The 142,810-nt window shown below is 51.0% G+C and overlaps 1 long non-coding RNA gene across 1 annotated transcript; it reads left to right on the top strand.

Moving 5' to 3' along the window:
• Positions 1 to 63,145: 63,145 nt before the first annotated feature.
• LOC112444769 (uncharacterized) lies at positions 63,146 to 129,581 on the top strand. Its single transcript, XR_009493265.1, has 2 exons — positions 63,146 to 64,566; positions 126,850 to 129,581. It is a non-coding gene; the product is annotated as an uncharacterized lncRNA (long non-coding RNA).
• The last annotated feature ends 13,229 nt before the right edge of the window (positions 129,582 to 142,810 follow it).

Raw genomic sequence — 142,810 nt, 5'->3', positions numbered from 1 at the left:
GCCTTGACTATGATCAATGCAAAGAAATAGAGGAAAACAACAGAATGGGAAAGACTAGAGATCTCTTCAAGAAAATTAGAGATACCAAGGGAACATTTCATGCAAAGATGGGCTCAATAAAGGACAGAAATTGTATGGACCTAACAGAAGCAGAAGATATTAAGAAGAGGTGGCAAGAATACACAGAAGAACTGTACAAAAAAGATCTTCATGACCCAGATAATCATGATGGTGTGATCACTCACCTAGAGCCAGACATCCTGGAATGTGAAGTCAAGTGGGCCTGAGAAAGCATCACTACGAACAAAGCTAGTGGAGGTGATGGAATTCCAGTTGAGCTATTTCAAATCCTGAGAGATGATGCTGTGAAAGTGCTGCACTCAATATGCCAGCAAATTTGGAAAACTCAGCAGTGGCCACAGGACTGGAAAAGGTCAAAGGATATAGGTCCAGGGAATTGGAAGCCCTTTCTGTGGGCCAACACTGGGCAGCCACGTTCTGTATGTTTAATTTGCCTTTACAACAGCCTTACATGTCCAACATAGAGTGGACTTCATGGACCACTTACTGTCCATCCATTGTCCGAGGGGGTACTGTGCAGGAGGATTTTTGCAGATATTTTCTAGGATGATGGCCAGGCCTTTGCATCCTTTTACCTGGGGGTTTGGGGGCTAAAGCAGAAACTGCTCCAGGACCAGAGCTCTCTCTCATCATTTCCGACAAGATGCTGTAAGATGACCTGGAAGGTCTTCAAGGGACAAGACACTGAGGAGGGCGGGACAGACTGGGAAGGAAGGTGGGTGAAAGAGACACAGACCTGAGTGTGTGACCGTGCCTCAGTCTGCCTGGGAGGTCAGTCCTGCACCTGGTCCAGCAGAGCAAGACCCCACAGGGCATCAGAGGCACACAGTCTTGGGGCACGAGAGCCTCGTCAGTGTCCAGGACAGAGTGGCCACAGCTCTTCCTACCTCCTGGGCACCATGGAGCCTCCCACTTCCTGAGGCCGAGAGTAAGAGCCTATTGATGATGGAGGTGAGGTTGTCAGAATTTAGTTTCTTGAAAGAAAAATCCAGAATGTGCTATTTCTTGCAGCTGTACATTTGGTACAGCATCGCGTCCTAGTAATAGTCCTATTAGACCCAGTGGAGAGATGAGAAAAGTGAAGCTCAAGAGACTTTATGATTGTTCAAAGACATCTTGCTTGGGGCTGGTGGATCAAATGCCAGCACCTTGGTTTGTTGCTGTGAAAGCCTCTGCAGCTTTTGCCTTCTCTCCCCGTTGACTGGCAAGACCACCCCACAGGGACAGATGGAACAAGGCCAACTCGGGCAAGTGGCACAGCTAGGCAGGGAGTGAGGACGACCCAGTCTGTGCTTGGACCCTAAGCTGCCCGCCTCTGAGTCCAAGCTGCCCATCCTGTATCTCCTCTTCTTCAGCCTAGGGCCACCCACACCAGGGCTCCAGACCCTCTGTCCATCACGGAGAAGTTCTGACCTCCTCACCTGCTTCCATTGCCCTTGCTTGCTGCAGAGTCTGCCCTGGACCCACTGAAGCCATGTCTCAATCCCAGAGGCGGCAGCAGGCACACCTTGGCCCTGCCCAGGCCTGCCATGCGCTCCTCCTCCCCATGGGCGCTGGGCCTGGGAAGTGACATCCACCGGCTCAGCCTGACATTCGGTGGGTGGGGTCACATTTTTTATAAGCAGATCCAAGGTCAATGTTTTTGATTTCTAGCATTTCTTTGTGATTCTGTTTTTAGAATGTCCATTTGCTTGTATTATCCATCTGTTTTTCCATGTGGCCTACTTTTTCATTAGAGGACTTAGCATATTAATCATAGCTATTTTAAATTCCTGGTCTGGTAATTCCAATCTTTCTGCCATATCTGAAGCAGGTTCTAATACTTGCTCTCTCTTCAAAACTATTTTCCCCCTTTTATTACATCTTGTAATTTTCTTTTTTTCACTGAAAGCCTGACTTGATGTACTAGATAAAAGGAATATGGCATGGTTCCCACACAGGTTTCTGCTGCAGTAAGTTGTGATGCTCTATATCTGCCTTATCTGCCTGTTTGTCTCTCCAAGTTTTTGAGGCAGTGGTTTGCCCTTTGACCTCAGTCCTCTGACTGATGTAAGAAGGATTGCTGACTTCCAGTTTGTTTATCCTTTTTCTTGTTTTGCAGATGGGAATCAGGACTTCCAAGTTCATTACATGCCAGGCTGGAAACTGGAACTCATATCTATTTGTCTTAACACATTTTCTTGCAAATAATCTTTGGTCCACTGAGTAACCTTGTCACTTTTGTTAAAAAAAAAAAATCAATTGGTCATGAGTATGTGCGACTATTTTGAGACTTTATTCTGTTCTGTTGATCCACATGTTTTTTCCTACACCAATACCATACTCTATCCATTACTGTAATTGTATAGTAAGTCATAAAATCAGCAGTGTAAGTCCTCCAAATTTGTCCTTCTTTTTCAAATTTGTTTTTTGACTTTATAGGTTCTTTCCATTTTCATATAAGTTTTAGAATCAGCCTGCTAATTCTTATTTATAAGAAAGTCTGCTCTAATTTTTCATTTGTTGGTCTTTTGGTAATACATTTGTCTGCTGTTGGTATCAGGGTAATCCTAACCTTGCAAAGGAGAAGGCAATGGCACCCCTCTCCAGTACTCTTGCCTGGAAAATCCCATGGACGGAGGAGCCTGGTGGGCTGCAGTCCATGGGGTCGCTAAGAGTCGGACACGACTGAGCAACTTCACTTCCACTTTTCACTTTCACACATTGGAGAAGGAAATGGCAACCCACCCCAGTGTTCTTGCCTGGAGAATCCCAGGGATGGGGGAGCCTGGTGGGCTGCCGTCTATGGGGTCACACAGAGTCGGACATGACTGAAGTGACTTAGCAGCAGCAGCAGCAACCTTACAAAAATGTTGGGAAGGATTCCATCTTCCTCTGTATTTTGAAAGACTTTATGTTTGACTGGTATTATTTCTTACTCAAATGTTTGATAAGATTCTCTGTGAAGCTATATTGGTCTGGAATTTCCTTTGTGGGAAGGTTTTATGAAATAAAATATATCTATCACAGATACGGAGCTATTTATGTTTTCTGTTTCTTCTTGTGTCAATTTTGGTAATTTTGTTTTTCAGGGAATTTTATTATTTGACTTAAGTGGCCAAAGTTATTTTCTTGAAACTGTTTAAAATATTTTTCACTGTCTTTTTAACATCTGTAAGAGCTGTAGTGATAAACTCACTTTGATTACTAATAGTAATAATTTATGCTTTATTTATTTTTTCTTGATCAGTTGAGCAAGAAGTTTATGATTTTTAATTATCTTTTCAAAAGCATATACTATTGGTTCCATTGGGTTTCTTTAATATACGTCTGTTTCCTAGTTCACTGATTTTTTTGCTATATTTCCTTTTTCTACTCACTTTGGTTTTAGTTTAGTCCTCTATTTTCAAACCTCCTCAGGTGAGTCAATGGTGTGTTGGCAGTCCCCAAGACCATCCTCTGGTTCAGTGATTTTCTCGGAGGGCTTACAGGACTCAGCAAATGGTCATAATCACTGCTAAGACTTATTACAACAAATGATACAAAGCAATATTGCAAAGAGAAAAGGCACATGGTGTGAAGTTCAAAGGATACAAGGCACAAACTTCCAAGCATCTGCAGTGGAGCCACACGGGATGCACTTAATTCCCCAGCAATGAGTTGTGATGACACAGGTGAAATGCTGTTTATGAGGAAGCTCGTTGGAGACCCAGTGCCTAGGATTTTTACTGGGGCTCATCATACAGGTGAAACAGGAGATTAAAAAACCTGGCTTAAAACTCAACATTCAAAAAACTAAGATCCTGACATCTGGCTCCATCACTTAATAGCAAATAGGTGGGGAAACAATGGAAACAGTGACAGACTTTATTTTCTTGGACTCCAAAATCATTGCAGACAGTGACTACAGCCATGAAATTAAAAGACACTTGCTCCTTGAAAGAAAAACTATGACAAACCTAGATAGTATATTAAAAAACAGAGACATTATTTTGCAACAAATGTCCTTATAGTCAAAGCTATGGTTTTTCCAGTAGTCATGTATGGATGTGAGAGTTGGACCATGAAGAAGGCTGAGTGCCAAAGAATTGATGTTTTTGAACTGTGGTGTTGGGGAAGACTTTTGAGGGTCCCTTGGACTGCAAGGAAATCAAACCAGTCAATCCTAAAGGAAATCAACCCTGAATATTCATTGGAAGAACTGATGATGAAGCTGAAGCTATAGTACTTTGGCCACCTGATGCGAAGAGCTGACTCATCAGAGTCTGAAAAGACCCTGATGCTGGAAGAATTGAGGGCAAGAGGAGCAGGGGATGACAGGAGCTGGTTGGATGGCATCACTGACTCAATGGATATGAGTTTGCGGAAACTCAGGGAGATAGTGATGGACAGATAAGCCTGGTGTGCTGCAGTTCATTTTATGATTTTCATTCATCTGTTTGCTATTTTCTCTTAAATCCTTAAATATTTTTATAATAATTATTTCAAGTCATCTAATTTCTGGCATATAGATCTGTTTCCACTGAATTCTTCTTCTGGTTGTGGATTGCATTTTTATGCTTTCTTGTGTGTCTATGATTTTTTGTTTGGATGCTGGACATTTTGATATTCTATTGCTGAGTGTTTGAAATTTATTGTCTTCTTTTAAAGAGCATTAAAGATATTGCTTTGGCAGGCAGCTAGTTTGCTTATGGATCAAGTTGCTCCTTCTAAGGCTTATTTTTAAGCTTTATTAAGCTGATCAGTGAAGGCTTTCTGCTCTGCTCTGGCTGGTTGGAACTCAAAGTCTTTCAGCTCTGTGTGAGCTCTGCAAGTTGTTAAATCCATCTGTCCCTGGAAGTAATATTTCTCTGATAGTTGGTCCTTGCCTGGCCTCATCACATCTCACCCCAAACACACACAGTTTATAATTAATTCTAAGGCTCAGGAGGACTTGTCTGCAGATTTCTGGAATTTTCTCTTCCTATCTGCCTTCTCTCTGGTACTCTGCTCATGATTTCCTACAGCCTCAGCCTCCCTGTTCTCCAACCTTTGTCTCATCAGCTCAGTGAGACTGCTGTGCTTTACTTGGTTTCTCTCTCTGTGTTCAGTGGCCTGGAATGTGTGTCCAATTTGAGAGAATCATAGAGCTTACCTCATCTGTTACCCTTCTCTTGGGAATCGCTGACCTGAGCCTCTATGTGAAAATAGAGGTTTCTGTGTTTCTTTAGTTTTCTTTTAAGTTTCTTTCTCATGTTGCTGGTGCTAGTCTGATTATCAGTTACTCTGTCGTGGTTAGGAGTGGAGAACATTGACTCCCATCCAATGTTCATGGTGAATAGAAACTCAGCAGGAAGAGAGTGGAGGGGCATTCTAGGAGAAGTGGCTGCATGGGGGAAAGTTGTGAGTGTGGGGCATGTTCAGGGATGGTATTTGTGGTATGTTTGTGGGGAGGGTTATTGGTGAGCAGAGGGATAGGCAGGAATGCGTTTGTAAAGGACCTGGAATGACATCTAGGAGTTTGCACATTATCCTGAGGAAGTCTTCAGGAGGCTACAGCAAGTAATAATTATAAACTTAACAAACAATAACATGTAACTGATTTATCTTCGTGTGCCAGCCAGGCACTGCTGTAAGCTTTTTCCATGGATCATTTCATTTACCCCTTTGCCAGCTCATGAAAGACTACAATGGGACTTGGAACTGCCCCGTGTTTTTCTAAGCACTTTACACAGTCACCTCATTTAGTCCTCAGAATAACACTATGTGGTAGGGGCTATAACTGTGCCTATTTTACAGATCAGGAAACCAAAGCATGGAAGGGAGAAATGACTGATGGCCACAAAGAGAATAAGTAGCGATTAGAGATGCTTTTCTTTTCTGCCAAGATACTCTCTTAACATTATTATAATATTCTTTTTAAAATAAATCTATTTTGTTTATTATTATTGGCCACACCTGTGGCTTGTAGGATCTTAGTTCCCCAGTCAGGAATTGAATCCATGCCCTTGGCAGTGAAAGCAAGGAGTCCTAACAACTGGACCACCAGAAGAATTTCCAATAATGTTCTTAAAGCTACCTTTGGGTCATCTAGGTATCTGTGGTACCCCATTCCCTGCAAGGATTGTGACGGTTAGGGTGTGTGGCCACTGTGCCTGGTGGACAAGGCATTGCCATGTGGTCAAGTGTACCTGTGATAACTTCAAATCACGTCTGCACATTCTTCAGCATCTTCCATGGGAAGGTGGACTCTAATTTCCCTCCACTTCCGGCTTAAGTGACTCACTTCTAATGAACAGAATGTGGCTGAAATGATGCCCAGTGACTTCTGAGGTTGGTTATAAAAAGACAACTCTATGTCTTCCTCACTTGTTCTCTATGACACATGACTTGGGAGTCCCAATCTGTTTTCTGTCCCTGAAGTTTTGCCTTTTCTAGAATGTTATATGAATGGAATCATCCAGCATGTCATCTGTTGTCTGGCTTCCTTTAGTTAGTATATTGCTTTTGAGGTGCATCCATGTTGCTGTGTATACTGGTACTTCGGTCCTTTTTATTTTGGTGATGTTTTGTTAATCCACACATCTGATACTCATTTGTCCATCCCAGGGCTGGGTACCCAACGGTTGCCCAATAGATAGATGTTGAGTAGCCAAGGAGGTGAATGGAGGCCAAAGACAAGGACTTTGCAAATCTTTTAAAGCCAGGTTTTGATGGGGATTGGAGGAGGCAGGGTGGTGATGCTTTCCCAAGACTCATTTATCATTCATTAATTCACAGATGCTTATTGAGTATCTACTCTGTGCCAACTGTTGTGCTAGGCTGTAATGAACAGTCCCTGCCTACTCCAGAGCTGACTGTTGAGCTGAGAGGACAAATAACTCACAAAGCAGTTAATACCAAGGGAAATCAGTGCTGGGAGAAAGGAAGACAGAGCATGAGTGGGAGATGAGGGAGCACAGCAAGGGTATTGTGAGGCGGACAGCAGGGCAGGGTGGTTGGGGTGGACAAGGCTTCCTGGGGAAGCCAAGGTCTGAAGGAGGTGGTGCTTTCTGGATTGTGGAGGAGGGAAGGGTGTGCCTGGCAAAAGGACCGAGGCCAGTGTGAATGTGGAGAGTAGTCAGATTTGGGGCTGGAGAGGTGGTCCTAGGGCTCATATGTTGCATCAATGAGTTTGGTTTTTATTCTAAAGACAAAGGGGATCCATTGAAAGACTTTAAGTTGCAAAGTGGTATTAATTAGTCTTTACTTCAGACTGGAGAAAGACTTGGTGCATAAGTGCAGAGAGGAAAACCAGTTGGGGTGTTGTAAGTATTCCACGTAAGTGGTGGTGGTGACCTGCAAGGGTAATGGGAAGCAGAGATATTTAGATCAATTTAGGGGTAGATTTTCCAGAATGTAGCGACTAATTTTATGTGGGGAGGAAGCAGAGTGTATTAAAACTAGATCTGGGGCTTGAGCAACTGGGTCCCTGGAAGGGGAACATGTAAGGAAGGGGCAGGAGGTATAGAGATGATGCATGAATGTGCGCACTGTTGAGGTTAAAGAAGTCCAAGTGAAAAGTCCAGGAGGCAGTGGCCTGGAGAGGGAATTGGCTGGACATGCAGAATTGGAAGGCATTGTCATGGACGAGGGAGCAGATGAGTGTGCCTGTAAGTGCATGAAGAGTGTGGAAGGCCAAGGGCTCAGACAGAGACCTGAGGAATGCCAGGATTTAAAGAGAAGGAAAAGAGGTGTCCACACGAGGCAGAAGGAAATGTGGGAAATAGGAGTGTAGACCAAGAAGGGTTGGAGGAACCGGTGGGTGAGCGTTGAAAGGCAAGTTGGTGCTGCTCAAGGCCATCAGATAAAGGGCAGGACTCAAGCGTGGCCAGCCCCTGGTGACCTAACGGATGACCCACTTAAAGGAGTGGAAGGAGCAAAAGCCGGAGCGCTGGAAGTGGTGAGGAGTGGGTGGCAGGGAAGGAGAGGGAGGCAGCTTGGAGCATGGCCTCTCTGTCTTTGCTTGCAGTTTGGTTGCAAAAGGGTAGGGGCCGGTGAGCCAAGGCTGGAGCTGGTGAGGGACGTGGTATCCAGGGAGAATTTGAGATGAGAGCAGCCTGGATTTGTTTAAGCGCTGATGCAGAGCAGCTAGTATGGGAAGGGTGTTCCAGTTGTCTATTGCTGGGTAACAAACCACCCAAGTCGTAATGCCTTAAAACAACAGCCGTTTATTTTCTCTCACAGTTCTTTGAATGACTTGGCTCTGCTGGCTCACCTGGGGCTGCAGTCACTTGCAGGTTTGACCAGAACATCAAGGTGGCCCATCACATGGCTGGTGGCTGGTGCTGGTCCTTGTTGAGGACTTGGGCTGAGACTGCTGACTGGAACATCATGGTTCTTCTCCATGTGGTCTTTCTGTCTTGGTTGGGCTTCGTACAGCATAACAGCTGCCTTCCAAGAAGAGTATTCCAAGTGCTCCAGTGAAGCTGCAGATATCTTAAGACCCAGTTGTGGAAGTTACCCCATGTCACTTCCTCCACGTTCTATAGGTCTAAGCAAGTCTCAGGCCAGCCTCGATTCAAGAGGGTGGGGGCGGTAGACTCTTCTTGATGGGAGTAACTGTGAAACATTTGGGCAATCTTTAGTGTAACTCAGGAAAGGGGGAAACTTTGAGGGAATAATTGATGGATCCATCAAGAAAATGGCAAAGCTGGAGCCCAGGGCACATGCAGTGGGATTGGCTTTAGAAAGAAGAAGCGTTAGAATGGGATTCCAAGAAGGCAGGGTCATCTTATACTTTGTCAAGGTCTGAGCAGGTCAACCAACCACAAAGTTCTAGATTATATAAACCACTTTGAACAACTTCTTCCTTTGTAGGATAACAGAGAGACTCTTATCTTAGTGTCTCAGCACACATTATTGAGTTCTAATATGTGGCCTTAATCAATTCTCCCAGTGGCCCTGTTTGGTTAAATGAGGACAATATGGTGATGCCCATTTTACAGGTGGAACAACTGAGGCTCAGCAAATCTCTGTCTTTGAGTGTGTGTGAACGTGTTGATTGCACATAAAAAATGTTTTCTCTGTTCTGTCTAACGAGCATGATAACCCCTTAGAGGAGTGACCCCATAATGGATGTGGAGTGAAATTCTCACCCAGAAGAGGGGATCAGGCAGGGGGGGCACCAGCTTAGATCCTGGCAGCCTGGGGGTCTCTTAGGCAGGAATGGAGGCTGGGGCTGTGAGGTCTGAGCCTCTCAGGACTAGAAGTCAGGGGGTAAGGAAGAGAAGGTTGACTGCAGAAACCTGGACTAGTGACCACCATTCCCGCCACCCTAATCATGCACTCGTGATATTAATAAAAATAATTTATGTCATGTGACTGCTTTTTAACTAGCTGCTTTCAAGACTTAAGACCAGGATTATAAAAGGCATGCATTTATAAATTATTAGCCCAGAGCTCATAAGCACATATACTTTGGGGAACACTTTGGTAGCACTTTAAATTAATTTATTGTCATTCATTCCAGCTGTCTGTGATGTAAACCTTCAGCTATAAATTTGTACCATCATCTGACACACCATTAACTAAGGTGCTGCCCGAGCCAGAGCACATAATAAAACATTGGAGTACAATTTCTGTAGGGACATAGAGCTCCCCTTTCCTTCCTTTCCTCTCTTCTTTTTCCCATCCCCTCTCTTCCCCTCTCCTCCCCTGTCCTTTTAATGATAAGCAACATGGAGAGAAGGCAGGTGATTGAGAGTTATGTTGACAAAGAAATCAAGGCAGGTAAGACCCACTCTACCCTGTGGCCAAGCACAGAGCTCATGGGGTTTCACCCTATTGTACAGACAGGACATCAGAGGTTCCGAGAGAGCATGGGTTTGTCTAAGATCACCCAGCCAGCAGAGACCACAGCATTCATCCTACCCTAATTCCTCTCTTGGCAGGAAGGCTGAGTCTCTGCTCCTGAGAATTTTGGCCTGGGCCTGAGTGACCCCCTGAGCTCAGAATAAAGCTAGGAATGGGGAATAAGATTTCTTTGAGAGGAATTTCTGGTGGTGCTGCTGCTGCTGCTAAGTCGCTTTAGTCGTGTCTGTGCGACCCCATAGATGGAAGCCCACTAGGCTCCCCCATCCCTGGGATTCTCCAGGCAAGAACACTGGAGTGGGTTGCCATTTCCTTCTCCGATGCATGAAAGCAAAAAGTGAAAGTGAAGTCGCTCAGTCATGCCTGACTCTTAGCGACCCCATGGACTGCAGCCCACCAGGCTCCTCCATCCATGGGATTTTCCAGGCAAGAGTACTGGAGTGGGGTGCCATTGCCTTCTCCAATTTCTGATGAGGCAATCAGAAAAGCATTCTGGGGATGGTAGGCACAGAGAAGGAACGAATTGGGGAGGGGGGAATTACTCCCACGAATACTACTTTTAAACATTGGAAAGGCTTGTTTTGAGGGGACCCAGAAGGACAGAGTTGGCACAGTGGAAAGCAGTCCTGGGGGACAACTTGGATCCCATGAGGAGGGATTTGGTAATGATGAGAGCTGGCTGAGGCTGGTGGGAGCTCCCTGTCGCTGGAAGGATGCAACTGGAGGGCTTCGGGGGACGTGGACCCATGTATTAGTTTCCTATTGCTGCCGTAACAAATGACCACGGAAGTCGTGGCTTCAAAGGATACACATTTATTATCTTATAGTTCTTTTGAGGTCAGAACTCCAAAATGGAACTCACTGGGCTAAAATCAAGGTATCAGAAGGGCTACATGTCTTCTTGAGACTTCCAGGGGAGACTCTGAGTTTTTGTCTTTTCCAGCTTTTACAGGCTGTCTGCTTCCCTTTGACTCGTGACCCCTTTCTCCATCTTCACACCCAATGACCTTAGGCTGTGTCCCTCTCAAGCTTCCATCTCATCTCCCTGCTTCTCTCATCTGCCTCCCTCTTCCACTCTATGTACCTTTGTGACTACATCGGACCCACCTGGATGGTCCCAGAACATCTCCCCGTCTCAAGGTCAGCTGATCAGCAACCTCAATTCCATCTGCAACCTTATTCCTCTTATCCTGTAACCAACATATTCGTAAGTTATGGGAACTAGGATGTGGACATTTTGTTGGTAAGTTGCCAAGTCGTGTTCGACTTTTTGTGACCACATGGACTGCAGCATGCCAGGCCTCCTTGTCCCTCATCATGGGGGTGTGATTACTCCACCTGTCACAGATGGGGGGTAAGACCTCTGAGATCTCCCTTACCCAGAGAAATTTTCTAATCTGGAGCCAAAGGATATTGTGTTGCTTCTCTTGGGCAAGATAAGGTATGAGGTAGAAGAGAGAGGGAGAGGAAAAGGGAAAAAAAGAAAGAGGAGGCAGGGCTTGGAGGGAGGACAGGAGAGGAAAATGGGGCAGGAGAAGTAGCAGAAGAAAGAGGGAGAGGTTGAAAAATTGACTTTCATCCCACATCACATGGACTCAGTCACTCAATATATGGTCAGGCTGAGCATCAGGGAACTTGAACTCCAATTCTAGTCCTGTGATGTGACCAGAAGCCTGTCTGCTCCCTGCTCTCACTGACTTCAGTTTCTCCCTTGGTCCTGGCCTTTGATGGTTCTCCAAATTACCTGTCTGAAGTGAGCCACATTGAGGAGGTCACAGGAAGGTTATACTGGGGCCAGGCCAGTGGGGACGTCTGGTGGGGACATCCTAGAACGGGCTACCTGGCAGGGCGGAGGCAATATCCACTCCCAGGAGCCAAATGGCCATCACTGCCCCTTAAAGAGAGAGCCACGGCCCCTAATGGTCCATGAACTCCATGTCCTAACTGCAGGGGGCTGTGAGTTTGCTCTCCTTGACCCGTCCAGCCCCCTTGCCTCCCCTGTCCCAACCAGGCCTCCTTGCCTTCATCCCCAGAGCCCTAACCTTTCTGAGGATCAGTCCTGGGAGGCTTCTGGGACAGCTTGCGGGGAGCCTGCTAGAAGTTGGGTGTTCTGGACTGACAATCGTGGCATCATCTCTTTCCGGAGGGCAGGGGCTGGGTCTTTCTAAAACCTCATCTGTCTACCTCCCTCATTTCTCTCAAATACTACTGATAAGGTCCTTAACTTGAGTAATAACAGTACTTATCCCCAGGGCTTTGGACAAGGTGGAGTGACCGTCATTCTATTAATAAATGGCTCGGTGGGACAGGGTCTGGCATGTAACAAGAAGTAAGTGGTGGGTGGTGGCCTTCCCATCGGTGCTGCCCCTGGGCGAGCCATGTCCCTCCATTTCTCCAACATGCCTTCCTGATTGACGTCTCCTGGGGACCCCAGCTCAATAACTGCAGGTCTCAGCTCTGGGGCTTCTCCTGATGTGACCAGGCCTTTGGGGTTGATATTTCTGTCCCCTTCCTGTCTTCCTAGTCTGGGGTGGCCATGTGGACTGTGATGTCCCTGAGGCAGGGCCTGTGTCTCCTCGGCCTCCCTGGCTCTAGGAGCCAGCCCTAGTCAGGCACTTAGTAGGTGCTGGGTCAGGTGTTGGAAGGTATGAGTGGATGCTGAGCTGAGAACTAATTCACTCAGCAGCATTGCTCAGCCTGGCTTGGTGCCAGGCCTGGTGAGGGTGCACCCTGCCCCAGTCCCCACCCTCCAGGCACCCACTGAGCCCCTTTGCCTGTCACATGCTCCTGCCCTGGGTGTGCGGGTCACTGGCCGCAGAGGGAAGAGAGGAAAGGCTCCGATGGATGGAGGCATCTGTGGTCCTTGAACCCTCAGCACCCACTCCGTGCTGGTACTCACGCTCTTATCTCTGGCCAGACCTTGAAGAGCCAAGAACCAGTCCTATTCATCAATTATCTGCTGTCTGTGCCGAGAGTAGAGCTGCCTAACCAGATAAAGACTACAGGAAGGGCAGGGGGCCAGGAAGCAGACAAGGTGCCGGAGTGGAGCCCTCTTCAGCTGGTGGGCACACACCACGGTGGGCGTGCACCCTGACACTCTCACACTCAATGTCTCTGGCACACCTGTCACCCTCTCACACATACACGTAGCCCCACACCATTGAAAGGCCCTCCTGCATACACGTCTAAAGCACACAAACCCACGGCCACGGCTAGATCGCTCCCGCAGCTTGTCCCCTACACACAATGCTTCCGACACCCACAGATGCACATGCCTACATAGACACACCCTCCCCCAACATCTGCCAGTGGAGCCTGGTCCCAGCTGCCCGCCACCTCCTCACACTCGTCCCATGCCTTGACAATCACATGCAACTCCACAAACCTCTGGCACACACATGTGCCCAAGCACAGGTTCTCCATGCACACGGCTTGCCAGCGCCCATGCTGAGGGCTTCCTCCAGTGTTCCCCGAGGGGCAGAGTGGTGCCAGCATGGGCTGGCTTTATGGGGTCTCTGAGGACAGATGGATTGCTGTCTGGAGCTGGTTGCTTTGGTCTGAATTATTGGCCGTGGAATCAGGGGACCTGGATTTGAGTCAGAGTTCAAAACTCACTAACCATGCAGACGCCTGGCAGAGTCCCTTTCTCAGTCCAGACCTCAGTTTCCTCATCTGTGAGATGGCAACAGTCCCAATCCCAGTGGATGTTTCCAGGATCTACTTAAGTGCTGTCATGGAAGTGAGAATGTGAACACAGAGAGGGGCAGGGTGTATTATTATCGCTGTTTGCTGCTCTTGATGGGGGTTAGTCAGGGTCCTTTGGAGGTGCTTGTGACCAGGAAAACACAACTTGATCTTGATAAGGGTTCAACACCCTCCACCCTAAATCACCGGGACCCTGCTTGGGTCCAGCGCCTCCCCCAGGCTGCCCTGCAGCAAGCCTGTCCCCGGCCATGTCCTCAGCCAGGCCCCATAGTGGCACGCCCTCCATGGGCACCCAGGCCCTTGGGGATAGGTATCCACACAAGACTTTCCCCGGCCGAGTCCCAGGGTCACAGCAGATGGACGATAACATAGTCCTTGGGGGCCAGGACGGTCAGAGGAGCCGTGGCTCACGGCGGCTCTGCAGGGTGCCCAGATGACAGCGCGAGCTGGAAGGCACGGTGGGAGAGCACGCAGAGGTGTAGGGCAGGGGACGCGTAGGGCTGCGGGTCTGTGTCGTGGGAGTGTAGCCTGTGGGGCTGTGAGGATGTTGGGTGTGGGCATGGCTGTGTGGTCTGGGGGCGTGGGCGAGTGTGCGTGAGTGTGCTGTGTGTGTACACATCCATTTTGGTGTCTGAGAGGGCAATGCAATGTGTGTGTGTGTGTGTGTGTGCACGTGCGTGTGTGGATGGGTGAGCCTGACCTTGTGGGCAGGTGGTGGTACGCGTGCTAATGCTTCTATAGTGCTGGAAAATGTGAGTGTGGAGATGTGTGAGCGCTATGGAAGCGTGTGTGTGTTGTGGTGTGAGTCTGTCTGTCCGGGTGTGGGTGTGTCTGTCTAGGAGGCTGGCTGCTGTGCGGGTGTGGGTGGGAGTGTATGTGTGTGTTGTGGTGTGGTGTGTGTCTGTCTGTCTGGCTGGCTGTGGGTGTGTCTGTCTGGGAGGGTGGCTGCAGTTCGGGTGTGGGTGGAGTATATGTGAGTGTTGTGTTGTGGTGTGTCTGTCTGTCCAGGAGGGTGGCTGCAGGGCCGGCGGGTGTGGGTTTCTTTGTGCTTGTGTGGTGTGTGGGGTGAATGTGCGGGGCGGTGTGATGGGGAGGTGGCGGGTGGGGGGAGCAGCAGGCAGGCAGGCGGCCAGGGCGCGTCCCCGCTTCCCCGCACAGTGGCTGGGCTGACAGCCGGGCGGAGAAGAAAACTAGACGTCAGGGAAATCAGTCAGAGACAAATCGATTCCCTTTAGAGGTGAGAAAAAGCAGATGCTGCGGCTGCTGGTGGCCTGTTAGGCTCTGAGCCACATCCCTCCCCAGCCCGAGCCCCTCCCCCACAGCTCTTGGCTGCCAACGTCCCCCCACCCCTCCGCCTTTGTTAGGGGCCCTGCTGCGGGCCTGCTGCCTGGGCTGCCTGCATCCCTTCCCCGGCAGGCAGGAACTGGTGCTGGGTATGTGTGTGTGTGTGTGCTTGTGTGAGTGTGCATGAGTGTATGTGTGTGTGAATGTGTGAGTGTGTGTGCCTGTGTGAATGTGTATGTGTGAGTGTGTGTGCGAGAATGTGCGAGTGTGTGTGAGAGAGTGTGAGTGTGTGCGTGGACGTGAGTGGGTATGTGTGTGTGTTTGTGGAGACCTAGTTGTGGGCCTTACCTGATGGCAGAGCCCCCTTAGGGACTTCAGAGACGTTGGGTCAGCAGCTTGGCTAAGGACATCCAGGGAGCTGGAGGTGGCACTGGACCCAAACTCAGGCCTCCTGGGTGCCAACCAACAGGGATTTTGCCTGCCTCCTGCCTGCAAACCCCACCCCAGGGATTCTTTGAAGGAAGCCCCCCTTTATCCGCTCCATCCTGTGTTTGGGGTTAGCACAAGAGTTGCTGTCCCCAGGTAACACCAGTGCCTCGTCCTTATTCCCTGTGTGTCTGTCGGCCCCGGGGGGTCTGGGGCTGTGAGCAGAGCTGCTGCAGAGGGGCCCTGACCCCCTGCCTGGGTCTTGCTGGCACCTGGCTGCTGGGTGGTCGGTCCCCAACTCCAGGACCTCCTCTCTGCCACCCCTTTTTCCACTGGGCCTTAACACCCAGAACAAATCAGGAAACATGGCTGAAGTCTCTTTGAAACAGAACCTCCTGAAGTCAGGGCTTTGTTTTCTTTGCCCCGGGCTCTCATGGTCAGTCTCTGCAGGTGCCCATTCAGCAGACCTGCTGAACTGCTGTTCTGGGCCAGGCCCTGGATCTGGAAATGAGCAAGAGGACCCAGGCCTGTGGTCAGGTAGCCTCATGTTGGACTGGAAGGTCATGTTTTGACTCCAGCTGGGATGAGAAGTATGGGGAGGGGAGAAAGAAGGGAAGGGTCCTAACCACGGGCAGCCACCTCCCTGGCCTAGGCTCCACTCTCCTTTCATGGGGCCTGTCGGCTCCCAGCTTCAGCTCAAGCTGGTTCCTTGGCCACAGTACACCCCTTCCCTGCAACTTGCCCACCTCCTCCCCAGCGAGAGCTCCCCTAGACGCCCTCCTCTCCTTCACACCCGACCCCTGGCTAGGACAGGTGGCTCTGCCAGGCCCGTACTCCATCTTCCCTCCTTCTCAGGACAGTCAGCTGCGTCCAGCACGGATGCTCCGCTAGTTGAGAGTGAAGTCGCTCTGTTGAGCAGAGGGTGCGAGAAGTGGCTGCTCCAGGGGCTTGATTTCTGGGACAGCTGCACCAGCAGACTCAGCTCCCAGACCCTGTCCTCTGCCCATGGAGACCCTGCTCTCTGCGCCCCACTCTCAGGCACGTCCTGACCAGAGTCCATCTGCTCAAGTCCTCCACGGTCATCTCTGGCCACAGTCTGGAACCCAGAACCTATACTGAGAAGCCTGTGTTCTCTGGCTCTCCCAGACCTGGCTGTGTGTCCCAGGCCAGGCACTAACCCTCTCTGGGCCTTGTGTTCTTCCCAGCTAAGGGGATGAGGAATCAGGCCGTTTTTTTGTTTTGTTTTGTTTTGTTTTTACCCGGAGTGTCCCAGACTGGGATCTGCTCAAAGTAACAGCTGTGTTTTTGTTACTGGTGGTCGGGGGGATGGCTTAGGGAACCCTTCCCAAACTCCACCCCTGGCCTAGGTTCCCAGTGGCTGCCGGATGGGAGAGGCCACGAACTGATCTACAAACATTGATAGAACCAATATGGGGCCAAGCCCCATCGTGAGCAGACAGCCCCTGGCCGAGAGCCTGGCCCATGACATGTGTCCAAAAATTAACTGTGGAGAGAAGCAAGGGATAAAGCCATGAGTGTGGCCGTGGCTGGTGTGTCCCTGGCCCCAGGAGCTTTTGGTCTCACTGGGGCACGTTGGGCTTCTGACTCCAGCTCTGCTGCTGACCGCTCCTGGCCTTCCTGTTTGTCCCTCAGTAACATGGGGAGCTCTGTGACCTTGAAGCTCATTTCCTGCTGGGATATTAATACCACCACTAATAATAACAGTAGCCATCGAGGCAGGAGCAAGCATACTAATATTAGCTGCACCTGTTGAGGGCCCAGCACCTGCCAGGCCCCCACATGTGTTCTGACGTCAGTCCTCACGAGCCCTCCCCTGCGCCGTGAGCTGGACTCACCATCACCATGTTGACAACGAGGGGATGGATGCTCTGAACTTGCCCAGAGTTTCATGTCTAGGCTAGAACTCAGGCTATTTTGGTTGGGCTCTGAGGGTGGCAAAGAGCAGAGGTATTCAGCTGACCTCCAGTAAGGGAGGGCTGAATGAAAAGAGGAAACTCGTGGGGACCTGGGGTGAGCCAGTTCTCTGGGCTGCCAGCAGGGCTGGACCATGGTATGGAGCAGCTGGGGCCAGGGGGTGTCGTGCAACAGCGAACCCCTGGGGGCTTTGGCGCTGGCATCACCCCTCTTAGATATTACTGAGGACACTAAAGAAGTCTTGTTTATGGGGTTACATTATTGATATTTACCGTGTTCTAAGTGAAAATTGAGAAATCAAAAATATTATTCTCGAAGAACAATAAGAGTAAATCATAACCTATTAACCATTAGCATATTTTTCAGGACAAATAACTAGTTTTTAAAGTGAAAACACTGGAGAGTGTTGCCACTGCCCTTGTGGGTCTCTTTGACCATTCACTTAGGAGAAGATGGTTGGGTTCTCATGTCATCTGTTGAAGCCACTGGAAAATTCTGCCGTATGCTTGCACAAGGAAGAAAGTAAAAAAGGCAAATAACACCTTCTCACCTTGCAGAGCCTCCGAAAGCATTGGTGTCTTAGGTCGTTCCTGATAGGACCCCTGCATGGACTTCTCAACCTGACATATGCTGCAGGAACTCAGCCATCAGCGGAAGGCTGGACATCAGGTCTGAGAGCTCAGTCACCCTGGGAGCTGGCAGCTGGAGCAGTGGGAACTGGGAGAGTGAATGGGGCCGAGAACAGCTTCCTGGAGCAAACAGAAGGTGAATGGAGCCACGGCAGACGGGCGTCTTTGCAGAGGCAGAGGGGAGAGGAGTTTTCGGGGAGGGGAGTTTTCCGGGCCCTGGGGAATAACTGGGCACATCTTCAAAGTGAGATGGAGGGGCATGGGGCCAAGGCTGGCTGAGACCTCAAGGGCCCCGGGCTCCGGGAAGATGCTTGCTCCCACTCGGTGTAACCCTGGATAAAGTTTACTTTCCACAGTGATGCTAAGCTTCCTTGTATGTTGACATTAAATTAGCCCCTTCCTAGCTTCTGGGTTGCAACCTTGGTTCAGTGCACAGAAGCACAATGTGGCCCAATCTGGGGCGCCCTGTTGGGTCAGTGCTGGCGCTGCGGGCTCGCTCTGCGTTGTGGGTCACGCGGACATGAGTAGATGATGAGCAGGGTGGATGGGCGATGGGGGACTTAGAAGGATCTGCCAGTGCTCCCAGAGCACCCAGAGATCCTGGGCATCTACTGCTGAAGAGGGTCTGAGTGGCCTGACCTGGAATTTGTGGAAGCAGGGCAGAGGTAGGGAGCCCTGGCTCAGCCTGGAATTCCCAAATCTGGAAACAGTCACCATCATAGCTACTGATCTTTCCACTTCCTTGTGAGGCGGTGGACCCTGCCAGGCAGAGGGAAGGGCAGCCTGGAAGGAAAGATTCCCACCCAGAAGAGAGCGGGAGGAAGTGGGGCTTGGTTAGGGCAGAGGTCTTGGGGCCGTGTGATGGTCTGGGGAACTCCAGCTCGGAACCCCAGCTCTGCCACTTCCTCCAGGCCACAGTTTCTTCATCTGTGAAGCAGGGATGAGGTCGTCCAGCTCCCGTGGTTAGGTGGAGGTGACCTGAGAAGGTGAAAGTGAAATAAGATCAATGGGATGAAGCAGCCGGTACAAAGAACTGGGCCAGTTCCATGAGGCGTGAGCTTCCTTTCACTTCTGTTTGTGCTGTAGACCAGATCCTGGTTTATAGGAATTGCTTGGTACATATCTGTTGAATGAAAGAATTTGGTAAACAAACACATCAGTGGCCCAGTTAATGCCAGTTCTTTCCCTAGGTGAGGCTAGCCAGCCACCTCTGGCAGGGAAACTAAGACCCAGAGAGGGGAAGGGACTCGTCTACGGTGGCGCAGCAAGTTAGCGCCTGAGCAGAGTCCTGGATGAAGGCTTTGCTGCCATCAGCCCTGGCCAGGAAGCGTGTCTGGGGGAAGGGGTGGGCCCTTCTCTGTGGCAGATGCTTGTGTGAATGTGTGTGCTTGTGCCTGTGTGTGTCTGGGAAGCCAGGAGACTCAACTCCCTTCTTTGCAGAGTTCTTCCCTCCTGCCGGAAGGCCTGTCAGGGGTGGCTACTCTGTGTGGCCCCTGCACACCTCACCTATTTCGTGGATTTTTGTGCAGCCTGTATTGCCTGCAGGGAGGTATTCTCATTCAGGGCATAAGCCCTGTCTGAAACGAAGCCATCACAGCTCTGAAGAGAGCCCAGGGGGCCGCTCCAAGCATGGGGTGGAGATGGGAGCTGAAGATTTGAAGAGGTGGGAGGTGGGAGTGCTGTCACATTGTCCTTCGCATCCAAGGGCTGAGGGGGGAACCTTCCTCCTCCCTCCTGCATGAGTGCCCCAGGCCAGGGACCCCACCCTGGCCACGGGCTTGTCAGTCAAAGGGTGCTGAAGTCAGTGGCTCTGCTCTGTTACAACGCTTCTCAGAGTGCGGCCTGAGGAGCAGCAGCAAGTGTCAGCTGGGAGCTGGCTAGAAATGCAGACCCCGGACCTCATCCCAGACCTATAGCCTCCAAATCAAATAGAGATGGCACCCAGGAATCTGTGTTTTACAAAACCTCCTCAGATGCTTATGAACGTTTAAAAATGACTGCTTTACACTGTTTCTCAACAAAAATATGACATTTAGCAAGTATAGAGTTAAAAGAGGATGGGTGTTTCTTGGTTAGACTTAGGAACCTATTGAAATTGTCTGGTTGTCTGTCTGTAGGTCCATCCATCCATCTGTCCTTCTTTATTTGGTAGACATTTAATTCAGTTGCACCTAGAAGCTGAAATGGGAAAGTTCATCCCCACCCTGCCCCCTCCAGCTTATGAGGAGCTGAGGAGGTGGGCTTCTACTGTCCTGAGGCTCCAGGTGGTCAAGGGCTGCTGCAGGGCAGTCATTTGTTTGAATCTGAGCCTAACGAAGCCACCCTAAGACAAAGTGTACAGGAGGGAAAGGGGTGGAAATGACTTTTACTTGATATCTATTGTGTGCCGGGCCTTTTCCCCTTCCAATCTCCCTTCCCACTGGGAAGTACTATTCTCATTTTACAGAGAAGGAAACTGAGGCTCAAAGAAGTGGACATGACTAAGGCTGCAGAACCTGAGATGTGATAGAGTCAGAATGTGAACCCAGTTCCTCTTGCCCCCAGAAGCTGTGCCCTTTCTTCTGTTCCACATTGCCAGAATCTTGGGGGACCTGAGGATCAACAGCTAGAAGCTGAAGGGTAGTCTGATTTGAGATGTGCTTCTAACCGTCTGTACTGTCTGGAGGTTAGTAGGCTCTGTGAGGCAGTGAGCTCCCTGTCACTGGAAGTGTGCAAGCAGAGACCAGGAAATCCTGGGGCCATGGGTGTGGTCATATGTGTATGCAGGGCAGGACTGGGAACAGGGATCTTTGAGGCCTTCTGCCCTTCTCGGTGGGCCTGCTCAGGCCTGCTCTGGGGTCAGTGTCCCCGTGGTTGGAGGCTCTGCTGCCAGCTGCTCATTATCTGTGGCTCCTCTAAGAGGATCCTGCCAGCTCCCAAACAGGAAATGTGTCAAGAAAGCTGTAATTAGAGCCGGGAGCCACAGGCCCGAGAGGTGCCTGCTGCAGCTTCAAGTGCAGGCATGCTGTCCTGGTGAAGTCCCTGGGCAGGGACCCAGTGAGTCAGGCCCTCAGATCCTCTCCTTGCATATGGCACCCGTGCCCCACCCCATTCTCCCTGGAAGAAAACCAGCATTCCCTGGGCGCCTACTGGGTGTCTGGGTTTCACATATGTTCTCTCTTCTGTTCCTCCCCAGAAACCTGGAAGAGAGGAAGATTTTATCATAATGCAGTGAGGAGCCCGAGGGCCTGAGAGGTCATATGACTCACTCAAGGTCATCCTGCAAAGGCAGAGATGTGATGAAGCCCTGCCCTTGTGAGAACCTGGTCTAACCTTGTCATCATTCTAAGAGGGGCTTTGAGTCAAAGGTGGGGTGCAAGAGGCCAGCAGCACAGGTAGAGGAGGCCTAGGTGGGCCTGACTGGGTCCTGGCTCTGCCCTGACTGCATGTGACTTTTTTCAGCTTCTGTGAATCTGCCGCAGAGGCATAGATTCCTGCGGTGTTCCCCTATCAGGCTGCTGGGCCACCATAGCCATTGTGGTGGTTTAAAAGCATGACCACAAATTCTTCAGCCCATTTTCTATGGAGAAATAACCTCTAGGGACAAATAACCGTCTGTAGTCTGGGCAGATTTGTGACTGCTCCACCCCACAGAGAGTGGCAGAAGTGATGCTAAGTCATACCGTATGACTTTCCTTTTGCTCACTGGAACACTTTTTCCTGGAGCCCTGAGCCACCACGTAGGAAGTAAGAAGAATCACTAGCCTGAGGCTGCCATCTTGTGAGGAAGCCCAAGCTACATGGATGGTCTGTGTCTGGGCTCCCTGTCCCCGCTAAGCCCAGCCATCCTAGCCTCTCCAGCTGTTTGAGTTTTTCCAGCTGAGGCCTCAGATATCATGGAGCAGAGACAAATCACCCCTGCTATGTGCTGTCTGAACCCCTGGCCCACGGAATCTCAGGATAAATTGTTTTATGCCACTGTTTTTGGCTGATTTGTTATTCAGCCATAGTTAACCGGCACAGCTATGCAGCTGGGTTGTACCATATGGTCATCTCAGAGGTCCCACTCAGACCATCTTTCCCTCACGGCCCCTGGGAAGCTGGCTGGGCTCATGCTCTCCATGCAAAACATTGCTCCAAGGAGAGGGTATGAGACTGGGGTGGCGGGGGGGTGAGGAACTCTGTATCTCCTAGGGGTTACATCTGCTCAGCTTCCTCTGCCCACTTCTTTCTCAGAAATAAGCTCCCAAATCCAGATCTGCCTCAGGCCCTCTCATGTGTGATTAAGAGTCCTGATCCCTGCTTCACTGCTTCTTAGCTCTGAGATCTTGGGCAAGCTACTTAACTCAGTTTCTTTAGTCTTAGATGGGATGATCAGTGTGTACGTCAGAGCAGTGCTGTGCATGTAGCAAGCACTCTGATGGATGCAGCCCCTTAGTATCCACGAAGGTGCCCTCTCCCCGGCCCCTGTGCATCTCCATGTGCACGGAGCTTTACAGTTTACAAGGTGCCTTCCAGTTCCCACGGCAACCCTGTGGGCAGGTCAGTATCATCACCATTGAACAGATGAGGAAATGGTAGTTCTCAGATGTGGCTCATGTTCATGGCCTCAGATACGAGCCATTTCTCCAACTCTGGCTGAGCTTCTTCTGGAATCTTCCTTTGTGTCTGATCTCCTTCTTACTTCCACTCTCTACTGCCTCTGGAATTCCAGAGTCTCAGCCTATGTGACTTTGGATGATTTCAGCTTTCTGGGTCTCAATTTACCCTTCCATGAGATGAGGGAATTGGGCTAGCTGATGTCCAAGGGTGCTTTCAGCTCTAAGACAATCGAGCTGTTTTTCACATCTGGGGGTGGCTTGCTCACAGGCTTCCCTGCTGCTCCTCTGCAAGCTGTGAAGAAATGAAGAGGGCCTCACACCCCGGTTCCTGGGTGGCAGGGCCAAGCTCTGAGAATCAGGGAAGGAGCACCCCCATCCCATCCCAGGAGTCGGAAGGACCAGAGGACACTGAGGCATTTGCTCCCAGCTTGGCCATACTTGCAGTTCTGTCTGAGACTGATCCTGACAGCAGCCAGGTGAGGGACCCAACCCAACCAGGCTTGGCCTTGGGGCCACTCCTAAGGCCATTCCCAGTGGAATCTCTGGGCAGTTATGGGTTCTTCAGCATCCTGACTGCTTGTGGTACAACCGCTGCAACTTCACCTTCCAGGTATTTCCCAAGCCCACCTCAGGCCTCACCTCCTCCAGGCAGTCTTCCCTGATATGAAACGTTAGGTCTTTTCTCTGTCCTCCTGTAGTGACTTGGGCTTCCCATCAAGACCCTTTTTGAACTGTGATCTGTAGCTACCTGTTTACTTACAGATTCTCTTCCAAGACCTTGAGTCACTGGAGGCCAGGGTCCATGTCGGTCCTGCTCTCTTCTTCTTCTCCAATGCCCCACACAAGGCTGGCACTACTTAGGGGCTCAGTAAATATAGCTGGCATGAATGAATTTTAGATAAATGAACAAATAGCAACAATCCTATTAGCAGTAAATAGCAGTAATTTTCTCTGCTTAAACTACCCCAGCCTCATCTGCCTGTGCCTTAAGCCTGGCCAGGAGAGAATGACTTCCATAGAACATTATTTTGGTTCCTGTAGGGTTCCTTCTCTTGAATTGTCTGTCTATATGATGTCACTCCCCAGAAAACATCTCTATGAAGTTTGTTTTGTGTCTATTCTGAGAATTTTATAATGAAGACTGCCAGGAAAAATTCTTGCTTTATACTTAGAGGCAGTTACGATTTTCCTAAATATCAGGCTTTATTTATATACTTATATTTTATTTCATGGGTGCTGTGTAATTGATCAGGTTTCTCCTTTTGCACTTGCTACCAGGAAGCTCAGATCAAAAATCTGGATCCTTTGAAATAATGTTAAGAACTTAATCATCTTCATTTTTGAACTACTCAGATTCATGTCTCATCTAATGTCCTTTCCTCTGTACTTCAGGGACTTTGCCTGTGTACTTTCCTATCAGTTTCTAATTTCTGTCTTATTGTAAGATTTTAGTTATCCTTATAAATTCCATATGGCTTTGTGTATGCTTTTAAATCATTTTTCTTGGGACAAGGCAAGATATACCCAAGTGCATACACATAGTACTTCTGAGCACATTCTTCCCAGGTTGACCCAGGATTTGATTACAGGCTGCAGGATGCTGGCGCTAGGTCTGCTCTTGGCCACACCAGCCTGTTTCCTTCCATGCTCTGGCCTCAGAGGCAGCCTAGCCCATGTTCTGTGGGTGTGGCCTGCCAGGCCTCTTGCTAGGTGATTTTCCCTGGCAAGAACAGGGTTTCTCCCTGAGCTGCTGGCCTTGCTGCCCTGCTGCTGCTTCCTGACCAGCCTCACGTCTGTGGCTCCTCACCCCCTGCTTCATGTCCCTTCTGTGATGATGCTTAAAACTGCTCCCAATAAACTGACTTGGCTGCCTTCTCAGCTAAGACTCGACCTTGTCCCTTGGATGCAGCCTGATTCCAGTTGCCATGGGCAATCACACTCACCATCAGTCAGGCCAGGGCAACTGACCTCCAGGCTGTGAGAACACACCCTGGCCAGCCTGAGTCAGCATCCTGGGAGGGGGAGTAATAGGAAAGCAGGCATAAAGTTAAGGGTTATCATTTTATCTCTGGAGATGGACATTTACCCCCAGAGGTAATGAGGGAAGGTAGTATGAACATGTTTGACAAATGAAGACAACTGTTTGACAACTGTGGTTCCAAAAGACGTGATTGACCCAAGGTCACACAAGACATTAATGGACCAGAGGGCTTTCCCTTCCAGCTAGGGCTGGCTCCTCTTTACTTTCTCCCATTGTTGAAGGCCTGACTCTGCAGTGGAGATTGGCTGAGGGTCTCCAGTCACTCCCTGGCAAGAACGCTCTGAGGCACACAGTCCTCTGAGAACCCCATGCCCAACCAGAGTCATCAGTTGCCAAGAGGGCGTAGGGCCCCCGTTTCCTCTGCAGAGCTACGTGGTTATGGAGGTTCAGCCCATGTGATATGACGATCTGCCTGCTGGACATAGAAAAGAGAAAGAAGGGGAGGTGGGAGGAGGCGTGTGGGGTGCTGAGGCCTCTGTGCTAGAGTTCGGAGCCCGGCCCCTGATCAGGTAAGACCGCTGTGTGTCTTCACTAGAGTCGTGTTCCCTATGCATTTTACGAGGCTGTGGTGTTCAGAGCAGGTCATTTTGGAAGTAGGGGAGTGGAGGAATTGTCAGTCTCCCGTTTGGGCATCAAGAACGGTATGGGCCCTCATTCTCTAAGGGACCACAAACATGTCCCTTGACTCTGGGGGGTCTGAGTGCTGTCGTCTGTTAAGTGGGACCCCGAGCCTTTCCCCACCTCTCTGGCAGGGGTGTTGTGATAACCAGAACCTATTTGTTTTTAGACTGTTTCCCCACCTCACATCTGAGATGCTGTGAGAAACAGTTCCCCAGGGGACTCTGTGTACCTCCTCACCGCCCACTTGCGTTGCTGGAGGAAACAAAACCCCTCCAGAAAACAAAAGACATCAGTGCATCAGAATGCACCAAGCCGATGATGGTGTTTGAATTGGAAATCAGTGAGGTGGTTTGGTTTCTATTCCGTATCAGAGCTTGATTCATGCAACGCGAATTTGTCAAGGTTTTGTTCAGTCTACAAATATTTGTCGAGTGCTTGCTTCATGCTCAGCCTCCCCCTGCTCCGTGGTGGAGCTGCAGAGGTGATAAACCACTCTGGGGTGGGGGATGCAGGCAGAGTGGGACCTGGTTCTGAGTCCTGGCTCTGGTTCCCACCTTCTCGGTGACCTTCGGCAAGTCACGTCTCCTCTCTGGGCTTGTCCCTTAACCACCTTCCTCATAGCATTGTTGCAAGCAAGGATCAAGTGAGGAAATGCAATGCTTTTATTAGCAGTGACTGAAACCCCAAGTGTGGCTATTGCTTTATGCTTTATGAGAAGACATGGGCTCTGCTCCCATAGCAGCATGGTTGGGGAAGCTGTTAGTTATGGTAACGGGAGCTTTGGGCTGAGGGGAGTGGACATACGATGCTACGGATGCACAGGGGAGTCAGGGAGATTTGTGGCCTTCATGATGATTTCCTAGCAAGCAGCTGTGAGCCCTGCCAGGGACTGCGGATGGAAGGCATGCGTGGGATTTAGAACAGAACTTCCTCCATTCCTGGGGAGATGAATCTAGTATATGCCAGCTTTCTTACTCAGATACCACCTTCAGATCTCCTGTGGGCACTTTCAGGAAATTTACAACCATGTACATCTTGGGACAGGGTTCAGGGGAGGGGAAGGGCAGTCGTGGGGGTGGGAGTCTTAGTCGGGCTGGCTGCTGTAACAAAGACCGCAGACTGGTGACCTAAACAACAAACACTTATTTCTCGTGGTTCTGGAGGTTGGAAGGCCAACATCAGGGTGGCGGCTGATTCTGTGTCTTTTGAGAGACCAATGGCCGGTTGGCAGATGGTGCCTTCTTGCTCTGTCCTCATATGGCAGAGAGAAAGATCGTTTATCTACTGCCTCTTCTTATAAGGGCACTAATTCTATCAAGAGGTCTCCATCCTCACGACCTAATGACCTTTCAAAGGCCTTACCTCCAAATGCCATCACTTTGGGGGTTAGGCCTTTAGCATATGAAGTTTTGTGTATCTTCCCGGGTGGCTCAGTAGTAAAGTGTCTGCCTGCCAAGTAGGGGATGGAGGTTTGATCCCTGGGTCAGGAAATCCCCTGGAGGAGAAAATGGCACCCCACTCCAGTATTCTTGCCTGGAGAATCCCATGGACTGAGGAGCCTTTTGGGCTACAGTCCACAGGGGTTCCAAAGAATTGGACACGACTTAGCTACTAAACAAAAATAACAACAACAACATATGAAGTTTGGAGGGACACAGACATGCAGTCCATTCTGGAGGGTTACTTCATTGAAGGCGTTGTGGTACTGGTAGCATTGGTGTGGTAGGGAGAGAGTTCCAGGCGAGGGGAGGGCAAGGGGTGTGTGGGTACCTGGTGTGTGTAGGGCAGAGTGAGGAGGCGGGTCCCTCCAGGCCCTCCTGCCGCCTCCTTGTTTCCCCTGCCAGGCCAGAGCGTGCAGAGCTTCTGCTGGTCAAGAACAGAGTGCCCAGGTAGGAGGGGTGAGCTGGTTCTCTGGTGGTGGGGGAGGGCCAAGTTGGGGTGGGGTAGGGAAGACAGGGGGGAGATGCAAAAGGCTATTTAGGCAGCTGGGGCAGTAGGGCAGGTTAGTGGAACTGACCTTGGATGTAAGAATGAGTTTTCAGATTCTGTCTGGCTGGATCGGTCCTAAAACCCCTGCCCTGCATGTGCCATCCGTGCTTCTGGTTTTTCTCCATTTCCCCTCACATTCTTCTACCCTTCTCCGTCCTATTCTGTGTTCTGGGAGCACGACCCCTACAGACTGAAGGCAGCAATTTACATAACTATCTACCCCAAACATTATGGCCTAAAACACCCACCATTTGATTATGCTTGTTGACTCTATGCTTACCAGGAGGTGCTAGTGGTAAAGAACCCGCCTGCCAGTGCAGGAGACATAAGAGATGGGAGTTCGATCCCTGAGTCAGAAGATGCCCTGGAGGAGGGTATGGCAATGCACTCCAGTATTCTTGTCTGGAGAATCCCGTTGACAGAGGAGCCTGGCGGGCTACAGTCCATAGCTTCATAGAGAGTTGAACATGACGGAAGCGACTTAGCACACACACACGCATGCACGCGCTGATTCTGTGAGTTGGGAATTGGGATAATGTGCAGGAGGGACTGCTTGTCTCTGCTCCCACAGTGCCTGGGACCTCAGGCTGGCAGCCTTGAAGGCTGGGGATGGGATCTTCTGAAATCCAAAGGTTTGCTCACTTACCCGTGTGACGACTGATGCTGACCGTGGCCTGCTACCTCCGTTGAGGTGGTCCACTGGAACCCCCGTACGTGGCCTCTCCACGCGGCTGCTTGGGCTTGCTCAAGGCAGGGTGGCTCACTTCAAGGCGTGAGCATCCCAAAGAGGGACAGGTAGAAGCTTCATCACTTTTTATGACCTAACAGATATCACAGTGTTTCTTCTGCTGTAATCACACCTGTGGCCAGATTCATAGAGTGTTAAGGTCCCACTAAGAAGAGCATGTGGGAGGTGAGATATTGAAGCAGCCATTTGGAAAATGGGATCTGCTGCAGGATAAATCAGCAGGAGATCAGATTCACTCCTTCACTTATTCTCTGGTTCCATCAACAAACATTCCATGGCTTCCTCCCTGATGGACTGTGGGTCAGTACTGACTTTTGTTCCTGTAGCAAATGCCATAGCTCCTGTTGGTCTGACTTCTCCTTCATGGCAGCTCCCACCACCCCCCAGGCAATTCTGGAAGCATTCTAGGGGTGGCAGCAACTCCCACTGGGGTGCTTCACCAGTCTTTTCTGCTTTCCCTTAACCCTGCTCATGCCTATTAAAAAGTTCCTATTATAAAGACCTCCTCAGTCACCCTCTTGAGTGATCATTTCTGTCAGAACTGTCACTGATACACCGAATGTCATGGGAGGAAGCTGAGGCTCAGGGTGCCTCCCATCGTGAATGTCTGGAGCGGGTTGGCTTTGAGCCCTCCAGTCCGGTCTCTGGGTCCTGTGCCCTTTCCCAGGCACCACTTGTGATGTGTAGTTGGGGGAGCTCATCCGGGAAGCAGGGCCAGCCAAGCCCTGAAGTTCTGTCCTCCCAGGTCCTCTAGCACCCTGCCCCTGCCTTCTGGGCTCCACTTGTGGCCCGTGTGGCCGTGTTTGTCACGTCCCCAGGCTGGGGGACTCCCTGCGGCCTGCTGGATCCCTAGCCCTCCCTAGGTTAACTAGCAGCAGAGCGCCCCAAGGGGTGAGAGATGTGCCCTCCCGCCTGCTCACAGGCACTGGGGCATCAGGGCCAGGAAGGATATTGCGTCACAGCCGGACACCTAAGCCAGGGAGGTGAAGGGGCTTGCTGGCCGTCACAGAGCGTGTATTCCCGGCCCAGTGCCAACCCTGCACACCCACCAGGCTAGGTCCCTAGAGTTCTTAAAGAGCTTTCATTTCTCACTAGATGAGTGAGTGATATCCGTGACTTCAATGATGCTGATGACAGTGGTGATGATGATGCTGCTGCTGATAATGTTGATGATGACGATGACGGTGATGGTGGCAATGAGTTTGCCGAGTATTTCCCATGAGCCAGACACTTGGCCTACATCATGTCATCTAAAATTTCCGCTTTGTAAGGGGACATGACATTTTTGGGGCCTTTTTTCTCAGGACCGTGCTGGGTCAGTGGCTCCCTGGGTGATCTCCTGTCTCGTGGCTGTCTCTGCCCCTGCCCACAGTGTCTCTGTGAAGCAGGTCATGTTTCGCAGGATGGCACCACACTGCAGGGTGAAATGACTTGCTCTAGGCTCCACAATTAGTAGGAAGCAGGGCTGGGATCTGAGCCAAGCTATGTCTGACTCCAAGTCCATGTTTTCATGTGTCCTTCTCACCCAGGAACAAACAGACTTGAATGGATCAGGCCACTTGCTTCTGGCCACGGTGGTGTGAGGACAGGGAGGCCCCTTGAGCCCAGGTCTTCTTTCTCAGGGATGCCTCCGTGTGAACAAGTGTCTGAATTTTCTCTTTGCAGCCCTACTGGTGTCACCTCAGGGTGGGGGGCACTCATGGAAAGATGAGGGGCCATTCAAGAAGGTGTCCATTCTTTGAGGACAAGGCTTTTCTGTCTTAATCCACCCCAACTCTCTCGAAGCCTGGGTACAGCCTAGGGCACGGGCCGTGGGGCAGTGTTTGTTGATTGAGTCAGTTAAGAAAGAATGAATGAGTGAATGAGTGGGCTCTGAGGATGAGGAGTGACCCAGTTAAGAGGCCAATGACTAAAGATTCCAGAGGGCAGAGGACTACCTTTCACCTGGATGGCTACATGTTTATTTATTCCAGGGGGGGAAAAATAAGAATATGATTCTGACAATGAAGCAAGGCTGTGTGCTAATTCTATTCCCAGATCAAATCACAGCGCGGGGAATGCATTATCATCAACATGATTACCTTGGGGGAACAGAGACAGGGAGTTTTATTAAATGAGACAATCTCGCTAAAAGGAAGCCTTACATTAGACTTTAGGCCTTAAATAATATTAGTGTCAAGAGCTGACAAACATTCTGCTCTGATTTGGGGGGCAAACTGACTCAGAGTGGGTGACTTAGTGGAGGGTTGCTGGACTGAAGTGACCCGGCAGTGGCAGATGGAGCATCTCCTTGGCCCAAGTAGCCACTAGAAAAAGAGGTTCAGGCCCCACTTTTCTTCAGGCCAGCAGGTGCCTCCCTCCTGGTAACATGGCCATGCCACCCTCCACAGCCCCACAGGGAAAGGGTTGTGCCATTCCTGTGTAGGCACAATGACCCTGAAATTCAACAGACCCCAAGTTCAGGCCAACAACCATTTCTTAGATCAGTTTGCCATTCCCCTCCCTGAAAATGCTGCCCTGGGACATTGCCCCTGTCCCCCTACCCTGTCTCTCCTTCCCTCCGTCTTGCGTGGAGACCCAGAGTCGGCACCACTCTGAAGCTCAGAGCAGGGCCCCATGAAGATCAGGAAGGTCTGTATTCAAATCCTCCTTCACCAACCCTGTGACCTCGGGCACATTATTTCGTTTCTTTGGAAGTCAGTTTTCTTGTCTGTAAAATGTGTTAACCTGTTCTGTCCTCATAGGCTTGTTCTGAGGATTGAATGCATTAGTCTGTGGACAGCTCCTAGGATGGTCCCTGAAATACGGGAAGTGCCCCATTCAGGTTCTCTTTATTCCTGCCCCTGCTTCTCCTAACACATCACCCACATACCCAGTCCCAGAAAAGGACTACAGGCTGCTGGAGAGCAAAAGTCTCCAAATCATGGTGGGAAAAGGGCATCTTGTGGAGCTAGAGATCTTCTTCTGTCCAGATGATAGATCCGTGTGTTTCCAGAGGTCACTTAGTCCAGCTCCTCCTGTTACATAAGGGGAAACGGAGGATGGAGCTGGGAGCCTCAGATGGGCAGCAAGATGGCTGCTGTCCTGGGAGTGACTCGGTCTCTAGAAGACAGTCCTGGGATCTGCCTGGGGCATACAGATTTGCCGACCCCCAGGCCAGTGCACCTGGAGTTCAAGGCCTACCTCTCCTTTCCCCCTCAACTCTGGAATAATTGATAGAGTTAGAGTAACAGTAGCTCCCATTTTCCAGAGACCTAAGTGTGCTGGGCTCCATGGTGAATTTGACATGATGTACTGTGCCGTGTAACCAGGGAGGGCTTAATCCCAATCACAGAGGAATAAACTGAGGTTCATAGTGGCTACTCGACCTGTCCAGACTGTGCAGCTAGTGAGAGATGGAGCCAGTCCTAAAAACCCAGATGGTCTGACTCCTGGTCTGGCTCGGGCACAAGTCGCAGTTCTCATGGCCACAAAGCAGAGCGCTCTCTGTAGGACGCCTGGGGGCACGATGGCTAACTTGGACTCCATTTTTCTCTGCTGACCTTGAAGAAGTCAATTACTCATTCTGAGCCTCAGTTCTATCAGCTAGAAAGTGGAGGTGATAATTCGTAGGGTCATACCTGCAGTGATCATTGTGAAGCCCAGAATCCTGGAATTTCAGACTGGAGGGTACCTTAGGGACAATCCCATCTGGCCCCTTTTTCATGCCCAGAGAAATTCAGCAACTTGCCAGGGTTGTGCAGCTGGAAGGGGCCAGGGCTGGGATCTGAGGCTTGACTGCAGAATGTTGTGGCCGTGTGGTGACACCTGGCTTCCAGTTCTTCCCTGGAGGGCTTATGCCGCCTACCCTAGCGCCGTTCCTGCCCTACTTCTCTGTGCCCCGTCACTCTCTCTGCACCAGGCATTTCCCCTGAGACACTGCACCCTCTTCATGGCCCTTGCCTGCAGCTTGTCCCAGCTCAGAGAGGGAACAGGGCAGAGCAGTAGCATCTGGACTGGCATTTAGGGAGCTGTGGGCTCTGGTCTGTCTCTGATATTGATGTGGTGTCTGGATTCTGCAAATCCCTTCCTCTTCCTGGTTTCCAGAGTCAAAAAGGACCATGGTTTTATCTATTCAAAGCTAGACAAGTTTATCTTTCCCCAGAGTATATTTTGTGCACATGTCCAGTTCTGGTGGATGTTTCTGGGCATTACACAAAACAACAATTCATCATCAAAAAAGTTCGGGAAATGCTGGGTTAAACAGTTTTCTTTTCCTAATGCTACTTTATTTAAATAATTGATTTAATTTCAGGAGAAATGCATACTCACTCTGATCAGTGGAGAGTGTAGAGCGATATAAAGCAGTTGCCAACAGCCACCACCCTCAACTCGCACTTCCTAGGGCATCTGTGTGTGCTAAGTCTCTTCAGTCATGTCCAGCTCTTTGTGACCCCATGGACTGTAGTCTGCCACGCTCCTCTGTCCATTGGATTCTCCAGGCAAGAATACTGGAATGGGCTGCCATGCCCTCCTCCAGGGGATCTTCCCGACGCAGGGATTGAACCCGTGCCTCTTACGTCTCCAGCATTGGCAGGCAGGTTCTTTACCACTAGCGCCACCTGGGAAGCCCCACTTCCCAGGGCAAGCGATGCTAATGACCTGACCTGTGTCTTTACACATGTCTCGGTGTTGGACTTCCCTGGTGGCTCAGACAGTAAAGCGTCTGTCTATCAATGCGGGAGACCTGGGTTCGATCCCTGGGTCGGGAAGATTCCCTAGAGAAGGAAATGGTAACCCACTCCAGTACTCTTGCCTAGAAAATCCCATGGATGGAGGAGCCTGGTGCAGGCTACTGTCCCTGGGGTTGCAAGGAGTCGGACACGACTGAGCGATTTCACTTTGTCTTTGTCTGTGTTCATAAAACACGCTTGCACGCACACTTGCATATATGTAGGGTGTTTAAGAGCCTTGTCTCATTTTCTCCTGAAAGCCTTGTCTGTGCCTTTAACATATGATGGGCTCTTCATCTCCAAGACCAGTGATGCTGCTTTTCTGAGTCCTGGGCCCTTTTCATCCCTGCAGAGCACCTTGGGGCAAGGCTTTGGGCCAGGCTGAACTAGATGACCAGACACTTGGGCCCCAGTGACTCACGGGCCATCAGGGGAGGCTCGGTGAGGTGGGTGGGTGGGTGCTGGCTGCTGCCTGGGATTTGGCTCAGACCACAGGAGCAATGGGCCTGGGTGGGTGAGGGCCAGCCCCAGGGGCCTGGCATTTACAGCCTCCCTGAGAATGCCCTGGGTAGCTGCTGCCTGCTGGGAGCTGCGCAGGCTGGATGAGAAGGGGCAGTTCATGTGTTGGTGCCTGTGTCCAAGGACGAAAGAGAAGCCCACTCGGCCACAGAACCCTCTCCCACCCACATCCCTCTGGCTTTAGCTTGGATGATCGCTTTGGCCTGGCTACCCTCCTCAGGCTTGCCTGTGTACTCCCAGGCTTATACTCTGTTAGTCATCCTCACCTTGAAGTCCAGGGGACCGGGGACAAGCCTGGGATGATATAGAAAGTCGGGGTAGATCCAGTCCACACCCTGGGGCCCAGGATCAAGTCCAGCCTTCTCTAGGTGACTCCAGGTGGGCCACCACACTTTCTGGGAGCCAAGTCCAGGTGCCTGAAAACCTTGGTTTGACTGCTGGTTCTGTCACTCAAAGTGCTGTCAGATGCCAAGGAAGCTGTAACACCTGGCCCAGGTCTCCGTTTCCCAAGTTGCTGTGCACTGGGCCTTGGCCTCGTCTGGGCTACACGTCAATTTGAGGAGTCTGGGCCTATTTCCCAGAGCCGCGTGACAATGTCCATACATGCAGAACATTGTAGGGGGCGAGGGGCGTGTTCTCTTGCAGCTCTAATACTTTGGTGTTACGGCTCATTTTTGAGGACCTATTGTGTGCATGGTCCAGGGCTAGGTATGGGAGAGTGGAGGAGTGGAGGTTGGGTTGGATCTGTACCCTCTGGGAGCATCTGGTCTGTCTGAGTGATCAAAGTGCAGCCACAGGATACACACATCCGGGTGAAGACCAGAGGGTGTGAGAGTCCTGATGGCCTGCGGTGGAGCAGCTCTGTACCAGAGTGGTCAGGGAGGGCTTCCTGGAGATGGCAGAGCCTTGATGGTATTCTTGGTGAGTGGCATGGCACAGATAAAGGCATGGAATAGGAATGGTTAGGTGTTGGGAGCCAGCCCTGGGCAGCTTTGTTGAGAAGATGGCTCAGTGAGCCAACACAGCCCACAGTGAGAGGCTGCACAGGTTGGCCTTTACCTCCACTATTGGCACAGCTCTGATGGCGAGAACCGGGCATCAGCAGCCACCCACCTCCACTCTAGGGAGGGAAGCTGGAGTCTGTCCCCACAGCAGACTCCCACAGGCCAGAGCTAGCTGAGGGATAAACATCGCTAATCGTTAATTACCATGCGCAGTGTGATTTTATGACTTTCCAGATAAATGCTCTCCAAGGGAGTGTCAGCATTACAGACCTCCAGTTCAATGATCTGGGGTGATGGTTTAAGGAGTGGGGTGCCAGGGGGGCTGGAGGAGGGTGGGGCCCCTCAGGAGTCAGGTCTAGGATTTCTGGCCTGGTAGGGGAGGGGGCTTGCCCAAGCCTGAGCAACAGACTGGAGCAGAGCTGCCCGCTCTTCCTGTTACTCTCCTGAACTGTCCACCTGCTGGCTGCCCCCTGTGACCCACAACCCTGGCTGGGCACTGCGGGACTTTTTGCAGTGGGAGGTTCTGATGGTCCTTCCTGTTGTCTGTCTGCTGCCTTGGCCTTGTCTGATAGCCTCTACCCCCAGCTCTCGCTCAAGTCCAGTGGCTCATCAGAATTGCTGCTCTCCCTTCCTAAGACACAACTTCACCACCTCTGCTAAGAAGCCCTGGCACATTGGGGCCCTTGACCCCAGCTTTACCTCTGTCTTCTTTGAACCAGAGACATTTCTTTCTTTCTTTCTTTCTTTTTTTTTTTTGCTATGCTGTACAGCATGCAGGATCTTAGTTTCCTGACCAGGGATGGGACCTGTGCCTCCTGTAGCGGAAGTGCAGACTCTTAACCACTGGCCCACCAGGGAAGTCCCACCAGAGGCATTTCTGAGTCTGTCTAACTCCACACTCAGGCTGGGAGTCCCAGGAGACCTGGAGCTGCTGAGAGCATCTCTGGACTCTTCCAAAGGCTGGCTTGCATTTTGCATGGGGGGAGCCTCCCACAGTGTTCACTGCATTTGGCTTCCTTTTTGGGCTTCCCAGATGGCCTAGTGGTAAAGAACCTGCCTGCCAATGCAGGAGACATGAGACACACGGGTTCGATCCCTGGGTCAGGGAGGATCCCTGGAGGAGGGCATGGCAACCTACTCCAGTACTCCTGTCTAGAGAATCCCTTGGATGGAGAAGCCTGGCAAGCTACAGTCCATAGGGTTGCAAAGAGTCGGAAATGACTGAAGCGACTTCCATGCGTGCTTGTGTGCATGGGAAGGGCTGCCCCAGGGTAGAAAGGCCCCTTCGCTGAGCCTGCCCTGTGCCATGTGCTAGGCACTCGGTAAAAGGCCCTTTCATGCCTTTGCACAGGATCAAGGTAAAGACCCTGGAGCCAGACTGCCTGGGCTCCTCTCCCACCTCTGTCACCCATGAGCCTCTGCTTCTTGGCTTCCTCATCTGTAAACGGAGGTTATACCGGGACCCATTTCGTTTAGGGTTATTGTGAGGATTAAAGGAGTTCATCAGTGGAAAGTTCCTGTCACTGTTTCAGCCCATAAATCTGTGTCGCTAGTTCACTGTTAGTGTATTTCATGACAGGAGGAAGAAAAGGGGAGCGGCCAAGGGTGGCCCATGTTTGAATCCTGGTGTGTAACTCAGAGTGGGACCTGCGAAAAGTCATCTCATCTTATGGGTCTGAGTTTCCTCATCTGTAAAATGCTGATTATAGTAGTAGTAGCTACCTCCTAGGATTACGGCTCTGATTAAATGAGTTCATGCCCATAAGATTGGTAGCAAGGTGCCTGGCACGTGGATGGCTCTCTGTTAGTGGGATTGTCATTTGTGTTTGACGGAAGGCAAGGCAGCCTTGGTAAGCGGAAGGGACTTGCCCAAGAACTTCGTTTAAACTCAGCTTCACCTGAGACGAAAGCCAAGGTGTAGTTTTCTCTAGTTCCATCTTCCTCCCATCCACAAGGGTCAGATTCTGGTCCCTTTAGGTCCCCAAAGCTCTCTCTTCTCTCTTATAGTTGGAAAACCTCCGCCACCCTCCTTCCACCCTAGCACAGCTTATTAGCTAATCGAACCTCAGTGAACTGAATCTCTGAGGGCACGCTTCCTCTAGGAAGCAGGGCCAGACAAGGCCACTCTGCTGACCTCGGTAGGCACAATGGGTCCCAGGACAATCAATCGCTTTTATGACCAAGGCCACCAACTCTCTTCCTCTTGGATCCCTCTGTGGAAGCCCGGTGTGAACACTCAGCGCCTGGTCCACCTACTTCCTTTCCTTCTGGTTCCATTCTGCCCCTGCTAGGCCGTGTAGACAGCTTGTCAAGCACAGGGTCTGTCTCTTGCTGGGCACGTGGGGAGCCTCCCCCCATTCACTGCACTCTGTAGAGTGCTGACCCAGCGAGCAGGAACTGCAGCTGAGCGCTGCAGACAGCACTCTCCCACGATAAGAACCAGCAAGCACCCTTGAACGGGGAGTGTGCCATTCTTCACTGACCCTGGGCAGCCGGGCGGGCAAGGCCGCCTCTCAGACTCAGGTTGGGGGACAGGCCAGCAGACAGCAGGGGCGGCCCACAGCAGGCCTGGAGGAGGCAGATTTGTTTCCCTTGAGGTCTGGGAACAGGGGTGTTGGAATAACAGAGGCTCCTGCTGCTACCCTTGGAGAGAGAGCAGTGTGATTTCAGCCAGATTGCCTGGGTGCCCCATGAGCCAGTGCTTAAGAGCAACGACTTCAGGCTCACCTCCGTGCTTTCCGATGACCTAGAGAGGTGGCATGGGAGGGTGGGGTGGGAGGGAGGGGATGTATGTATCCATGTAGCTGATTGACTTCATTGTACAGCAGAAACTAGCACAACATAAGCAATTATGCTCCAATTAAAAAGTTTTTTAATTAAAGAAAAAAAAGAGCTAAGTACATGTGCCACAGCTACTGAGCTCACACGCCCTACAGCACGTGCTCTACAACCAGAGAAGCACCACAGTGAGAAGCCAACACATTTAGAGGAAGAGAAGCCCCCACTCTCTGCACCTGGAGAAAGTCCAAGTGCGGTAACGAAGACCCAGGACAGCCAAAATAAATAAATAAATGTTTTTAGAAAGAACTTCAAATGAGGCCAGCTTGCACCCTCAGCTAGCTGCCACCGCAGCTATGACTGCGAGATCGAACTCCATCACATATGGATGCCAAAGGCGCGGCTTTAAAATCATGCCCGTTACTTTTTGACTCTCCTTCCCTCACAAGTTGAGTCTCATCCCCCTTCCCTTGAACGTGGGCTGAGCTGCCCCTGCCTTTTCCCCTCACCCAGGCTAGGGAGGGACCCTGAGCACCACAAACATTCTAACAGCAGTCCTTGTTGCAATTCCCAGAGCACCCACTGCAGGCCAGGTGCCAGGCTGAGCAGTTTCCGGGAGCCACGCATTTGATCCTAACACCCAACGGTGGGGTAGCAACCCCACATCCCCCACTCAGGGATGAGGAAACGGAGGCACAGAGAGTTAAGCAAAGCACTCACAGCACGACCCATAAGTCACAAAGCCAGGCGTGAATGTCCTTCTTAGCCACCATGTTACCCACAGGGATGCAGCAGCAAGAAAGCCCGGGAGCAGCTGTCTGGAGACCTTGGGGGTCCCTCTCTGTCCCCACCCCGAGCCGGCCCTCTCCTCTCTGGGTCAGGGAGATGGATGTGGTGTTCCTCGCAGGTGGCTGACCACACAGCTGAGAGGACCCCTGAATGAGAAGATACCTGGTCACCTCGGCAGCTCAGAACCCACAGGGCTCTGGGGAAAGGCAGGAGAAGGGAGGTTGGCCTCCATCCTGAAGGATGAGGGAAGCCGGGACCTAGAGTCAGGTGAAATTGGGGGGCGTCATCAGAGGGACCTGGGGAACAGGGGCTCTGGAAGCCGACTTGGGAATTCCTGGCTCAGCTTTACAGACAGTGGAAATCTTTAACAAAACGCAAGAAAATATTGTTTGAACAGGACGGCCTGATTTCCATGCAGTTTTCGGCACCACCTCAGGGTGTTCTCACCTTGCCCTGGGTGTGCCAGCTTAGTGATGCCCTACTCCCTTCCAAGCCTCCCAGGTAAGATCCTGCGGGGCCAACTCTTCCTGGCACCCAGCTACACTCATCTTGTCAGCCACTGGGGGGTCCTGCCTCCTCCGCCCTTGCTTCTGCTGCTTCCTTCCCATGCCACTGTCCCTTCCCTACTGCCATCTGGCCTGCCGGGCCGCTGCCATCATCTCTGGCTGCGTCTCTCTACCTGGAGACTTCTTCCCTCTGGCTGCTTCTCTACCTTTCAGACTGAGGGGCCTTTCTAAGGCACAACTGAGCTAATCTTCACCCTTTGCTTATAATTCCTCAGTGGCTTCCAAGGCCCTCAAGAGAAGTCCGAATCCCCGAGCTTGTCTAATGGAGCCTTTTGTGCCTGACCACCCTGGACACAAACTCTGAGTCCTGTCATTGAACTAAAAGTCTTCTCTGACTGGGAGGCAAGATAGTAATCAGAGAAGGCTTCCTGGAAGAAGTGAGAGCTAGGCTGGGGACTAAAGGCTGATTGAGAGTTCATGCCATCGACCACACAGGAGGGGTGCTCCAGGACACCAGTGGCCAAAGACTTTTTTGGAGGCACCTCCACCCTCTCAGTGCCCCTGTGCCTTGGGATTTCTGAGAGGAAGCGGAACTGTGGGGTCATGCCACCGGTCATGCTGTGTGGACATTCTGGGAAATACCACTGGCCACTAGGTTGGCGTCCACACAGGAAGGGGGATTCAGGACTGGATTTGCTGAGCCCAGATAAGCATCCTTGGAGTTCCCCAGAGCAGAAGCTCTCATGCAGGGGAACCTTGTGTGTGTGTGTGTGATAGGCGTTTGGAATGGTCAGGTATTGACTGAAACTGTCATACAAAAACAGGAGATAAACCGACTGGTGGAGGGCTGGCCTTGGGGAGCAAGAGAGCATCCTGTATTGGTGAAGGGACCAAGATTCTTTCTGCAGGGTGTCCAGTGAGATCCCTGGCTGGGTTCACAGCTAGACAGGAGGGTCACCATCTCCAGAGCAGGGCTAGACAGGGAAAGCCTGGGCACCTAAGCTTTTCATTTGTCCAGATAATGTAATAACTTGAGATGAATCAATCCCTCTGCAAAACCATTCATGTCAAACCCAGCCCTTGACTCAAGGGGTACCAGGAGCCCCAGGAAAGAACCAGACTTGGCATTGAGGAAGACGTCCCTGTCCCAGCCCTCCAGTTGTCAGCGGCTGCTGACATGTGATACTGGGCAGCTGCTTCCCCTTTTGAGGATTTCTGTCTTCCCTTCTGTGAAATGGGCATCTTAATAATAATTTTTCTTCCCCCAAGACAGTTGGAGAATCACATAGGATAATGGAGATAAGGTTACACAGGCATCTGGTGAGCTATGTACAACCATTGTGGGTGTGGGAGATGAGAGAAAGTCTCGGCTCTACCCTCTCACAGCTCACGATCTGGTAGGCAGGCAGATAAGTAGTCAGATTAGAAAATCTAATGGGGAAGTTACTGGTATAGGGAGGCATTCTGCAGAAGCACCTCAACCAAGGAAGGCTTCCTGGAGGAAGTGACATATGAGCTGAGACCTGAAGGAAGGAAGGAGGAAGAGGCAAGTAGGGAGGAAGAGGCAAGTAGGAAGGAAGGGTGTTCAGGGTGGAGGTCAGGGAGAAGGGGAAGGAAGACATCTAAATGGTTCTTGCTAGTTCAGCGTCTTTCAGGCATTGCTGTTCTAAGTCTGGTAGGAGGTGATGAGAGCGCGTGACAAGCACTGTGTGTCTATTCATGCTGGTGAGGAAAGTGTTCTGGCTTGGAAGGCTTGGCTGTGCCTCAAACCCTTTTTTAATTGAAGTACAGTTAATTTACAGTTTTGTGTCAGTTTCAAGCATATAGTAAAGTGATTCAGGTACACACACACACTGTTGTTGTTTAGCCACTAAGTCTTATTCGACTCTTTGTGACCCAAAGGACTGCAGCATGCCCGTCCTGCCTGTCTCTCACTCTCTCCCAGAGTTTGCCCAAGTTAATTTCTGTTGAGTCGCTGATGCTATCCAACAATTTCATCCCCTTTAATGTGGAAACACACACACACACATACTCATACATACATATTCTTTGTCAGATACTTTTCCATTAGAGGTTATTAGAAGATATTTGGGCTTCCCGCATTGTGTAGTGGTAAAGAATCTTCCTGTCAATGCAGGAGACACGGGAAACGTGTGTTCGACCCCTGGGTCGAGAAGATCCCTGAGAGGAAGAAATGGCAACCCACTGCAGTATTCTTGCCTGGAGAATCCCAAGGACCGAGGAGCCTGGTGGGCAACAGTCCATGGGGTCGCGAAAGAGTTGGACCTAAGCACATGCACACTTGATAAGATACTGAGTATAGTTCCCTGTGCTATACAGCATACAGTGTGTATCTGTTAATCCCAAACCCCGAATTTATCTCCCCACCCCACTGCCCAAACCGCCCTGCTCCCATGATCCCCTTTGGTAACCCTAAGTTTGTTTCCTATGTCTGTGAGTCTATTTCTGTTTTGTAAGTGAGTTCAATTGTATCATTTTTTTTTCAGATTCCACGTATAAGTGACGTCATGTGATGTTCGTCTGTGTCTGGCTCGCTTCACTTAATGTGATCATCTCTATGTCCATCCATGGTGCTGCAAATGGCATTATTTCACTCTTTCTTATGGCTGAGTAATATTCCACTGTATGTGTGTACTCTGTCTTCTTTGTTTGTTTGTCAGTTGATGGACATTTAGGTTGCTTCCGCGTTTTTACTATTGTAAATAGTGCTGCTATGAACACTGGGGTGCGTGTATCTTTTCAAATTAGAGTTTTCTCCATATATATGCCCAGGAATGGATTGCTGGATCATATGGCAGCTCTATTTTTAGTTTTTAAAGGAAACTCCATACTGTTCTCCGTAGTGGTTGCACCAATATACATTCCCACCAACAGTGTAGGAGGGTTCCTTTTTCTCCACACCATCTCTTAGCACTTATTACTTGTAGACATTTTGAGGATCACCATTCTGACTGGTGGGAGGTGATACCTCATTGTAATCTTGATTTGCATTTCTGTAATAGTGATTTTGTTGTTCTTCAGTCGCTCAGTTGTGTCTGACTCTTTGTGCCCCCATGGACTGCAGCATGCCAGGCTTCCCTATCCTTCACCATTTCCCAGAGCTTGCTCAGACTCATGTCCATTGAGTTGATGATGCCATCCAACCATCTCATCCTCTGTCATCTCCTTCTTCTCCTGCCTTCTATTTTTCCCAGCATCAGGGTCTTTTCTGATGAGTCGGCTCCTCACATCTGATGGCCAAAATATCGGAGCTTCAGCTTTATCATCAGTCCTTCCAATGAATATTCAGGGTTGATTTTCTTTAGGATTGACTTGCTTGATCTCCCTGAACTTCAAGGGATTCTCAAGAGTCTTCTCCAACACCACAGTTCAAAAGCATCATTTCTTCGGTGCTCAGCATTCTTTATGATCCAACTCTCACATCCATGTGTGACTACTGGAAAAAGCATAGCTTTGACTACATGGGCTTTTGTCAGCAAAGTAATAGCTCTGCTTTTTAATACACTGTCTAGCTTTGTCATAGCTTTCCTCCCAAGGAGCAAGCATCTTTTAATTTCATGGCTGTAATCACTGTCTGCAGTGATTTTGGAGCCCAAGAAAATAAAGTCTGTCACTGTTTCCATTGTTTGCCCATCGATATGCCATGAAGTGCTGGGACTGGATGTCATGATCTTAGTTTTTTGAATGCTGAGTTTTAAGCCAGCTTTTTCACTCTTCTCTTTCACCGTCATCAAGAGGTTTTTCAGTTACCCTTTGCTTTCTGCCGTAAGGGTGGTGTCATTCTGTATGTCTGAGGTAACTGATATTTCTCCAGGCAATCTTGATTCCAGTTTGTGATTTATCCCGCCTGGCATTTCACATGATGTACTCTGCATATAAGTTAAATAAACAGGGTGACCATATACAACCTTGACATGCTCCTTTTCCAGTTTTGAACCAGTCTCTTGTTCCATGTTTGGTTCTAACTGTTGCTTGTTGACCTGCATACTGGTTTCTCAGGAGGCAGGTAAGTTGTTTGGTATTCCCATATTTTTAAGAATTTTCCAGTTTGTTGTAATCCACACAGTCAGTGATATTGTAGCCCAAATCTTAGATCCAATAACAAATCTTGAGAGAAATAAAGTGAAAATCTCTCAGTCGTGTCCGACTCTGTGATCGCATGGACGATACAGTCCATGGAATTCTCCAGGCCAGAATACTGGAGTGGGTAGCCTTTCCCTTCTCCCAACTGAGCTATCAGGGAAGCCCCTTAAGAGGAATACCAGAAATTAATACCTCCATCAAAGAATGCAACAAAGGAGGCCTCCATCACATCCCCATTCACTTTACCAATCTTATTCATACAAATACCAAATGGAACCAGCATGATGTTGAATTACCACCTCCTCTGAGAAGCCTTCATGTATTTCCCCTGGGCAGAGTGAGTTATGACCTGCTGGGAATACCATGGTACCCAATATGGGCTCCCCTGTGGAGACACTTGTATTTCCTCTGCCAGGTTAGCTCAGGGGCACTTGGGCCCTCCTGCTTGTCCCTCCAGGCCTAGGGCAGAGTCTCTGGTGGTCCTTGGTCACAGCTGTCATCCTGAGCAACCACCTGAAAGTTGTTTGCCTATGGTAGCCTGGTGCCAAGGCCTAGTGCCTTCCAATCTGTTCTGTGTCTGGAGCCTGGAAAGGCAGGCTCCTGCTGCGGGCCTTTCAGAGACAGCAGCCCACTCTGGGAAGATGAGAATTTCCACGTGCAGATATTAGCTAATGGAGACCCTCATTACTTGCCATAGCATTAATTTTAGGAGATAGTCCTGGTGCACATTAGAAGGCTATTTTAGTGCCACACAAATTAGACACCTTTATTAGCCATCGGAGGTCACGGAGGTAATGAAGTACTTGAGCTAGAAGAGAGAAATCACGCTTCACCTTGAGTCTGGCCATTTCCCCTGTGTTTCAACAGCGTCAGCTCATCCATCAGGTGCTGCCCACAGCCTGATGGAGTCTCAAGTGTCCCTGAACAGGAGTGGGCAGGCAGGCGTAGGGTGTGTGAGCGATCTGGGTGCCCACTGGGGCCTGACTGGTGTGCACAGTGTACCGGGGTGTGTTGTTAAAGTGTGTGTGTGTGTGTTAGGGTTTGCATTTAGTCCTAAGATGTTCACCTTCTTTCATATCTGTTTATACTATATTCCTGTTTACTAAGTGGGGAGGGCGCTTCTTTATACAATGCTTCACCTCTAATAAGTCAGTACCTGTTTTGTTTCTGGGATGTTCTTTCTGTGCATTAAAAAAAAAAAAAACTTCAAAGTTAAAAAAAAGCTCACCTGTGAGTGTGTGCCCGTGTGTGTCTGGGAGTAAATGTGTGTGTGTGCTTTGTGGACAGCGAGTGGGTTTCCAGTCATACGTTCGTGTGTAGAGACCCTTCTAACTGAGTTGGAGGAAGGGGGATGGACGGCCTGTGCAGTGGTGAGCACCCCGTCCTGTGAGGTGCTTGTTGAGACCTGGGCAACTGACCTCTCTGGAGGGGCTCTTATCATGGAGAAAGGGCACTGCGGAGCCCCTGGGTGGACTTCCCCTCGGGAATCCCAGGATTCTGGATCTCTCTGGGCCCTGATTCCCACTCTGGGGGTGAGGTTAGCCCAGAGACCTTCACCTGCTTCCCAGGAAACTGGTAGCTTTGTTCAGGCCCTCTCTGTGGGGCTTGTGTGGGGCTAGCAGGCCCTCAGCTAGCTCCGGTTTCTCCCAGGGTGCCCTTTGGTGACATGGAACAAGAGCTCCTTCTAGCCACCCTGGTCTGTGGGCCCCCACAGTCGCCCTGGCTCCTATGGGCACAACACTGTACAGTCTACCAAAGCACTTTTTCCTCCTTGCTCAAGACCTCCATAGTCCCAGCAGCAGCCACTGCCCAGTGGACAGACGAAGAAAGGGCGGTCACCCCCTTAGCGGTACACACGCAGCGAGTGAGGGGCTGAGCTGGATCAGATCTAGAGCCCCCGTGCTTCCCAGGGGAGCCACACCCCGACTCCTCCGTCTCTGCTTCTCCTTCAGCCTCTGGAGACATCCCTGGCCAGAGGGGGAAGGGTCTGTGAGCAGAGCAGGCAGTGGAAGGGCAGGGAGACTGCCTCTCCGGAGAGCTGTGGAGTCGCTCCTTCAGACCTGGCCTGGATTGGCAGGTCACTGCATCTTTCTGGGTCTTCCTTTCTTCACCTGTAAAAATCTCATCAGGAGGAAATGAGAATGGCCCAGGTATGTTCCGGGGGCTTAGGAGGCATGTCTCGTAGGTGCTTCTTGCCCTTTCCTTCCCCTTATAACTGACTGCGTAGGCACAGGGTCAGATCTGTATAGCCAGGGAAGAAGGTAGGAGCTGCTGTGCCTGTGAGGGTCCTGGGTGGTCTTCCTTGCTGCCCCTCACTCTGTCACTTTGAGCCCAACTATTCCCTTCCTGTCTGGGCCCCATGGCAAGGCCAGGTGGCCCCTACTGTTCAGGGAGAGACGGAGACTGAAGGCGTACCCCTTGCGGGAGGCTGAGCCTGGAGGACCCGAGCTCTCTTGCGCTCCCTGTCTGAACTTCTTAGAGGAGAGGCCCAGTGGAGACACAGCACTTGTGGCTCTGGTCCCATGTCCTATCTCCCTGCCCGGACGAGGGCCATTTGACTCATCACTTTCTCTTCCTGGACCCTGATGAGTACCTGACATGTGGTGGCTGTTTACAGAATAAACAAAGCAAAATCAGTGCACAATGAGTAAGGGTCTAGGGGGCCTTGTGGAGTCAGGGGGGTTAGTCCTGGTCTGGAACTTATCCACCCGCATGCCCTCAGGGGACGATGGAACTGAGTCCTGGGACCAGAAGTCTTGGGGACAGGGTGTGGAAAGAGAACTCAGGGGACCAGGGTAAGGCTGCTGGGGAAGGGCTCAGAGCCGGGAGCTCAGGGCTCTGTGGGTGCCTGGCCTGCACTTGAGGATGCTGGAGATGGGAAGCAGCTGGCCTGAGGTGGGGATGGGGTGGGGCAGCGCAGGTGTCTTCCAGGCTGAGAAGAAAGAGCATATGGCAGTCCTGATGTGACAGTGGGTTTGGGACATGGTGGAGAGTTTAGTAGGGTCTGGAGCTGCCTAGACCACGGCGTGAGCTGTGGGCAAAGCCAGGTCTAGAACCCCGTCTGGCCAGGCTCCTTGTTCAGTGCTCATTCTGCATGCACCCACCCAAGTCCAAAGGCCTGGACAGCCAGCAGAGGCAGTGACCAGAAATCTGTCTCCTGGCCTGTCTGCCCACTGCACTCAGGAACAGATGCCTAGGCTCCTCCAGCCCTGGGCCCACTAATGAAAGACCTGGTCTCCTGGACGCAGCACGTGGGGTTGCAGATGACCTCTGACCCCAGGCCTCCTCGCGCAGACCCTCTGTATCCCCAGGCTTTGTTTTCTCAGGGTGGTAGTGCTGAGGGGAGGAGGGAGGCATGAGCGGCCTCCACACACGGTGGCAAATTTGGGCCATCGATTTGCATTTATTTCCTGCTCAAATGATCCAGGCTGGCTGCTGCTGGGGGTGGGGGTGAGGGGGCTGCTCTTTAGCATTTTAAGTTTGCAGATAATTGGAGGAAAATAATTCCAATAATGAAATCACTGCTGGATCGCATTCTGATACGTGACAAATCAATTCATTTATGATACCTTCTTTGTCACACTGAGCCATTCTGGCGCTCAGTGGAAACCTCTTAAATTAATAAAACTGTTAAATCCATAAAACCCTCCGTTCCGAGTAGCACATCACAGCACAAGTTTGAATCATTAAAGGAATAAAACTGATAAATGTGAGCTGGGGAGTGTCTGTGTCTGCAAAGAGGGGCTGGCTTTTAAGACAGATACAATATAATAGTCATAAGCTCCGATATTTCCTCCCTCTGTGTGTGTGTAGGGGGGCATCTGCATATTTCAGCGGGTGGAGGTTGGGAGATACAGGTCTAGCCAGCATGGGGGCAGGCTGCTTAGTAGTGATTGGTGGGGCTTTAGCCTTTTAAATAAGATATGATTTAATAGCAAAGAGAAAAAATATAAAGACTTTATTGGACCCCATCGAACCTGACTTAGCTCAACAGGGATTTTCCAGAATAGCTAGACTTGTCTGAAAGGGGCGGGCTGGCAGGGTTCTCGCATCACACACTGACTAGGGAGCAGGAGGCTTGGCAGCTGGGGGGAGAGGGAGGGGGTTTCAGTCCTGTGGGCCCAGGTCAGGCTGGGCGGCCTCCCCATGTGACTGCTAGCTGGCTGTGTGACCTTGGGCAGGCTGCTGCCCTTCTCTGTGTAAACTGGGGATGCTGATCTCCTAGGGAGGAATGTATGAGCAAGAGCCTTATGAACTGTAAAATGCAAGGAACTGGTCAATTAACGTCCACTGGACTGTGACCCTGGCTGATAAAGGTGACTGCACTCCTTACCACGCAGGGCTGGCTTGGTGTGCTGCGAGGGGGTGGAAGGACGTGGCTCTGCTGGACCCACTGCCAAGTTATGTCTGTGCACCTGGCCCACATCTAGTACCTCACAGCCCTGGGCTCCATATGTGCCTGCTCTTCAAACTCTCGAGCCCCCGCGTCTGTCGTTCATTTGGGCTGCAAGGGCTCTGGAGGAAGCAGCAGGGAGCCTAGCACACTGGAAACGGCCAATAAGAGCTGCTCCTCCCTCCACATCAGTCCAGCTTGGAAAACACCCAGAGGAGTGTTCAGGAGGCGCCTTTGTATCAGGCACTGGGCAAGGGTGGGCAATGGGGACCACAGGAGGTGAGTGAGACCCTGCCTGGCCCTGTGGGGCTCCTGTGGCCTCATCTCTTCTCCATTTGCCTTTCATGCCAAGGAAACTGGAGGTTCCCTGAGGCCAAGCTCTGGGCCTCCTTTCCTCACTTCCTACAGGCTCCTGTCCTTTGAATAGGTTCCTCACGCTCTGGAACAGATGGAGTATTCAGCCCCTATTCTAGAATGTAAGGGGTTCATCCTATGTGATAGCTTTCAAACTTTATTTACCTGGAATAAAAAAGAATTTAGATGTGTGCCCCGGTACACACATCTATGTTATACTCACACTGTTGCTGTTCATTAGCTAAGTCATGTCCGACTCTTTGCGACCCCATGGACTGTAGCTTATCAGGCCTCCCTGTCCTTCACTATCTCCTGGAATTTGCTCCATTGTGTCGATGATGCCATCCAACCCTCTCATTCTCTGTCTCTCCCTTCCCCTGCCCTCAATCTTTTCCAGCATCAGGGTCTTTTCCTTTGAGTCGGCTCTTCATATCAGGTGGCCAAAGTATTGGAGCTTCAAATTCAGCATCAGTCCTTCCAATGAATATTCAGGGTTGATTTCCTTTAGGATTGAGTGTTTTGATCTCCTAGCTGTCCAAGGGGCTCTCAAGAGTCATCTCCAGCACCACAATTGGAAAGCATCAAATTGGAACAAAATGTTAGGAAACAATACTTACCCTTAATGAGTTTTGGGAATTCTGTTCTATTCTAATTTCATTTTATTCTATTCCATCCCATATTCCATTCTAAGTTTTTAAAATGTCTCAATCCCTTAAATTACTTTTATGAGCCACTCATGGGTATGATCAGCAGTTTGAGTAATTCTGATCGGGTTCACCTTTCCAGTCTTCTGACAAGGGACTTGTCACATGGGAATGACTATCCCCACCCCTAGGCTGGAAGATACCCAGGGCCACAAGCTCCCAGGCCATCTGAACTTCACGGCTGCTCCCTGCTCTGGCCCATCCTGGGCTCTGCCAGACCCCTCTCACCAGTCACCCTGTGCAGGACTTAGGGACTCCAGAGGGGAAAGGGATGGGGCAGCTGTCACTGGTGGCCTTGGCCAACCTTGAAAAGAGAGTGGGAGTGACAAGCCAGCTCACCTGCCCTCTCCACCCCACTGCGATCAAAGGGGTCTTTGCGGGCAGGGAACCCATGCCCCTGACATAATGAGCCACGTGGGCCCAGCAACCTGACAAGCCTTCACTGCCCGCAAGCATCAGGAGTTCCTGACAGCCGGCAACTCGAGTGCTAATTGCCAGCCGGGGTGATGGTGGCAGCCCCTGCAATCCATATCAATTATGGACTTTGGCCGTGGCTGTGAGACAAAAAGCTTCCTCCGAGGCTGTCAGACCCTGGTGTCATTACTTGGGGCTGCCGAAGGGTGGATGGGAACAATGGCCACCCGCCACCCCCACCGCCTGGGCCGCCTGGCCCTGGGCACCGGTGGTCTGCCAGGCAGGCCCTGACAGGTGTAGGGCAAACCACAGCCTGCATGGCCAGCTTTGATGCTTTGCCACTGGGCTCGTCACCCCGGCACTGAGGGGCTGCAATCACCTGCCGTCACCCCTCTTATAGAGGGAAGGCTTCAGGTCCAGTTTTTCAGAACAAATGTTTTTTTTTCCCTTGTGGGGAAACCAAAATGGCCCCCCAAAGCATCATGATTGGCAGTTTTCAAACTAAGAGCTGCTGAGGGGCCTAGGAGGCTCAGTGGGTGACATGCAGGACCCTCCATCCCATGCTTAGGTCAAAACTGGTTTTCGAGTCAGGCTTTCCAGGACGACAATGGCTCTCAGACTTTTGCATGTTTTAACCCGCTGCTTGCGCTCAGTTGCTAAGTCGTGTTTGCCTCTTTGCGACCCCGTGGACTGTAGCCCGCCAGGCTCCTCTGTCCACGGGGATTCTCCAGGCAAGAATACTGGAGTGGGTTGCCATTTCCTCCTCCAGGGGGATCTTCCTGATCCAGGGATCAAACACCCACGTCTCCTACTTCTCGGCATTGGCAGGTGGATTCTTCATCACTGAGCCACTGGGGAAGCATTTTAACCTGGAAAGCTGCTTAAAATAGAGTTTGTGGGTCTCGGTGGGTTTGAGGTGGGGCCATTGTCTGCATTTCTTAAAAGTTCCCAGTAATGCTGATGTTGCTGGGACATGGACCACACTATGAGACCCATTGCCCTAGAAAGTGCCTCTGAGTCTGTGTGTGTGCACTGCATATTATCTGGGAACTTTTTCAAAATACACATATTAGAGCATCACCTCAAACCTAGAATCTTAAAATTTACAGACCACTGCTGGAGGCTGAAGAGTCAGGTACACTTCAGTGCTCAGACCCCACGTTGCTGGAGGAAATCACAAGAGATGCCTTGTCTCCCTCGAGGATAGAAAGCGCTTTTTGAACGTTTGGAGTTGTTCAGAGAGGCAAGGGTTGCCTAGAAAAGTAGTGAGCTCCCCAGGGCTAGAGGAGTCAAAGACCAATTCAGGCCACCAACCCTCTAAGCTGTGCTAGAAGGGACTTTGAATGAAATAGAGGTTGGATGAGGGCCTTCGAGTTTGCCTCCCTCCCTGAGAAATCTGTGCACTGGGGACTTGGGAACAGAGTCTGGGCAAGACCTGGGTTTAGAAATCTCTCTTCCATTTTGCAGGTTGCCTCAAGGCTCAGTGGTTTAATTTCTCACCACACTTACTCTGTGACCTGCCAGTTCTTCAGGTACTATCTCACCGCTCCCCTACTTCCCCACCCCCTACCCCTGGGAGAGGCAGGTGGCTGGACCACACTGGCAGATGAGGAAACTAAGGCCCAGGGAGGTGAAATGACTTGTCCAGGGGTCTGTCGCACATCTCTTGGGGGTCCTGGACGCACAGCACAGGCAGTGAAGGTGGGGACAGCATGTGGGGCCAGAATGACCCTGGCACAGCAGACTGAATGATGCCACTGTCAACACGAATGCTGAGCCCTAGGGAGGCTGCTAAGAGGTCGCTGAGCTGCCCGTGGCCTGGGAGTCTGGGGATCTCGGGGTCAGAGTGATCCAGGGGCTTCCTGGGGCTCAAGTCGGTCTGTGTTCTGGGGGACTGAGTCCAGAGCACTCTGCCTTTCATAGTCAGCCTTGCTCCTGCAAGTCTCCCATGGTCTCTTCCAGGTTGTGCATTGCTGTGGCTTTTTAGAAAAACCAGCTTTATTGAGGTATAATTTACATGCCATAAAAGCCATCCATTGGAAGTGCACAGTTCGATGAGTTTTAATAAATTTATACAGTGTGCAGCCGTTACAACAATCCAGTTTAGAACATTTCCATCACTCCAAAAAGTTCTTTCTTGCCCGCTTTCAGTCACTCCCATCCTCAGCCCCAGGAAGCTACTGATCTACTTTCTTCCTCTAGAGTTTTGCCTTTTCTAAAAATTTCATGTAAATGGAATCACACAACAAGGAATTTTTTGTATCTGGCTTTTTTAACTCAACATAATGCTTTTTGGGTACATTTTTGTTGTTTCAGGTGTCGGTATTTCTTTCCTTTTTATTGCCAAGTAGTATTCTTGTGTGTGACTATCCACGTTTTATTAATTCACTCACCAGATTATAGACATTAGGATTCCTTCTAAGTTTGGGAAATTTCAAATAATGCTGTTTTGAACAGTTGCAGGTAAGTCTTTATGTCTATATGTATTTTCACTTCTCTTGGGTAGATACCTCAGTTCAGTTCAGTTGCTCAGTCGTGTCTGACTCTCTGCATCCCCATGGACTGCAGCATGCCAGGCTTCCCTGTTCATCACCAACTCCCAGAGTTTACTCAAACTCATATCCATCGAGTCAGTGATGCCATCCAACCATCTCATCCTCTGTCGTCTCCTTCTCCTCCTGCCTTCAATCATTCCCAGCATCAGGGTCTTTTCAAATGAGTCAGTTCTTCACACGAGGTAGCCAAAGTATTGGAGTTTCAGCTTCAACATCAGTCCTTCCAATGAATATTCAGGACTGATCTCCTTTAGGATGGACTAGTTTGATCTCCTTGCAGTCCAAGGGACTCTCAAGAGTCTTCTCCAACACCCAGTCATATGCTAAGTACATGCTTAATGTTTAAAGAAACTACTGTTTTCTAAAGTGGCTGCATCTTTTCACATCTTCACCAGCAGCGTATAAAGGTTTCAGTTTCTTCTCTTCCTCTCCAACACTTATTCCCTATCTTTTCATTAGAGCCATTCACCTGGGTCCATAAGAGTATCTCTAATTTGCATTAATATACCCTTAAGGATGAGTGATGCTGAGTTTCTTTTATTGGCCTGTTAGTCATTTGTATATCTTTGGTGAAGTGTTTATTCAGATCTTTTTCTTTTAATTGGGTTGTTTTATTATTGAGTTGTAAAAGTTCTTCATATATTTTCCATACACATCCTTTATTAGATATATAATTTGTCAGCATTTTCTCCCAGTCTATTGCCTGTCTTCTCTTTTTCTTAATAGCCTTTTGAAGTGCAATATTTTAAATTTTAATGAAGTCCAACTTATCAATTTTCTCTATCACGAATCATATTTTGGTGCCATACCTAAGAAATATTTGCTTAATTCAAGTCCTAAAGATGCAGAGTACATCATGAGAAATGCTGGGCTGGATGAAGCACAAGCTGGAATCAAGATTGCTGGGAGAAATATCAATAACCTCAGATATGCAGATGACACCACCCTTATGGCAGAATGTGAAGAACTAAAAGACCCTCTTGATGAAAGTGAAAGAGAAGAGTGAAAAAGTTGGCTTAAAACTCAGCATTCAGAAAACTAAGACAATGGCATCTTGTCCCATCACTTCATGGCAAATAGATGGGGAAACAATGGAAATAGTGAGAGACTTTATTTTTGGGGACTCCAAAATCGCTGCAGATGGTGACTGCAGCCATGAAATTAAAAGATGCTTACTTCTTGGAAGAAAAGCTATGACCAACCTAGACAGCTTATTAAAAAGCAGAGATATTACTTTGCCAACAAAGGTCTGTATAGTCAAAGCTATGGTTTTTCCAGTAGTCATGTATGGATGTGAGAATTGGACTATAATGAGTGCCGAAGAACTGATGCTTTTGAACTGTGGTGTTGGAGAAGACTCTTGCGAGTCCCTTGGACTGCGAGGAGATCCAACCTGTCCATCCTAAAGGAAATCAGTCCTGAATATTCATTGGAAGGACTGATGTTGAAGCTGAAACTCCAATACTTTGACCATCTGATGCGAAGAACTGACTCATTTGAAAAGATCCTGATGCTGGGAAAGATTGAAGGCAGGAGGAAAAGAGGACAACAGAGGATGAGACCGTTGGATGGCATCACTGACTTAATGGGCATGAGTTTGAATAAGCTCTGGGAGTTGGTGATGAACAGGGAGGCCTGGCATGCTGCAGTCCATGGGGTCGCAAAGAGTCGGACACAACTGAGTGACTGAACTGAACTGAAAGATGTCCTATGGTAAGTTGTGTAATTTTAGCCCTTGTATTTAGATCTATCATCTATTAATATTTTGAGCTAATTTTGTACATGGTGTAAGGTAAGAATATGTTTTTTTTTTTTTTGTATACAAATTGAACACAAATATCTAGTATCTCAGCATTATCTGTTGAAAAGACTATCCTTTCCTCATTGAATTGTCTTGGCACTTCATTGCAAATCAATTGATCATACACATGTTTGTTTATTTCAGGTATTCTGTGCTATTGCATTGATCTATTATTTGGTCTTTTTAATATAATGCTTTATATTAAAATGTAGCTTTATAGTACAAAAGTACTATATAATATAGCTTTACAGTAAAATTAGAAATCTAGCAGTTTGAGTTCTCCAAATTTGTTCTTGGGTTTTAAAACTGTTTTGGCTATTCTAGATTATTTTCATTTTCATATACATTTTAGGATCAATTTCTACAAAAAAAGCCTGCTGAGATTTTGATAGAGACTTGATGGGGATTTTAATGGTAATTTGGGGAAACTCACCATTGTAACAATTTCTAGTGTTCCAATTCATGAGTGTTTACTTAGATCTTTTATTTAGGCCTTGTTTGATTTCTCTTGACAGTATTTTATAGTTTTCTGAGTACAATTTTTAAATTTCTTTTGTTAAACTTATTCCTAACTGCTTCTTTCTTTTTAGTGGTATTATGAATGCATTGTCTTCCTAATTTATTTTCAGGTTGTTCCTTAGTAGTAGACAGAAATACAACTGGTTTTTGTATATCCATCTTCTATGGTGGTTTTAAAATCAAAGTGTCTTGACACTGCTCCCACTGAGGGATGGGACCTATGCTTCTACCCTTGAGTCTGGCTCTGGAAGTTCTTGATTAATAACACACAGCAGAAGTAACTCTGGGCCAGTTCCCAGGCTTTTAGAAGCTATCCGCCTCTGCTTCCTGTCCCTTGGGGCACTTGCTGCAGGAATCCAGACACCATGCTGTGAGGAAGTCCAAGCAGCCTGGAGGGGCCCAAGTGGATGTCTGTGTGGAGGAACCGAGGTCTCTAGTCCTTAGCAGCAGCAACTTGCCAGCTCTGGGTGGGAGCTGTCTGGGAAGTAGATCCTCTAGCCTCTGGGTAAACTCTTTAGCTAGTGTAGTATGGAATAGAGAAGAAACTTCCCTGCCCGGCCTTGTCTTATCTGTAGATTTGTGAGCAAGATAAATGGCCATTGTTGATTAGAGCCACTAAGTCTTGGGGGTGGTTTGTTTCACAGAACTATTGGGTTGGCCAACAAGTCCGTTCGGGTTTTTCTATACCATCTTAAGGAAACCCTGAACGAACTAAAACCCAAACGAACTTTCTGGCTAACCCAATAGATGACCGGAACATTTGCTTTCTAATTCTGATTAAGACTCAGGTGGGAAGGAAAGAAATAAGGGGGAAAGGCAGAGGGAAGGGAATGATGAAGGAAGGCAGGCTGTGGGGGGGGGGGGGGTGGCGTGCAGGGAGAAGAGAGCAAGCAAGAGGTGAAAATGTACAATGATTTGAGTGCCTGCGCTCTGCTAATTACGCATCTTGGTTGACAGAGTCAGACCAGCTTACAAACACCACAGCCTTGTTGTAAACACACTGTGTGTGCCTGATGTCAGGCGGGCCATTCTGCCCCTCAGGACCTCAGTCTCCCCATCTGTGCAATGAGCGCAGGTGAGGAGAAAGGCTGAGCTGGGCAAAGTGAGAGTTGTGTCTAGAACTGCTCAGGGTTTGGGGCTGCTCTTGATAGGCTTCTGTGGCTGTGGGCCCTTTGTCACTTTAAGGATCTGTCTGCATCTTTGAAAATCCATATGCCTCAGGGAAGAGGAAGAGGAGAGCGAAGACAAATAAAAAAGCAAAGAAGAGCCATAATAATTACAATAATACTTTCTATGGTTATGCTTCTTTCTTTTATAAATTACTTTTAATTAAATCTTTTGTTGTGAATTAATAGTAATGTACATGCATTTATAGAAATTATACAGATGTCCCATGTACCTGTTACCCGAGTTCCCCCCATTGCCAACATCTTGTAAAACCATAGCATACTGTCACAACCAGGGCTTTGATACTGATGGAGTCAAGACAGGGAACATTTCCATCACCACAAAGTATGCTTCTTTCTTGAGAGGAGGCTTTCATTAGAGTAAGAAGGTTGGCTCAGGGACCCTGGGGTGGGGGGAACAGGACACAGCAGAAGACAAATGGCCCCTGTGCTTCCACGCTCCTAGGGACTGGCCTGGTAAGGGAGGAGTAAACAGGACAGAGGCGAAGCAGGAGCCAGGGAGACCCTGGCTGATCCCGGTGTTTCTGCCTCAGGGGAGAGGGCTCTGCCAGGGAGTGGGGTCAGGCTGTCCTGGGCAGAGGGAAGCAGGAGGAGGAGATGGGGCCTCGTTGGCCCAGAAAGCAGAACAGGAGGAGCTGATTCCAGGCTCAGGATGAAGCCACTGGGTGGATCACTGGAGGTGGATGGGGGGAGGCTGCAGGCCCCTGCTGGGACCCCATCGTGGAGCGCCTGGGACCCCATGAAGGCTGGACTAGGTGGTTCTCAGGGCTCCCTCCCCACCCTTATAGGCTGATGTGGGGACAGGGAGGCCAGATCAGAATTCCACAGGCTCTGCCTTCAGGGATGCAGCTGGCCTGGCTGGGCTGCTCCGGGTGCCCCCTGCCCCAATCTCCTCTCTTGACACAGCCCTTCTCTGGCCTGGCACGTCCCACAGCTCACATGCTGCCTGCCCTGTGCTCCCAGGACCAACGAGTGATCACAAGGTCCAAGGTCAGGCCTGCTCATTTGGAGCTGTCTGGAGGGCAAAGATGCAAATGAGAGGGGCCAGGTCGGGGGCAGGCAGGACGGACAGGTGGCAGCAGGGACTGGCTTGCATGAGCCATGGGGCAGTCTGGCTTCTTGGCCGCAGCTCCCTTCATGTGCTGCGCATTGTACTCTGTCCCCACAGCCTAGATCCCCTCTCACCCTTTTGCTCTTTTCATGCCTGGTTCTTCTATGCCCTTCAGTTCTCAGCTGAAATGACACCTCCTCAAAGAAGCCCTCTCTGATTGCCACAAAAATACATCCACTCTCTCTTCCCCTGCTTGTTTGCTCCCTGGCACTATTGCCGTCTGTCGTCATCTGTTGGTTCATGAATTTTGGGCCTGGTCCGTCTGTCCAGCTGTACTGTCAGTTCTGTGTGGTGGGTCACTGAGGCCTTATTCTGAGCTGTGTTCCCAGGGCCCAGTGAAGCCGGTGCCTGATGAGTGAACTACAGGAATAGCTAACACTTGGTAGTATTTATAGTCACTCAGCCCTGTTCTAAACTACCTATGTTAATGGAATAATGCCTCTTAATAACAACCTATAAAGTAGTGCTCTTGTTATCCTCATTGTAAAACAAAAAGCTTGTGTCCCCCAGCTAGTAAGTGGTGAGGCTGGGACTTGAACCCAGGGAGTCTGGTGCCAGAGTCCATGCTCTCAAGCCCCCGAGGAGTGATGGCCACCTGCCTCTGGCCCCGCCCCTGCTTCATGGGGCTCCATGGGGCCCCAGGTGACATTATGTGTAAAGCTTGCTCCCTGCCTCTCTTCATTCTCCTCTCCTGGCTGAATGCTCTGACTCCACTAGTCTCTATGGGTCCTGGCAGGTCTCTCCCTCACTGAGGTCCCAAGAGGGAGGTCTCATCCTCTTAAGACAAAGGGGAAACTGAGGCCCTGCCGGGGAAGACAGTTGCAGCGCCTTGCTTTCCAGTCCAGGGCTCCTTTCTCTGCCCGTCAGTTGCTTGAGCCCACAGGTAGCAGTGTTTCTGAAGACTGGGTGGGCCCCAGATGGGGCTCTTCTTATTTCCCTACAGCCCTAAGGGGAGGGCAGCAGGCATGGCTTTTATCCCCATTCTACTGATGGAAAAACTAAGGCCCAAGGAGGGGAAGCCTGTTGTCTGTGGTCATCTGTGTGAAGATGGCCCAGATGTCCAGGCTTCCAGCCTGGGCTCCATCCAGGATACTCCTGACACCAAGTCATGAGGAGCCTCTGTAGGTTCTGCCCCAGAATCTGGGCCTAGGGCCAGAACACACACCTACAGGGGCTCTGTAAGAACCAGCTGCACAGAGAGTCCTCCAGAGTCAGCCTGTGTGACCTAATAGCTCAGGCTAGAGAAAATAGTTCCTTCTCTAAGGGAGAGGCAAGTCCAGATATAGAAGGTCAAGGAAGACTTCTTGGAGGAGGTGACCTTGGCACTGGACATGGGAATGGGAGGGACCCAAGGGATAGGAGACCTAAGAGAACCCAAAATTCAGCTGAATTCCATCAGTAGGATGCAGGGGAGCACAGGATAAAGAAGGGCTCAGGCCCTGGGGGAGGGGTGGGGTTTTGACCATTCTTTGTTTTAGGCCCGGAATAGCCAGGCTCAGGACAGGAGGGCTGTTCCTCTGGTCCCTCCGTGCTTCAAAATCTGAGTCCCTGACAGTTTCCTCAAGTCTCCCAACACCCTTTTCTGTCTGGAACCCATTACCTCCTTCACAGCGAACCCCAAGGACTCACTGATTTTAGCTCTAGGCACATGTGGTCCCGCTTCAAAGACTTTCAGGCTGAGAAAAATCCAAATTTCTAGGGGAAGGGAAATTTTGTTCCGTCTCAGGGAACTAGGCATTTACACTCATTTCTTCTTCACAAGAACCCATAAAGAAGTTACTGTTCTTTTATTTATTTTTTAACAGCTTCATTGTTTACAGTTCACTCATTTAAAGTGTACAGCTCATTGGTTTTCGGTATATTTGCAGAGTTGTGCAAGCATCATCATAATCTAATTTTAGGACATTCCATCATCCCCCAAAGAAACCTGTGCCCATTAGCAGTCATTCTCCAGTCCCTTCCTCCCTCCCTCCATCTCCTCCCCAAGTACTGAAAAAGTAGAGAGGGCACGAACTCCTTCCACCCCGCTCCCCAGCTTCATCATTGTCAGGCCCCATCCTGCTTCTGCCTTTTTTTGCCCATGTGGTTGCTGAAGAACGTTAAACCTATGTCACTCCATGGAGCAGCAGCACAGGGGTCACTTAGGAATTGGTTAAAAATGCAGAACTTCAGGCCCCACCCCAGACCTACTGAATTAGAATCTTTTAAGGAGAGCCCCAGGGAATCTGCATGCAAGGAGCACCTGAGCAGCTGGGGATGAAGCAAACCCCAGACTCCACATGTGGTAGCTCACCTTCTTGCAGTTGCACATGCATCTCTGAAACAGGGACACTGTCTTCCGTAACCACAGGGTCATTCTCACAACTATTGAAAGAAGCAAGAATTCTCACTCCCAAAAGTGGAAACGGGAGGTTACGCCCCTTGCTGCATGTCGCAGCTAGGGATGCAGAGCAGGATTTGAACACAGAACCACTTGGCTTCACACCTTTCCCCACCTCCAGCCTCATAACTATATGGCTACCGTTTTCTGCTTTTATCAAGGGCAGAATGCTTTGTAGATACCTAGACACACAGGCTTCTGCTTCTATCTCCGGATGACTGGACTGGTAACGGCAGTGCCTCGGACGATGACCAGAGACCACGGCCAGCCTCTCAGTCGGAACACTAACGATGTGAGAACGGAGGCAACTGCTGACCGCCAGGGAAGGGGCCTGGCTGCATCTAGACCCAACCGGTCTCTGACCTGCTGTGACCTGGGCCAGCCCCTCCCTGTCTCGGAACTTCTGCCTCCTTCTGGGAGAGCCAAGGTGACCTTGGCTGGTCCCAAGACTGTGGGGGATTCATGTGTGCGCCATCACAATGCCCAGTGTCTGGAACACTCTGGGCACTCGCACCCTGGTGTTCTCTGGGGGGTCCTCCCTCCTCCCCTGCCTGAACTCCGGTGGGGTGCTATTGAGACATGGGCACTTGCTTGCTAAGAGCTCCCGAGAAGAAATGGAGGATATGTTCTATGACTTTGCTCTAATGATGCAGAATCAAGCCTAGTGTCCCTGAGGCCCTGAAGGGGCCTGGCCCTCTCCTGGGTCCCCTGGGGGCTGGCCAGCTGAAGCAGAGGGAGGACTTGGAGAAGGTCCTACACACCTTGGCATTGACTTGAGCTGTCCGGAGTCTTCATGGTACAGATGGGGAAGCAGAAAGTGATGGGATGCTGTGTCCTGTCCAGATGAAAGTCTGTGAATGTGATCATGGGGCCCTTCCCCCATGTCAGTAACATGGGCATGTCATGCCTGTCAGTAACAGGGCAGCTGGGGTCAGGTGGCCTGAGCTGGAACCCCGAGTCTGTCTCTTACCAGGTGTGTGACCTTAGACGGAGTGTAGAGTAGCTTTGAGTCTTGGCTGCCTTTTTTGGAAACAAGGAGTGGTCATCAAAGTACCTTTCATGTCAAAGCAAGGTCAAGAGCACTGACTATATGTAAGCGTTCTGACATAGAGCACTTGGTCAATATAGGTTAGCTGTTATTAACTAATATCGTTGTCCTCTATGCGTGTGAGCACGCTAAGTCACTTCAGTTGTGTCTGACTCTTTGTGACCCCATGGACTGTAGCCCGCCAGGGTCCTCTGTCCATGGGATTCTCCAGGCAAGAATACTGGAGTGGGTTGCCACGCCCGCCTCCAGGGGATCTTCCCGACCCAGGGATTGAACCAGTGTCTCTATGATTTCTATATTGGCAGGTGGGCTCTTTACTACTCGCTCCACCTGGGAAGCCTCATTGTCCTCTATGTCAGAGCCCAGTGTCTTCTTGGCTGTGGGAGGCCCTTCATTACCTGGCCTCTGGTTTCCTCTCCTGCCTTCACCCTCTCCCACTCTTATCTTTCAGCCAAAATATGTCTTTAAGTCATTTCCTGAACTGGTTTCTGACCTCCAGACTTGGGCCCATGCTGTTCCCGAAATCTGGACCACTTTTGACAATTCCTATTTTCCTTCAGGTCTCCATTTGGATATAATTTCTCTGGCAACCTCTCCACACCCAAGTGGGGATACGGGCTCCCTCCTGGGGGCACCCCTTGCATTCACCGCCAGCCTCTGTGTTGCCATCCCTTGTTTGCTTGTCTGCCTTTCCTGTCAGTAAATTCCGGGCGGCAAGGGAGAGTTCCCAGCACCTAGTGCACAGGCTGCTCAGTGGAGGGTTGAATGATTGAAGGGGTGCTGTCTGTCTGGATAGAGTAAGTGTCCAATGAGTTTAGGCTGACTGCAAAGGGAGGTCAGGACTGTATACCCTACTGCACACATTTGAGGTAAGTAGTGGTTGGGAAAGGTTTTTCTGTGGGGAGGGAAGCTTGATCATGGCCTTGGAAAATGCGGAATGGGCAGAGAGAAGGGAGGGGCACTTTAATCGCTTTCCATACATGTTTATGAATGCACTTGTGTTAGTGGTAGCCTGTCTCTACTCTCAGGAAGCCCTTTACCCATGCTGTGTATTTGGGGAGCTAGGTAGGACACAGGGGGAATTTACATTTGGGACCAATGGAGAAAGCTATGGGAATTGGGGCAGGAAAGCTCAGAAAAGGCTTCAGCTAGGAGCAGACACTCAAGGAGGACTGTAAAAGATGCAGAGGAGTTTACAAGGTAGGTAAGAGAGGAAAGACAGCTTGTACTGAGTTCCCAAAGGAATAGCCAACAAGAAGTCATGGAGAGGAGAAGTGTGTCTGCGGAAAGTCAAAAAGTCTTACAGGGCTGTGTGCAGGGTGCCAAGCTGAGTGGGGGGCATATGACAAAAGCTTAGGAATATCAAGCTTTGGAGTTTGGACGCTATCCTGTATCTCATTTACTCAGGCATCTTTGACTAATATTTACTGAGCACTAAGTTATGGCAACCCACTCCAGTGTTCTTGCCTGGAGAATCCCATGGACGGAGGACCCTGGTGGGCTACAGTCCATACAGTTGCACAGAGTCAGACAGAACTGAAGGGACTTAGCATGCACGCATGCACGCAAGCACAACCAAGTATCAGGCTCTGCGCTAGGTGCTGCGCATACCCTGGTGGAAAAGGAAACTTGGTCCTTACCTTTGCAGAGCTTAGAGTCTTTACAGACACACTGAAGATTGCTTAAGCAATTAGTGACATAGTAAGACCAGGACCTTGGAAAAACTGAGCATTGTGATAGCTGAGATGGAGGATGGGTGAGAAGGTACAGGCAGGGGAAGGAGATCAGAAAGAGCCCAGGCAAGAGCTGAGGGCCTGAACCCGGGGCTGTATGAAGGGGACGGATTCAGCAACTAAACATACAGGATGCCCAGTTAAAGTTCAGGTAAACAGTAAATAAATTTTTAGTATAACTGTGTCCCAAGTATGCATGAGATATACTGATACCAAACATTAATCGTTAATCTGAAACTCAGATCTAACTGGTCTTCTGTATTTTCCCCCTGTTCCAAGCAGGGGGAATGGCCACTGAAAGTATCTGGAGGTGGCGATCCAGAAAGACATCAGCCTGAGCGGCCCTGGGGTCAGATGAACGGGGCCTCCTGGGAGCCTGGTCAGGGAGCCGGCTGCTGTACTGGGTGTGGGGAACCTGTGCTGGGTCCCTGATGGAGCTGGTGTACATTCTCGTGGCAGGTGTCTTGGCTGCAACGGGACATGGGGCTCCCCTGCTGGAGCCCTGGTCTCTGTGTGCTGCATCCATGGCCCCTGGAGGGCCCCTCCTTGCAGCACATGAGGAGTGAGCCTGGTAAGGGCTCCCTGTATGGCTGGGCGCCCAGGCCGCGCCCCAGTGGGGCCTGGGAGGTACCCTCTCCCTGTCCTGCTGGCTCCTCCCGCAGACTGCTATCTCAGTAAATGCAGACTTCTCCTCCGTGTCTTCAGAAGCGCTGATGCCCCGGCTCAGTCTGGGATCTGTCTGCCTGCATGTGGGAAGCTCCTCTGAACAAGGCTGGGCCAAGGCAGCAGGAACAGCTTTTCCTCCCCACTGGGGGGCTGGTGGGATGGGGAACTCACAGGACCAGGGAACAGGGGGACCAGCTCCCCAGTCTTTCTCCCCACTGGGGGGCTGGTGGGATGGGGAGCTCACAGGACCAGGGAACAGGGGGACCAGCTCCCCAGTCTTTCTCCCTCCCAGAAAGCCAAATGTTTCCAGCCCTGGGGTGACAGAAGGCCCCGGGAGGGACACGTTTATGTCCCTGCTCTGAGGTCTGCCATGACTGCTGGGCTCTTCTCAGGAGCATGGACCCCAGCCCACGTGAGGATCCTAGACCCCCACAATAACCATCTCTAAGGTCTCTCATCCTGGGAGGAAGCAGCCCCTCCTAAGATGAGTCCACACACAGGCCAGGTGCTGAGCTGGGGGTGGCGTGGGGATCTGGTTTGCTTCGGGGAGTCCCTCCTACAGTGATGGTTCTTTCCTATGGGCGCTGACTAGGAGGGCTTCAAAGCAGCCTGTCTCCACATCCCCCAGGGACCCCTATTGCCTACACACCCTCATCAAGGGCCTGGCTAACTTTGCTGGCTACCCTGGTCCACCCACTGCCCTCTCTCCCACTTGTCCCAGACATACAGCTCTGGACAGCATGGCGGGGATTCCTTCTCTCAGCAGCCCTGTGCCACTAAGAGTCCATCCCTTTGTCATGTAACGACTGGACCTGCTGTGTGCTAAACACCGAGCTCCATACTCCAGGGGCCACCGTGAGACCTAAACAAGGTCGCACCCTCAAGGAGCCAGGAGATCAACTAAGGAGACAGGGAAGGGTGGGAGAAAGTTGAGCAAACGAGTTGGAACTGGGAGTCTCTTTTCCAGAATCTAGAATCTACAGCCAGCCCTGCAGGGGGTGTGGCCAGTGAGTGACCACACAAACGCCGACAAGTCCCCTGAGGTTTCTGAGTCCCCGGCGCCTGCTCGCTGACTGCGGCCAGCGTTACTCTGTCTCCTCTGACCCCACAGACCGTGAGAGCCAACTGACAGGACCATTGTGAAAGCAGGGTGGCGGCACGTCTCATAGCTGGCAGGGATTATTTCCGTTTCTTTCGGAGCATGGCATCGTGCATTTGTTTGTTTTGAACATAAAGTGCGGCTCTGCAGAACTGGAGGACAAATTGTTTGATTTCAGCTAGGAACTTGGAGAAGGCCCACGAGGAAGGGACAGCAGAGGCGGGCCTGAGGGTCCAAGAAAGGATTTTCCAGGAAGATGAGAGAGGCGGGGCTGGGGAGGTGCAGGAACAGCGTCTCAGGCACCAGGAATGGAATGTGCAAAGCCACGGCGGCATGAGAGAGAACGGGGCACCCTTGTGGACCAGTGAGCAGCAGTCTAGGAGGCTGACACCCAGGATCTGGGAGGGAGGGTGGGCAGGATCGGCAGCCCTGGGGAAGCCAGAGCAGAGGGGTCACCCCAGGGTCAGTGTGGGGAGGCCTTTGCATGCCAGCCTGGGGAGTCTGGACTTCATCCACTTGACAGCGAGGAGCCAAGGAAGGCTTTTAGCAGGAGAGAGGCGCGATCAAAGACATGCCTTGGCTCTTCTTGACACTGTCTCCTCCTCACCCCATCTTCAAATCCTGCTTCCTCTATGGAGCTTTACCCAAAGGTCCCAAGTCCCCCCACTTGGGGGGACTGCCCCTGGCGAGGTGGCTGTCCTCTTCCTCCCGAGTCCCCATAGCTCCGTGTAGGCTGTGCACTGCGCATCCCCCACCGAACCTGGCTGAACAGGCGCACAGCATGCTCTGCGTCTCACTCTGTGATGTTGGTGTGAAACCCTCAAATGCCACCACAACAAGGGTTGACCTACATCTCGGGTCAGATCAGCTTGGATGGGCCAAGTTGTGTCTCTGTTTGATTTTCCTGGATTACACTCAAGTTTAGTGACTGCAACCAAAATAGTCCCCGCCTCCCTCGCGTTAGGAGAGTTGTCCTAGACGGATCTGGTGGCTCTAGGTAATTTTTATTTTTAACAACTAGAGGGGTGTTGTGGTCACAGGTGAGGCACAGGATGCATAATGAGGAGGGCAGAGAGGTGGCCTGTCTTTAAAGTCCCTGTGAGGGCACATGGGCACAGACTTCTCATGAGTCCCTCGGTGATCTGTAGGTCCTAGCTTTATTCACAGCCTCCAGGAATTCTACATGCAGAACTTAAATGGGTCCTCTGTTCTATCCTTCACTCTATGAGAGGGAAATTGAGGCCTGAAGTAGGGAGGCACCAGCTAAGATTACACTGGGAGTCAGCAGAACCAAGGGTAGAACCTTGCTTCTGACTCCCCTGGGGTGTTCTTCCAGACCCTGGGCTGGTTCTGGCATGAGAACTAGACTGAGTTAGGGAGAGCTTGGAGGGGAGCTTCTGGGTCCAAGGACAGAGCTGGAAGAAAAGGAGAGTCAGTGAGACACACCATGGGGATACCAGGACTGAGTGTCAGATGGAAGATCTGGTTCAGATGTGGTCCAAAATTGTACACTGGTGTGACGGTGCCACTCACACCCACGGTGCCCCGTCTCCCCAGCGGGAAGGGTGCTCAATCTAAGAAAGACAATAAAGCCTGGGTGTTGAGGATACACAGGAATCAAGAAAGACCCATAACTTGTAGAAAAGAGGGCCACCTAAACAAGTATTTCTGATAGAATAATCCTACACCCAAAGCAGAACATCTAACTTCAAATGGAAGCGGGGTAATCAACAAAGGCTTCCTGGAAGAGGAGACACCTGAGATGAGTCTTGAAAGAAGAAAGAGAACTAAGCAGACTACAAATGGGCAAGAGGCTGTCAGCAGATCCAAACGTGAACAAAACCAGGGAGCCATGAAGCTGTGTACGGTCATTACTGCTTTACACATGCCCCAGCTCAAGGGGGAAGGTTGGAGGCCAGGGAGGGACTGGGGAGAGGACCAGGTCTTTGGGAGTTTGAATTTAAACTACAAGTGTTTTAAGTTGGAAGGCAGCTTGTTTGGATTTGTAATTTAAACGATGGCCCTGGTAGGAGTGTGGCAGCTGACTCAGAGGGAGCCAAGGCAAGAGGCAGCGGGGAATGCTGCAATTGCCCAGAAAGAGAGGATGAGGGCTTGACCTTGGGCAGTGGTCATGGGGACTTGCGGAGAGGCATGAGTTGAGAAACATTTAGGAGGGCAGGTTGTCAGGACCTAGTGACTGATTGGCCGTGTGGGATGAGGGAGGGGGGTGGACTCAAGGCTGGCCTTGCAGGGGCCAAGCAGTGAGGCAACCCCAGCCCCAAGGAATTCAAGGGGTGGAGTAACTTTCAAGACTCAAGGCTGATCTCAGGTTGAGACAACGGTGAGTCTTGGGTGCCCGGGTGTGAAGTGGTAAGGGGATGACAGAATCCCCAGAGGCAGCTGGAAACCTAGGGACTAAAGGTCAGGAGAGAGGCCTGAACTAGCAATGTAGATGTGAAATGATGAGCATATGGCGGTGGTGGGGACCACAGAAGTGGTGAGATGGCGCAGGGAGGCTGAGCACAAGAAGAGCCAGCCCCTCCCTGGGGACCCTGACCTTTAGGGGGTGGGCGGAGGAAGAGATGATAGGAGGCCAGCAGAAAAAGTGAAATCGTGCAGGCCAAGTGAGGAAGGCGGACATGAGCAAGGGTGGGTAAGTGCGTTGACTGCAGCGGTCTCTGGTGAGCGGTTCGTCTCTGGTGAGAGAAGAACCAAAAAAGGCCCACTGGGAAGAATGAGGATTGCAGAGGGCCTCGTAGGATGGGAAAGCCCCGAGCACGTTTGGAGGTTTGGTGGAAGGAGGAAGTCTTAAGAGAGGGGTATTCTGGAGGCCCAGGAGAGGTGGGGTAATTGATGGAGGGTCCGGAGTGGGTGGCCCAGCACACAATTGGAAGGGTGGCCTGTCAGAAACAAGAGGGACTGTCCTTCCCTCCGATTCTGGACAGAGGTGACCATGATGGGTGAGGGGGTTATGACTGGAGATGGGGCGGGGCAGCAGGTCTCATTTGAAGGCCTTAATGGTTTTGATGAAGTGAGGCATCTCCAGGACCTGAGGTGGGCAGGGGTCATGAGAAGAGAGGTGAAGGTCAGACATCAAAGAATCTGTGATGGAAATGGGAACGAGAAGCTGGCCAACGCAGGCTAGGGGACTTTGGGGGGTGACATTGAGGATTCAGCTGAGGCTGGAGACCTTACAACTGACATGGGTCCCAAACTTCCTGCTTTGGGCTCTCACCAGCCTGAGCGTGAAGTTCACTGGAGTTGGCTCTGGGTGTCAGGCTGGACAGATAAAGGGAAGGGTGGTATACAGAGGAATCAAGCGTGCTGGTGAGAGGACCATTCGCATGACCAAAGCACTGGAGCAGCTGGAGAACATGGGCAAAGGGAAAGAGGCTTTGAGGCTAAAACGGAAGAATAGGGGCAGCTGCGGGGGATGGTCTTGAGCTGGGGGTCAGCAGCTGCGGGGATGGTCTGGGGGGATCATGCAATTGAGGACTGGACTTCAATAGGTGAGACGGGCCCTGTGAAGGTCCCTGGGAAGGGGAGGCTGAAGCTCTGGAGAGTCCAGGTGTTGGATGGCATCCAAACAGATACTAAATGCCATTGGGCTGATGGCAGGCCTTGGCAGGAGAAAGAGAGACCGTGATCTGGGGCAGGTAGGCAAGGAGGCACATGAAGGTGACTGGGAAGGTGGAGTCGAGAGGGAGGAGGAGAGGTTGTGGGGCTGGATGGCATTCCATCCGCCTAAGGTTGATGGGATCTTGGAAATACCCGCCAGGATGCGAAGAGGGTGCAGGGACCTTGGGGGCCACTCAAGGAAGTGAGATGTAAAAACAGGAACAGCCTCCCCTGGGGTGGACCGAGGCTTCAGCATGGGAGTCCCAAGGTTTCCATCACGAGGCCAAAGACAGACAAAGGTGCTCTTGTGAATACTTTTTGTGTTCATAAGAAGAAGTGAACCTACTTTTTAAAGGAAGTGAGTTCCAGAAGGGCCAGTGGGGAGGTTTGGGAAGGAAGGTGAGTGAGGCTTGAGCAGCAAGAGGAAAGGAGATGTGCTGTGGGCCATGACTAATTATACAGGACAAGAGGCATGGTGCAAGGATTCAGAGAGGCAGGGACTTGGAGGATGAGTGGGAGTTTTCCTGGGGAACAGAGGCAGGGGGATAGGGGTGGGAAAGGGGGAAGAGAACAAGAGAGGATAGCTGGTGGAAAGGCTCATTCATTCATTCCACAAATAAGTATTGAGAGTTTCTATGAGATGGGAATGGCTGGGGTACATCAGTGAACAAAAGGATGTTCCTTGCTCTTAGGGAGCTTATATTCTAGCAGGGATGGAGGGGGAGACAGACAGACAGAAAATGTGACAAGAAAATTTTAGAGTATGTGAGGAGGTGAGGCGACTATGTGGAACAAAATGAAGTGGGGTAGTGTAAAATGGATCAGGAGTCCTATAGGTGGAGCAGGGCAGGGGGCTGGGCGGAGTGTGTTGAAATGGAAAGTACGGTGATCCAGGCAGGCCCATGTTAGCCCAGGAATCTGGGTCTGTGGAAAATTCTGCATTGTTTGACATGGATGGGTGGTAGGGGTTGAGGATATGGGAGAGGCACTCCAATGGTTACCAATGGTTACCAATGGACAGTTTTGGGGGGAGTTTTAGACAAGAAGAATTGGCTAGGTTGGTTGAGATGTGATGGGAAAAGGAAGGAGATGAAAATAAATTCATGGGCGTCTGTTAAGAGCCAGGCCTCTCCAATCCCTCCAGAAAAGCCTAGGAGTTAGGAAGGAACTTTACTTATTTTTCGCTACTTTACATGAAAATGATGGCAGGATTGAAAGGAGTTAGCGCTCAGTTTGGTCCTGAATTCATCGCCTGAATTTTCTTCATGCATCCTCGAACCCCCTCATGAGGTCAGGGTCATTATTTCCATTTCCTGATGAGCAGTGTGAGGTTCAAAAGAGTCACACAGTGGCCAAGATCATGAACGTGAGAGCCAGCCTGCTCTCCCCCCTACCTGCACCCCTCTTAACAGCTTCGTGACATCAGGCAGTTCCTAAGTCTTCCTGGACTCAGCTTCCCCTTCTGGAAGTAGAGATAATAAAAGCACCTGCCTTTATATAGATGTGGTGAAGATTAAATGAGATAATATTACAGAAAACACAAAGAACAGAGCCCAGCACATAGTAGGTATTATGGAGTGTTGCCTGTTACTAATATTAATGTTCAAGGTGGTTCAGGTAGAAAGGGGAAGAGCAGGGTTTCGGATAGCCCATGGTGGGGCTGACCCCTGCCTCCTCCCAGCTGACCCTGGCCCTGAGTGGGACTGGCCCTGCTGATCCAGGCTGAGGAAGGAGGACTGTACATCCCCCACCAAGCCCGGTCCTCTGCAGCAGGCATGTGACATATTGTGGTGTGATGTGTTTTTCCCTCATGGTGCAAGATGTGACTCAGAGGGGCATGCTGGGGAAATGAGCTTCTTGGATTTGCCCACCTCATCGCCCCTGCGTTCTTTAGAATTTCTCTGAATCAGACTTTATATCTGGCGCTGCCTCTCTCACCCGCCTTATTTTATGCAGAAAACAGCCCCACGTTTTCCCACTTGCTCAACAGCCGTCAAGATTCATCTTGGGTCTGGGGAGGGCAGCAAACGGCGGGGAGGGCCAAAAGGAAAAAGAAAGAAAGAAAAAGGAGGAAAGAAAGAAGGAAAGAGAGAGCCAGCAACAATCAAAACAAGCCTTTTCTCCCTGTATAGTCTGGGCAGCTTCCAGGAGGATAATGTCTTTCCACCGCGCATCGCCCCCCTCCCTCCCAGCCTGTTTTCACAGGAAGCAAATCCTGGAGCACTTTCAATGTGCCCCTCGAGGCAGAACAATGAGGCCCTTGAAGCCTCGGCCCCGCGCTTCCTCCAGTTATCCGGAGCCCCGGCCGAGCCCCTCCTGGAGCGGGGCGGGGAGGCGGCGGGCGCGGAGGGGCGCGGGGATCGGCTCTGGGAACTGGGGGAGGGGGAGCCTGCGGGGTGTTGCGGAGCCGCACGAGGGAAGCCCATTAGCCAAATAATAGGTTTGGATCCGACTGTTTTGCCAAGGTACCCGGCATTTATCCGGCTCCCCGATTGGGGGCGGGGAGCTGGGAGGAGGCGGCGCGGATCCAATTACGGCTGCTCCTGCCCGGTCGCCGGGAGGTGGTGGTGGTGGCTGGCTGGGCTGGCCGGGCCGGGATGGGATGGACCGGGCGGAGCGGGAGTAGAGGGGCTCCTGCGCGCGGAGCCTGGGCGGCGGGTCGGGGCGGGGGCGTGGAGTGGGGGCGCCTCTACCCCGGCCCCGGCCGCGCCGCCTCCCCCGCCCGCCGGCTCAGCTGCCTCATTGTTTATTGTGGAGTCTGGCTCGCCCCCCTTCCCGTCCCCCTCCCTCGTTCCCGCCTCCCTCCCTCCCGCTCCTCTCTCCCCTCCTCCCGAAAGAAAGAAGAGCCAGTCTTTGGAGACGAATGAGTCATGAATAAACAAACAGCGTGGGGGAGCTGTCACTCCGGGCTGACTTCCTGGCCGCGCTCGGCTCCGCGACCTCCTGGCGGGCGCAGAAGTCGGGCTTGCTGGGGTGGGTAGGGGCCGCCTGGTCCCTGAGGGGGCGTGGGATGGGATGCCCCGGACCCCCGGTCACCAGGCTGGCCTTGAGTACAGCCCTCACAAACATCCTGCCCGTTAGGGAGAGCGAGCGTGGTCCCATGTCTCCAAACCTCTCTGGACACGTGTGCTGAGGGTTTTGAGTCTTATTTCCTTGGGTTTGACAAAAGCCATACGCCACAGACAGGCATGCGAGCATCTGCTGTGTGCGGTTGATTTCCCTGTGTGGGCTCACTCTCTGGGAATGCCTCCGTGTGTATGTCTGGTGTATGCTACAGACGCCCAGACACTGTGAGGACATCTATAGGTGGTGTGTGTGTGTGTGTATGGTGTATATCTGGAATGTGGGGTAGGCAGGAGTGTGTCCACGTCAGGGCCAGTGGCCTGTGTGTTTGTTGTGTGATTTTTTTTCCGACTCTGAATCTGCTTCTGCCACTTTAAGCTTTGAGATTCTTGCTGTGTGCTTAGATTTCTTTACTTGGGCCTTTTTCCTTTCCCTTGTGTGATCCTATGGGTCATTCGGGGCCATCTCTTCCCATTAGTGAGGCCCCAGGGCCCCAGCAGACCTCCAGGGCCTGGCCTGGCTGGCCTCAGCGTCCAGCCAGCTGTGGCCACACGCAGGCTCCCGGCGCTGACTCATGCCTGGCAGGAGCAGAGCAGAGCGGAGTCTGACCAAGGCCAGGGCAGGGTGAGCCCCCACTGTGGGGAGGGCCCTCTGGGCCTGGTCTGTGGGAGCTCTCATGAGCTCTTGAGCTTGGGGGAAGGGGCCTGAGCTAGCCCAGACCTTCTGGGGGCTTCCGATAGAGAGAAGAGCCTGCCCCCTGGGGTCAGAGTCAGGGACAGGACTGGGGACATTTCTTCTGGCTTCCTTGGCAAACACAGCCTCACAGAGGTCCGTCCCAGGGCCAGTGCTGATCACTAGGCCTTCGAAAAGAAGGTTGGTGAGACGAAGCATGGATGTGACTCAAGCCCAGGCCCTTGCTGTTTGTCTGGGTCCATAACCCTGCCAGCCCTGGCCCTGCTTCCTCTCCACAGGCTGGCCCGGCCCCTGAGTTCTTCAGCTCCGGGCTGGAGACGTACTCAGGGCCAGATACCCCCGAGGCTGAAGCAAGGTGCGGGTTTGCTGGCCTTCCTCCATCAGCACCCCCTCCTGCAGCTCCACTGCCTGTGCTGGCTTGCTGGATTGGGCTTCCTGGCGCTGAAATCATGGCATTGGTTCTGGCCTTGACTGGGGAGGCAGACTCTGGGGGTAGCAGGCCAACCCTGGTCATCTCCCAGCTTCCTCCTTCTCATCCCTTAGCTGGCAGGCAATGTGAAAGGCTAGATCAACATGGGTTGGGAAGCAGGTAAATGTGAGTTCACAGCCTGACTCCTTCATATTGTAGCTAGGTGACCTAGGACAAATCACTTAACCTCCCAGAACCTCTCTCTCTTCTTTAAAATTATAGGGACTTCCTGCTGGTCCAGTGGCTAAGATTTTGCGTTTCCAATGCAGGGGGCCCGGGTTCGATCCCTGATCGGAGAACTAGATCCCACATGCCGCAACTTAGGGTTTACATGCTGCGTCTAAAAATTCCTGCATGCTGCAAGGAAAATCAAAGATCCCACGTGTTGCGACTATAACCTGGCACAGTCAAATTGAAAACAAACAAATAAATAAAATAAAATATACAAACTGCCCCCTACCCTATGGTATACTTGCAAATATTAAGGGGAAAATGGCTATGAGTCTATAGCATGGAATAAAGACTCCAAAAAGGTCGCTTTCTGTCCCCACCTCTGACCTGCCCTGGAGCTAGATCATCTGGGCCTGGCATTTTACCCGCCCAATCTTGCTTATCCTCTGACCTAGAGAAGTGCTGGGCCCTGTGGACCTTGTCTAGAATGTGAGGCCTCAGAAGCAGTCCCACACAGTAGTTGGGGTTTCTGAGTCCCAGGGTGGTGTGTCCATTTAAGCAGGACAGCTTGGACCCACAGCATCCTTCTGGAGCTTCGTCTGTGGGGAGAAGTCTCCACCTTTCAGGTCATACTCTGGTTTGCCTGGGTTGGCCTCAACTTGTAGGCAAGTTGTTTGGTCTATGCGGGATTAAAAAAAACAGCCAATACTTGGAATGAAGTCATTTCCCATGAAAAATGTGGATTTTCAACTTCCTTGTACAACTGGGAGATTTGGCCAGCCTGGGCTCACATTCCTATGTGGCAACTGTGGTTTGGAGCTGAGAAGTGGGGGGCTGCTTTGGGTAGTACATGTGTCCCCTGTTTACTGCAGTCTCCATCACACCCTACTGCCCTGGTTCTCAGACTTGAGTGTGCGTGAGAATCACCTGCTTGTTAAAACACAGACTGCAAGGCTTCACCCCCCAGTTTCTGTTTCAGCGGGCCTGGGGTGAGCCTGAGCTTTGCTTTTCTAACCAGTTCCTGGATGATGCTGGTCCAGGGACATATTTCGAGTACTCCTGCACTGCACCATCCAGTGTCGGATCTGAGTGTCTGTTACCGTATAACAGCTCACTTGGCCTGTTGTTTTCCTGTGGGGGAGGAAAATATTTCTCTGTACTCAAACTCTAGCAAAAGTAGGAAAATAAGAAAAGCAAGTATCATTTGCTCTTGTAAAATGGAGAAGTATTGATTTCACTGGGGACATGAGGGATATTCCCTTGTGTTTGCATACAGTTTCCACGTATGTCTAGCAGACACTCCTTAAAATGCCACAGTGCTGCCTGTCCTGAGCATGACGTGGGGGAGGAGCCAGGTAGGCAGTTTGTGCGCTGGAATTTTACACCTGTCCATTTCACTCACTTATGTTATTTACTTGGCCCTGTGGGTGTTTGAGTGTGTGACTCTGCCCACAATGGTTTATTCACTGAACGACCCTAATCTGAAACAGTCCTATTGCTGTGCTGTGTTAGGATATGGAGACAGAGCGAATAAAGCACATAGTCTCTACTCTTGTAAGACTCAGACCATTGGGACACACAGATGAAATGAAATGAACAGATATATAAAATCAGGAATCACACATCATGATGATTATTGGGGTGCTGAGATGGAGCTAATGGGATATGTGGGACCTCCTGTAGTTTGAGGTCAGGGAAGCCTCCCTGAGGTCTCCATCCTATGTAGGGGAGAAGGAGTTTGGGGAGCAAACAGGACCCTAGACCTAGTCAGCCTGAATCTCAGCCCTAAAAGATGGATTGCAGATGGCAGGTCAGGAGACCAGGGCTCTAATCCTTGCCCCAGGGTTTTCTCCTTCTTCCCTTGTCATTTTATCCCCCTTCAAAGTCCAGCCCTGGGTTCCCCAGACCCAGGGAGCACTCCTGACACCAGACCCAGCGAGCATTCCTGACCCCAGGGAGCGCTCCTGACCTTCGTGCGCGTGTTTTGCCCGCTCTCTGCCCTGTCTCTCTCCCGGGGTCTCCATCCTCTGACCTGCAGCTCTGCCTGCTGCCTCACTTTTTAGAAACCCCGTCCCCTAGCACCTCTTGTAACATAGACGCTTCAGGAGGCGGCCCGTGTGTTTGGGAGGCTGCACCACCAGCTGGCAGATGACTTGGTCTCTCTGACCTCAGAACCTCCAGCTTGAGTGCTTCATGAGCCCCCAGTCCAGTACTTTTAGTGCCGTGACCCCACTTCCTAGTCCTTCTTCAACAACTTGGGTCAAGGGTAGAACCTTTCCCCCCTCTTGGCTTTCCTCAGAGTCCAGCTCGAGGCTAAGCACAGAGCAGGGCTCCACACACATCACACCTGCCAGGGCATGGGACTGGGACCTGGCTCTTCCCATGTTTACGTCCCCTAAAATGCCTAAACAATCTTGCCCAGTGTGGCAAACCCCTGGCACATTCTATCTATATTGTGTTCACAGCAGACATCTCTAATCAATCACAATGTGCTTTCCCATTGAGTCCCCTCACAGTACCAGAAATCTTCTTAACACAGTCCTCCAGGAAGCTGATGATGCTGAGTTTGAGGTGCCTTGTGGGATGATATTTACTGGTCACTCAGGTTTTAGGAATAGCTCTCTTATCATGTGGGTCTCATGTGGCCTCTAGAATAAGTAGAAATGTGGGGCATGGACTTAAGATGGAATTTTAAGGCACCTGAGCTGGGTACGAGTTGGGGGCTGGACTGGTCTGTTAGCTAATGAAAAGACCTATGGGAAACTGGGCAGTGGCAGAGATGCGGTGGGATGCCAGTCAGCCTAGAGTGCCATCTGAGTGTCCATCTGAAGAAGGGAGCATGGAGGGTGAGGCAATGGGGCAGAAGTGAACACCCAGATAGAGCTGGATTCCAGGGACACAGAGAGGCTGGTAGGTCCTGCCTGGGATCTGGGAAAACCAGCACGGGGCTCCTTTGGCTCTCCTGAGAGCGAGGACAAGAGATAGCAGTCATGACCTGAAACCTCTCTTCCTGCCCACCCAGGTTGAAGTGTAATCCCCTTGAAAGGCCTAGAACCCCTTCCCCTCCAAATTCAAGCTTTGGCAGCCCGGGGCACTCTGGAGGGTCCCTTTGTAAGCAAAGGAAGCTTTTATGGAAATTAAGTGTGGATATTTGTGTTCCGGGAACATCAATATATCTGACAGAGCTGTGGTCATTAGGAGAATGCACAGGGATGCTGATGTCTGTCAAATCTCCCATCGGCATTCTGAGGAATGATCTGGATGTCCTGTAGCCTTGCTCTGACCAGATACCTGGACTGTGGGCTGGATCTGGCTCCCAGGGCTCTGGCCCGGTGAGGCTGGAAGTCAGCAAAGGATGTGGCAAGGGTCTCCCTGCTCCCACTACTCTTTGCTCATCCTTCTTCTTCTCCTGGCCCCATTCCTGGGTTCTGGTTTGTGGCAGAGTGTGGGAGCAGTTTTGCAGATTATAAGCTCCCTCATCTATTAGTTCACCATCCTATGACTGGTGCCCAGCTCTTGATGAAGGGAGGACTGACCAATGGCACCTCTCATCACTTCATGTGGGCAGGAGCAAGGCTGGGAGGTCTGTGGCGGGATCGGAGCCTAGCGCGTTCTCCATATATGGGGGAGTTACCACGGGCCGAAGGGACGGCCACGTCTTCCTGCACCCTCAGCCTCTGCTGAGTTCTGGGTCTGGGATGTGAGGGGCTCTGGGCAGTTGTGGGGCTGGGGCCCTGCTGGTCCCGGAGAGCACTGGGCACCCTAGTCTCTGGGCGTTGCTGGCCATTCCCCTCAGGCTGCAGTCACACCCACTGCCAGGCATCTGCTTCCATTTTCCCAGCCTGGAGTTCCCTTCTCTACTTCGTTTTGCCTGTTTGAAATTCTCTCAGTTCTTAAGGCTCAATTCCAGGGCCAACAGCTCCAGGAAGCCTTGCCTGGAGGAAGCCTCTGTTCTCTACACACTCCGGCCCCTCCCCACTGCTGTCGTCGTCATAGGGTCTCATCATGGTGTCTGTGAGGAGCTGAGGCCACCACTCTTGAAGCAGCCTGAAAGGGGAGTGGTGGGACCCACCCACGGTGCAGGGATGAGGCCCTGCTGGACCTTGTGAACAGCTGTAAAGCCATCTGGGGAGACACCTGGCCCTGTCACTGTGCCTGCCCCCGATCCCCACTCTGGCAAGAGAGTACATCTGGGTCTTTATTTCTCCTGAAAGAAGAGCCCTCCATGCGTGTGGGCTGCAGGCATGAACAGACCTGGCCTCTCCCTCCACACCTTTGCTTCTTAGCCTCCGGGCTCAGGAGCTGGGCTCTGGGGATTGGAAAGGCGTGGCATGTGGTGTAGGGTCTGGGTCCTGCACCCCAGCTGGATATGTGGTGTCTGTGCTGACTCAGCCTCTCAGTGTTTTGGTTTCCTCAATTATAAAATGGGACACCCGTTCCCATCTCATAAAGCTGTTGTGAAAATTATAGCCATCACAGTGCCTGCTCTCTCCTGCCTCAGGTTCTCTCTGCCTGAAGTCTTTTTCTCTTCTTTGCCTGGCTATTCCTACTCATCCTTCAGAAAGTCTGAGTGCAATGTCACCTCCTCCAAGAAGCCTTCCCTGGTCACTGCTTCTTATGTGAGTCTCTCTTTGGGGTTAGCCTTCCCCATTAAATGGTGAGCTCAGTGAGGGCAGGGGCCGTGCCTCCCTGATACTCAACCAGGGCCTGACTGCAGTGACTGTTTGATAAGAAAATAGCAGATTTAAAGTGCAAACACATAGTGGGGATTCAATCAATCGCAACTTTTCTTATTAAGTGCAGCCCCCAGAGCTGCTCTCAGATAATTGCTCCTCATTTCAGGCTTCCAGTGGAAAGTTCTACAGGCAGAAGTCTCCCCATCCAGCCTGCACCAGTCTGCTTTTGCTGCAAAAGCGCCTGCCCACTGGGGATTTACCTTTGTCCTGACTCCTGATGCAGCGAGGGCAGGGAGGGGCGGGTGAGGTGTACCTGTGGCCTGAGGCCTCAGTGTTGGTCTGTCCGAAAGAAAGCCCTGTGTGCCATGGCCTCCCAAGATCCATCCCAGGTACAGAGAGCATCTGCATACAATCTGGTTGGTTTCCTCAGCCCGATAACCGGGTCTTGATGGCCTCTAAGCCCACAGTTAAGAGGGGGTGCACTGCCCACTGTGGTGGCTGTGTTCAGTCTAGGATTCTGGGATCGTTACCCACACCTGCCTAAACTGTATCTGGTCCTTGAATCTACTTCCGATCACAAGCCTGGCACTCATATCTCCTTATCAAGCCACCTGGGTCCTGGATCATCTATTTCATTCCTCTGGGTCTCAGTTTCTTCATCTGTCAAATGGGAATGAGAACCTTGTAAGGAGGGTGGTGTTTTGAGGAGCCAAAGGAATAACTAATGGAAGCCCTCACAGCACTTTGTGGTTTGTGATAAATTTACCATGTGTGTCTTCCTGACCACGTAGAGACCTTTCTCTGGGGTTTCTAGGATCTTAATGGACATTGGGGAGATGAGATACCCACATGTGAAAGTTCAGGATGCCATGGGGTGGCTACATCTCTGGGGGTGCTATTCACATGGATACAATGTATATGCCCCTGGTGGTAGAGCAAGGTGGCTGTCCTGTGGTCTGGGACAGACAGGCTGCCGACAGCGAACTCTGCCTGATGTCTGGAGGAGAAGGTATCTGAGGCAGCTGGTCTGCCTTGCAGAGCCACAGCTCACAGCTTACTTAAATTTCTCACGTCAGTCACGGGTGGCCACAGGGGCCCTGAGCACTGAGGACAGTGGCCTTGGAGACCCTTTGCCCTGAGCCCTGCTCGGCCCGGGCCGTGGCCTGGATGGACACTTTCGTGGTGGGGACACACCAGCCTGTACGTTTACTTGTGTCCGTGTGCACACGTGCATGCACACACACAGCGGCACACGACACAGGCACGCAGCGCTTAGACTGACCCTCACTTGCACGGACCCAAGCGTGGAAAAATGATTGCCCAGCAACTTCCAGGAAGATTGTTCTGTCCATTTCCCTCTTGTCTCTTCCCAGAACTACTCTATCAACTGGGAAACTGAGGCCAGAGAGGGTAAGCAGTGTGCCCAGGGTCCCACAGCAGGGCGGTGACAGCGCCAGTCAGTCTCGGCAGGTCTGGCTCCAGGAGGCCCGCCCTTACCTGCGAGTGAGACGCCCTTACCTGCGGGGGAGGTGCCCGTCAGCTCTCTCCCTCAGTATCTGCCTGACAGACAGGGAAAGGGACTTGGCCTTGACCTCTTTCAAAGGGCTCCCACGTCCAGACCGTGCGAGGGGAGACTCAGAGCCTTTGAGTTGGAGCCCTGGGCTGTGGGTTGGTTTTGCTCTGCAGTGCTGGGAAATTCCAGGTCTGCAGTTGCTGCGAGGAGAGCAAGGCTCATTCATGCTGTAACTTAAACATAAAGCAGGGAACTTCATACACACAGTGTTGAGCGGAGGCAAAGGGAAGGGGCAGCCTCTCCCAGTGACCACCCACTTGGGAGCACCTTGTCCCACTGTATGCGGGCCGTGTGGCCGAGGCCAGCAGCCCTAGCTGGGCAGCCCTGCATGGCTCTCCCCCACCCCTGTCCTGCTGACACAGGCTCCCTCCTGGCCTCTCACCTCCCCAGCCCTCTCCGCCCTGCCCTCCCTCTGGCAGGCTGCGGTAACAAGATGCCCTTTGTGTGTGCTGGGCGGGGGAGGGGGCTCCCTTCAGCTTCTTGCTGCTGAGTCACAGCTCCCTGCCGGGCTCTGGGGACAGAGAGTCACAGGTGACTGGCCAGGAGGCAGGGAGCCCAAGACCTTGGAAGTGACCTCGGGCAACCTTACCTTGCACTGATGGAGAAACCGAGGCCTGGTGGGGTGGGGTGGCCTCATGCTTTCCTGGGGGCAGGCATTAAGATGAGCCCCCCACGCCTGTGGTCTAATGTGTACCCAGAATTGCCATGTGGTCATCGTAGTGTCCTACTTGTCTCTAAAATGGTTTTGTGTGTCTGTGTCTATGTGTATGTGCCTACACGCTCATGTCTGTGAGATCAGGTTCGTGAGTATTGGAGGGTGTAATTTTGTGTGTCCTTGTGTTTGCGTTTCAAGGGTCCCTGTGCCTTCTGCCTGAGACACCATGGCCTGGCTTTCACAGCACTGTCTGTTTGATTTACCCCTTCAGGCTCACCTGGGCTTGTCCTGACCCCACTGCCGGAGGACCCCTCTGCCTGCCTGGAGAACCTCTGCCTGGGGATGTGGGTGGGGTTGGGTGCCTGTGACAGGCAGCTCATTATCTGGCAAGTCATCTCCCCTGAACCTAAGATAGGGGATCCCTCTGCCCCTCTGTTCTGCGTGCTGTAGGAACACGGGCTCCAGAGCCAGACTGCCTGCGTTTGAATCCTGACTTTGCCATTTCCTAGCTGTGTGATTTCAGCAAGTTATGTCTCCTCTCTGAGCCTCTATTTGCTCATCTGTAAAATGGGATCATAATAGCCTTGCCTCATAGAGGTCTTAACAGGGTCAAATTTGTATTTGAAAAGCTTTTAGTGTGCAGTGCATAGCATTCACTCAAGTTCAGTTCAGTTTATTATTACTATTGGAATTATTCATTGTGACCCTCAGAGATCCTATTGGAGATGCAAGGCCTTATTGGGACTCTTCAGCCTCTGGGCAGCATTTGATCCCCAGTCCTTTGGTCGTAGACAGATAGGCAGCGAGGGCTGGGGCCGAGCCTGGGCGGAGTTGCCTGTTCTGCACGTGCCTCCTCTGAGTTGTGCCACCCTCAACAGTAGGGCCCAGGTCTGCACAGTGGACTTCCCCGGTAGCTTAGTTGGTAAAGAATCTGCTTGCAATACAGGGGACTGGGGTTCAATCCCTGGGTCAGGAAGATGCCCTGGAGAAGGAAATGGCAACCCACTCCAGTATTCTTGCCTGGAAAAATCCCATGGACAGAGGAGCCTGGCAGGCTACAGTCCATGGGGTTGCAAGAGTTGGACACAACTGAGCAACTAAACCACCCACTTACAGTGTGGGGGCCAACACTGCTTCTGTGCTGATGGCCTTCGGGGCCTCTGAGCAGTGCCAGGCCTCAGAAGGCGGGGCAGGGCGAGGCAGCCATGTGGCTGGACCTGGCACTCCTCCCTTGACGATGGGCCTCCGCTGGCCTTGGCAGGCAGAGGGCTTCCTGTTGCTGCTGCTGCTGTGACTTCCCGCCTAGTGCCCAGGACCGCCATCTGGGCCTGAGGGCTGGGCCAGGGCCCCGCGGCCATCTGCTTGCTGGGAGCTGGCTGCTTCCGAAAGGCAGCGGGTCACCTGTGAGAGCTGGGGCTGCTAGAGGAGGCTTGGAGGTGGTTCTTATGACCCCAGGCTGCTCTGGGGAGTCCTGGTTCTCACTGCTTCCTGCCCCACTTCTCCCCGTGCACACCAACAGGGCCCAGGAGTCAGAAGTCCCCACATGTCATACTGGCCACTGCAAGGGCTGGCCTGTGGTCTCAGGGGAGCTCCCGCCCTCCCTGGCTCCAAGTCTTCCATCTGTAAAGCGGGAAGGCTGCTTTCCAGTGTCCCAGACTTCTGTCTAGTTAGAGCTGCCTCTAGGCTCAGGTTTGACTGGGGGATATGCTCAGGGGTGGAGAGGGTTTCTCAGGGATAAACTTTTTTCTAGCTTAGAACCTGAGGCTGGCTTCCTGATCAACCATAGAATTACACAAAGTCCCACCTGATCAGTGAAGATTGGGTCCAAGCTAGGGTTCTTGCTCAGTCCCAGCCCAGTCCCAGTGCCTTGCAGGTGGACAAGACCCCAAGAGACATCTTTCCAGAGATTTGAAGATTGGCTAAGACTGAGGAGGCCAATTCTCACTCACTCACTAACTCATTCATTCATCCTCCTATCCATCCATTCATTCACTCATCCATCTGTCCACCCATCCATCCATCCACTCACTCATCCATCCATCCACTCACTCATCTATCCATCATTCCCTCACTCATCCATCCATGCATTCACTCATTCATCTACCCATTGGTTCATTCATGCTTCCATCCTTCCACCCACCCCTTCTTCCATCTTCTTGCTCATTAATCTATTCATTCATTCAGCAGTTTACTGAGCATCAGTGCCATGCTCAACATGGTGTCAGGCTCTGAGGATGTGATTGTGGACCCAGTGGTTAGAGTAGGAGATGTGCCTGGGCTTATTAGTTACCACACAGTGTGACAAATATGAAAATGGGATGACCTAGCAGAGAACTCACTCCAGTTCAGGGAGCCAGAAAGAGCTTCTGAGATGCCATGACTGAAGGGAAAGTTGAAATGAGCCAAGAGTATTTAATCTCCGTAATAACTTTATGAGACAGTCAGTTACTATCCCCACTTCATGGGTGAGAAAAGTGATGCTAAATGAATAAATACACGGGCAACTTTTTTGCTGTCATGCCCCCAAGTAAATGGCAAAGCCAGGCAAGGAGCCCTTGTTTATCTGACTCCATGGAGTCACCTCTATGTTCTCCAGGCTCCATGCTGTTCCTGCCAGCCGTGTGCTACTGACTCTCTCTGGTGAGCAGGTCCTGAGCAGGAGGGGAGGGGACAGCAGAGGGCAACTGTCCCACATGTCCTTTCCTTTGATTCGCTGTACAGGGTCAGGGGGTGGCCTACACGTCCAGCTCTTAGAAGAGTTTTGGATGGAACCAGGCAGCCTCTTTATGGGAACAGCAGTCATACCTTGGCCACCTACTGGCCTGAGGTGACACAGCCAGCTGGGAGTTCCAGTCCTGGTTTCCTATGGACAACCCTCCCCACTGGCTCAGCCATGGGGCATTGCTGGCCTAGCCCCTTTGGTTTCTTTTTCTGGGATACATTCACTGATGGCATTGGGCAAGAGCACTGCAGACCCCGCCTCACAGGTTCAGTTCAGTTCAGTTCAGTCACTCAGTCATGTCCGACTATTTGTGACCCCATGGACTGCAGCATGCCAGGCTTCCCTGTCTGTCACCAACTCCCGGAGTTTGCTCAAACTCGTCCATTGAGTCCGTGGTGCCATCCAACCATCTCATCCTCTGCCGTCCCCTTCTCCTCCTACCTTCAGTCTTTCCCAGCATCAAGTTCCTTTCCAATGAGTCAGCCCTTCACATCAAGTGGCCAAAGTATTGGAGTTTCAGCTTCAGCATCAGTCCTTCCAATGAACACCCAAGACTGATTTCCTTTAGGATTGACTGGTTGGATCTCCTTACAGTCCAAGGGATCTCGAGTCTTCTCTAACACCACATTTCAAAAGCATCAATTCTTCGGAGCTCAGCTTTCTTTATGGTCCAACTCTCACATCCATACATGATTACTAGAAAAACCATAGCTTTGACTATATGGACCTTTGTTGGCAAAGTAATATCTCTGCTTTTTAATATGCTATCTAGGTTTGTCATAGCTTTTCTTCCAAGGAGCAAGCTTCTTTTAATTTCATGGTTGCAATCACCATCTGCAGTGATTTTGGAGTCCAAGAAAATAAAGTCTGTGACTGCTTCCATTGTTTCCCCATCTCTTTGCCATGAAGTGATGAGACTGGATATCATGTTCTTTGTTTTTTGAGTGTTGAATTTTAAGCCAGCTTTTTCACTCTTTTCTTTCACCTTCATCAAGAGGCTCTTCATCTAGTTCCTCTTCACTTTCTGCCATAAGGGTGGTGTCATCTGTGTATCTGAGGTTATCAATATTTCTCTAGGAAATCTTGATCCCAGCTTGTGCTTCATCCAGTCTGGCATTTCGCATGATGTACTCTGCATATAAGTTAAATAAGCAAGGTGACAATATACAGCCTTGATGTACTGTAAGGTGGTCTGGACTCACAGGTGGTCCTGGTCAAACCTGCCTGCTCTGAGTGTGCTCAGCACTGGGTAGGGGGGTGGGCTTCCTTTTCTAGATCTCTCCTCCAGAACTGTTGAATGACAAATGAATGAATGAGCTAGGGAATGAATGAATGGATGGATGGGTGGATGGATAGATGAATGGATGGATGAGTGAATGAGATCTTTGAGGGGAGCTGGCCTTAAATCCCACACCTCTCCTGGACTTGGGGAGGGCATTTACTAACCCCAGGTGGCTGGGCAGACCCTCATTGGGTACCCCATCCAGAAGGATCGTGGTTACACTGGTTCTTGATTTCTCCCCTGGCCAGTCTCCGGGATTGCCCCACAGTGCTGTGAGTCTCTCTTGATTCCTTGCTTTCCTCTCCTTGCTAACAACCAACTCTATCAACTCCACCTAGACGTCAAACATCCTCATGTCTCCCCACCTCCACTGTCACCATCCTCATCTTCTGTCCGCCAGATGACTGAACTGGCCTCCGAATTGGTCTTTGAGAGCCTGTTTCTGCAGCCCTATGCTCCTTTCTCCACATAGCTGTCAGAAGGAGAGCATGGTGCTGCCCGGTGGGACCTGGATCCTGGTGTGAAAATGATGATGGCTGCTGTGGCCTGGCCCTGCACTCCTCCCCTGCCCTTCCAGCCTGACTGTGCCTTGGCCCCATCTCTCCTTTCGCATCCCTGGTCCCACCTCTTGGCCTCTGCGTGGTATCCCTGCTGTCTGGAATTCCCTTCCCTTGGGTGTTGGTGTGGCCTGTCCTTTTCACCTGGGTCAAGCAGGCTGCTCAAAGAGAACTTTCCTGATGGGAGGCCTGGCATTGCCCGCCACCCCCCACCCCCCGTTACCCTACTTTGCTTCTCCCGGGCTCTTGTTTTGTGGTCCTCCCATACCCCAACTAGAATGTAAGCTCCAAGACAAAGGGAACTTCCTTTCTCATCCATCCCGAGTCCAGAGCCTGTGCCAGAGCTGAGAGCATGCTCAAGGAACAGCTGTTGAATGAGTAAATTTCACGGCGCTATAGACACCCAGTGGGAAGGGATCTTGGTCGTTTCTTGGCTGGATCTTGAAAAGTCCTCTTCAGCCTCAGGAGACTGGGAGCTTGTTGGCCCTAAGGCAGCACTTTTCATCTCCTGACTGCTTGGACTGTTAGCCTCTGTGCTTATCCAGACCTCAAATCTGCTTTCAGTGGTTCCACTGGGCCCGGCTCAGTCACTGAACCTGACCCCTTCTCTGCAGGAACTTCTCTCCACTATTTAAGGGCATGGCATGCTAAGGACAGAATGGGGACACAGTGTCACAGGTCATGGGTTTGTGTTCCCTTTCTTCTGCTTCTCCGAGGTCACTTGGCAGTCACTGAGGTCTCTGACCCTTGACCTCCCCTCCAGAAACACTGGGCACCGGTCCCCTCAAGGCTGCACTTGAATCAGAGGAAATGCTTCAGCATGCTCAGCCTGGTTCCTGGCGTAGGGGACAGTGCTTAGTAAGTGTTTCTTGAGTTTGGAAGTCTCCGTGGTTCTTCATCGTTCCAGGGCGTCTACCCCCACCCACCTGCTTCCTCTGCCCTGGGGGACATCCTACATACAAAAAAAAAAAGTACAGGGATCCACAGGCCAGCCCTGCTCAGGTGGGCTCTGGCCACAGGAGGGAGGTGGGGCGTGGGTGGTGTGCCCAGCCCTCCCGCTGTGATTTATAGTGTTTTGCCTTTTGGAAAACATTGCAGTACAAGGTTGTCCAAGGTCACTGCCTCTGTTCTGCGATTGCTTTATGAAAAGGGAGAAGAGAAAGTGGGCAACGTTTCCAATTTTTTAAGGAGTTGGCTCCGAGCCAGTCACTAGGCATCAGAGAAAGGCAGCTGGCTGCACTCGGCCACATCCGGAAAGTATCTGGAAGGGGAGGAAGGAAGCAGATGTTTCTTAAGGAACTACTGTGTGCCAAGGCCCATGCTAGGCAAGCCGTAATAAGGAACAGTCACTCTGTGCTTGGGATGGGCCAGACATTCTTACAAGCTTTTTATGTGGATTAACTCATTTAATGGATTTAATCCTCACTCCATCTCTATGAATAGGCATTATTGTTCCCATTTTAAAGATGGGTTAGTCAAGGCAATGAAAAGTAAAATAATACACTGAGGATCCTGCAGCCACCATGGGTGTTCTTTCATCCCAGTCTCACAAATACCTGGAAATGAGGATCCTGATTGCTGCTGGTTTTATAAATGAGAGTTCCGAGGCTTGGGGAGGTAGGCGGTTTGTCCAAGATCACACAGCAAGAGATGTGGCTGAGCTGGGGTTTGAACTCCGGGCTGGGTATCTGCAAGCAGAGCGCTGTTCTGTGCTGTGCAACTTGGCTGCTGTCTTGGTCTTCTTTCCCTTCCTCTGTCCCCTGAAATGAATGGGCCAGGGAGGGTGTGGGCTGGATGAGCGGCTGCTGACAGTCTTTGAGGACCAGGAGAGGGGATGGGCGCTAAGCCAGCCCCCAAGCTGCTGTGGGCCCCTCTGGTTTCCCTGCCAGTGGTGCCTTGGGCTTTATGTGAACATCCGTGTTTCCAACACAGACCTAGAGGAAGAACTGAAATCCTCCAGTAAACCTTCCGTTCCCTGTTAAGCTGCCTTCTTTGTTATCAGAGGGGTGTCAGGAAAGACTCAGATAAAGAGCCCATGTCTGGGCCCCACCATCCCGGAACAGACCCCCACACACCACAGGATGAAGTCAGATGGGAGAACTTCCTGGGTTCGAGCCAGGGCCTACTTGGGGCCAAGGCATGAGTTGGCCCAGTGTGCTGGCCTGCATCCAGCCTACAAAGCGCTCCCTGACTGCTTCAGGGACAGTCCTTCTCAGCTCTCCCTGCCACCATCAGCACCTCCTCCCAGGAAAGGATGGGATGCCCCCCAGAACCCAGGAGCCCCTGGAAGTCAGGATCCTTGTCTTTGAGACTATCTCAGAGCATGTGCTATAGCTGAGCCAATGTAGGAAGAATGCAACTTTGAGGGTTTGGAGAATGGGCTCTGGTCTCAGCCTTAATAATGACTATTTCAGGAGACAGGGCAATACCCAAGGCCTTACTTTTCTCTTCCATACAATGGGTATAATAATGTGGTTCCTCAGCCAACAGGTGACAATCAGATGGGGCGATGGCTAAGGAAGCACTTTGAATGTGGTCAGGTCTTGGTAGCTGCCCACAATTACTATCTTGTCCTGTGGTCCCATGGCTTTCAAAGTTCAAGTCATGCTGGAACCACCTATGGATCCTAAACACACCGATACCTGATTCTTCCTCCATGCATTCTGGTTTCACTGGGAGTCCTTGCTGAGTCCTGGGAGATGCTAGAGCTTTCAGGGGTTTCTAACAAGTGGCCACGTGAGGGAACTGCTGTGTGGCCCTTCCGTTCTGTGGTTTCACTGACTAGTCAGATGACAGGGGAGCTTGGAGTCAATCTCAGGCCCAGATTTCTCTCTGTTCTTTCTCTGTTCCTGTCCTAACGTGGCTTGCTGAGAATCCTACACACCTGCTTTTGATGGAACGTGCCTCTGGCGAATGTCTGGGGAGCACAGTGCCCCGTGATTTTGCTGACCTCCTTTTATGGGGAATCTCTGTGTTGGGGAGCGGGGAGGAGAGGAGCCTCAGGCAGGTGGGTCTGCCCTCTATGTTCCCTGGGGGCTTTCACCTTAAAGGTCCAGGGCAGGAAAGGGAAGGTGACGGAGCATCTTTCAGCACCTACCACCCGCTCCGTGCTTTCTTGTGGATTAGCTTAACCAACAGAGGAACGACCTTGCCATCCCCACTCTCAGAGGAGGAAGCCAAGGCTCTGATAGGTCCCAAACTTGCCTGAGGTCTCATGCAGCACAAACTGCAAAATTCAGTTGAATCCTGACCTGACAGGGAAGGGACGGGCGCTGGTGGAGGCGGGTATCATTCAGTAGAGTCAGGCAGGCTTGGGGCTGGGGGTCAGGATTTTGGGGGCATAATGGATCCCCCTGGCAGGGTCCCCTCTGCTCTCTTTCTAGCCCTTCCTCTTCTTCCCCGCCTCTCTGGTTTCCCAGAGCAGACAGCTCTGGATGTCTACAGAAAAGGAGGATCATGAACAGCTGTTTCCTGTCTTAGAGTTCAGCGCTGGGGATCCATGCATCTCCAGTTATCATCCTGCGGTGCTGACTTAACTTTCTTTGCTTTGAGAGTAATCAGATGGGAGCCAGTGCTCTGTAAGAGAGGGGACGACATCATCAAGATCAACTTCAGGCTCAGTGGCTGGATCTGAGGAGGACCAGGAGGTCAGGTCTGTGTTAGGACCTGGGAGCACCACATGATAAAGTGGCCACAGGGCAGGCTCCCATCACTGTGGATGTCTTCAAAGTCAAGCAACAGTGAGCCCACTTGAGGGGGTTAGTCAGGGATGGTATTCCAGGTCCTGCTTATCCAAATTCCCTCTTTGAGTTGGAGATCGAGTCTCTATCTCCCCAAGCCTCACTTTTCCCCATCTGTAGAATGGGAAGTGCTGAAAATCACCACTCAGGCAAGTGCAGGGTAGAGCCGTGGATCGAGACATAGGAACATCCAGCCAGCCCTACCTCCTTTCCTGCATCTACCAAATCTTATGAGCTCCTTTGGGGAGTCAGCTCCGAGCAGATATTTGTACCCAGAGATGGATGAGAATTACACCTGCTTCCTGGGCTTTCAGCCTCAGTGGGAAAGCCAGTGCTGGGGGTGAAGGAGGCCATCATTAGTCCAGTCTGGGCCACTGGGGCAGGTTTCATAGATGAGGCGCCCTTTGAACTGGTTTGAGACAGAGCTGAGAGTTTGCCAGGGGTGTGGGGAAAAAAGGGCTTCTTAAGTATAGAGAATAGCCAAGACCAGTGTGGGTGGGGTAGTTAAGGGCCTCTTGGTGTTCTCCTTTTTGTAGCTGATATTTGGCAGTAGCCACAGATGAAGCTATCGGTGGGGGTCTCTGAGTCAAGATTCCAGTTTAGAGAGCAGAATCTGCTTGATGCTGGTGTGCAGGGAGGGGCGCTGGTGTGGCAGGGCAGGCTGAGGCAAGGATGGGCTACTGGGGAGGGGATGTGCTAGTCTGGCCACTTGCTTCAGCCTGCCTTCTATCTGTCTTATGCACTGTGTCAGGAGGCCTGTCCTGCCCAGATGTGGAAGGACAAGAGCTCGGAACACCAGCCTGGCCCTCTCATTCCCAGTTCAGCCCCAGTGGAAGGAAGGATGCTGTCATTTGCATTTCAAAACCTGTATCTCCCCACATCTTCCCTTAATAAGAGCCAATTACACCTCTGCCCCAAACCGCAGGTTGCCTGCCTGTCATTGGGACTTTTATCCTGTTTGGGGTGGGGAGAAACTTCTCCCTTAAATGTCACATTTAGCATATGCAAATGAAGATAATTGTCCTTAATGGAAGATGAACTCACCTGCTTGCTGAGCGCTCCAGACAAAAGCAGGCATGGATGAAATGGGCATCAGGCTGGATCCGTGGTCTGCTCTTCCATTTCCTGCCTCACCCAGGGGCTCAGCTGGCCTTGCCCACCTCCCTCCACCCATCTGGAAGATGACAATCCCAGAGTCTCTGCCAGTTAGAAGGAACCCCATGTTGAGCTTATTCTTCCATCTGACAAGTGTGGACACTGGGGCCTGGAGGTGGGAGGGACTTGCTCAAGGTCATAGGCTGAGTCAAACCTCTTGGGGGAAATCAGAGTGGAAGTCTGCAGCAGCCCAGGTTTGGGGAAATAAGGACTCTAGAGATCTGATGATTCTCCAAGAAGGCAGACTGGAATGGAGAGGCAGCCCTGGGATCTAGCACTTGTTTCAGACAGTATGTAGTTAATGGTTAGGTCTTTAGGAGGGACGGTTTCCAGTCTGGGAGCTATGCTGATCTGGAAAGGGCTGGAGAGGAGAGGGGCTCTGGAGATCATGTCATCCATTTCCCAGTGGAGCCCAGTGACCCATCTCCACCATGTCTGCCTCAGACCAAGAATGGAGTCGGGATGCGCTCAGAGGGCATGAGCCCTTTGTCGCTGTAGTGTGCCAATAATGTTAGCGTGTCCTCCAAGTGTATATTCCCTAAAGAGTTGGGGTTCCCTCTGGGGATGAGCCTTGATTGATTGCACCTTGTTCCCTGAACTGACCACGAGATGAGGAAATTAAGGAGCTCCAGACTTGGGTTGGGAAGATCCCCTGGAGAAGGGCATGGCAACCCACTCCAGTATTTTCGCCTGGAGAATCCCCATGGACAGAGGAGCCTGGCGGGCTACAGTCCATGGGGTCTCAAAGAGTTGAACACAACTGAGAAGCTAAGCACAGCACAGCACACACTTGGGTGGGGCCTTCCCTTGTGGCTCAGATAGTAAAGAATCTGCCTGCAATGCCGGAGGTCTGGGTTCGATCCCTGGGTTGGGACGATCCCCTGGAGAAAGGAATGGCAACCTACTCCAGTATTCTTGTCTGAAGAATTCCACGGACAGAGGAGCCTGGTGGGCTACAGTCCACGGAGTCACAAAGAGTCAGACATGGCTGAGCGACTGACACTTTCACTCCACTTTCAGACTTGGGTAGAATGTGGAGATCTGGCCTCTTGTGCCTCAAGAATCAAAGCTCTGGCCTTGTCTAATTTCATGGTCAGGGTTTGGGATGGTGTCTCCTGTCTGGACTTAGGGTCTTGCCCCGACCCCTAGGGAACCGTGTTGTTGTCGAGTTTGAAAATCTGGATTCTAGCTCCAACGTGTCCACTTAAGCTGCATGACCTTGAATATCGTCCTGTCCTCTCTGGGCCTTAGTGCCCTTCCCTGTGGGGGGATGTGGTGTACCTGGCTCTTTGGAGTACCGAGGAGGGAGCACCAGTGGGCTCAGAATGATGGCTAGTACACAGGATGTACTCAGTAGAGATTTGCTTGAATCATCACTTGTTCTTTCCCCTTCCCCTTGCCTGTGGAGGGGCCTGAGTCCTGCTCTGACCCCCCTGGGTGCCCCATGCTCTGCCCACTAGCCCTGCCTGGCTGCCCAGGCTGTCTCCCTCCTGTTGCCTATCGCTGGGTCTCCCAGATGGTCAACTCAGCCCAGCCACCTCTCTGCTGGCTGACCCAGGAATGCTAGTGACCTTAGAGGAAAGGCACAGGGAATCTCCAGGCTCTCTTTTCACTGGGTGCCCTGACAGGTCTCAGAGAGGAACAGGGATTTGCCTAGGGTCACATGATGAGGTCAGGGGTCAGCCAGCGCATCTCCAGCTTTGATGGTCTATGAGCTTCTATCACAGTGAGGTGCATCCCTGTGGGCTGTGAGGGGCTCAAGTGTTCCAAGAGGAGTCCACAGCCCTCAACACCAAAAGGCAAAGTGAGGATGAGGGGAGACTGGGCTTGGTCTGAGCAGGGTGACTGGAAGCCCAGCTCCTGGCAGATGTGTGTCTTTATTCCTGCCTGTGCTCCAGGCTGTCTTCTCTCTACCATGGCTTTCTCCAAGGCCCTGCTGCCTGGGGCTGCGTAGGTCACCTCCCACTGCCAAGCCTGCCCAGTGACTCAGATCAGGCCAACGACCACAGCTGACTTGCTCTTCTGTGGGTCTAGGGATGGAGGGCGTGGGCCTCTGTACGTGCCCTCCCCACAGCATGATGACTGATTCTAGGCTGGGCACACAGGTAGTGTCAGAGCTCTTGCCTTATTTTGCACAGCCTGAGACCTAGGGTCACACGACCAGCCGATTGCCAAGCAAAGAACCAAGATTCCAACCCTCTGGCCTCAGAGGGTTTCTCTGATGCCTCACTGGACGGAAGAAGGAAGGCCTGATGGCAGAGGACAGACACACCCACCTTTGTCTCCTGATGTCTGGGCCGCAAGCAGGACCGGCAGTTCTCAGAGATTCCAGGGCACTGGAAGGCAAGCCACTAGCTGATGGACTCAGTGCTGGGTCGGAGCAGGAGCCCTGGCCTCCCCTGGGAACTTGTGGGGAGCTCCCTCCCAGCTCCGGTCTCCTCGGTCTGTCTTCGAGGCTGCCCGGAAGCTGTCTCCCTGTGATTAACGAGCGCATCCCCTCCCGTGGGTCCCATGCTGGGGGATGGATGGGATGTGGCTTTGGCTGGTGTGGGTAGTGCTGGGGTTTGGGGAGCCTTGGAGTGTGGGCTGCAGCTGTTTACTTGGCAGGGCCTTACTCACAGATGTGAGGCTGTGGGGGTGAGTGGGGACGTGAGGGGTGGGGTCAAACCCAGAGAGAAGCTGGTGCCATTGCCCCTCCTCAGAACGAGCCCATTCTTGGGCCCCTGCACTCCTGGAGAGGACTCACCCCCACTGCTAGGAGTTCAGGACCATTGCTCTCAGAACCCACCCCTGATGGTGGCCCAGCTGTCTCCAGCTGTCTCCAGATGTTGGTCCAGTTTCTTCTGCCCCCATACCTCCTAGATGCTGACCCCAGGGATCCTCTTATTCTGGCCAGTGTGGTTTTGGTTTGGGGATTGAAGCAACATTGGACTCAGGCCCCAGCTCCAATTATCCTGGGCAGTGGAACTTGGAGCTGGGAGAGGCCAGGCTTGGAAGAGTTCTTAGCTAATGGAAAGATGGAAGCGTGGGCTACTCCCTGCTTAGCTCATCTCAGGGGACAGGGCAGGCCCTGCATCTTCCTAGAGCTCAGCCATAGGTTTCCAGGATGTGAGCTCAGCACCAAGGGTGGGGGTCCTTTCCCACCCCATCTGGGACACTCTTCTGTTCCTTGCCCAGAGGGCCTGCCAGGTCTTTTTCAACCTGTAACAAAAAGTTGTTGTAAGGGAGGCGAGCAGGGAAGCTTCCTGAGTCATTGGCTACTGCTGTTGTTCAGTCGCTCAGTCGAGTCTGACCCTTTGGGACTCCATGGACTGCAGCACACCAGGTTTCCCTGTCCCTCACCATCTCCCGGAGCTTGCTCAAATGCGTGTCCATTGAGTCAGTGATGCCATCCAAATGGAGAGTGGAGAGGGCACTCAGTATACTTTGTCAGTGCTGAATAGTTTTGTGTTCGTTGGTATAATTCACCTGCTCCTTCTTCTTCCATCCTTCCAAGCTCCACTCATCTCTCCATTAAATTATCCATTTGCCAGTCAAATCATCCATTCACCCATCTGTTATGTTATTTCCACACATCTCTCCATCCGAGCATCCATCTATTCTTCCATCCACATACTCTGGTTGAATGCTTGTGCTAGGCCAGGCCCTGTGCAGGTTGCTAGGATACAGAGATAAACAGTTCACCCTCTCTGCTCTGAGAGTATCCCCAGTCTAGTGACCAGTTATAAACATCCACGTCTTCTCAGCCATGTCAAGTTGTAATGAAGGTGAAAGTTGTTTCATGAATCCAGAGGATTAACTGACTCCAACTCAAATGACACCTCCTCTAGGAGGTGATTACACCATGTGACCACACCATATGACATGGGAATTTGACAGGCAGAGAAGAGGGTGAAGGGCATTTCTGGCAGATGGACCAGGCTTTACCAAGGCCAGAGCTCTTCAAATACACAGCATGTTTAAGGGGACACAGCACTGTGACTGCAGGTGGCTGAGTAGGGAGACAGGCTAGAGAAGGAGCCGTGCTCAGGGCCAGAGGGTGGACAGCCTTGGATGTTAGGTTAAGGCTCTTGAATTTCCCTGTGGTCCTTGAGGCACCAGGGAGCAGCGGGAAACAGAGATGTGGCCTGGTCAGATGTATACATTAAGATCATCCCAGCTGCATTAAATATTTCTGAGGCATGTGTACCTGGGTTTGGATCCTTCTATTAAGATGTTGGGCAAACGAATTGCTCTGTTTCTGCTCCAAAATGGAGGGGATACTCTCTACCTCACTGATTTGTGTGGTATAAATGAGATGTTACCTGAAAAGTGCCTGGCATAGTTCCTGATACATAGTAGACGCCCCCTGAAAAGTGAAAAAGTGAAAGTGAAAGTCACTCAGTTGTGTCCAGCTCTTTGTGACCCCCATGGACTATACAGTCCATGGACTTCTCCAGGCCAGAATACTGGAGTGGATAGCCTTTCCCTTCTCCAGGGGATCTTCCCAACACCCAGGTCTCCCACACTGCAGGCAGATTCTTTACCAGCTGAGCCACAAGATGCCCCCTAACCACCTTATTCTGAACTCTGCCCAGACCCAGCTGGAATGAGAGTTTGGGTCTTCTGCCAGTTGTTTAATCTCCAAGGACCTCAATTTCCTCATCTACAGAATGGGCACAAGAAATGACAACCATGTAGGATTGCTGTGAGGAGTGGACTAGGTGATGGAGTGTGTTGGACGTCACCACAGGGGCGTAAGACTCAGAGAACCGGTGATGCCCCAGCTTGGGACTTGGGGACTGGCCCAGTGACCCTGGGTGCTCTGGCACAGGGCCACGTGAAACTCCTCCCACCCATGAGTAGCTCCCTCATCCCCGCCCTGCCTTGCCCTGCCCAGCTGCTCTGAGGAGATGGCTCCCTGGCCCCATGACTGTAGCTGCTAATCTCCAGCAGCAGCGATCTGAGGCGAGACCTGACACGTCCGTAGCACTCAGCACCCTGGTTTACCCATTGCTGTGGTTCTGTGAAAGAAAGTGTTAGTTGCTCAGTTGTGTCCTACTCTGCTACCCCATGGACTGTAACCCACCAGGCTCCTCTGTCCATGGGGATTCTCTGGGCAAGAATACTGGAGGGGGTTGCCGTGCCCTCCTCCAGGGGATCTTCCTGACCCAGGGATTGAACCAGGTCTCCTGCATTGCAGGAGGATTTGTTACTGTCTGAGCCACCAGGGAAGCCTGTGCCGCCCCCGGCTTCGGACTGGGGCTGCTGCCCACCACCCCTGACAGGTTCTCCCCACTGACCTTGGGTCCTGCCTGATGGGCCAGGAAGAAGTCAGAGACAGATGTGTCCAAGAAAAAGCCATGTCTGTAAAGGGCCACCCCACCTACCTTCTGCAGTGACTGGAAATGTGGAGTGGGAACATCTCATACCCATGCCTTCTTACTTGTCATGGCTCATCTGAAAAATGGGAATGATACTACCAACCTCACAAATTCTATCTTGGGGTCAAGAAAAAACAGGGAAGAGAAAGACCTTTGTAAAATGTCAAGTGTGTTCCGTGCCTAGTGGCAGAGTCTCCTAGTTCCTGGCCTTGTTCTCAAGGACAGCGATGCCCTCCTATGGGAGCAAACGACAGCCAGGCTGATGGCCAAAGCGGAACACCTTCCAGAAAGAAAGGGTTCTGGGGAACTCGGAACCAGGAAGGCCCTTGAATTCCTTCCTTCTTACCTGGCCTTGCTGCCCTGCACACGTACACATTTGTACACACAAATGCACACTCACGCATCCATACCTCATACATGCACATATGACACCAATTCACAAATTCGTACATGTCTGCTTACACAACACAGGCGCACACAGCACCACACCCCATGTCCACGTGTACCTGCACTTCTCCAGGATGTGTGCATGTGTTCACTCACACATGCACAAACCCTGTTACACACCCTACAACCCCTTCACAAATGATAGCTTTTCAGCAGTAGAAATACCCACACTTCACTGTGCTGACTTTGATACCCTGAAGCAGAAAGTACCAGAATAAACATCACACTATAAAATGGCAGCTCTGTAGATCTAGAAAATAAGGGAAAGATTATAGTGAGCACCTTGGCCTCCCTCATTTGCTACTTGCTGACTTACAGCTAGGGAAAATGAAGCTCAGAGGGGCAGAGAGCAGGCCACAGACAGCTCTGTGACCTTGGCCAAGACAGGAGTCTTATTATGGTCATGCAGCTTTTCTGACAGCCTAAGCCTCTTCTTGTTGCTCTTCTGCTCTGAACATGGACTCTGGCAGCCCCTGTGGTCACCCAGCCCCACACTATGTTCTCAGCTCCTCATTCGGGGCAGGACAGAGACAAAGTCCCTGACAGGAACACGAGCGGCCCCCTCCAGGGATGACACAGACAGTGGGTCACTTCCCAGTTGAATCTTCTGAGAGGACAGAAGAGCTTGGCTGTTCACTCCAGAAAGGGTGGTGTCCAGGGGCTGGCTTATCTATGGGTACCCCAAGCCCAAGGCCAACAGATTACTATTTTTCCAAGAATATTTGATACTTGAAAAAAAATGATCGACTTCAAAAAATGACTGCAAAATCAAAATTAATTGATGTTTAATTGAATATGTGCATAATGTAACATCATGTCAAGTTGTTAAATTCAACTCGTCTCAGCGCCTATGAAGTTATATGTAAATGATATCTGAAGTGGGATGTAGATGCATTCTGATGTGTTTATTATGATGTGGTCTGACATTCTAGAGTGACGGGGTTGCAGAGGGGGGCTATGGAGATTTAAAAACAGCTCTACTGTGGCGAGGCAGCATGGTGGTGCTGCCCATAATGGCTGGACTACTTTCTGACAGTCCTGTCAGCACCTGCTGGGGACTCCTTGGAAGAGTTGAGCGTTTTCAGTATCCGCCAAGGATAAGCTAACCTTTGGACAACCATCTGGACTCTGATATTCTAGAATCTTCCTGGACAATCCAGCAGGTTCATGCAGCAGCTGAATCTGCAACGTTTGCCCTGGTTGTCTCACTGAGGCAGATGGGGTAAGGCAGGACAACCTGAAGAAGCAGAGATTATCCTCAGCTTCGGGGACCAGGGACCACCAGAGTTCAGGTGTCTGAAGGAAGAAAGAGCAGCTCTGCTAAAAAGAATTACAACGGGGCTCACTCTGCACAGCCTGGGGCTGTTTGCACAGCCGTTGTAGGCTGTTGATCTTGCTTTCTCTTTGAGATCACATTGGGCGATCAGGATGAGTTTACAAAGCTGGGCAATGGGGCCAGGGAGGTTCAGGAGGGTTGAAGAAGTGTCTCAGGTTCTCACCGCTGAGAAAGCACAGCTCTGGGACCAGAGCCTTGCCCTCTTGACTCTGGGCTAGGCAGAGCTCCCCTGACCTACCTCTTGACCTCCCGGATCCCTGCATTTGCATCTGGCTTCCTCCTGCCTGCAATCTCCAGGCCTCTATCACCCAGCTGCCCGGGCCCAGCATGCTCTTGGAGCGGGTTCCTACTCACAAGGAGCCAGGCGCTCCCTCACACCCCCCAGCCTCCTGTGCTGAGATTGGCCTGTGTCCTAGTTCTGGCTACTGGACTGTGAGCAACAGGGGTGTGTCCCTTCCAGCCTGCAGATCTGATTTATCCTGAGGCTAATGGAGTGTGGGGCTCCAGGCGCCTCTCTTGTCCTGGTCCTGCTCTCTGGGGGCCTTGAGTATGTTGTTTTATAATTTCTGTGTACAGTGGTGTTGGAGCAGCTGTAAAAAATATAGTTTACATGTATTATAATTTTATATAAATTATCTTAGAGCCCCTACATTGTGTAAGTTTCAGGCCCAGGAAACGTGCGTGTGCCCCTGTGACGGAGGCAGTTAATGAATGTGTAGCTCTACCATCTGCTGTCCCCTCTTCTGCAGTGGCCTTAGAGGCCAAAGCGACAAGATGAAGGAAGGATGCTTGCCTGGTGTAGGCCTTTATGTGACTGAGAGTAAAGCTATATGAAGTCAAGGAGACCTGGGGATTGTTACACAGCTTAACCTACAATGCTGACCCATGCGTACACTTTCATCTCCATTTCACAGAAGTGGAGACAGGCTTTGTCTTTGGCGGGTGGTGCTGGTGTTCCTAGAGTTGCAGTGGAAGAGCAGGGACTTGGAGCTTGCTTCTCGCAGAGACCAGGACTGTAGGAACCGTGGTCTGTGGACTCCAAATCCAGAGCTCTGAGTGCAGGAGACTTGGGTTAAGGCCAGGTGTTCTAGAGGCCTCATGGAGACCAGCCCATTTCCCCAGGGACCACAGAGTGAGGGGTCAGTGGTGTAGGGTTGAGCTGAGCCTGGAGCAACTCTGGGAGTATTTGAAGGTGTTGGGCGCTCTCTGGGACATCTGGGTCCCTGCAGCTCAGCACCTCAGATGCTGACTTCACAGAAGGAGGTCAAGGTCACGTGCAGTCTGTTTCTACCAGTGTGGATGCAACAAGCAGACCTGACTCCTGGCACAGCTGTTCCCTGATACGACTTTAGAACCAGGCTTGACACCCTCGCCTGGGAGAGGGGAGAGGCCACAGGTTTGAAGATCTGAGGGATTAGGGCAGGAGGGGCTGTGAACTGGTGGCCAGCTCTGCCTGCTCTGGGCTGAAGGCAGTGGCTGCTGGAGTGCAGGAGACCCCAAGGGCCCATGAGCCAGAGCTCCAAGAACATCAGAGATTCATGTTGCCTTCTTAAGGGTAGTATCCTTAATAAACTGTTCCATGCATAGTGCTGAATTCATTCTTCAGCTGCTAATCAAACCAGTGGGTATCACGTGGGGCTGTGTATGGTCTGAACATGTATATTTTCCCAACTATACGCAAGCATGTATGTGCTACACAAGTAGGCGTGTCCAGCATTGTATCTAAATGGAGAGTGTAATACCTATTGTGGTGAGGGGATTAAGTAAAATAACTGGATGTAGTGCGTTAGCAGGGGCTTGACCCAGAGCAGCATTTGGTTCATACGTGCTCCATGCTAAGTTGCTTCAGTCGTATCTGACTCTTAAACCCCATGGACTGTAGTCTGCCAGGCTCCTCTGTCCATGGGATTCTCCAGGCAAGAATACTGGAGTGGGATCTTCTCCGGGGGGATCTTCCTGACCCAGGGATCGAATCGCAGTCTCTTTTGTCTCCTGCATTGGCAGGTGCATTCTTTACCACTAATTCAGGATATATATATATATATATATATATATATATATATATAATGATCACTATTATTATTGCTCTTGCCCTGGTTATACATATTTGCACAGCTCAGTAGCTCTGGTGCCACCAAAGGGAGGGCTCTGCGGTACTGGTGTAGTCCCCGGACCTTTCAGAGCCCAGCTCTTTTTCCTAGTGATGCTCTGGTCTGGGTGGTCTACAGGCTCCTGTCCTCTATGTTGGCCCCTAGTTGACTCTTTTAACTGGTCAGCAGAGCTAGAGCCGCAGTGAGTCTAGGCAGCCTTGGGTGGCCTCAGAGGCTTCTGCCAGCTGGGCTGTGCTCTGGTCCTGTCTGCCGCTGCTGTGGCTGAGCACGGCAGCTCTCCTGGGTGCACAGAGCGGCACCAGGCAGCTCTGACCCAGCCACATGCCAGCTGTGACGTGCCCTCTGCTCTCTCCCGCCGCGAGTGAGCAGCTTGACAACTCGCTTGGCTTGAGATAGGAAAGACCCCTCCCTGAGCCGGGTCTTGTCTAGAAAGCTCTCCCCATCGTGCTAGGTCAGGTTCACTATAAACAGAGGGTGAAATGGGGATTCCCGGGCAAGTGCCTTGTTGAGGGGTGTTTTCAGAAGAAGCCAGTGAAGCAGTCAGTGAGTGAAGCCAGAGAGGCCTCCTACAAAGCAGAGATGTAACGGTCTCTTACCCTGATCTCACTGGAAATTCTAGAGTATGAATTGCACCAAAGATTTGTCCCAATTTGAAGCAAAGGGGCTTGGATTTATTTATTTTTAAAGCAATTTTTTAAATTGGAAGATAATTGCTTTACAATGTTGTGTTGGTTTTTGCTATGTGACAACATGAATCAGGAGCTGAGATTTAAACTCCAGCATCTGTAAGTCAAGGATAGAGTGCTCAGTCACTCAGTCCTATCTGACTTTTTGCGACCCCATGGACTGTAGCCCACCAGGCTCCTCTGTCCTTGGGATTCTCCAGGCAAGAATACTGGAGTGGGTTGCCATTTCCTCTTCCAGGGGATCTTCCCAACCTGCCTCTCTTGCACCTCCTACATTGGCAGGCGGATTTTTTACCACTTGTGCCACCTGGGAAGCCCAAGAAATTCCTGAATCTTCTGCAGAGTTGGCTCCTATCAGCCAAGGGCAGTTCTGTGGGGAAGGGTACGGTGTGTGCTGTTAGTAACCCACCATCTCCCCACCCCTTGCTCGACAGCTGGGGGGTGGAGCTGTGGGCCGGCAACGGGTCCATGCGGGGCACGGATCACACCAACCATGCCCTACACTGCCACTTGTTCTCTTCAAGGATGAACTTGTATTCTTCCTGGATTCAGTTCTCCTTGGCTTAAGAAACACCCATTATCTGGACCTACTGTGCACCTGGCCACAGGGAGGACTGCCTGTCCGGGCCTGTGGTACCTTCTGTTCTACTCCCACCCACTCTGACCCCCCGGGCCTTGCTCTTTCACTCTAAGACCTGCCCAAGGCTGTGTTCACGAAGGCCACGTGAGAGTATTTGCTCCAAAGCAGAGGAGGTTGACCTGGAGAATTGATTTTCTGTTATGAAAGGTGCTAGAAAGGACCCATTTTCTTTGGAATTGGTGCCGGGAGGTGGAGGAAAGGTCTAACGTATGCATGTTTTTTTCCTTTCTGCAAACTTTCCAGCCAAGCGGAGGAGGCTGCACAGAGAAGCGCTCTCTCTCCTGCCCTCCTCCCCACCCTCTCCCTCCTGCTGGGCTGTCTCAACTGCAGCCCAGCCTTATAGCTACTGCTGGGGAAAACAGAAAACCACAGCTATGTGGCACCAAACAGGCCTGCATCATGTTTACGCAATGACAGAGGCCTGGGCCTGACTCCAAAGAGGTGGGGGCCTCTGCAACAGCTCAGACAGCCCTTCCACGTCCAAGGCTGTGCTTTGGAGGCCAAGAGGGCTGAAAAGCCTTTGGCGGTCACTGCCTCCAAGTCTCTCATTTCACCAGGAGGCCTAGAGACAGGGAGTGAGTTGGCCAAGGTCGCGCAGAGAACTGAGTTCTGGTTTGGGAAACGTGGGAGGGAGGGCTAGGCTGAGGTTCCTGGAGGATGGGGTCGGGGGTGTGGGGGATGGGAGGGACTTGTTCCAGCTCGGTGTGGCTGCTCTCAGCTCCTGCCCGCTCCTCCCCTCCTGTCTTTCACTCTGCGTTGGCAGGTGGATTCTTTACCACTGAGCCACCTGGGAAGCCCACCCTCTACATCCAATTCAGCTCAGTCCCCGAGCCTGCCACCTCAGCTCTCTCCCTGTTAACACTTTTCCACGAAATGTGTGGCCGCCATCCTTTAGAACTCTGGAAATTTGAGCACTTGTTTCCGCTCCAGTGTCTTTGAGGTCACCAATGAGGTGTGATTCCTACCTTATTTATTCTGTATTTGGAGGTCTTTGTTCTGTATCTGACACCGTGATCCCCACCCCACCCCACCTTATCATATACCCACTCCCCTTTTGTCTTTTTTAAGTCTTTATTGAATTTGTTTTAATATTGCTTCTGTTTTTTTGTTGTTGTTGTTTTGGATTTTTGGCCACGAGACATGTCGGATCTCAGCTCCCTGACCAGGGATGGAACCCACATCCCCTGCACTGGAAGGTGAGGTCTTAACCCCTGGACCACTGGCCAAGTCCCCCACTCCCCCTTCTTGAATCAACAGTCTGACCCCTCCTCAATCCCCAGCAATATATCCTCTCTGTCTAATTCTAATGCCCCGAACTGGTTTCCCCCCCGCTTTCTGTTTTTAGTCTCGGCACTTTTTGCCTAGGAAATGAGTGAGGAATAAGAAAACCTTCCTTTATTCCTAGGGATACAGCTGTATCCATGCTGTTGAAGACTTGAAAGTGACACTCTCAGATTACCCATCCTCTGCTCTGAATCTCCATAGATCATTATTACCTATCAGGATGCCCTTCCTGGATATCTACCAAGTTCTAATTAGAATCAGCATCTCCTACATCAAGTTGATCATTTTTTTATATTTTTAAAAATATTTATTTCTTTGGCTGTGCCAGTTCTTAGTTGAAGCTCAAGAGATCTTTGATCTTTAGTTGCAGCGTGTGAGATTTAGTTCCCTGACCAGGGATTGAACCGTAGGCATTGGAAGCTCAGGGTCTTAGCCACTGGACCACAAGGAAGTTCCAGGCTCGTCATCTTCTTCACCAATGTCCTTCATTCTTGGTTAAAAACTCCATTCAGTTGCCAGCATCAGAAATCTGGATTTCATTTTTGATGTGGGCTAACTAATCCCTCTCCCTACCCCAAGATGTTGACATCCTAATTCCTTTGCAGATGTGATGAAATTGAGGATTTTGAGATTGGAAGATTATCCTGGATTATCTGGGAGAGCCTGATATAATCACAACAGACTTGACAGGAGGGAAACAGGAGGCTCAGAATGAGTAGTAGGTGATGTGACAGTGGAAACAAGAGGTTGGAGTGATGTAGCCACGGGCCAAAGATTGCTGACAGTCCCTGGAAGAGGTGAGGAAGCAGAAACTGGAAGAGGCCAGAAATGATTTTTCCTCTGGAGCCAGCCTCCGGAAAGAATAGTCCTGCTGATACCTTGAGTTTAGCCCTGTGAGATTCATTTTGGATTTATGGCCTTCAGAACTGTAAGAGAATAAATGTATGTGTTTTCTCAGTAAGTTTGTGGCAATCTGTTAGAACAGTCGTGGAAAACTGATAGCACTTTCATATTCTCCATCACTGGTTATACTCATTTGGTCTCAAATCCTAATGAATTTCTCTCTAATATTCTGTCCTGAAGCCCATGCCATCCTCATTTCTCCCAAGAGCTTTAACTAATCACCCTCTGTTTCTAAACCATCCCTTCTGTTGCTTCCAGAGTTAGACTCTGACTTGTGTTTCGTAGAAAAGATTGTGCCCTCTTCCACAACCTTGACTTCCAGGCTAGGGAAGTCAAGAGTGTTTAGACTTTAGAAGATCAACGTGTTTAGGCTTTGGGGAGCCGTGGGATGTGTGCTGTGATCAGTTCCTAACCTCTCTTTCTTGCCCGTATCCCTACCTCATACCCTGCCATTGAGTCACATGGGATCAGCCACAGGCACCCTGCTGTAACGACCTTATCCAAAAGTACCCCTCTATGACTTCCACTAAATCTTAAAGAATCTGGGGCCTTCTTTGAACCTCAACTTTCTCATCTCTCCCATTAAGGTTCTTGTCCAGATGAGCTCCACAGCTGTATGGAACCCTTTACCCTGAATAACTGAACCAAGTCAACTTCGTTGACCACCCAAGCGTTCAAAAGTTCTCTCAGCGGCCACTCACCCACCCTGTCTCGGGAATAGATGGTGTGTAACGGGCTGTACTTCGCACTGACGCCCTCTCAGAGTCAGTGGGCTGTGCGTACATGTGTGGCACATGTGGGTTTGTACGTGTGTGTTTTGAGGGGGAACAACAGAATTCTAAACAGTTTATTAAAGAGCCACTAAAGGCGCCTTGGCTATGAAATTTCTCCAGGAAAAAAAAAATTCTCTATTTTGACGATTTTAAGTGTTAATGATTCAAAACCATATGGATCACATTTCCCTCCCATCCGTATGGTTTTTAAAAAGTATCAGTGAGACTGCTTAGGGCAAAATGCATTTATGATTCTATCGATCCAGCAGCTTTGTGAAGGCCATTCAACAGATCTGAGAGCCTGGCAGGCCAGAATGCGGGTCCTTCCCTGGGCGCTTGCTTCGTAGTCTCCAAGGAAAATTGCTCTTGGCATCTAGGGAGAGTTTTCGGCCTGCAGCTTGGTGGGAAAGGAATGCTGTATCCCGGTGGGGTTTTTTTGCAAAACCTCCAGAACTAATTTTAAAATGACTTAGTCTTTGGCAGACTGAAGAGGTGTTAACTCAAACCCGGGTGTATTTCAAGGGAAATGTAATTAGAAAAATGCTCTCCCAGTTAGCTGGGAGACTGTGCCGAGCAATAAAGATTCTTGTTGGGTAGCTGTTTGGTGAGATAAAAACGTGCTACATCAGGGTCAAGGTGTAGGACCATGTGTGGGCTCCCCACCTCCCTCCCCTGCCCAGGTACAGGGGCCATGAAACCCATCCATGCTGCAAGGACACAGCAGAAATCCTGCTTCCACTGTGCAAGGACAAATTCTGGGAGTTTGTCTTCCTTTCACTTTGTCCCTTCAGCATATTGGACACACACTCATGACCACTGTCTGCAGCACTGCTTGCTGTCTCCCCATTGGGTTTGACTCTTGCCCCAGCTTTGCGATCCTGTAGGGAAGTGACTTGTCAGTATCCTATATCCATCATCGTCAGGGACTAGCACGTGGCTTGATGTGTAGTCGAGTGGGATGAACGTGGAGGGAACAGGGTAAAATTTGAGAAGCTCTAGCAGTGTTTCCGGAGAAGGCGATGGCACCCCACTCCAGTACTCTTGCCTGGAAAATCCCATGGACGGAGGAGCCTGGTGGGCTGCAGTCCATGGGATCGCGAAGAGTCGGACATGACAGAGTGACTTCCCTTTCACTTTTTACTTTCATGCATTGGAGAAGGAAATGGCAACCCACTCCAGTGTTCTTGCCTGGAGAATCCCAGGGACGGGGGAGCCTGGTGGGCTGCTGTCTGTGGGGTCGCACAGAGTCAGACACGATTGAAGTGACTTAGCAACAGCAGCAGTGTTTCCCTCATCCGTTCATTTGATCCAACCACTCATCAACCCCCGCATCCATTTTCCTTTTCAACCACCCACTGGCCACCCATCTATGCATCCTTCCATCCACATAGCCATCCATCCTCCACCATCATCTGTTCATTATTCCATCCACTTATCTACCTACCCATCAGGCACTCATTCAATAGATTAGATGCTTTTTCTTTAATCACACTGTATTTAATGTAAAATGATCTTGGAAATTTTTCAAACCCTTTGACTCTACTAGCATATTAAACAACAAGGAATACCCGCCTCAATATATCTTAATATTATGCCATATGTACTTAAATTTTTTCTTATTAATCAAAATACTATAGAAACGGTTAAAGGTGTATATGTGAACCTCCACAATTCTGTCTTCTTATCTCCCCAAAGATGGTGTTTCTCATTCTCATGCATGTTTTAATTTTTTTCTTACCATGTATTTGTGTGTTCGTAAACAATGCAAAGGTTGATTTTTCAGGTTTTCACTGATACTTTTTTTAGGTCTTCCCTGTAGCTCAAAGGGTTAAGAGTTCTCCTGCAATACAGGAGACCAAGGTTCAATTCCTGGGTCAGGAAGATCCTCTGGAGAGGGGAATGGCAACCCACTCCAGTATTCTTGCCTGGAAAATCCCATGGACAGAGGAGACTGGTGGGGTCCGTGGGGTCGCAAAGAGTCGGACATGACTGAGCAACTGTTACTACTACTAAACAATGCAAAAGTTGGTTTTTCAGGTTTTAAAGCCCTATGGAAATGATGTCCCACTGTTGGTGTCATTTTGTAACTTGATTAATTTTTGCTTATGGTCCTTATGGTCCTGTTGCACTTTTTATGTGTACATCTATTAAAGCAATTATTAGCTTGCTGTATGCTCATCTTGGTCTCCCATTTAGATTGCAAGCACAGTCCAGAGGGCAGAGAGCTCATCTTCACATCACCATTTCCCCAGAGCCTGGCAGAATCCAGCTGACTGACTGTGTTGATAATGGGCAAAGCTCTATTGAGTGCCAACCCTGTACCAAGTGCCAGGCTGTGGGGTGGGTACCCAGATGTGGCTCAGCCTCAAACTCAGCTCCAGGGTTCAAAGACAGTCCAGATCTAGAACCAGGCTAGAGGTGGGAAGGAGTCTACAGAAATGTGAAGGAAGACTGAAAAGTTTGATGATGGGGGAGAGGGTCAGGAAAGGCTTGACTTATTAACAAGTGATAGGAGTCAAATGTTGAATGATAAGGAGAAGTTTCACAGGCAGGTGAAGAGGGAGCAGGACTTTCATAGTAGAAGAAACTGTACAGCTGAGACTTGGCATCCAATGCCAATGATTCCTGTTTCCTCGTCTAGGAGATGCCTCCATTTAAATTGTTTCTTCACTTAAGGCCTTAGGTCCCTTTGTCTGGTAAACCTTTGCATGCAGCATGGAATTTTTGAGGCTTTATCTCCTATACACATTCATCTCTTCATTCATTCAGTCAGCAAATATTTACTGAACACCTACTGTGTCAGGCCTATACTAGGGAGCCAGAAGGGTGTTTCTTGCCCTCAGTCTTGTGGGGAACAACAGAGACAGCAAAGCAAACAGATAGGAAGAATGTCAGATGGCAAGAGTCCAGTGGGTTACTGAGTCCCAGATTGGGACTGTACTTGGGCGGTGGGGACTCCTCTCTGAGATTTGAATGATAAGAAGGAGCAGCTATTGCAAGACCATGGGGAGAACATGCAGGAAGGAGAGAACTGGCTTGCTCCAGGCAAGGAGAATGTCCTGTGTGTCTGGGACAAGACTGAAGAGAGAAGCAAGAGATAAGAGCAGTCGTAAGATTGCCTGTGGGGTAGGTAAGAGGTATGTGCTTTATTTCAACCAGACGAGGAGACTTAAGAGGGTTTTTAAACAGAGAAATGATGGGATCAGTTATTTTTAAATGAATTAAAGTAGGGGCCCGAGGGCCGGAGCTGGAAAAGAAGCCAGGAGGCTCTTGTACAGTCCCGGTCGAAGTGGCTGCCGCTGACTCTGGTGGTTGGCAGTGGCGATGGAGAGGCAGCTTTGGGGTGTGTTTTCAAGGCAGAGTTCATTGGCTTTGCTGCAAGGGTGGATGTAGGAGAAGAATGAAAGGGCAAGTTTGTGACCTCGAACCTCTGGTGAATGGTGGGAGTCATGGTCACTGAGAGGAGCAGATTTGGAGGTTGGAGCAGGAATAGAGAGTTTTGCTTTGGCTCCATTGATCTGGAGACACCTCTGAGACAGCCAAGTGGAGCTGCCCATCGGGCGACTCAAGTTGGGGTCCTAGGGAGAGGCCACACTTGGAGATGCTGCTCTGGCTATCTGGAAATGACATCTGGTAACTGGGAGGTGCCTTGTCCTGTCCACCCTCCAGGAGGTGCAGCTCACAGCCTCCCCCCACATGCACTGTGTCCCTTCTGAGGACTAGGTAGGACAGGGATTAATGCACCCATTTTATAGCTGGGGAAACAGAGGCCCAACAAGGGCAGTGAGTCGTCTGACCACCCAGGCAGAGTCTAGTCCCTGCTCCCTGCCCCAGGCCTGGGTTATCCCCAGACCTCCTCTACATAGCTGGGTGAGTGAAGGCAGCTTCAGCCTTCCCTGAAGGTCTGATCTTCAGACCTTGATCTTCCTCTGTAAACTCCCTTTGTGGTTTTTATGGTGCATCCAAGCTCAAAGATGCCAGAACCAGGGCTCGTATCCAGCCTTTCCCTGCATGTGCCTGTGTATGTTCTGGTGACCTGTGCCGGTCAGGGGCTGACAGTCACTCAGTGAGAAGCACTATGATGGGCTGCTACACTCCACATTGTAAGGGAAGGGCAATCAGATATCAGGTCGTGATGGGCAGGAAAGGACTTACAAAAATCATAACTTGCATCCCTGAGCGCTTACATTGCTACAGACATGAGGCATGGTTCTAAATACATGCGAGGTACTACACACTTGAAAAGTAAGTACAAGAATCATAGCCATTTTACAGAGAGGAAGCCAGGCATGCCTGGATGGTCAGGGTCTCACAATAAGGAGCAGAACCGGGACTAGACCCAGGCGGCTCTGCTCTCAGCCATATCACTCCAAGTGGTGTTAAATCAGTATGTTGCCGCCACCTATTACATTAGAGGTGGGGAAACTGAGACCCCGTGTGTGAACCATTTCCATTGGATCATATGGAAGTTGCAGGTCCCCGTGACCCACACCTTGTGTTGGTAGGAGGTTCCAGGGACAAGGTTCCCTAGGATACGGGTCTTTGCCTGCCTGTTTGTGATAAGCCCTTGACAACGTAAATAGCCATGGCTTGGGGAAACAGGAAGGGCAGACAGAGGGCCCTAGCACACAGGCCATGGCAAGATGAGCTAATGGCTGGAAGGAGAGGCTCACGTGCCTGGGTTGTGCTTCCCACCCACGGGAGCTGGTGACCAGGAAGGGGATTGTGCTGGGACTCTTCCAGGGATAGAGAGGCCTGGCCTCCATCTCCTCCACCAACTAAGCAACTGTGTGACCCGGGGCTAGGCCTGGTCCTCCACTGGGCTACACCAGCTTTGTCTCTAAAATCAGGGCTGGGTTAGAGTCAGAGCTGCCATTCTACAAGTAAATATAGTTAGCCCTCCATATCCGTGGGTTCCACACCCACAGATTCTATATCCACAGATTGACAGTATTTGGGGAAAAAATTTTCAGAAAGTTCCCAAAACACTGAACTTGACTTACTGTACTCCAGCAACAATTTATGTAGCATTTACATTTGTTTATTGGCTTCCCCCGTGGCTCAAGGGTAAAGAATCTTCCTGCAATGCAGGAGATGAGGGAGACGAGGGTTCAATCCCTGGGTCGGAAAGATCCCCTGGAGGAGGGCATGGCAACCCACTCCAGTATTCTTGCTGGGAAATTCCATGGACAGAGGAGCCTGGCAGGCTACTGTCCATGGGCTCGTAAAGAGACATGACTGAGCAACTGAACATACAACATACATTGTATTAGGTCTTATACATAATCTAGAGATGATTTATAGTGTATGAGATGAGGTATGTAGGTTAAATGCAAATATTCGCCATTTTATATAAGGCACTTGAGCATTCATGGAGTTTGGTATCTGTGGGGGATCCTGGAGCCCTTCTATTGTGAATGATGGGCTCCAATGAAGTTAGTGCCCACTGTGTGCCCAGTGAGGGGTGTCTGTGATTGGGAACCACCCCCTGCCCCATCTTTTATTGTGGTACCAGCAGGTGGACCCTGAACATCTGATAGTGTCCCCTCCTGGGGGTGAGGGGAGGGCATGGTATTAGGGAACACCTCCTTTGAGAGGCCAGCAGAGGAACCCTGGAGGAAATGATTTCTAAATTGAACCCTGAAATGTGAGTAGGAGCTCACTGAGCAGAGGGAACCAGCCTCGGACACTGCTCGATAGAACACATTTAAGATGAAAAGGAGATTGATTTATTTTTTTGTATTGAGGTAAAATTCACATAAGATAAAATCAGCCAATTTATGAGCATTTCGTGCATCCAGTCCCTTCTGCCCAGTTCCACCAGCTGTTTTTCACCCTGACCTTGGTGGTTTCCTGTTCTAAACACTATGATTCTATGATTCAAACAGCAGAGCAGTTTCAAGACAAAACACACGTTGGTCACACAGGATGACATCATATTTACAAAAACCATTTTGTGATAGATACGACATCCCCATGTTACACGTGGGGACACTGAGGGAAACTGCAGAGCTCTGTGGTCCAAGGCCACACAGCTGGGCCAGGGCCAGGATTCTCACGCAGACATCTGAGCTCATGTCTCCGGCCCGGGTGTTGGTCTTCAGACCAGCTGGGCACCTGGTTAGGAATTCAGATTTAGGGGCAGGGGCCCAGGCATTTGTATTTCTCATTCCTCTGTCCCCTCAGAATGTGGAAGGACCTGATCCCAGCACCTCAGGGAAGAGGTAGCCAGGATCTGCGGTGGCTCAGGCCCGGGCAAAGGGATCTGAGGTCATGGAAGCCTCAAGGTGGTCCCTTTTCAGCCGTGGCAGCTGGTGGGCTGGCAACTCGACAGTGGTGGGCATCTGGGGGTAGTGGGGAGGGCAGGTGGAGCAGGGAATGGGGCCCAGGCAGCTCTGGGACAAAGCCCTCTTTGCCAGCATCCCCGGTCGTTGGCCCCGCTGACAAATGGGCCACGGCTTCTCTCATTAATTTGCAGAGTGGCGTGTAATAATAAAACGCTCCTTAAAGCTGGGATGTGGCATGAGCGACTGCTTTCTCAGGTCCTAATAAGGATCATTAACTGCATATGAAAAGGTTTTATAAACATTTGTTAAACTCCCTGAGCTTACTGTGCCCATGGCTCGGGGCGCCCCGCGATGGCTCAGTCAGTCAGAACCAGCTGGAGAGGGAATGATCCGGGGCCCAGGCCCCTGCTGGCACCTTGGGAGCCTCCCCCCTCCCCGTCCCCCGCCCCCCGCCCCAACTCCCATGCTTCTCCTGCTTGGCTGTGAAATGACTCGGGGCTTCCCGAGCTCTTGCTTCTGAGCAGGCCAATCCAAGGTGTTGAATGAATGGGTGGGTAAGTGGGTGGAAAGCCAACCCCACCATTTCCTAAATCTAGACTTTGGGCAACCCCTTTTACCTCTCGGAGCCTCACACTCCTCACCTGTCGAGAGGTTATTGCTCCCTGGGTTTCTGGGAAAAGATTGGCTGCGGTGGAACACACATAATGGCTTCTGATTACCCTCCTCCTCTCTCTCCCTCCCGTCCTCCTCCTTTCCTCTCTGTAGTCAGAACTCTCATCCCTGGAAGCTCAGGACTGGGGCTGTAGGGATTCCAAGAAAAGGGAGGGTGGACAGACCCTCTTCTGAGTGGGGAAGAAGGGCCTGGGAGTCAATCTGCTGCTACCTGTCAGATCATCCATTTTGTTTCCCATCATGCTCTGTGCTTGGAGACAGGAAATGGCAGCCCACTCCAGTACTCTTGCCTGGAGAATCCTAAGGACGGAGGACCCTGGCGGACTACAGTCCATGGGGTCGCACAGAGTCAGACATGACTGAAGCAACTTAGCACATGCTCTGTGCTATACTCACTTCCCACAACTTCCAAATGTTCAGAAAAATTATGTCATGCATAATCATCTGCTGTTAATGGCCTTTGGGGCCATGGAAGAGGTTGGGCCTGACTGGACTGAGCAGGGCGGGAGGACAGCAGGATTTGGCCAGCCTCGACCAGGCCTGGGTGGCTGGACCTCCTCCCTGCAGTGGGTGGGAGGCACAACAGCAGGAGGAGCCTCAAGGGGCTTGCTGCTGGGACTCCAGGGAGGAGAAGGCAGGAGGCCATGGGGCTGGCTGGGCCCCACCTCGTTCTTACCTGCAAGATGGCCCAGCAGTCCTTGGAAGGACTCTTCTTTGGCTGAGCAAAACTGTACCTCTCCCTGTATTCCACACGTGGTTTCAATGGAAGCTTGGGGCACACCCCCGAGCTGGCTGGTGCCCAAGATCCATCTCCCCCTAGCAGTCCCCTCCCTTCCCCTGCTCCCACCCGTTTCTCACCCCTCAGCTCTCCGTTCCCGAGGAAACTTGATTATAAAACCACAAACAACACTGGCCAGCTTATTTAAGCTCATTGCACGTGTGGCCCACTCCCCCAGGCCGAGCAAGAGTTTCCAACAGGACGGCCAGGGAGGAAGGGTGTGGTGGGGGCCAGGGTGGGGGGAACAGTGCAGAGACAGGTCCATGAACTGGGAATGTTTGCAGAGGAAAACCTTTATCAGGAGTGACCCTGGTGAAGCTGGAGTTGGGGCCTGTGTGCGTGTGTGTGCCTGTGTGTATATGCGTATATGCACCACCCACACTTGACTTGTGGACATAGGAGTTGGGAGTTGGTAAACAAATCTAGATTCACTGGCCATATTCCCAAGACAATTGTAAACCAGAAACTGTGCCAGACACATTTACATCCATTTGACCACAGATCTTTATCCCAGTCACTCTAAGAGGAGCACACTCTTTTTATTCCCACTTTGTACACAAGGAGATTGAGGCTTCGGAGGTTAGTGTCTTGCCCGACATCACACACACCTCAACTGGAAATCCTCCCTCTGTGCTCCCACCTGATCTGCCTCCACGCTGGCTCTTGTCACACTGCATTCGAGGGGCCCAGCTGTGTGCCCAAGTCTGCTCTTGCTCCTCACACTCAGGGGCGTGTCTTCTTTGTCTTTGCTGCACTCGTATGTGGCTCAGGCCCTGAAATGTGGGAAGGAGTCAAAGCAATGTGATGGATCCGTAAGCAGTTGTGCTCAGTCACCCCGGAGCAGAGGAGGGTGCTCTGCCGGGAGGGGGACTTGGAACAATGGTGCAGCTGCGGCAAAACCTGCTCCCAGCATTCTCCGTGGTCCTAGACTGGGCTGCGCATCAGAACAAGCTGCACAGTTCCACTTGCTCGTCTGCCCTAGGGTCCTGGGATGCATTTGTACATGAACCTTTCCAGGGGATTATGACACCAGGCTGGCTGGGGGACTGCTGTGCATGCCTTGCTCTGTTTTCCCCAGGAGTGCTGAGTATAGGGTGAGAGAAGGTCCTCTATGACTCGGTCTCACAAAAGAGGGAGAAAAATCGACCAGCACCACTGTCTGCTGGGACACTCACAGATGACTCATAGACAAATGGGGGAACCTAGGCTCAGAGAGGGAACGAGCTCACACAGTGGGTGGGGGCAGAGCTGGGGCTAAGCCTCGATTTCTGGTCACCTGGAATCTCAGCCCAGTCTTGCAGTTTGAACCAAAGCCTGAAGAGTAAGTGTGTGCATGGCATGGAGGAAGGGAAGCGATGGGGCGATGTGGGTGTGAGACTACATAATGCTGTCAGCTTTTGCCATGAAACCCACGAGCTGCCTCACTTAGTTAAATTTATTTCATGTTTTCCTCTTTCAGTCAGCCAAGCACGTTCAACCTCAGGCATCTCTCGTGAAGCCAGAAAGAAGGGCAGGAGAGAGTTATAAGATTTCCCTTTCAAAAGGAAAAGAAAAAAAAAATTCCTCCTATCTCTTTAGCTCTCTCTCCTTCCCTTAAGGGAAAAATATGGATCGGAGATGTTTTTAGTTGCAGCCCCTATGAATGTTTGTCTAGCTCCTCGCGGGTGCTGCGAATTTACAGCTCCGCATCTCTGAAAGTAGCTTCAGGGAGAAAGATGGTGGAATTTTATTCCTGCTAATTTAAAACAATAATAATTGTTCACGAGTTAGGAAGCATTTCTATTAAATCAATCCAATCTTTCGGAACAACTGGAACAGAATGAAGCCAAATTTCCCGACTGGGCTCCCATTGGCTTTGTGACATTCATTGATTGAGCCTGCCTTTTGTTTCAGCAAACAGTGGTTGAGAGCTGAAACAGGCCAGCGTTCTGCTAGGCACCTTGGGTGAGGAAAGGGAAGACAGTAAAGAATGAAGTGGTGATCCCAGACACGCGTGTGATTTTTCCTGTGGGGCCTAAGAGGACATGGGTGTCAGTCACTGCAACATGGCTATCGTTTTGCAGACCATGGCTCCCCTGGGTGCCTGGACACCTAGTAGCGGCTTCTACTAGTATCAGGATCCAGGAAGAAGATGAGTTCTCGGGGGAGAGAGGTTGTGGGTTCACCTGGCCAAGTCTGTGTTTGGCGAGCAGTGAATGTGGGGTGAATGCGATGGAATAGACCCCAGGATGGGGGCTGGCGCTGGCTTAAGTTGAACCAACACCTGAGTCAGACAGAGGCTTGGCTCCTCAGAGAAGTCAGGGCAGGGAAACTGAGATCTAAATTCAGAATCAAGTTGAAAGGGGAGAGTAAGTGGGAAATGGGCATCCATTTCCGATTAGAGAACAAATCCCGTGAGTCTGGCAGAAATGAGGAGAGCAGCCAGAATTGCTGTGTCAAGGGGTGAAGCTGAGCTCAAGGCTGTGTCTGTGCTGAGAACTGGTCTTTATTATGATTCCTTGTACATGCTGTGGGGTAGATCAGATGCCTGCTTGTAACCAGAACACTCACAAGGCTGCATTTTTGGGCCTGTGAGTCATCCAGGAGGAGGCGTTAGGAGGGTGATTGAGCAGAACAATCTGCATCCTAGTGGGAAGGTCTGAGCTAGGACGGAGGAACTCTATGGCATCCTAAGAGATGCCACTGTATAATGGGTTTTGCCTGGAGAAGGCAATGGCACCCCACTCCAGTACTCTTGCCTAGAAAATTCCATGGATGGAGGAGCCTGGTAGGCTACAGTCCATGGGGTCGCAGGGAGTAGGACATGACTGATCGACTTCACTTTCTTTCTTTCTATAGTTCCTTTTGGAGAAGGAAGTGGCAACCCACTCCAGTGTGCTTGCCTGGAGAATCCCATGGACGGAGGGGCCTGGTGGGCTACAGTCTATGGGGTTGCAAAGAGTCAGACACGACTAAGCAACTAACACATACATGCACACAATGGGTGTTGCCAGGCTCTCTGAGGTGAATGTGGTGGAGCAGAAGGGAGTGGCTGGGGGACCTGGAACTGGACACCTCTGTGGCAGGAGGACCATATACCCTGATTTGCCAGGGAGGGACCTGATTTGCGTCTATGTTCTTTGTAAACATGAACTCAGTCCCCCCTCATAGTCCCAAAGACTGGGTTTGGATGAGCACTGATAACGTTTGATTATCACGACATCTAAAACAAACCCAGTACTTTTGGGCCTGCCCTCCGACTGTCAACAAGCCTTTGTCTTAAAGAATGTCTCTGCCTCTTCTTCCAGTGCCAACCTTCACTAGCTTGGTAATCTCTGGCTTGCTGAACCTCAGTTTTATAAAATGGTCATCACACAAATAAATCAGGTGTTTCTTTTGCACAGTTGTCTTGACACGAACATGGATGAAAACGATGTTTGTAAGCTCTCAAGGGCTTCATAGGAGACTATGCCATCTCTCTGTCTGTCTCCCCCTCCAGGAATCAGGCCACCCCATCCTTGAGGCAGGGAAAGCATACTGACTACTCTGGGACCAAGAGGATAATGACTTCTTTTTCTCTTCTCTGCCCCCTTTCTTCTTTGTCCTGACGATTCCTGAGGTTCTGCGAAGCCACAGAGTGAAGACTCCTGGGACTGAACTTAAGGTGCCTGGGTGGGGAGGACAGGTGACTGAGCTTCAGGGGAGGGAGTGGCAGTGATTACACCTGTGCCCTCGGACCTTCTGGAAGAAGGTCCAGAGCCATATCTGCCCAAAATAAATAAATAAATAAATAAACCACATAGGCTCCATGCACAGAGAGGAAGTTCTTTTGGAAGAAGGGAGGTGGAAGCCCTGATTGCTCTGGGTGTTCAGACCACAGGGGGAGGTTGCATTTATTCAGGATTATAATGAGACTCGAAGCCATATTAAACTCAGTGTTGAAGAAAGAGGAATATTTGTCCTGGAGAAGATTTAGAGGCCAAGGGTTTATTGATCTTCTAAGAAAAGAGCTGTTCTCATTTTTAGAGTTGATGTTCAATGAGACAGGTGCCCCAAGAAGGTAGTGAGTTCCCCATCCCTGGAGGAATGGGAGCAGAAATTGCCTAACTACTTGGAAGGGATGTGAAGAAGCAGCAAAGCAGGGGCCTCAAATTGGACAGTTGACTTTCAATCTCCCTTCTAGGCCTGGGACTCTCCCAACACTAGCCTCTGCTTTTGGCAGCCAGCTGCCTTCTGAATGAGTTGCAAGCCCCATTAGCTGTGGCCTCCTCACTGGGGTGGGGCTCCAAGGGAGCGGCCCCAGCCTCCCACTCCCACCATGCAGGGCCACTGTGTGCGCAGCCTCTGGGGTGCCTCTTGCAGCTACCACCTTCCTGGAGTCAAGAATTGGATACATTGGTTTAACAAGAAAAAGGCAAAAATTATACACACACACACACACACACACACACACACACACAGAGGGAGATTTAGTCTGAAATAAGAAATGCCGTCTTGCTTTGGCCTTTTATCATAAGCCCATGGAGATGAATATTCTGACCTAATAATCAAAACAGGCTGTAATTGCAAACAGACTCTCAAGGCTGCACGGCCAAGGAGAGAGCAGATGAGATACCCGCTGAGCACAGCAGGCCTGGCCCCGCCAGCCTTCCTCCCACCCGTGGCGGATCGATGCGGCCAGCCAGCCGCGCACCATTTTGCTGGCCTGACTTGATGGAGCCCTGCTCACATTCTGCCTTCCTCCGGGGACCCAGGGCTCCCATTGCAGGAGAACCTGCTCAGAGGAAGCCAGCTCCTGCTCCTATCCTGAGAAAAACATGACTAACTCCCCTGCAGCATCCTGAAAAGCAGAAGGAGGAGGGACGGAGGCTGTGCTCCCAGCCCTCCTGACCTCCACCTCCTCCTGGCTCTGGAAGATGTTCTCCCGGGTGTGCCACCAAAGCTGGAAGGCCTTTGTGTCCCCTCCCTGCTCCCACCTCCTTTCTGTGTTTTGTTTCAGACACACCCTCAGCTCAAATTTGCTTTGAAGGTCAGTAATTTCCACTCCTTTTCAAAACAGCTGCCCAGGTCTTTTGGGACCCAAATGTTGATTCTCTGTACTGAGGAATGAGTCTCCCTCAACAAGTACATTCCAGAAATATCCATCCAGCATCTTCAGTGGGCAAGACATCCAGAGGGACCAGCATGAGCCAGGCATGGGCCCCGTCCCCAGGACATTCCCAGTAGCAAGGATTCAACCGCCAATAGGGGACCAGGAGCCCATCTGTGCCCCTCTTAGGAGCTATGGGAATTCTGAGGGTTGGGTTTTGAGGTAGTAAAGGGTTTTGAGCCAAGTGTTCAGTAAGAGGAGGATTGATATAATGAGTTGACTAGGAAGGGGTCTACCAGGTGGGGGCTTCCCAGGTGGTGTTCTGATAAAGAACCCGCCTACCGGTGCAGGTGACATAAGAAACTTGGGTTTAATTCCTGGGTTGGGAAGATCCCCTGGAGGAGGGCATGACAACCCACTCCAGTATTCTTGTCTGGAGAATCCCACGGACAGAGGAGCCTGGCAGGCTATGGTTCACAGGGTTGCAAAGAGTCAGACACAACTGAAGTAATTAACACACACACATACTCTCACACACACGCACACACACACACACACACACCAAGTGGATGAGACTACCTAAGCAAGGAAGTGATAGTGATAGTGAAGTCGCTCAGTCGTGTCCAACTCTTTGCGACCCCATGGACAGTAGCCAACCCAGCTCCTCCGTCCATGGTTGCCATTTCCTTCTCCAGGGGATCTTCCCGACCCAGGGATCGAACCCAGGTCTCCCGCATTGTAGGCAGACACTTCACCATCTGAGCCACCAGGGAAGGCCAAGCAAGGAAGAGGCTGGGCAAATCAGTGGTGAGGTTCAAGATGGTCTGGTGGTCTATTGTGACTGGTGTCTGGGGTCTGGGGTTTTATGATGGTGGAGCCTGTGTGGGGAGATGAAGTTGGAAAGGTATGTGGGTTGAGATCACATTGTAATGGGCTTTAGAGAACTTGCTGAGGAGCTTAACTTCAACCCCAAAGAATTAGGGTTCCCTGGAGGATGAGAAGCAGAACTGAGATTCAGAGGTGACCTTCTGATAGTGACGTAGGGGATGGATATTAGAAGGGAAGGTGGAGACAGGGGCTAGAGGAAGGCGTCCAGGTGGAGGAGATGCAAGTCTGGCTCAGAGCAGCATTGGTGGGAAGGAGGGACGGAGTCTGGGCACAGTTTCTTCTTGAAAATGTCCTAGCAGGCCAAAGTCTTTGCTTGGATGCTGGGTGGCATTGTCAAAGGATCACCAGGTTGGTGGCATCAGGGGCTGAAGAGCAATGTCATGACTCCAAGTTTTGTATATTTTCATTTTGGAATAACTTTAGATTCACAGAAAGTTGCAAAGATAGTACAGAGTGGTCTCGTCTCCTGGCTTCCCCTGGTGGTTACATCTTACAGAATTATAGTATGATATCAAATGAGACCACACTTGACCCTGGGACTTCGGACAAACCCCATCCTCGCCTGCACAGGCTTGACGGGACGCCAGCCAGGCTCCAACCCAGACTGTCTGCAACCAAGGCAAATCCTCACCTCGGCTGCCGCTCCCCCTGAATTGCTTGCTTGCTCTTTGAGTACAGTGTTGTTTTTTTTTTTTTTTTTTTCTGGAGACAATGTGAAGACCTAAGAGGACTGCCTCCTGATCCTTCTCCAAATATGCAATGGAGTCCTTGTCTGTAGACAGTCCTGCTGGAATTCTAGACTTTCAGATGGGGAGGGTGCCGGCTGTCCTGCCTCAAGTGCACCCTCCACTCTGGATGGTCCCAAGGCCTCCAGCTGCTCTACTGCTCTGGTCTCTCCCCTGCTTTTCTGTCTGACCTTGGGTTGGCACTTCCCCTGTTCCAGAGGCTTCCATGGCACCCTCGTGCTTGTTGATTTTAGTCAGACTCTTCAAGCCGACGTCTCCGCTCTCCTCAGGTTACACCCTCTGTATTCCCCACCCCTTCACTCCTCCCTGCTTGTGCTGTGGACCCCCTGCAGGTCTTGTGGGCACTGTGGTGACTCTCTGCTCAGCAGGAGTCTTTCCCAGGGTCTGAGGTCCAGGGTGGGCTCGATTCCTCCATCATCTCTGCCTGGACCCACCTGGATCCATCCTTTCCTGACAGCTGTGCACTCTGCCTGGCGGGACGTTTCCAAGCTCCTTGGATGGGGGAGAGAAATGAGATTCCCCAGTACTAGAATCCAACCAGGCAGAGCCTTAGGTTGTGGCTACGTTTTACTGATTTCTGTCTCTCTAAAAATGCTATTTTCCTACTGAGGGAAGTATTTCATAACTAAGGCAGCCACCTCAGCCAGAAGCTTGCTAGTGGGGGTCCCAGGAGGGCAGTGTGACCTGGGGCCCAGAGTGGGGTGGAGGGAGGTCATGCTCTTAGACTTCACTTGCAGAGCTGAAGGCTCTACTGAGGGCATTCGACCCTTCTTTACCAAGTGCCTCCCTGGGTGCCAGGCTTGGATGTCCCTGAGGGTCTTTGAAGTACCCTGAGAGGCCTGAGAGAAAAAAGCACTTGCTTTGTTTCTTCAGGGGGCTCTATTTCCTCTGTCTCACTGTTTTCAGAAACAAGCCCTGGGAGGTTTCTCTTTTAAAGGGAAACCGAGGGAGGCCCCAAAGAAAAGTGCTGTTCCTTGGACACGTGGGGAGGTGTTGCACAGCTGTGCTTGGTTCACTTGTTCCCTTGCTCGTGGACTCACTCAGTGGTTTGGCAGGTCTGCACTGAGCACTCGCCGAATGCCAGGAGCCTCCAGAGCTCCGGGTGAGCAATGCGGGCCGAGCCGAGGCTGGGTTCTCCGGGAGCTCCATGTCCCCTGTCCATTGGCTGGCTCCTTAGGATGCGGTGGACTGGCCTCCAGGCTGCCCTGCCTGCAGCTCTGCTGGAGTCCCTCCTGTCTCCCCAGGGTGAGACCCAGCCTGCCTCCTTCAGCGACCCCCAGGAACCCTGGCTTTCCCTGTCTCCACCTCCTTGGCCAGCTCCTGACTTGGCTCAGCTTCGGGGCAAGGCTCCATCCTCCCCTGGGCTTTGGCAGCACCAGCAGCCAGACCAGTTGCCCAGGTTGGGGTGACATTTCTCATGGCACCACATGGGATCAGCTGCAGCTGCATTCACTAGCTCCCGGCAGGAGGGCCTCCCAGCTTTCCCTGTCCCGGGTGAATTGCTCATCTGTCCCTAGAGCCCTCTTCATGCTACCTGCCCTTAGGAACGCCCGCCACGTGCTGGAAGCTACGTTGGGGCTTGTACTCCACTGCCCTGGTAACATTTTCTGGTTTCCAAATGACCTCAGTGTGCCTCTGTGTCGCTCTCACTATTGATTTCTGTATCATTGACACCTGGGCCCAAGGACCCACAGCAAATGTTTGTGAATGAGTAAGTGAGGGCATTTGGGAAAGGCTCCCTGAAGGATGAAAGTTTGAGGAGATGGTATGTCAGAGGTTTCGGGGTGTCAGAGGAAGAACTTGGGTCTCGGGGGCCTGGGAGGAGGATCCATGTGGTTATGGGCGAGAAGAACTCACTGAGGAGCAGAGCTGCTGGTAAGACTGACGGTAAAGGAGGGCAAGTTGAAGAATCCGAGCAGCCTTGACAGACACTGACGGTTCGGACTTGAACCTGATAGAAGTCAGTAGTGATTTTTTTTTGGCCACACCATGCAGCATGTGGGATCTTAGTTCCCTGCCCAGGAACTGAATCCCTGCTGCTTGCAATGGAAGCAGTCTTAACCACTGGACTGCCAGGAAAGTCCCCAGGGATGGTTTTTGAGAAAGGGAATGATGGTAGTTTATTTATTTTTAAGTCACTTACTATGAGTGTGGATAGAACGTGTACTCAAAGGGGGAATAATTGAGAAACAGAATATTTAGAATATTTGGAAGACTCTTGTGACAGCTTCTTTAAAATATATGTATTTAATGTAGCTCCAAATAGTGAAAAGGGACAAGCTAAACTAAAAAGACAACATGATGGTGAGAACAATAGGTTTTCCAATTATTCTGTCTACCTAGAATCGAAGAGGCTATCTTCTCGGAAGGGCTCACCTATAATTCGAGTGGTAATACTCGTGAGTCTTTAACTCGACTTTCTCTTTGCTGTATAAAAATAATCTGATTTTCTCATGGTCTGTCCCTGCAGCCATCAGAATATAATTATTGAGAGAAATGGTTAGTCTCAGCCTTGTTCATCAAGTGGTACATCAGCCTTCCTAGGTAAATGAGGCACTAGATTTTTGTTAAGGAAAGCTGGATACAATTTTTGTCACACAATTATGTGGACACATTTAGCATACCTGCCAGGATGAAAAACACCTTAGGGGCTCAAAAGCTTGCCAGGTGTATTTATGCGTGTTAGAGGTGTCATGCTTTTCCCAGGACCCTTATCTGTTTCGAAAGTAGCAGCAGCTAGAAATGAAGTCTCTATGGTCTGTTTATTGTTGGCGTCTGATGTGAGGCGTTAATGATCAAGTTAAAGGACACTGGAAACATGCACACACGCACCCTGAGCATGTCTGTGTAAGCATGCAGACATGCGCACATTCATGCATGCAAACTCCACACATACGTGCACACATATGCACACGCACATACGACAGCCTGGAACTAAACATCAGGCTGATGATTTACCTCCAGGATGTTATTGCTGGAAAGGGTTTTGAAATCATCTAGGCTAACCCCTCATCTTATATAGAAGGAGCTCACTGCAGCCTAGAGAGGGCAACTCAGCAAAGGGAATCCCATTAGGGGAATTGATGGCTGAATCCAATCCCAATAAGCCCACAACCACGACAGTTATCTATAGCAAAATGTTCCTGCCAGGCTGTGCTTATCCTCAAAAGGGCTGTGTTGCCTTCTTCAGAGTCCCAATCTCCATCAAGGATACCCGCTTTAGACAATGCTGGCTGCACCACAATTCATGTTTAATAAAAGGAGCTGGACATGTCCTCAGAATTGGTCTCTATACAGGCTAAATTCCATTGTATCCATTTGGTTCCTCCAGGTTGGAAAAACATGTGGATTAAAACTGCCCCAGAGAATGGTGTCCTCATACCCTGAGCTGCTTCTAGTTTAACACCCTTGCCAGGTGGATGACTGATTTCTTGGAGTTTGGTCTTTGGAGTCTGCTTCCATTTTACTCCATCCCTTCCTCTTTCTCCATTTCCCTTCTCAGTTAGTTGTGGGGAGGAATTATTGTTCTCTGCAGTGTTTAACCAATAAGACTTCATCCCATACCTGCCATGTACAAGCTTGCCTGGGTGGACGGTGGCAGGGATGCAGAGGAGGCCATTGTGGGCTCAGCACGGGGTGGGTCCTTATCAACAAATATCATAATTTCCTGGGAATCAGGGAATGCCTCTTATCATTTGTTCATCCATTTTTTAAATTTATTTTTTATTTTATTTTTTAACTTTACAATATTGTATTGGTTTTGCCATATATCAACATGAATCCGCCACAGATATACATGTGTTCCCCATGCTGAACCCTCCTCCCTCCCCGTACCATCCCTCTGGGTCATCCCAGTGCACCTAAACTTTTTATTTTGTATTCGGGTATAGCTGATTTATTTTCTTGGGCTCCAAAATCACTGTAGATGGTGACTGTAGCCATGAAATTAAAAGATGCTTGCTCCTTGGAAGAAAAGCTATGACAAATCTAGACAGCATATTAAAAAGCAGAGACATTACTTTGCTGACAAAAGTCCACATAGTCAAAGCTATGGTTTTTCCAGTAGTCATGTGTGGATGTGAGAGTTGGACCATAAAGAAAGTTGAACGCCGAAAATTTGATGCTTTTGAACTGTGGTGTTGGAGAAGACTTTTGAGAGTCCCTGGGGCTGCAAGGAGATCAAAACAGTGAATCCTCAAGGAAATCAGTCCTGAATATTCATTGGAAGGACTGATGCTGAAACTGAAACTCCAATATTTTGGCCACCTGATGCAAAGAACCAACTCACTGGAAAAGACCCTGATGCTGGAAAAGATTGAAGGCATGAGGAGAAGGGGATGACAGAGAACGAGATGGTTGGATGGCATCACCAACTTGATGGACATGAGTTTGAGCAAGCTCTGCGAGTTGGTAATGTGCAGGGAAGCCAGGTGTGCTGCAGTCCAGAGGGTCCCAAAGAGTAGGGCACAACTCAGGGACTGGACTGAACTAATAGCTGATTAACAAACAATGCTGTGATAGCTTCAGGTGAATATCTAAGGGACTCAGCTGCGTGTGTACATGTATCCAAGGGCCCTAGAGGCTCAGACGATAAAGGAATCTTTCTGCAATGCAGGAGACCTGGGTTTGATCTCTGGGTCAGGAAGGTCCCCTGGAGAAAGGAATGTCTACCCATTCCAGTATTCTTGCCTGGAGAATTCCATGGGCAGAGGAGCCTGGTGGGCTACAGTCCCTGGGGTTGCAAAGAGTCAGACATGACTGAGCAACTAATGCATCATCATCATCATACATGTATCTGTTCTCCCCTAAACTCCCCTCCCATCCGGCCTGCCATATCACATTGAGCAGAGTTCCATGTGCTATACAGTAGGTCCTTGTTGGTTATCCATTTAAAATACAACAGTGTGTATGTGTCCATTCCAGATCAGACCTGTAGTACATGGTATTTCTTGCACTGAAATGCAGTATTTCATTTGCCTATGTGATAGGGTCATGCTTTCCCATCTATGCATGTTGCTTAATTATTTTAATATTTTCAGATAAACATCTATGGAAATCTCCCCATATGGCAGATAAATGATCCCAAAGACGTTTTTCTCCTATATGATGTCACTTTGCTCCTCCCACAGTCCTAGGAGATGGTTACTATTGTTACTGCCATTTTTCAGATGTGATGCCTGCCTGTATTTTGCTTTAGGAAATGGCAAGGACGCAGCTCACTGCTGAAGACACAATGTTATGCGGTCAGAGAAGGTATCCAGGAGTGGGTGGCCTTTGAGTTGGACCTGACAGAATTGGAAAAGTAGAGAAAAGAGGATGGAGCCTTCTAGAACACAGAGAGGGGAGACTTGGAAACACAGGCAAGGGGAAGAAAAGGTTTGTTGTGACTCTATGTTGCAAGCAATAGGATGAGACTCAAACTAATTCAAATTGAAAACAGGACTGAGAACTGGGTGTAGACGCTAGGCTGACCTGTCATTGAGAGGCTCATCTTGAACAAACTACCTGGGACCCGCCAGTTCGTGGTCCAGTGCAAGGTGCCCTGGACCCAGAAGGCTGGTCTCCCTGGAGCAGCGGCAGAGCCTGGGTTCTGCAAGAGTGGGGGAGCCATCTGTGGGTCTAGCCTGTGTGCTGGGCTGAGCTGCTCTTGTCACTGGGGACTAGCCCTTGGTGGGCTAATTGGGCTCAACCAGCCCTGACTGGGCTCCATCAGCGGGAGATCTGGGCTTCTGGTGATGGGGCCCTGGCCAGGCCTGAAAACTTCTCTGATGGGGGAGACTTGAGCTAAGGTGAGCCAGAAAGAATGAAGGATATTCCAGGGAAAGGGGCTTGATGGGAAGGGCGTTCAGGCAGACTGAGGTCCTTGCGCATGGTGGATGGAGAAACAACGCGGCATCGGCTGAGCAGCCGCTTATGCCCCTCACTTCCTGTCACAGCCTCTCTGTGCCTCATTTTCCCTGTTGATAAAGTGAAAATAGTAGGGGTATTCGCTGACGGAGTAATTGTGAAGTATAAATAACGGATTACTTACAGCGGTGAGAAAGTCCCAGGGAGCCAAAGGTCTTAACAGATATCAGCTGTTAGGAGTATTACCATCTCTATTATGGCTCAAAAATCAGCCGTGTGATGTGTGTGTGCATGTGTGTGCATGCATGTGCATGTGTGTGTGTGTGTGTGTGTGTGTACACAGGGTGCAGGGTGAGGACCGTCCCTGTGGGCTCCCAGGGTTTGGATTTAACTCTGAGACTTTGAGAAGCCATGGACCCTTCGCCTGAAGGTGAGAGACCTGACCAAGTTTGTAGCTTTAGAAAGTTCTCCATGGTGAAGGTCTGGATGGTAGACTGGAAGGGGGATGCCAAGAGGTGGGGAGACAGTGACAGGTAGGCCCTCACCAGCCTGTGGCAGGAAAACTGGGGAGCAGGGCCAGTTTTGGGGTAGAGTCCACTGGTCTTGACTAATTGGAGAATGTGAGCAGAGGTGAGTAGAAATGACCAGCTATCTACTAGAACAACAGTTGCTCCAGGGTCTGTCCACTAGGAGAAGAGGAGGAGGATCAGGTTCTGTGGGCAGGTGGGGGGCAGTCAGGGGTGGTGAGGGTACTGGCAGGATTTCCTGATGGGGGGACACCATGCCTCTAGTAATGGGACTTACTCATTTGAGCAGCCATCCAGGGAGCAATGCCAAGAGGCAGGTGGCCCTATGGGATGAGTAAGCAGCTTAGCAGGTGGGCCTGGGGCTGGAGAGAGAGCTGGGACATCTTTAGGTGATTTAGACCCCAGAGAGCATGTATGCAGTGAGCCTCAATCAGGAGACATTTGGCAATGTTTAGAGGCATTTTTCGGAGAAGGCAATGGCACCCCACTCCAGTACTTTTGCCTGGAAAATCCCATGGATGGAGGAGCCTGGTGGGCTCCAGTCCATGGGGTCACTAAGAGTCGGGCATGACTGAGGGACTTCACTTTTGCTTTTCACTTTCATGCATTGGAGAAGGAAATGGCAACCCACTCCAGTGTTCTTGCCTGGAGAATCCCAGGGATGGGGGGAGCCTGGTGGGCTGCTGTCTATGGGGTTGCACAGAGTCGGACACGACTGAAGCGATGTAGCAGCATCAGAGGCATTTTGGGGCTTCCCTGGTGGCTCAATAGATAAAGAATCCGCCTGCAATGCAGGAGACCTGGGTTCAATCCCTGGGTCGGGAGGATCCCCTGGAGGAGGAATGGCAAACCCACTCGAGTATTCTTGCCTAGGAGATCCCATGGACAGAGGAGCCTGGCAGGCTATAATCCGTGGGGTCAAAAAGAGCCAGACATGACTGACTTAGTGACTAAGCCACCACCAGAGACATTTTTGGTTGTCTTGACTGGTGGGTGTTATTGGCATCTAGTAACCAGGGACCAGGGATGCTGCGAAAGATCTTACTGGAGCCAGGACAGCTTCACAAAATATATCCAGCCCCAAATGTCCTTTGTGCCCAGGTAGAGAACCCTAAAGCTGAGTGTAAAGAGAAAAGCCCCAAAGATGGAGCCAGAGAAGCGCCCACATTTTGGGGATATAGTGGTCTTGAATGTCTCCTCATCTCAGGGAGCTTCTCTGACACCTGGAGGCTGTCACCGCAGGCTGACCCCCCAGACTGTCATAATTCCAGTTCGGCAACCAAGACACTTTCTCTTTAACCTGAGTAAAACATTTTCCAAGTCAGGAAATTTGTGTAGTTGTAGGTATGGATTTCGCTCATTCATTCACTGGGTGCTTGACTGAGCACAGAGATGCTGGGCTACTCATGTCCATCCCCAGCCCTGCTTCACGCCCGAGGCTGTCCTCTCACCTCTCTCTGCCGCTCTATCTCCTCCACGCTGTGTAGGCATGTCCTGATTCCAGCGACCTTTGGTGCCTTTTCTCCATCCACGCCCCAATTTATTGCCAAACTCATAAAAAGCAAAACTTGGGAGAGAGAGATTGAGTTTGCTTCTCGCAGCAGAATTTGATTTAGAGCCAAGAAGGTGGCAATCGCTGCAAAGCGGAGATGGGCTATTTCGGGAGTGTGGTGAATGATTTTTTTTTTTTTTCCATCTCCAAATGACCTTACATATATTCCATCTCCCGCCCGCCCCTGTGTTGGGATTGACGGAGGGTGGGCGACGGGGCTCCCCTGGGTCCTGCTGCTGCTTCTGATCAATCTGTCTGATGGGCAGGAGAAGCAGGACCGCCTGGGCAGCTGGCCGGCTGGCTGGGCCCGCAGTTTAACATGTGGGGTTTGGGTGGACACAGCAGGCTCTGTGGTCACCAGCGCATGCCGGCTGGATTGGATGGGGGCTGTCCACTGGCACTAGGGGCTCTGTCTGCTAGGAGAGGTGGTGGGCACATCTGTCAGTGATCTCTGCGTCCCTCGGGGTCTTCCTCCTTGTGCTCCCTGGTTCTCTGCGTTCCTTGTCCTCACCAGTGTCAACTTTTCAGGTTTTCCTATGTGTCATGGCCAAACCTGCTTCAAGATACCAGAAAGTGCTTTCATCCTGGGTCAGGAGTCCAAAGACTTGGGTTTGGAGCTTCTCCATTACCGGTGAACAGGGCCACTTTCAGAGGAATTCTTTTAGTCTCCAAGCCTCCATTTTCTAATCTGTAAAATGGGTTGACATTATTGTAGCAGTATAACTCACCTTCTGGGAGTATCAAGAGGATCAAAAGAATTTGAGGTGTGGCATCAGGGGACTCAGGCTTCACTCTCAGCTCCCCTCTCCATCAGTTCAGGAATGTGGTGGATGTTTTCTAGCCTCAGTTTCTCCATCACTGATGAAGACCAAGTAAAACTGGGGAGTGTGTGGGGTTTTGTGATTCATAAACACTTCATTGGAAGGACTGATGCTAAAGCTAAAGCTCCAGTACTTTGGCCACCTGATGCAGAGAGCCGATTCATTATAAAAGACTGATGCTGGGAAAGGCTGAAGGCAAAAGGAGCAGGGTTTCCCAGGTGGCTCCGTGATAAAGAATCCTCCTGCCAAAGCAGGAGACACAAATACATGTGTTCAATCCCTGGGTCAGGAAGATCCCCTGGGGAAGGAGATGGCAACCCACTGCAGTATTCTTGCCTGGAAAAGTCCATGGATATAGAGGAGCCTAGTGGGGTATAGTCCATGGGGTTACAAAGAGTTGTTCATGACTGAGTGACTGAGCACATACACAAAGGAGAAGGTGACCGCAGAGGATGAGATGGTTAGATAGCATCACCAACTCAATGGATACGAATCTGAGCAAACTCTGGAAGATAATGGAGGACATGGGAGCCTGGAGTGCTGTAGTCCATGGGGTCTCAAAGAATCAGACACAACTTAGCAACTGAAAAACAACAAGTACTTCAAGGAAGGCTTCTGAGAGGTTCTGCTTAGTGGGATTGGGGCTGGCTTGTCCTGTCTGCTTCCTCAGGCCCAGCCACTGCCTGTGATCCCCCTCCCTGGGCAGCTAGGCTGCCACTCTGCCAGAAATTTAGGGGTCACGTCTCCTGGAAGGCAAGAGGGGGCTGTTTTGTTAAGGGGAGCATTTTGATTTGGCTGTATCAAAGGCCCCAGGGCTTCCCTGGTGGCTCTGCTGGTAAAGAACCTACCTGCAATGCAGGAGACCTGGGTTCGATTCCTGGGTTGGGAAGATCCCCTGGAGAAGGGAAAGGCTACACACTCCAGTATTCTGGCCTGGAGAATTCCATGGGCTGTATAGTCTGTGGGGTCGCAAAGAGTCAGACACAACTGATCGGCTTTTACTTAACTTAAGGCCCCATGTAGAAGTAAATATACTCACCCGTTATTTCCAAGAATGTGCCTAGAAGACATCCTTGCCCCCCTCCCTTGACTCCTTACCATCCTGTACATCTCTCCTCACCTTATCTCGTCCCAGCTTCGTGCCCCTTTGCCGGTCCTCACCAAGAGTGGGGCCAAGTGACGGCTGCAGAAAAATGAGGATGGAGGGCGTTGGCTGGCAATGGTCATTTCCACGTCTTACTTGACAACAAGAAAATGAGAGCTGAAACTCAAATCTTACGTTTTTAGGCAGAATTAACACGTCTCCTATCCCATCACTTCATGGCAAATAGATGGGGAAATGATGGAAACAGTGAGAGACTTTATTTTCTTGGAGCTCCAAAATCACTGCAGATGGTGACTGCAGCCATTACATTAAAAGACCCTTGCTCCTTGGAAGAAAAGCTACAACAAACCTAGACAGCATATTAAAAAGCAGAGACATCGCTTTGCCGACAAAGGTCCGTTTAGTTAAGGCTATGGTTTTTCCAGTGGTCATGTATGGATGTGAGAGTTGGACTATAAAGAAAGCTGAGCACCAAAGAATTGATGCTTTTGAATTGTGATGATGGAGAAGACTCTTGAGAGTCCCTCGGACTGGATGGAGATCAAACCAGTCAATCCTCAAGGAAATCAGTCCTGAATCTTCATTGGAAGGACTGATGCTGAAGCTGAAACTCCAATATTTTGGCTGCCTGATGTGAGGAACTGACTCATTTGAAAAGACCCTGATGCTGGGAAAGATTGAAGGTGGGAGGAGAAGGGGATGACAGAGATGAGATGGTTGGATGGCATCACTGACTCTATGGACATGAGTTTGAGTAGGCTTCGGGAGTTGGTGATGGACAGGGAAGCCTGGCATACTGCAGTCCATGGGGTTGCAGAGTCAGACATGACTGAGCGACTGAACTGAACTGAACTGAACATGTCTCTGCATTAACATGGCTGTGTTAAAACAGGAACTCAAAAGCAGTCATAATGCCGGAGACCTACAGGATATGCAGAGGTGGAGGTGCCACCATGGTGGAGATTGGGGTTCATGGGAGCTCAGAATCCTGGAGTCCTAAGCCTGTTGCCCCTGCAACAGCATGGTGGGTGATATACTCACCTGAGGAAGGGGGGGCAGATGGTTGGGCAGAAGCGACAATCCCGATTCTGTCATCAGTTGCATCCCCCTTGGAGAGGGCATGGTGCTCTCCACTCACAAGATCAGGTGGGAGCCTGGATTCTAGGGAGTATGGGGAGCTTTGCAGGGACACTTCCAGCAAATGGGCTGGAGACAGTGAGATGGGCAGGTTCACCTCCCTCTTATGACAGAGCAGAAGTCAAGAGGCTGACTTTCTCAGTGAGGCCAGTGAGGCCAGTGAGGGGCCGAGGCAGAGAGGACCTGAGTCCCTTTGCTGGGCATTCACTGCTTCCCACCACAGCACATCCCTCCCCTCATTGTAGGGGGTAAGTTCTCTCTCATCAAACTCAAAACATATCCATTTTCATATTTAAAAAAATCTTGATTCTGTAGGTCTTTACTTATGAACAGGGTAAAACAGGGCTTGGTGTATTAAGAAGAGAGGGAGGAAGAAATAGCATTTATGAAGCTGTGTTGTGTTTCCCAGGATTTCTTTCTCTCTCTCCTTTTCTCCTTAAAATCCTAACCACTTCCTTGGTGGCTCAGTTAGTAAAAAATCTTCATGCAATGCAAGAGACCCAGGTTCAATCCCTGGGTCAGGAAGATCCCCTGGAGTAGGAAATGGCAACCCACTCCAGTACTCTTGCCCGGAGAATCCCATGGACAGAGGACCTCGCAGGCTACAGTCCATGGGGTCACAAAGAGTCAGACACGACTGAGTGACTAAATCACCAACCACTGGACTGCCAGGGAATTCCCTCCCATGATTTCTGATATGATCTTACTAACACACACTTGCGGAATCTTCCCTCGTTCCCATTTGCAGATGAAGAAACAAAAGCTTTAAAAAGTCAGTTCCTTCTCAAAGTGACTCAGAAAGTAAGAAGAGAGGTGGATCTGTTGTTTCAAGTCAGAAATCTTGAGTGAAAGATCTCTGTCTTTGGGGGCTTCCTTGTTGAGGAAGGGAAACTAGAAGGAGCTCTGCCCCCAAGTCTCTTGTTTGTTCATTCATTCTTTCTATAAATACTTACTGATCCCCACTACCAGGCACTGTTCCAGACACTGCGGATGTAGCAATGAACAAAAGAATGATTAAAATCCTTTACTTCATGGAAGAAGGGTGGGGGAGAAAGTGGAGGGATGAACAACAAATAAAATATGTCAAAACTATTTAGGCTTGTTAATATTTCACTATCCTGACCCACAAAAAGAGCCATTTCATTCAGTTTAACCAAATGGTGTTAAGTGCTATGGAGAAAAATAAAGCCAAAAGTGGGGATTGCTTTCCCTGTTCTGCAGTGAAAAAGGTCTTTCTTGCATCCTCACCTGACCATGTACACCTTTTGTCTCTATCAAGAAGCTTGACTCCTTCCTGAGTACTTGAAGCTCTTCATGGTCTGGATCCCGCCACCTCTGTCCGTCCATCAGACCAGCAGCTCCTGAAATACGGCCCCTTCTGTCTGTGCAGGCAGCCGGCCCTCCGTGGAACCGTCCTTCCTGCCATTGTCTGCCAGCCCTTCAGGCCCAGCTGGAGTGTCAGGGCCTCAGAAGAGCCTTCCGCGCCTTGGCCTCCTTCTCCCAGACAGTTCTAATTGCTCCCTCCTCTGCACTCACATGCCACTTTATTAGAGCACTTAGAGCTGCTCTTCTCTTTAGAAGACGCCGTGATTTATTCATGTGCCTTATTAATGGTCCTATTCCCAGTGGCTGGTGCAGGCCCGGTAGGCAACAAGGCTCACCACAGGCGTGATGGGCGAATGAAGGCAGGAGGAAATGCCGAGTGGGAGCTGCAGGGAGTAGAGAATCGGGACAGGTGAGCTTTATAGAGAGGGTCAGCTGAGGCAGATCTTGAGGGTTGGAGGCACTGCCCAAGGGAAAGGAGAGGAGAGGGCCATGCTTGACCAGCCCGCGCTTGCCCACTCCTGCCCACACTGACCTACTCACACCTGCTTACTCCTGTGACCTCCTCCACCACCACCTGGCCTTACTTCGCATGCTCTGTCCACCCTGGGCTTGCTTTTCCTACTGGCTTGGTGGCTCCTGTCCTTACCTCTCTCCCTGCTTCTGCCCACAGGTACCCCTCAGTATCCTCTGGATGGAGGAGCTTGCCCCAGTGAGCACCCGCAGTGCCCAACTCTGCCCTGCCTAACGCTCCTTGCAACTGTAACGCCTGCTGGGCAGCAGGGCTCAGGGACTGAGCTGATGGCTTTTGGATCAAACTGCTTGTATTTGAATCCTAGCCGTGACCTTGGGCAAGCTGGTTGTCTTTTCTGTCATTCCTCGGCCATTTCTTCTGTGAGGCATGGGCGATAACTGTCCTGAACCACTGGGGTACTGAGAGATTCACGGAACTAACCCACGTGGAGCGCCAGCCCAGAGCAGGGCTTGCATTAGGTGCTCATGAGCATCAGTCCTCGATGGCAGCTCTGTCTTTCCTGCGGGGGAGGGGAGGAGGTGTTCTGTGAGGCCAGGGGCCCCCTCGGCCTTGTTCTCTGCCCAGTACATGTGGAAAAGTCTGGTGGTGACAGGTGGGTGACAGCATCCAGCGGGGAGCAGAGTGGACAGCCCTGGAGCTGGGCTGAGCAGAGAGGGGCCAGTGTGACACGGCCTGGGGAGGACCGCAGCCTGGAGACCTGAGTTCGGGGCAGAGGCAGGACCCTTGCTTTCTGTGTGATGAACCCGTCTCTCTAACACGCACATTGATGAGAACTCTCTGTGTATCCGGGAACAAGGTTGTCTGGAAACCAGCGAGATGCCGGACGGTCCATTTGGCCTTTTGCCAAAACGCTTCTCTCCATGAGATTATACATTCTAGGCCACATCCCCTCCATTGACACTTCCTCCCTCACTTTACTCCTTTCCTTACTCCTCCATCATAAAAATCTCTAGAAACAGGTTTTGTTCAAAGTGAATGAGGTAATAAATTCTCTGTTTCTGACAGGCCGACAAGAGAGAGAAATTCTGTAGTGGGAGATGCAGGCCTACTCGCTTGCCCTGTGGAGCTTTGGCTGATGTTAAGGTCTGTCCAGGGAGGAGGTACTGGGTAGGAGGGGGGAGGAGGCAGAGGAAGCTCTAGGAGGAGCCCTTTGGGTCCACCCTGGGTTCAGGTGGGCAGCTGCTCAGGCCAGGTAGGATCTTAGTAATTTATCAACTTGCTCATGGCCAGGGCTGGGTCTTGGCTGACAACGAGCTAGGTGGAAGGAGCCACAGTCATTCATTCACTCATTCATTTTTTCAATCTCCTCTCCATCAATTCTTTCAGCAAGTCACCTAGCATGGATGAGAGGGACCAAATTCCCCTGGAGTATGACCTTTTAGAGGAAGCCTTCCCACAAAGGATCCCAAATATTTGCAATTCAAGTCAGAGCAAAAGATTGATTTTCCTGGTAAATAAAGAGCTCCTACCAATCATTAAGGAAAATAAACAATCCAATAGGAATCCAGGCAAAGATATGAACGGACAGCTCACAAAAAGGGAGTACAAAGAACTCTGAGACCAATGACGTGTGAAAAAGGCTGACTCTCACTCATCATGGGAGCCATGTACATAGAATGGCACTGCGCCGCAACCCCAGCCTCAGACTGCTCAAGACTGCCGACGAGGGTGTGCAGCGGGCACACACTGCTGCCTCGTGGGCACAGCGTGCTGTTGTACACAGACCACAGAGATCACCTTGACCCTGCGCTTCTGAAGGGTGACCTGGCAATAATTTAGCACTGCCTCTACTCAGCAAGTCATCCCATCTCTACACGGACAAGGCTATTCCACACGTACCAGATTGTTCCCTGAAGCATTTTCAGTATCACCAAAGATTTGAAACAGCCCAAGTGTCCTTCACTAGAGGGTGGGCTAAATAATTTATGGTGGATTGGTACAACTGAACACTATGCAATCATGAAGAAGAGGGGAGGGGAAAGGGTAGTAGGAAGTACTTTTATGCACTGATGTGCATTGAGCTCCAAGATACATTTTTAAGTGAAAGTGCAAGGCATTCCGTAGAATGGAATACAAATGATTCTTTTATTTGTATAAAGGAGAAAAAACATGAATATATGTGTACACATATATATACAAAATACGTAAATGTATATGATGTACAAATTCGTATTTAATGTACATATATGTTCATTTTATTTATTTTTTTTTATTTTCTTCATTTTAATATGAACAGTAGCATAATCTGTATTATGTACACACAATATAAGTAGCACCTTAGGTGAATAGTTGCCGCTTTGAGTCTCAGTTTTCACATTTATAAAACGGGAGTTGTAAGAAAAGGGCAGGCAAAGCAATGATAGGAAACAGCAATGGAAGCAGCACCTTATATACGTGCCTTATATATTCCAATGCACGTATATATGAAAATGGTTCTGCACGTTCACCTCTGGAAGCACGCAGACCCCGTGGCTGCTGCTGGGGAGCAGAGCCAAGAACTTGGAGGCTGGGCCCATGGCAGGAGGGAGACTTTTCACTGTAGCACATTGTGCCTTCCGGGTTTTGGTTGTGAATGTATTACCTATTCAAAAAGTAGCTATCGTTAACTTTCTCAAAAAGAGAGATGCAAAGGATATTTTCAGCTTAGCTGAGGCGGAGGTGGGAGTGGGTCAGGTGGAGAATGAAGGCAGGGCCTGCAAGGGCAGGTGCCTGGAGACACTGAGGCACACCGGGGGCCAGGTGACTGGCTGTGGTTGGAGCACAGTGTGGGGGAGTCTTGATAAGAACACGCCTGGCAAGAAACAGGATGGATGAAGACAGATTTATATATCACGGTAAAGAGTCAGGCTTTTATTGCAATGAGAGGCTCTTGAGGGATTTAATGGGGGCCAGACATGGGTTATATTTTCGGAAGAGCCTCCTGGAGGCAGGGTGGGGAGGGTTCTGGGGAGAGGACATTCCTGATTTCCCCTCACCTTTCTCGGCCTTTCTCATCTTTAGTGATGCTGACCAGTGGGTGGGGTGAACTCTGTTGTTGCACACAGGGAACTGAGGCTGAGGAAAACTGAGTCCTGAGTTCCCACTTAGAGTCAGGATTCAAACTCAGGTTCCCATGGCTCTGGAGTCTGAGCTCTGATTTTGGCTCTGTGTTGTTGGGTGAGAACTGCAAAGTGGTGGTCAAGCATCAGGTCCAAATATGTGGCTGATGAAGTCAGGATGCAATGGCAAGAACTTATCATCAAGTTTCCACCAACTCGCTGGTCCCTCTCCCACCCCTCAGTCACCGTCCGAGTGACCCAAGTCCCCGGTCTTATTCATGGAAGAACAGCAGTGCATTTCTTAACAACACTCAGTTTTCTTCTTCTGCAGGTATAGTGAAGGTCAGACTTCTTACAGCTGTAACAGGACAGCCTGGACGGAGGTTCCCTCCAGATGAGGTCTGTGGGAGATGCATTTGGCTCCAGTTAAGCTGAGCCTTCTACATTTTCTGGTCATCTGGTTTGCATTTTCCTATCATTTCTTTGCCTGCATTTTCCTTACGACTCCCATTTTATAAATGTGAAAACTGAGACTCAAAGAGGCAACTATTCACCTAAGGTCACCTGGTTTATCAACTGGGGAATCAGGCCTTAAACCCTTGCCTTGGGACACCAGATTTTTTTTTTTTTTAAATTAATAGGGGTTTATTTGAGTCTCATAATAAAAACCCAGAAGTGTCTTGTGATTTCTTTCAGAGACGTTCAGTAAAGAGAAATCTAGGTTCTCCTTGTGAGGCTGGTGTTTTCACTGTTTGTGGCCAGGAGTCCGGCCTATCAGATGCTGGGCCCTGGGGCAAAATGTGTGCCTGCAGGAGGCTGGATCCGCGGGCTGGGGAGACAATGGCGGCTCAGGATGCAGGCGCTTGCTCGGCTGGGCCTCTGCTGTGAAGACTGCCACTGGCTAGTTTAATTAAGAGCTGGGGGAAGAAGGGTGCATTGTGGTCCAGGAGCTGAGGAGGTCAGCTGAGGGGGGTTAGGAGGGGCCTGGGAACCAGAAGATGTTCTGTCTGCTCTGTCTACCTCTGGGGACAGCCCAGGCTCCCAGAACAAGCAGGTATGTTCAGGGTGCTGGTGGGCACGTGCTGCAGGGGGTCTGCCTAGGTTGGCTACCTCCTCAGATGCTGAGACCCTCCCTGGCTATGAATAGAAGGTCCCAGTTTCCCTCTGGGCTCCCTCCTGACTTTTCCCAAAGCCTAACCCCAGATCTTGAATCTCTGTTCTGCCACTCACCCAAGCTGTGACCTTGGGTATGTCTTATCAACTGAGTCTCAGTTTTTTCATATGCAGGATGGGATAATGTAGAATAAGGCTTGCTTTTCCTGCCTCCACAGCATTTTGGGGAAGACCTACTGGATAAGTGGATGAGCTGCAGTGCGGAAATTGTAAAGCACTGCACAGTGCTTGCAGGGACACTGATGAAAACATAGCTGTCCCCACCATTAGAACATCTTCAGCATCCCAGCTTTACCCAGACTGCCCCGTGCCTTCCTTTCTTTTGGTAATAGTAGGGTCATCTTGATTTTGTTTAACTTTTCAACTGGCAATACCACATTATTTTTCCAGTTCCAAAAGTAGTACAGATGCACTGTAAAACATCTCTTTTAAAGAAAAAAAAATTCCAGCTTTAACACTGTCGCCATGTGACTTGGGGGAAGCCGTTCTCTGGGTTGGACTTCCTCATGTAGCCGCCAGATCAGAGATGACGAACGTACGACGCGCACACGGCCCCTCTTCAGTCCAGTGCTCGTGGCAGACCTCTCTCGTGGATCGCAGCGTTGTTTCCTGGCGTCCCTGGAGGCTGCTTCAGAATCGTGCTCAACACAGCCTACCATCCATCAGAGTGGCTGAGAGAAGGAATCTATTGTGCCTTGATGCCCAGATGAGCTCTGATGTTTTCTGGAGGAGCAAGTCCCGGGGTTCAGGCCCTGGGAGAGAAGTTTGGAGAGTCCCTCAGCTTGTCCATCTCATAGGGAGTTTCCTTTTATCTGATTCTGGAATCTCAAGTATTGTGCAGCAGATAATGGCTTCCAATGGGGAGTTCCCTGAAAATTTTTAAGAATTTAAAAAAAAAAAAAGAAATGACTCTTGCGAAGTCAATGGAATGTGAGCAAGTGACTTAATAAATTCACACCCACGCAAATGCTTGTGCTCCTTCAACTCAACATGAAACTGGGCGGGGTAGAATATTTTGGAAGCACTGGCTTCCAAAAAGCACACAGCGTGGGGAAGCAAGCTGATGCTAATAGGATCTACTCTCTGGAGGCCTTATACTCAAGTCTCACATCCCTAGAACTTGAATGATCCTAGTCCCCCCTTTAACAAATGGGGAAATGGACCTAGAAGACAAAAGTGAGCTGTCCAAAGTCATCTGGCTTGTGGGTAATAAAGCAGGCACCTGAACCCAGCTGCTAGGTCCCCACTTTTTTTTGGGAAAACTACAAAACCCGCCAAGGGAAAGTCCCCAGTGTTTGGAATATTACTATGAAGAGAAGTTTTCCTCATCGTTAATGTGGGAAAAACACCATCTTGGTGTTATCATCCAGACCACACCCACCACTGGTGTCACTGCCCCCTAACAGTCGGACCTGAGCCCCTTCTGCCTTTGGCATGTTTGTGTCTGCAGAGATAAAAACCAGGCTGCACAGGGAGCCAGGAACATTGGATTCCTGTCTAGGCAGCAGGCAGTCCTGAGCCCTCTCTGGACTGCAATGCCTTTGTTAAACAGCGAGGGGCTCCTCCTGGCAACTCCAGTTCAGAGGCTAAAGGGGTGGCTTCTGGAGTCAGCCTGCCTGGGTTCTCTCCGTAGTTTTGACTCATATTAGCTGTGCCACCTTGAACCTCTCTGTGCCTCAATTTCGTCATCTGTTAAATGAGAATAATAACATCCCCTACCTCGTAGGTTGCTGTGAAGACGGGATGAGTTACTCCATGTGCGACAGTACCAGTCAGTGTTAGTTAGCTGTGGCAGCAAGGACCCTGACTCTCAGAGCCTGGGCCCACGCAGAGAGAGGTGAGGAGTGGCTTGGGGGCCTAGCAGGTTTCACAAGGAGCACCAACTGGTGGGCTAGCACCCTTATTTGGGGCCTCTCTTCAAAGAAACTGCAAAGCTGAATTCAGCGACTTGGCCAAAGTTCAGCGACATCAGCTCCTCCTCCAGGAAGCCCTCCTGGATGGGTGGGCTGACCCACTCCCTTTCCCTGCCGTGAGGTCCCAGCCCCCCCTGCCAATGCCACCCCTTGGTCTCAGACAAAGCGGGCACCAGCAGAGGCAGCAGCCGGGCTGGCTCGGTGGCTTTCATGAAGCTGGAGCTCCCCGGAGCCTGTGCTGGGCTGTTCTGCTTTGAATGTTATTTGCATTGCAATAGGCAAGCCTAGCCTTCAATACAGGCCCCTTCTCTTTTGACAGAACAGCCTCACAATTGCCTATTGACCGGGCACCTGTTCCTGCCCCAGACATTATGCAAATGCCGGCCAGGAGCGAAGCCGCCAGCCCCCGGGCCATTGTGCATTGAACCCTGATGGCGCCCTGCCAGCTCCCAGCCGGCCTTTGTTCCCGGCTGCTCAGCGCCACCCCCGCCCGCCCGAGGTGCCCTGCCGAGGAGCCGCCCGCTGTCAGCTACTTGGGTCCTTGCACCTGAAGAAAGACCCTGCGAGCTGGAGGCTGGCTCACGCTGAGCCCGGGTTGGGGCCCTGGAGGCGGCCATGGAGCGGCGGGCCCTTCAGTCCCCAGGGACCACAGAGAGCGGGCCTGGCAGGCGGAGGTGGGGGCAACCCAGACCGTGCCATCTGGGGGAGGGGGATTATAATAATCACTCTCACATCTGCTGAGGGCCTTCCAGTTTGCAATCCCCTCTCAAGGCCATCGCCCCACCAGGCACACCTGCCCCTTGAGGAGGTGGGCGGGCAGGGGGATGTGTGCCTTCACCCAGGAGGGGACTTGGGGCCCCTGGGGGGAGCTGGCTGAAGCCGCAGAGTCAGGATAGAGAGGACTCAGGCCCAGCACTGCCAGGGGCGCCTCTGACTCCCTGAGTCTTTTCTTGCTGCTCCAGACCCCCACCTTCACCCATGTAACTGTAAATCCCCGACCCACGGTGGAAGGTCCTGCGTGGCATGACTCCAGCCCACCTCCTCTTTTTGGTTTCTTCATCTTTTTCTATGCCTTCGGCTTCCTTCACTCAACCAAAGCATGGGTTTTCAAAGCATGGTCCCAGGGCCAACAGCTTCAGCACTGCTGGAACCTGTTAGAAAATTCCAGTTCCCAGGCCCCAGCTGTAACACGCTGCCTCATAAGCTCTGGGGTGAGGCCCGGCTCCAGGTGCTCTAATGCATGGACAACTCTGAAGACTACAACCCCAGACTGGGCTTTGCAGAAGTCTCAAGAAAGGAGCCATCAGCTGCCATGGGGCCACCGACCTGCATCTGTAGCAACAGATGCTCTTGGAAGGGGGAAGCCCAGGTCTTCATCCCACCCTTGGTGCCCAGCTGGGGCACCTCTGGCCCATTTTCTTGCTTCAGAAGAGCCATCAGGATGGGGAGTAAGAGCAAGAGCAGGGCAAAGCGCTGGAGTGACCCTGGGTGCCATCCCAGCTGCTCCCCGCCAGCCCTCTGGCCCCCCAAACCCTTCACCCAATGCCAAAATGCTTTAAAGAGTTTGGCCCAAAGCAAGGAAATCTGATCTCTTGAGAGGCCAGGGCAAGGTTCTGAGAGCCAAGTGTTGCTCTGGTCTCACAATTTGTCTTCCTCAAGTGTTGTCAGAGAGCTCTTTGCCTGAAAGACAAATCTAAAAGAGAAGTGAATGAAGCCAAGTGAAAGTGAAGTCGCTCAGTCGTGTCCGACTCTTTGCGACCCCGTGGACTGTAGCCTACCAGGCTCCTCTGTCCATGGGATTCTCCAGGCAATAGTACTGGAGTGGGTTGCCATTTCCTTCTCCAGGGGATCTTCCCAACCCAGGGCTCAAACCCAGGTCTCCCGCATTGTAGACAGATGCTTTTTCTGTCTGAGCCACCAGGGAAGTCAGCTCTCCCCAAACCACATTCCTTGGTGTGGCATTCAATGCTTTTTAGCATCTGGCTGCATGGCTTCTGCCTCAGTGCCTCAACGTTCTATCACGCTTCCAAATCTCTGCTAGGAGTGGCCTAGCTCTGCTAGGGCATGGGTCTGGGGAGCACAAGTAGAGGGTGTCATTTAAACACTTCTTCTTTTGGGGACCATCAGATTAACTTCTGCTCATGTTTATAGACTTCTTGTCTCTGCCATTGGGAAGTCTTCCTATTTTTTCTATTCAGAATCATTTATTGAGGACCTACTAGGTACCAATGTTCTGAGCTCTGGGGGACAGAGGGTAGCATGTTGCGTGAAGTCACCCACCTCTCAAGGAATTCCCGATCTAGCAGAGGAAACAGACTACCACTGTATGACCAGGCCTGAACGAAGGTTTAAGTGGGTGTGGAGAAGCAGGGCTTGAGGGAAGTTGGATGGATCCTAGCTGGGGACTACTTGAGTTGGGAGAGGTATAAGGGAGGGGGGGAGTTCCACGTGATGGGCAGGTTTCCTGATGTGCATGTGGATGGTGGGATTATCCCTAAGAGGGAGACTGGAGAGAGAGAGAGAGGAAGGTTAGGAACCAGATGAGAGGGTGGGGAGAGAGTTTTGGCTGAAGTGAGTTTTGAATTGTCCATGGCACAGGCAGAAAGAGATGCCCACTGGTAGATGGATGAGGGTTCTGGCCTTCAGGGAGGGTCTGAGCTGAGACTGATGGCACCAGAGTATTGAGGTGGCAGTGGGGTCTTGGGCTGACTCTCCTGTCCCCCCAGATAGGAGTCACGGCAGTGCCTGCTCTGACTTTTGGGTTCCCATCCTATATTACCTCCTTCCTCATAGAGTTGCTCTGTCCTGGTCTGTTGGCCCTCTGGTTTTAGGAGCACCTGAGAAGCAGAGGTGAAAAGCGCTGGTTTCCAGATCACCAGGTTCTAATGGGGCTAGTGGTAAAGAACCCGCCTGCCAATGTAGGTAGATGAAGGAGAAACAGGTTTAGTCCCTGGGTCGGGAAGATCCCCTGGAGAAGGAAGTGGCATCCCACTCCAGTATTCTTGCCTGGAGAATCCCATGGACGGAGGAGCCTGGCGGGCTACAGTCCATAGGGTCGCACACGACTAAAGGGACTTAGCCTGGATTCCGTGAGGATCTAATGGCTTGGGGAGGCCTTGGTTTTTTCAGCCTCTGCTGTGTGACTCACATCTCTCTGCTTATATCTTTATAAGAGCATCATGTAGAAGGAAAAGGGCCCCTAACAAGCCTTGTGGTGCCAGAGGCACATACCCCTCCCCCAGGGGATCAACAGCAGGTTAGGGCCAGAACTAAGAGGAAAGTGAGGCTGCCCCATCTCACAGAGGAGGAAACTGAGGCTCAGGAAGGAGCAGTGATGTTTCCTGATTTGACTGTGATGTTAGCAGCAGCAGCAGCACTTTGAGAAGGTCAAAGACAAAGATCTAAGACATCATTTGCAGATGAGGAAACAGAATCACACAGAAGGGAAGCCACGGACCCAGGCTCCCTGGATGGAAAACGTGTCCTGACTCTTCTTCCACTGCACCATCCCATCCTCTGGGATGGGTGACATCCCTGGGAGGCAGGCGCTTCTGACCTTCCAGAGAAAGTGCTCTGTCAAGCCTCGGCAGACACCAAGCCCAAACACTAAGTCAGCCCAAACACTGCATAGGACCCTCTGATCCCCACAAAGTGTTTGGGACTTCACAAGCATCAGCTGAGAACCTGCTGGGTGCCAGGCATGGGATGTGCTTTGGTACAAGTTAGCCTCCTTCCCTTTGCCAGGTGTGAAAGTGGAGGGCAGAGGGCTTCAGCTCTGGCTCAGCCCTGTCAATGGTAGGGGAGGAAGCCGCGTTTGAGCTGGGTGGCCTAACGCCTCCGTCATCTCTCCACCACAGAGCACAGTCTCCTTCTTGCTGGTCCCCGCAGCTTCTAGCTTTGAGAAGGGGACCCTCAGCACCTTCCCCACTCACAGCCCTTCTGAACTCCGCTGCAGGGTCCTCCCCAGCCCTGGACTTGACTCCACCTGACCCAGCTCTGCTACCAGGGCACCCAGGGGCCCTGGCCAGGTCCTTCCCTCTACTGTGGCCCCCTTTCCCTGTGTGCTGTATGCTGAGTGTGGGGCCACTTTATATTTACAACAATCACTTCCTTCTCTGGCCCCTCCTCCTCTGCGGGCCAGCTGTCCTGGGCTGGGGAGAATGACTTCTCTCCATGGGCTCTGGAAAATGTTCCTTGGGAATAACGGTTCAGATGTTCTCTCTCCCCAGTCACCAGCCCTGATTTACAAACCAGATAAAGTGTATTTTCTTTGTGAATCAAGAGTGGGTGGAGAGTAACCGAGCAGGAGCCCCTTCCGTTGTCACGGGATAAAACCGCTCAGCTGAATGGGCTCTTGGACGATCCTTGGAAGGTGGCTTAAAGCCAAGAGGAGACCTGTGCGCCTTTTTCCCTGGAGGGGCGTCTGCTCCCTCCCACAGCTTACACATTTTTTCATGGGCTCCACACTGCTCTCTATCCCCGTGGATGCCCATCAGTTCTTGTCTGTTCTGAAGCCACCAGCCCCTCCTTGGGGTGAAGGACTCGGGCTGTTCTCACTTTTGCTTTCAGATCTGGATTTAAGCATATTAGTCAAGGGCCCACTATGTGCCAGGCCTTGAACCAAGCACTTCCTACCTTCTCTTTTTTCAATCTGAGGCTGAATGCATTAGTTCGTTTAACAAGGGAAGCCCTGAGAGTCAGTGGGATGAGAGGCATGGCTGGGGCTGTGAACTGGTGGGAGAGGGAGTCGAGGCTAGGACCAGATCGACTGCTTTCTTTTCTCATCATTCTTGTATTTTCCTCATAATCTTTTCGTTCCGTTTTACCCCAGCGTGGCTTCCACTGGTGTCTGTTGGACTGTAAATGCCTTTTCAACCTCTTGTGTTCGAAGTACCGTTTTTCAGTTCTTAGCACCAAGGAAGGTGATGATCCTAAAGACAGGCTGCAGAGAAAACCATCCAGGACTAGGACACCAAGGTACTCGTTGCCCAAGTTTGAAGGACTCAGCATTGAGTGTGGCCTTTGATTTTGGCTATATTGCTCAAAGAATATTCTGGAAGCTGTTGAGTCTGAATCTAGCCTGCTTGCCTCTCTGGGTTTAAATCCTGGCCCTGTACATATAACTGTGGGACTCCAGACAAGTAAACCGCTCTGTGCTTTGGTTTCCTCATCTGCCAGTAAGGCTGATGGAAGCGCCTCTATAGGGCTGTTGTAAGGATTAAATAAATTTATATGTGTAAGATGCACAGAACTTAGTGGTGATTAGTGGAAGTAAGCACTAATTCATGGTAGCTGTGGTAGAAATGGATGCATTGGGTCTGAGGAGGGGACTGGACAATTATTCTGGCTTTGTTTTTTTTTTTTTTTTTTGGCTCCTGCCAAGATATCCAGGGCTGGGATCCAGATGGGGAGCTGTGGCCTGAGGGTCCTGTCTGTCCCGTCCTCTCTTTCCTGTCTGGCTGCCTTGGTGGGTACATGGAGAGCAAGAGGTTGGGGAGGGGGGTGGGCATGCATTTCTGTCCTCGGTTCCTGGGAACCAGCTGGGCATTACATATGAGACCCTGAAAATTCCAAGATAATGTTAGCCAGATCCGGGGCTCAACACGGCTCTGGTTGTGATGAATTCCAAATGGTGCAGAGGCCTTGGTGCCCAGGAGCAGCTGGGGAAGCTGTGGCGCTTCCTGGACCTGGGGACCGTTAACTCGAGCCGACAGGAAACATGGCCTGAGACCCCGAGGAGCTCTTCGGGCTCCTCTCAGCCTGGTCTCTGGCAGGTGGTTCCATGGTGCCCCCTGGGCAGCCAACGGCCCAAGTGGCAGTACAGAAATTTATTCTGGGGCCCCTAACTTAGTGACAAGCCCTCCCTCTCTGTGTGTTCATAACTAAGCTCTAGAAAACCAGATTGGGCCAGGACATTAAGGGCAGTGTCCAGTCTGCTTGCCTGGCCTCCTGCCCCATGCTTACCTCGCCCTCTTTCCTTTCTGTCTTAAACCAGCCACTACTGACCTGATCCAGGCGTGGGCGGCAGGCGCGGGCAGGGCCATTGTGGTGAAGCCTGCATGGCCTCTGGCCTTGAGTTCTTCTTGAAGGGAAAGGTACGAGTCAGGGAGGATGCAGTGTGACATGGGCTGTGAGCTGCTTCTACAGGAGCCTAGCCCGGGCTGGGGGTGTGTACGGGGTACCTTGGAGGGGTTGCCAGGGAGAGGTGGAAGCTCAGGTATGGACAATGGGAGTCAGTCAGACAGAGGAGGAACATGTAACAGAGAGTGTTGCAGGCAAAGACAGTGGTGTCTGCAAAGCCAGAAAGCTGGATGGTGGCTTGTGGGGAGTGAGGAGTGCGGGCATGCAGCAACAGCAGGCAGCATGTAGTCCCCCCTGGCTGGGCATCACACATGCCAATGTGGGTGGTGACGGTACACTGGAGAGGTGGTCAGGAAGAGGTAAGGGGGCCTTGATGGCCATGCTATAGATTTTTTTTTTTTGATGTGAACCATCTTTAAAGTCTTTATGGAATTTGTTACAATATTGCTTCTGTTTTATGTTTTGGTTTCTGGCCAGGAGGGAGGCATACGGGATCTCAGCTCCCTGACCCAGGGTTGAATCCACACGCCCCGCACTGGAAGGTGACGTCTCCACCTTTGGATCCCCAGGCGAATCCCCGTGCTACGGAATTTGATTCTACACCAAGGGCAGTGGGGGCCTGGGGGTGGGGTTGTGGTAGGTGAATTGAATGAGCTTATTCCCGCTTTAGGACAATCACAGCTGGAAAGGATGAAAGGGAGAAGACCAGCTTGGGTGCATGGGATCATCCTAGAGCTGCTGTTTCATCTAGGAAGAAGGAAATGGTGACTTGACCCAGAGTAGTATCTGGGAGAAGGAAGTGGCAACCCACTCCAGTGTTCTTGCCTGGAGAATCCCAGGGACGGGGCAGCGTGGTGGGCTGCCGTCCATGGGGTCGCACAGAGTCGGACACGACTGAAGCGACTTAGCAGCAGCAGCAGCAGTGTCTGGGGATAGACGGGGACAGACAGATTTAACAGTCATTTAGTGCTTCGTGACTGAATGAATGTGTTAGTAATTGAAAGGAAGAGGAAAGGCTCAAGAATGACAGCTCTCTGCAACATTCCCCACCGAGGTTTGCCCGGCCTCCTTTTGCATATCTCCAGTCACGGGCAGCTCACTACCTAGTTGTTTAGCATTTAGTACTTACCTACTTTAGTTTAAATCTGTCCAGATGTGCATCTTAAAGCTGCAAAAGCAAACATAAACCTCATTCACTAGTAGCTTTCCAGGCATGTGAAGGCAGTTCAGTCGACACACACTCATCTTTTTACTGCCTTCGTCATTTTTGTTGTTGTTAGTGTGAATGTTCTCAGATTTCTCCCTCTAATGCGGACATTACATCCTCTTCTATTTTTGGCAAACAAGAATATCGAATAATAAATTTGCAAAAAGAGCTACAGTTGTTATGTTGAGTAGAATAGCCTCATCCCTTAGTTCAGCGTACTCTTCTCTGGTAGATGATTCCAGCAGGAAGTCAAATTATAATTAGCAGGTCACTTGGTAAGCATGAGAACAGAGTCAAGGGAGTTAGCTCACTGATGTCAAGATGCTCAGAAAGTAAGTAATTTGCCCAAAGTCAAACTGGTAGAAGTAGCACAGGAACTCAAGTCTAGGTCTCTCTGGCTACAGAACAGAAGCGCAGTGCTCATCCAGGTGGGAGGGTGTTGTGGGCGGTAGGAGGCGGCGTGGGGGAAAGGCAGGGGGCAGCAGCCCAGGCAGGAGGCAGTGTAGAATTCCAGAACAGAGCCACGTGGCAGGAGTGGGGAGAGAGAGGCCCAGAGGAGGCCAGTTTGGAAGTGGCTTTCATGGGGGAGTGAGAGATTTTGGGTATCTGTTGATGTCCCCGGAGGGTGGAGGGTGGTGTTCTTGGTTTCCTGAAGGCATGTCCAGAAGAGATGGGTCAGCAGTGGTGGTGATGGGATGTTGAGCCCAGATGTGACGTGGTGTGTTGAAGGTGCCTGGGAAACCCTTAGGACAGGTCCAGCCAGCAGCGGCTCCCTGGGTGGAAGCATTGCTGGCCTGCCCACCTCCCCTGTGACTCCGAGTGCAGAGCCCTCCTCCAGTCCCAGGACAAAGGATCCCTATCCACTCCAGCCCAGGGCTGTTCTCTCTGGGGGCCCCACTCCAACACAGCCACGGGTCCACTTGTCCCACCCGGGACCCGCTGCCTCCTACCACTGAAGGGCCAGGCATGGTCTCCAGAGAGTCGCTTCCAGGAATCACCATGCTGACGGTCACTGGCATGTCCCAGGACCTCTGAGGTCATCTAGGGATGGCAGAGCGGTCCTTCTGGAGTCAGGCTGGCTGATCTGGAAGAATATGGGTCAGAACAAGCCCAGAGAGGTTCAGGGCTCCAGTAGCTTCTTGCAGAGGCTGTAAGGACGTGGCTGGGCATCACCGGGAGCTCGGTGAGGCCAGAACACACCTGCACAGACACTCTCACCGGCGTTGGCTGATGCTCTTGTCCGGAGGTGGCCCTGAAAGCTGTGTGGCCTTAGAAGTCTCTTGAGCTCTCTGAGCCTCTGCCTTCCCCCTGGGCACAGAGAGAAGTGATCTCTCTGCCTTTCCGCCCTGCTTTCCTTACAGAGTTGTTGTTAAGAGCAGATGAGGTAACAAATGGAAAAGTGCGTTCTCAACTGTACTAAAACGCCACGTGAGAGGTAAACAAATCCACTGCACGCATGCACACACACAACAGAAAGGCACAAAGAGAGACAGAGACACAGAGAGGAAAAAGAGGAATAAGGAATGAGAGGAAACAGAGTTAGAAAGACAGAAGAGATTGGGGGTGAGGAAAAGAGGAAGAATAGGAAAATTCAAAGGGAGCAGAAAAAGAGGGCAACAGAATGAATGAGCAGAGGTGGGTGAGTGAGGTCTGGGCCTGGGGACACAGGGACAGAGTGGGTGGTACAGGGAGGGGGCAGGAGGCAGGAAAGGGGCCTGGACTGGGGGCCTGGCTGGCTCTCACTCCTGAGCGAGGTGCTGCAGCCTCTGGCTGTCGTCCCCTTGGTTAGCATGCTCAGAGCATGGAGCCAGGTCCCCAGGCTACCTGAGGGCCAGGAAGTCTTGTGGTGCCCCTGAGCCTGCCATGGCCAGTGGATGTACCCAAGTTCTGCCCCCAGGAGGCCCTGCAAGGAGCACTGAGCTGTGAAGTGAGGCGCCAGGCTGCCCAGCATGGGTGGCCCTGCTCAGAAG

This window comes from Bos taurus, chromosome 28 (assembly GCF_002263795.3).
Source record: "Bos taurus isolate L1 Dominette 01449 registration number 42190680 breed Hereford chromosome 28, ARS-UCD2.0, whole genome shotgun sequence".
NCBI lineage: Eukaryota > Metazoa > Chordata > Mammalia > Artiodactyla > Bovidae > Bos > Bos taurus.
Note: the sequence above shows the minus strand (reverse complement) of the source record. Positions and strands in the feature narration are given on the sequence as shown.